The 135660-nt window shown below is 37.9% G+C and overlaps 4 protein-coding genes across 6 annotated transcripts; 2 read left to right on the forward strand and 2 right to left on the reverse strand.

Moving 5' to 3' along the window:
• Window positions 1-33747: 33747 nt before the first annotated feature.
• Window positions 33748-52594, forward strand: LOC140236757 (probable rRNA-processing protein EBP2). The gene is made up of 9 exons (XM_072316686.1): window positions 33748-33871; window positions 36630-36713; window positions 39274-39446; window positions 40711-40834; window positions 42611-42700; window positions 45173-45248; window positions 46019-46100; window positions 48620-48767; window positions 50802-52594. Exons 1-9 carry the CDS (start codon window positions 33812-33814, stop codon window positions 50898-50900), a joined length of 936 nt encoding a protein of 311 aa, XP_072172787.1. The 5' UTR covers window positions 33748-33811; the 3' UTR covers window positions 50901-52594.
• Window positions 52595-57203: 4609 nt separating this feature from the next.
• Window positions 57204-62815, reverse strand: LOC140236760 (cilia- and flagella-associated protein 144-like). Its single transcript, XM_072316689.1, has 4 exons — window positions 62452-62815; window positions 60626-60685; window positions 58375-58478; window positions 57204-57848 (listed from the first exon to the last, which is right to left on the reverse strand). Exons 1-4 carry the CDS (start codon window positions 62591-62593, stop codon window positions 57735-57737), a joined length of 420 nt encoding a protein of 139 aa, XP_072172790.1. The 5' UTR covers window positions 62594-62815; the 3' UTR covers window positions 57204-57734.
• Window positions 62816-63011: 196 nt separating this feature from the next.
• On the forward strand, window positions 63012-81687 carry LOC140236732 (fizzy-related protein homolog). Of its 3 annotated transcripts, none has more exons than XM_072316658.1 (12): window positions 63012-63041; window positions 68242-68827; window positions 69733-69904; window positions 70988-71198; window positions 72020-72203; window positions 73221-73286; window positions 73769-73871; window positions 75421-75599; window positions 76397-76630; window positions 77206-77310; window positions 77757-77849; window positions 78638-81687. In XM_072316658.1, the coding sequence occupies exons 2-12, from the start codon at window positions 68753-68755 to the stop codon at window positions 78677-78679; spliced, it is 1464 nt and encodes a 487-aa protein (XP_072172759.1). In that variant the 5' UTR covers window positions 63012-63041; window positions 68242-68752; the 3' UTR covers window positions 78680-81687. The 3 variants fall into 3 exon arrangements, with proteins under 3 accessions (XP_072172759.1, XP_072172761.1, XP_072172760.1); XM_072316660.1 differs by lacking the exon at window positions 63012-63041 and adding an exon at window positions 65129-65147; XM_072316659.1 differs by lacking the exon at window positions 63012-63041 and adding an exon at window positions 67911-67927.
• A 3494-nt stretch (window positions 81688-85181) lies between these two features.
• LOC140237116 (uncharacterized) lies at window positions 85182-114275 on the reverse strand. The gene is made up of 17 exons (XM_072317058.1): window positions 114131-114275; window positions 106577-106653; window positions 104198-104304; window positions 101367-101512; window positions 100650-100757; window positions 96806-96928; window positions 96130-96230; window positions 95601-95673; window positions 94899-95005; window positions 93977-94184; window positions 92954-93016; window positions 92074-92277; window positions 90701-90916; window positions 89070-89266; window positions 87421-87621; window positions 86745-86889; window positions 85182-85297 (listed from the first exon to the last, which is right to left on the reverse strand). Exons 1-17 carry the CDS (start codon window positions 114273-114275, stop codon window positions 85182-85184), a joined length of 2337 nt encoding a protein of 778 aa, XP_072173159.1.
• Window positions 114276-135660: the final 21385 nt, after the last annotated feature.

The raw sequence follows: 135660 nt of genomic DNA on the forward strand, positions 1-135660 counted from the left end.
CAAATCGTTTGCAGACTGGTGGAAGGTTGTTGGTAGAGCGTGGTAGAACGTCGTCAAATACAAAAACATTAAAGAGTGCATCTTATAGTCATTTGGAAAGCAAATTCGTCGAAGCCAGCGAGTTATCATCTCCATGCCAGGAAAAATTGATCTTTATATTTAAGCACAGCCTATAGTTGATATTATAGAATCAAATGATAAAGGATTACATGAAATATTATAAAATATAATTACGTTAAATATTTAGCGAGTGAAAGGGACATACAAAACAAAGGAAAGTTATGGCAAATTAGCGTTCAGATGCAATAACAAAAAGATGATATTTGTCGCTACCACGTTTTCTATGTAAGTGATTTAATCATTTTAAGAACAGCATATATATGCATGACAAAGTACAGAGAACTTCTGACAAACATTTTTAAAAATCCTTTATCATACTTTTTGTTGCAGAAAATGATGAGTAATGATTATACTTAGTATTATGATATTGATTTTTCATCTGGCAAGTACATGTGTATCCAAGTCTATCGGGAAATTAAACAATTAAGATGATGGAAATGTCAAATGATAATGGAAATGTCAATGAAGAAGAAGAATGAGATTTACACAACTGGATTCTCAATGCAAAAATTTTACTCATGACATCTCCAACGATAGGCATTGCCGTTCGTTATTCACTACGACATTCAGCATGTTAATTGACCGTACTCGCTCTATCCTCCTGGTTTGGAACACTGTTACAGAAGGATATGAGTCTGAGTTAATTTTGTTTCATTTAACCAGAGATCACTCACATTAGCCAGTGACTGTTCTGCGAATCCGTGTTGATTAAAAATTATACATTGACAGAATACATTTTATAGAAAACGATAGAAAATATGTATAAAAACAGACAAATAAACAAAAGCAAAACATTTAGAATCATAATAACCCTCAAAAAGAAAAGAAGAAGGAATTAAGATACTGAACAAAAATGTTCATGTTAATATAATTTCACGTGTATAGTACGACAAAAGGAGCTAACTCCTTTGTACAACCTACCCCTTCAGAGTGAAGATGTTGTTTTTAAGTCTTCTATAAGTCTTCTTAGTTTGTTGTATGTTTAATCTATACATTTGTCTCCAGGTTTAAGAATTTCAGCTGAATGTTAGCATATGATAGGATTACCATTGTCTCTGATATTGTTTAATCTAAGTTCATTAATTGTTTTTCTTTTACATCCATCTCTATGGTAAATACTTGAAGACCCTTCAAGAGAGTGGACATCGCGGTCTGTAAGACGCCGAATTTTCCATACTCACTTTTCCCACAAAATACTTAAAGACTACATAGTGTTGATATAAGACAATTAATGGGTCGTTAAATAGCAGAGACAGTTGAAATAAGATAAGTTTTCCTGTTAATCTAAACACACTAAACAGCTTAAGCGCATAGTTCCACATCGTTTGTTCTGTTTTGAATACAGTGCGTATCAAGAAAAAAAATGTAATCCAACTTTTGATGGCTACAATAATTGTCAGCTATAGAGAGAGCAATGTTCTTTGAAAGCAAAGGGGAACTCTTCCTCTTTCCATTGACACTAGATTAAATGTTGACATGTCATGCATGACTGAGCACATGAACTTTAAAGACAACAATGAGAAATTGCACTTTTTCTAAGTCTGTGTGTTATTCCGAAGGAAAAATGCATGTCTCACTGCATGGATGAGATCTGTCAATGAAAGTGGTCCAATCATCAGGCCAGCCTGCACGACTGCAGGTTCGTGTTAAGGGTTTCGTCTAGCCTTTTATGGTTCATAGGCCTAACATTTAAGATGGCCACGTTGTCGATAATTTTGGTCCTTCCCAAAACATCCGTCCTTCCGCTAAACCATTATCCATTTTTCTCTCTTCATTATTCAAGACATGGTTTGTCGCTGCGAGCTATGTGTTAAATATGAACAGAGAAAAATGGACTGTGTGGGTTGACCTCTGTGGGAGTGACCAAGTTATCCGACAGGTGGCCATGTTAATGGTTATGAACGATAAAATGTTAGGAGAAACCCTAAACACGAACCTGCATTCGTAAAGGCTGGACCTATTTGGCTCCATTGACAGATCTCATCCACGCAGTGATACATTTATTGTTTCTTCACAATAACCTTAAAGGGAAGGTAAACCCAAAGAGCAATGTGGATTGAGTGAAAGCAGCAACATTAGTAGAACACATCAGTGAAAGTTTGAGAAAAATCGGACAATCGATGCAAAAGTTATAAATTTTTAAAGTTTTGGTGTTGGAACCGCTGGATGAGGAGACTACTAGAGGATATGACGTATGAGTGGACAACAATACAAAGAAAATATAAAGGATATTCAACAAAAATTCACTTTTCTAGAATTATGAAAGAGCAGTGGACCAACCGCTTTCGGAAAGCAGGGGGAATAATTGCTATCCTTAACATATGTCAATATCAAGTTGATGGAATTTGTAATTTTCATGAAAAATTGATTTTTGTAGTATTTTCTTTATATTTTCTTGATATTGTAGTCCACTCATACGTCATAACCTCTAGTAGTCTCCTCATCCAGCGGTTCCAACACCAAAACTTTAAAAATTCATAACTTTTGCATCGATTGTCCGATTTTCTTCAAACTTTCACTGATGTGTTCTACTAATGTTGCTGCTTTCACTCAATCCACATTGTTCTTGGGGTTTATCTTCCCTTTAAGTACACGCGAACTTGTAAAAAGCGCAATTTGTCATTGTTGTCTTTAAAGTTCATGTACTCAGCCATGCATGACATTTGTCAACATTGTGCTCTCCATAGCTGACAACAATGAAAAAGTAGTCCTTCAAATTTGGATTACCTTTTTCTGATACGCACTGTATTGTCATTCAAATGTTCAGCAATATACTAAATAGACGCTTTTAACGTCTCAATAGAAATGGTGGCAATATTATAGAACGTATAACACTCACCTGTGTTTCGCATGAGTTTAGATCGGCCATAGTACGGCAATTTTCATAAGAGCTATTGTATTTCTACTGAAAGCAGTTATTTTTTTTTTTGAATAAAATAACTACAGATTTTCCCTGTCTATTTCATACTTTTGTCATTTAAGCTCCTATTCCGAACATTCAGTTTCACGCATTCCACGCTCGCAGCGCTGAATCAGAAATCAAATTCAAAATCCGGTCATTCGAATTCACTATCGTAGCATTCGAACTTAAGAGAGGAGCACGCATTTCAGCAACGAGCACTCAAATTCATCTCAAGCTGGCGACAGCTCGGAATGGAAACTTGAATTACAATTTTACAAGGTAGTCAATCAACCTTCCCTTGCATAATCTATAGGCCTAAACCGTGCCAAATGTGTCAGTGTATTCCTTCTCACGTAGAACGAGTTCAAATTTTACAATGGACAGGTGGACCTATGCTGCGAAATACACAATATCAATCATAAATCCACAAATATTAAAAGCTGAATAAAAAAGACACGCATACACGACCCCACACTAACTAAATTCGGGACTTTTTTTTTAAATTGAAAGCACTTATTTGGAACTTGGTTGCCTATTCGCGAATTTGAACGACCAACGAGATTCCGTCGGCAGCTTAAGATGAATTTGAATGCTCACTGCTGAAATGCGTGCTCCTCTCTTAGATTTGAATGCTCCGACAGTGAAATTGAATGCTCTGATTGTGAATTCAACTGGTCGGATTTTGAATTTGACTGCTGATTCAGTGCTGCGAGCGTGGGATGCGTGAATAGTGCTCATAATAGGAATTTAAATGACAAAAGTATGAACTTGATCCGAAAACCTACAGTATGTCCTAAAGAGAAAATTACAATCATATTTTGCATTGATAACCCCTAATATGATTAAACCATCTAAATGCTACTTCAGAGTCTTAAAGTACAACATCTTAGCTTTATTTTGCAGAAAACCCCATTCAATTTGGTTAAGCGGTCACAGAGAAATGTGGATTGTTGTAAAGCATGGCATGAGGCGGATTCTTCCCAGTTTAGCGCTGGGATGCTCTTGGAACTGCATATTAATGTGTAAACACAATAGACAGAACTTGGAGGCGAGGGATTCCTGAAATGCTCGAGAAAAATCCCCATTTCTCTTTGACCACTGAAGCAAATCAAATGGGGTTTTCTTCTTTTTTTTTCGGGGGGGGGGGACATATTTATGGTATATCAAAATTGGAAAAGCTCAGAATACAGAACAGATCAGACCACTAAATGATTTTTGTTTTTCGTGACTGCTCGATGTTCACTACAAACTCACTTTCAAGACAGTTTGGTCCTCGAAAATTATTTGGGCAGATGCATCGGCCAGATATGTCATCGCAGATTCCCCCGTTGTAGCATTTGTCACAAACACCCCGACAGTGAGGTGGGCCGTACTTTCCTGCTTGACAAGCTGTGCAAGAAAGTTTCTACATAGTCAGTCAATCACTTTATTGCGAAAAAGATACGAAACAACATTAGGAACCCTTTTAACCTTAAAACCTTAGGAGGGGAAATATAAGGAAAAAAAAATAATTGCTGTGTTTATAAAACGGCCGAATGGGACTTTATAATCATAAAACGCAGTTCCTGAAAATTAGAGACATAACTATCGACTCGTCACTCGTAACAGCTCACCACATCAATAAACATCTTTTACCGCTACTGTCAAAATTAGCTCTTTAGTCACGTTTTATTTCGAAGGCAGATTTCAGGTTTCCAGATATAATATTAATAATGATAATGAAATGTCCGCCATTTCTTTGTCTGTTGCCTTTACTTGTACTCTTTGTCATAAAAATGCATTTCAGCACACCTTCACAGCATTGTTGTTGCAATCTATCAAAATGACGAATTGCATCATGGTGTATACGACCATTTTACTTCACCGTTCTTTTCTTGCACGTATTTGACAGGGATATTTTTTTGATTAATTATTAGTTCTAATCTCGTGTTACATTATGCGTAAAACGACAATGACGACAACAGTCAGAAATGAAGAATATACTATATATAATTCATTTCTTTCTGGCCTGTGTCAGTTTTCCAGATTATATTCTTGAAGTGATTTCATTGATCATTTTACACCACAGTAGAACCCTTCTTAGTACTCAGCTACAGAGGGCATGTTCAACCCCTGGCATAAATCAGTCCAGTACAGACTTTGTTGCACGTTATTTACTGCCTCTTGGCTACGTCAACAGAGATAGCATCATGCAGTTTTCATGAAAGATCTCAGAGCAACGCACTTTATTTCATTCTTTATTTCAGTCCTGAAATTTTCAAGGGGAGTTTTCCTACTTCTCACAGGAAGACTGCAGTTTTACCATTATTCGCGTGTTTTCAAAATTTTCCAGAATTTCCAAACATAACGATCGTCCTTTTGAATTTTGAAGAAAACGTTTGCAGCCTCATTTATCATCTGGTATTGAGGTACAAAGCTTTGTAGTTCTCGTCAAGATGGTATCATTTTATTCATTTCTGAAGTTTGTTCTTACACACATACACACGCACACACTGGTATAGAATTTGCGAATCTATACGACATATTATACAAGCAATGCGTCCATGTAAATTCCTCGTATTTCACATAATATGAATTTTCGTATTAAGTATTTGTTTTATTCGACACTTTGCACATTCGATTCTTAATATGTTCATACACGTAATTTACTTTTACAATATGAAATATACAACAAAAATAATCAAACAAAGAAACAGGCAACATTTATATAAGAGTGCAATGGAACATGCGAGCATGTTCTCATCTATGTAAAGAATGCCAAATGCTACAGGATAGCCATAATTTCAATTTATAAATTCATTTCAAGGGATTTTTGTGGGAGAAACGTTTAATGTGCAGAGAGAAAAGAATTGTGTCATGTGAGACAATAGGGGAGGGTGGTATTTGTAATAGATAAAGACGAGAAGACACAAAGGAACAAACAATAGATAATATCTGTATATATTAAATTTGTTGTCATACTTGCAAATCACAAAAGAATTCTTGTTGAAATTTCTGTAAGCAAAATAAAGGTTTCCTCTTCCCCTTAAACAAACAACATCACTCAATACGAAACATTGTCACTACAGAAAGATAACAAAGTTAAAGAAAGTTTGCAGAAGTAAGATATGGTTTGTTTGCCTTTTTCGCTATCGTCATCCCTCTTAAAGGGTATCATCAGCAATATTTCCATCAGCATCACAATTGCTGCTACTGTCACCTTCTATCATCACTTTACCTCTTACGATCAGCCTGTAGAATCCTTTTCGATTTTCCTGACCAGGACGATGTATCTCGTATATACCTGCATACGACGCATTGATTGGCCCAGGCAAATACAAAGAAGAACCGGAGGGATCACCGATATCTAGAGGGCTCCCATCTTTTAGCCAAACTGTGTCCAAACTGCTCAACCAGTACTCGGAATTGCTCATGTCGATCGTCAACGATGTATTGTCTCCCACGCTCAACGTTTTAGTGAACTTATTATCCACAGAACGAAACTGCGCTGTTGGATAATCACAAATAAGTTTTCGGTTGACAAACAGGGTCACTCTAGCACTAAGAAGGCATAGTGCCATATCAGGCCAGATTCACTGAATTCCTAGAAAGTAAATGTCTTACAGCACAGTGTGATTACATTTTGTAGCTGCAACAAGCACATTGATGTGAAGGTGTAAACGCAATGCTCAAAACTGTGTCTGATGCACTTCCATGTACTGGAGATATAAGAAAGATGCATGTGACATAACAAGCAGGTCAATGGCATATCAAAAATATCCTTAGTTTATCAGGAACTTTCGAGATTGCGTACCAACAAAGTAATTAGAGTTACTTTTTTTTTTCCTGTAGCGGTGTTTCTACCAGAAAGTAGATACCGTGACTTATGTCAGTTAAATTGTATGGCTGAAATTGTGGGAAGACATAATGAAAAAAAAACAAAAACGAAACGACGCTTTTACTTAACCGACTGATCAGAAAATAATGAACAAATAGGGTTGTGATCAAGGTGTTAGTCATTTTAATAGTGGAAAATGGGTTATCGTACCACCACCCCTCCACCTCGCCCTCCCCTCCATTCTTTGCCAGCAATCTAAAGCAGTGGCGCATCCAGAGGGGCGCAACCGGCGCACGCCCCCCTTATTTTTCGTTAAAAACAAAAGAAAAAAAAAATGAAAACCGGAAGTGGCACCGGATATATTAGTTGCACCCCTCCCCCCTCCTTTACAGAATTCCTGGATCCGCCCCTGTAAAGTACGATACAGGGGCGAATCCAGGAATTCCGTAAAGGGGAGAATTAAGAGGGGGGGGGGGCGCACGCACCCCTTCCATTTGTCCTTTTTATTTCTATTGTTTTCACCCCAAAAAAAAAAAATAAAGAGGGGGCGGACGTCCGACGTGACCCCACTGCATGGATCCACCAATGCAGTGCGATGGGTCATCATTAAAGCCATAACGCCAGTAGATCATTTCGGTTTTTGGCGAACAAATTATCCAGATACTAAGATACACACACACACACACACACACACACATATATATATATATATATATATATATATATACATATATATATATATATCTCCGTTGGGTATATATCCGTCGGGAATATATGGTTTGTTGTGGATCGAAAAGTGCTCAATGCTGTAAAGCAGAGCATATAAGGCGTACCTGTGTTTTGGTGCCTTGCCTGCTACCGGCGGTTTCACGCTGTCTTCAGGCAGACTGACATAGTCTGCCTGAAGATCGCGACAGCGTGAAACCGCCGGTAGCAGACAAGGCACCAAAACACAGGTACGCCTATATATATGTGTATATATATATATATATATATTGTATATATATTGTATGTATATATATATATACGGAAGGATTTTTGTGGGCGTTCCCAAGTAATCTGAAGAAAAATAGAAGAAAAAATCGTAAAAATATATGGAATGTTTCTATATATTCTTTTTACAGCAAAAGTGATGTTGAAGGTACCATAAATCAACACAAATCAACATGCATCTTGAATTTCAGGGCTCCTTTAAAGGTGTATGAAACTAGAGTGTGAGTAATAATAACAACTGGGAGAGGGCTAAGGGCAGTAAGATACTTTAACAACTCCCCTTTTGTGTATCTCAATCTGTTCTACCAAAATATGATCTGTCAAGTTTTACAGGTTGTTCAGATGGACATATAATATATGGAGAACAACCGAAACTCCAAATCGAATTGTAGAGATGTAGACTTGAAATCACATCATACACCATCCCCTCCCAAATAGAAGCATACTTGAGCACGTTTGCATATGTAGGAGTTCACGGGACAGACGTTCTAAAGGTAGCTAGTAATTTATGTAGCTAGTAACCAATTTCAGCAGACAAGTGAGCTCAACTTCATTCAAAGGATGTGTTTGAATTCACCAGGAGAATGTTGTTGCAATTTATCAAATGCATATTATTTATGCACTGATTCTTGAATATTTATATTTGTGTAAGAAATCATAAATAGGAGACTATAAATCCTAGTGATGCCATGACTTGGTTGCTATGTACAAAGCACAGTCACTCACTAGGACATAAAACTAACTGTATTCTTCATGACTCGTGAAAACTAGGACTAAACAATCAGTGTTGATTGAGTTTTTGGCATCATAGAATGTAAATGTATTATTATGTACCCTAAGCTCTCTATTTCACTCCGTGTCATGTAAACTTTAGAGAGTCACGTCCGAAACAACATTATGGATTCAACTGATCCATAAAGCTTAGTGGTCTTTAATCATTATTCCTGACTTGTAAAACTGACCTTTTTCAAATGTGTGTGGGTGACATGAATCACTAAATCCTTCTGTATCATTACCTGTATCCGACTTGTGTAATGGCAGGCTTCTTGGTAACTAAATACAATGTACTATGCATGGATTGACTATCACACCTTTTTCTAACAAGTATAACTATACGACATTTGGTAATTGCATTTGCTTTTCCTCACCATTCTAATGTGGCAGGCAAGCTTGAGGGATGCAGTGTGTTTCTTTCCCGGTACAATAATTAAGGCTTTGTGAAAGACCTTGTATCAAACACAATTTGCGTAAACATTGTGTGTCACGTCCGAATCGAAAGTCCTCCATATATACTATTAATATCTTGGATGCAGTTTAACATGGTAATCATGCATAGACTATGGCTTTGCCATCATTGAGAATCAAATTCTAATGAAATTGATTTTTGTCATTCCACTTAAATTGTATGTTAACTATAACTGTGTCACGTCCGAAACAATGACCTTTTGTTAACAGTAACGTCCAAAACACTGAGTCAGAAAAATATCACCACAAGTTAAAATGACTGAAATCTGGTGAAACCTATATCATTGTGTTACTCCCTATTACAAGCATGTATTGTATACACCATTACTGCTTCATATTCTCTGATTTTTAGTGTGGAAATAAAAAAGAAACAGTCATTTTGTAAAAAAATGATATATTTTAAGTTTTTCTCCTCAAATACGAAAAAGTACATCTCATTATCAAAAAATGTTGAAAAGAAATTGGGGTAATATTGCAAGCATAAAACATTCATAAGGATGGAAAGAGAAGTTGAATATTTCTATGTTTCTATGTCAAGTAATGCAAAAATGAAATTTTCGTAAAAATAGCTCCATGCTTCAGTTTGCCTCCCTGTAATTTCCTTTTCACTGAAACGGCAGCTCTGAAACTTTTTTTCCTATGAAATACCAACCCTAAGTGAAATGTCCAACAATATTTAGAAGCATGAAAAACAATTCTAAATTTTAGCCATTTTGTCCATCAGTTACACCATTGATCTGAAACAAGACCATACATACACTCAGCAAAAAAAAAAAGTAAACATTTTTTCGAGTTCATATTTCTCATAGGAGACTTGGATGAAATTCAATGTATCATATACCATACTAAAGGTAATTTGATTGGCCATCAAACTAGTAGGTTAATGCAAAAGGAAACTTGACGCTTGAGTGAACACATTCATTTTTACCCTCTAAGGCACAAAAGTAAAAATGGCAAAATTTGACATGTCTTTCATTTGGCAATGCCCTTCAGGATAACAATGACAACTAAAAGCCAGTTTAACACAATGAATGACATGAATGAAACATCAAAAACAATTTTTTTGTTTTCTTTATCTCTACATAACTTCAAACGAAGACAAAGAGGGAAACTAAAGGGGGTAGATAAGACATTTCTGTCAGCTTAAATTTCAAAGGACATTGGGAGTAATAATATAAAAATAAGTAAATGAGCACAATTATTTCATTTCACTCTCTTTGTTAAGTGAATTAAGTATTCATGAGATAAATTGAAGAACCGAATACTATTTACAATTTTCCTGATTTGAAAACAAATTGAAATTTCTACCATTCCTCTTAATATTGCTTCTTCACCGATTTCATTTGAATTTGGGTTTGACCCAAGATTCTTCATTTTCTCCTTTATTTTTGGACTTCAATGATATTTTGGGCTTTAAAGATATAATAGAGATCAAAGGCTTATTTTTGCAACTTAATTCATGTTTGTAATTATGTTGAATTTGTCTTATATTCTTATTGTTTCATGAAAGAGCAGATATGCATGAATTACAACGTGTTCATTTGTGCAATTTTTACTTTTGTGCCTTGGAAGAGAAAAACAAACGTGTTCACTCATGCGTAAAGTCTCTTTTTTTTATTGACCTACCAGGCTTACAGTCAATTTAATTACATTGAATATGGTATAAAAACAATGACTTTTACTCAAATATTCTATGAGAAATATAAACTTGAAAAGTGTTTACTTTCTTTTTTGCTGAGTGTATACAAAAAGAATCAATAGATTTAAGAAGATGTTGTAATGCCAAAGTCGGCTTTACGTGCAGTTTTCTTCCTTGTATGATATCCGACTGATACATGGCAGGTGATGACTTAACACCAAGAACACATGCACGATAAAACTTAAAAATGATATGTTTTCATGGGGAAATACCAAGCCAACAAAATGTCACTTGACTTGAATGATTGAAGTACAACTTTCCAAGAACAAGATTTTTTATAGGCCTACTGATTTTTTTTGTTTTTTGTTTTTTTGCGGGGGGGGGGGGGGGGTGAGTGTGAACGTTACGTTATTGACGCAAATTATGTGTAATACGTTCTTCCTCAATAATGTTCGAAATTGTGGAAATGAGAGTATAGGTACAACAGCTGACTCCTTACTCTGCTTATCTGAAATACTAAAAAAAAAAAAAATCTAATAATATGCGCATATAGACCTAAAGAAATTGCAAATAATTAGTCCACCATAATCAACTTTTTCCTTCTTTTTGGCGTGCTAGAGTGCTTCATGGATTCGTTTGAGTGTTGCAAGGTATGGTATGAACTTTTCCGACAAAACTCAGCCAAGAAGAGCAAATAGTCAAAAAGGATAAAGACATTACCCCCTTATCATGTTATAGATTATGTTGCATGGTTTACTCATTAGGTTCAAATCGTCAATGCTGAATGTACGACTCTTCGTAGATGTCGAGACAACAAATGTTTGTGATATAATCTATACACAAACTATTTTGATGTTTTCGTATAAGGTTATGTGCATTTTGTGAATAAATAAAATTAAATCAGATCAACCAAGGTTGTGTCTATATAGCAATTCCAATAAAAAAAAACCCAGCAAACAAACAAACAAATCTATGTAACGGAAGTCCACTTACCATCAGATCTGGTGAAGAAGGTGTATACTGTAGTGACTCTGTCTATCTCGTTGGAGACACTTCCCCGGCAGTAGTACACCCCAGGTTTGTTCGTATTCGTCCTCATCTCTAATTTCTCATTCACTGAGGATCTTTCTCTCCATGTCTGTATGACTGTTTCATTGCCCGTCAGCTCCGCATTTGCATCTGGTGAACTCCTATAGCATTGATAAAGCGTATCAGCTTCCTCGGCGCTTGTCTGTTTCATGGTAAGTATTGTTATACGTACATCATCCACTGTAAAAAGAAATGCAATACATGAAGTAGAAGACATGTATGCTCAGAAACACACACAAACACACTTATAGACATGTATATATGAATATCTATTTATTTGTGTATTTACCTATTTATTCATTCATTCATATTTTTATTTTTTTATTCATTCATTCATTAACTCATTCATACTTCTATCAAGTTATATATTTTTTCATTTATTCATTCATATTGATTAACCGTCTCTCCGTGAGAATTTATGGGATGAGCGGTTTTTTTTTTTTTGACACAGTGGTCTAAAGATTTCTAAAAAAGGGGGCTTATAATGTGGACGCGAACCAGACCGTATAACCTCTTTTTCATAAGATTGAATCTGAAATCATGCGTTTCCATAGAAAACTTATTGAACTTTACCATATGTTAATATGCAAAGACAAAATGGGTGTCTTAATACGAGAAACTGGCAACTTCAGAGACACGATGTAATTTCTAGTGAGCCTGTGTAAAATCAAGTTGAATGAATCTTCCTTTACATAGGAAATGGATTTCAAAGTTGATGATTGAATTTGTCTGATGGTCTAGATGGTTCACAACACTCCTGAATATCACTTCAGTTCAGAATTATTTCTGCATTCCAGTTACAATAATGTAACAATTTTTTGCTCAATTTTTTATTAGTTTTCAAAATGTCCCTATAGGTATATGGCAATAACACATAAAGCCTGATTTCCAGCAAATTTTGTTCACAAAGAGATTAAAAAAAAATCACGTACCATATAATGAAATGATGCCACTTTTATTGAAAAAGAATGTATCACTCAGCTTTTCCTGTAGAAATATTAAAATGCTAACTCAACCAATATGTAGTATATTTGCGTCTCAAATTTATAGTTTAGTGTGATGTCAATCGAACGTTATGAAAACTGAAAGTTTATGCACCGTTTTACGATTGATGTATTTGTCATTGCGCTTTACGAATGTTCGACTAATGTATCCAAAATGACACTAAGAGATGAATTGATATCATTACTGTTGAAAGTACTTCTCCATCCAATCCTATCTATAGATTAAAATCGATACCTCTTGATGTTCATGTGTATCGTTTCAGTAAAATATTAGACAAAGTTGATTTATACAACATGCCCATACAAAATGGGAAAATGATTAGTAACATCTGACATATTCCGTGAAGAATTTTCAACCGGCAGAATGTTACAAAGACAAAAGTTGCACTCAAGCTGAGTGCAAATAAATTGATGAATTGTGACAAAGTCTCATTACATGAGTCAAGAGTTATTATTTGCATGTTTTAGTACGTAGATAACATTAATTCTCCCATACTACAGCGATGGCTTTTGACTAGCAGTGGTTTTCTTAACTAGTGTGAACTTGCTGTGAAAGATCATCAGGAAGATGTTTGTAATGGGAGTTGAAATTTAAGGTATACAAATAATTTATCGATTGAATATTAAGCTATTCTGAATGACAAAAAAAAAACAAAAAAAAATTAGATGCACAAAGCGCATTGTCTCTAACTGTCCTGTAAAATACACGTTACGTCAGTTATACACCTGTACATGCCATGTCGATAACAAATTCTCCCATATAGCGATTGCTGTTGACTAGCAGTGACTTTCTTAACTTCTATGATCTTGCGGTGAAAGATCATCGGGATTTTTTTATTTTTTTTTTTGGTTGTGATGGAAGTTGAAATTTAGGGTACATTATTAGACGAACATTCAACTATTTTGAATAACAAAAAAAAATCCAAAGTATTAGATTACAAAGTTCATCGCCTCTTACCATGCTAACTGTAAAATATACGCTTTGTCAGTTATACATGCCTATACTTCAGCTGGATGTTCGTTAATAGAGAGCAAGACCTATTATTCTTTATACCGATTACGAAATGAAATGTGTATTGTAGTAGTTTGAAATTATCTCTCCGTCATCAAATAAATAAACATATATATATATATACATCCTGATATTTATTTCATTATGTCCAGGCTTGGAAAAGTGCGTCCCCCAAAATGTATAGTATTCTCAATTGTTAATGGGTAATTTCATAAAATAGGGACCCACTTTGTGACATGCCTATTTTGCCAATAAAATCAGATTTTTGTTCAACATAACTGTAAAAAATATTTATATCGAGTAAGTCCCTTGAAAACTGACTGAAATTAACATTCTAACCTGAAATTGAAGGAAGTGAACCATCCATTTTGGCATCTTACCACATATTTCAAACTAGTTCTATGTTTGTTTCAATAGAAGTGATTATTTTGAGGTCAGAAATTAACTATACTATTGAAAAAATGACACAACCCCTATTTTTGGCCAGGAAAAAGATTCTTCAATGTTTCTCGTGTAAGGGGGCACCAAACATTATCTTTGCATTTTTTTTTTCAAATTAATAGTATAGTTAATATGAGGAGCAATTATTGTTGTGATAAGACACAAAAAAAAATACCTGTTACAAAGAAACCACAGCTACATTGTAAAATATGCCAATGAGGAGCAATTATTGTTGTGATAAGACACAAAAAAGTAGCTATCACTGTGCCCCGACGTAATATCTAGGGGGACACCAAAGCCACGTGTGTGAAAATTATAATTTGGTCTTTTTTTTTTCAAATTCATTTATTTTACCCCAATTTTCTCTTGAATTCTTTTTAAACTATGTGATTGCTACCAAAATGACAACAAATAGTTCAACACTGGTCCTTAATTTGGATTCCACACTCATAAATTAAGTTTCTCGTGTAAGCAATTATGGGCACACCAAAACTTACACGCGAAACGTCTTTCTTGGGATTTACATGCGCAAATGTGTATCAATTGATGCAAGAATTATATCTACAGTGTTCAAAATTTGCTCGCCTTTTATCATTTTGACCCCTTAAAGTAGAGTTTGATCCACAAACAAGCTGTAAATCTGTCTAACTTGTGTTACAGTAAAATGTCACAAAATTTTGCCTAAAAACGTTGTGAAACTTTGTAAAAACTTTTTTGTAAAAATTCATGTGGAACTTTGAAGAAGCAATTTCTATATTTTACTTTAAAAAGGAAGTTACTTACCTGAATAAAAGTATTCAGGAGTAAAATTGATTTAGGGTATGTAATTTTTAAGCAATGACAATATGAAGCAAAGAGAAGGGGCATTTAACTAGTGGGACCCTTTTTAATGGAATTACCCTTATACAGATATTTCGAGTTGATTACGATGAAAATCCAAATCTTAGTTCATGTCGTCTGAGAAGAGTTGATACAGATGTATTCTGAGTGACAAAAGTTTCGTTTGTAGACATATTTTCAGCTTTAGGTTCGTGTTTAAGTAAATGATAGCAAATACCCAAAGAATACCAATGCTCCGCGAGGTTTAGTGCAAGGTTTACCAACAGAGAGCTATAGTGATTGAATAATTATTGTGGCTGGTAACATCACGAAAGAACGACAATTTGATCCTTGGTTAAATGGAATGTATTTAAGGATCTCAGCAGAAATTAGAAAGGCTGAGGGCAAACAAACGATTTTAAGCATTTCCAGTTTTCTCCTGGTTTATTTCGATCTTCACATCAGGAATTTCTTTTTTTTTTTAATTGTCATCTATTTCTTTGGTTGTGTGTTTGAATACAAAGTAAAATGGAAAGATTTCTTAAGTTTACAGGAGTCTAAAGAGTCTGATATTATCATAAACAGGGCACACGGAAATGATTTGAGTGCTGTATCTATCAATGTCGATTTTTTAATGTAAATCTTACACTATAGATAATGTCTATCAAAAGGTTTACAATCATTTTGCAGATAAAAATTAAAGAATGAACAGCATATCTATTTGCAAAATGAAGCTTAAAAAAAAAGATCTTGTCTCCATTTCATTGCAACATTTCTCAATCTTCCATGAGAATATACGCAGACTACGTAAAGATTCATATATCTCATACATATCATAGAAGGAAGTTCACAAGATCTCGAAACGTGCTGGTATATTGTTTCTTTTGTATAGCTGAAAATTAATACCGTCCAATACGTTTGAAGGTATGACTTGAAGTTGAGAAGAGTTGGACACTGGTGGAACTGACCGGGTAAACTTTTCCATGAATGTTTCATTTGTAAAAGTACAGCGTTTGACGGTGGCCTATCACTTTGACTTTACACCATTCAAAATCTCGAACAGTTGTCATCATTGCATGTTTTGTTATTTGAATATTTGATCTACTGGATCGCTTTAAACTATTTTAATTGACCGATGGACAATTATTGTTTCCTAAATGTTTCATAAAAGAAACCGAGGAGAAGTATAGGTATCGATGGCAGATTTGCAATAGCAGCGCAAAGTTTCAAAATTTCGCATCACACTGATTAATGTTGATATTTTTGCTATTGATTCTGCGCGAAATTGGGAAGTGTGGTTAGATTCACGCCTAGCCTTTGACAGCCAATTCTCTGATATTATGAAAGAATTCATTGTGTCACCATTGGTTACTGGTTTAATCTTGCACGTATTCGAAGGCGTTTGACACTTGAAAGTACTGAAGAAATTATTCATGTGTTTGTTACTAATAGATTGGATTGTAACAGTTCATTTTTTTGCTTACCTTACAATCAATTAGGTAAACTACAAATGGGTGCAAAATGCATGTGCTAGATTAGTTTACATTTCTCCTCGTTCTTCTCATCGTAGTCTATTATTATACGCGTTACATTGGTTGTCTGTAAGACAGAGAATCATATCTAAAACTTTGTTGATTGTATTTAGAGCTATTTATATATAGTACAACACCAATGTACTTACAGGAACTTCACATTTTTACCATCTCCGAAATTGACAGGATCAAACACTATTGATATATCCATCAGGAAAATAAAAGTCTACCCTTGGTGACGGGGTGTTTTTGTATGCAGCACCGAAATAAAGTTTGAATTACGTATGTTATGATAATTTGTAATGTAGAGAAGAGTATACCTGATCAATATAAATGTCCTTCGTCATCATTAGTATTATTATCATTATCATTATTATCATCATTATTATTATGTTGCTTTTGCTGGAGCTTCTGGTTGTACGTGCGCTATCATTCTTGTCAAAAGCGCATTATCATGCATCACGCATTTTTCTATTCTGCACAAATAAAAAGATAATGAGACCATGACTGTCTTTGCTCTTGAATTACCACACGCGACTGTGACTTAAGTGAATTTTAGGAAATCATGTTCAACTTTATGATTCCATGTCATTGCTTTGTCATCACGTTGTAAGCATTGGACAGGTTTTGGCTTGATCTCATAATATATATTATATTATATCAATATCAACCTAGGCGGAATCGTCGTGTACCTCCATATGCCTCTTCTGCATAGGCTGCGTTCTTTCCTTGGGTCCTGTCCTCGTTGCTCAAGTACTGGGCACCCACGTGTACACCTGTTTAAAGAGAAAGAAAAGTACTTTAGAAGGTCCTTCAACATTTTGTCCAGGAATGCATGGGCTGGGGACAGGATTCGACCAAATTGGGGTAGAGGAAGTTGAAAGGGAAGATGTCTTTACACCATTCAAAAAGAAGAACTGATTGGTCAGCTTATAGCTTTTTAGTCACTTTTTGGTTTATTCATAGGGCGTATAAACATGATAAGATGATACTGATGAATAAAATGCAGATGACAGTAAATAGTCATACAAACGCGCTCTAACATTTGTGATGTTTTATGTTTTATGTTTTGTTACACCACGCCATAATACCCAAGCACATGTAAGAACTCATAATGGCTTGATCATTAATTTTTATTGATACCAATATCAAATAAGACCAGATAAACAAAGTACAAGACAGTTGACGAGGAGTTTGCGTAAAGCATTGTAAAGTGATGAACCTGTTACATTTTTTTTTCAATGATAGGAATGATATTGCAATGCAGTCCATGCAGTTGAATTTCGAAAAATGTGAATATAGAAGGCATTGCAGAGAATAAATTTGGAAACAGATCCTCGATCTTGTGTCATGTAATGATGTGGAAATATTGGAATAGTGATGTGTATTCTTGAATTTACATTATTTTAATGATGTCTGGTACTTTGAGCAAAGTATGGGCATTGTCATGTAAGATTTGAAGGCTAGTGCCACCGTAGATGAAAGTCTTGAGAAAAGGGGTGCATGACATAGCACTGTATGGAAAACGTTTGCCTTCGCAAAAACAGCATTTCGTTTCGCGTAGTCAACAAATGCTGTAGCACCCAGCCCAGCTCTCTCACCGAGCAGAACGTTCAACCTCTTGGGTACACGCTGTATCTATCACCGTCACCGTTAATATCAACCCTAAATTTAATATTTCCATTTAGGCCTTCAAGTAATATCGACCTTAAACGTAATGCATTTTTACCCTAAATGTAAACTCTAAAAAAGTCCGGGTCAGAACTGACCCGGAACTGGGTCCGTTGGGGTCACACCCTGTTCCAGGTCAAAAATGACTTGGAATTTGGTCATAGAGACCCGGAATGGGGTCACCCTGACCCAATTCATGACTCTGAATGGGGTCGTATCTGACCCCATGCCTTGTCGTTTCTGACCCGGAACGGGATGTGATCCCAACGGACCCTTTCCGGGTCAGTTCTGACCCGGATGTCATAAGAGTGTAATACTAACCCTAAATTGACATATTTGATATTAAAGCTGCCGAAAGAGAATAAATTTTAATCAAGACAAAATGACATTTTTAAGTAATATTTTTCAAAGGATCTCTTATGTGACGAGTGCAGTTATTATTGAAAATGTTTAATTTGTCTCGATTTGATGACAACCGTACTTGAAAAAAAAAAACGTAAAAGATAATACTTAAGGATGTACTGCATCAGGACCAAGATGATGTTAGGAATATTGACATAACCACATTTCAATGCCTACTGCCAGTGGTTATTTCTAAGTGTGAATAATTATAGAAAGCGCAAGGAGGTACTTAAATGGGCGAGCTCGCCTTCTATGTCATTGGTAAGTGTGTGCAGCTGATAAAAGTAATCAATGTAGAGTTATTATTACATAAAGGTTTTCACGCCAATTAAAGCTGCCCTTCTTTTTGAAATCTGTTTCTGTTCTCAGAGCTAACAGAAAAAGAAAGATTTCTTGTCACAAATGTCTTGAACGAACACAAACGAATAGTGCATTGCAAACAAAAAAATCTATCACTGCAGAAGAATTAAAGCGAACTTGAATATGCTTGTCTCTAAGATTATCTATATAATATAAAGTCAATATCGGGAGTTTAAATGCAGTAATCCATAGCATAATTATTTAAGATTAAAATGTATTGAATTTATGGTTGACGGGATTTTTTTAATGAAGGCTGATTTTTTATTATTTTAGGGTCGATATAACTTTAGGCTTAAAAGTGTATGGCATCTAGGATTGATGTTACATTTTAGGTAAAGGTGCATTGAATTTAAGGTTGATATTTCACTTAGGGTCGATATCATACTTTTAGGGCTAAAATCATTGCGATTAGGTTTGATATGCATTATAATCATAGTCGGTATTACATTTAAGGTTAGCACGTATTACATTTAGATTTAAAAATATTACTTCCAGAGTTGATATTAAGTATAGAGTCAAAATGTATTGCAGTGAAGGCTAATTTGATTATTACATGTATATAGGGGATATTACCTTTAGGGTGAAAATGTCTAACATTTAGCGTTTTTGTTTTGGGGAGATGCACAATGTACAATGTGCATAATGACAAGCAAAAACAAAGGGTCTTCAGCGCAAAAAAAAAAATAAAATGAATAAAGCCTTATCGCGCTTACACTTCAAGGTTTCTATTTATTTCTTTCTGGTGCAACTTACGCACTTTCGGGGTAAAACACCAACCACGCCAACTCAAGCAGCTCATGTGATGTTGTTTATGACTTCATTCTGACAACTGATAGGCAATCAGTTCCTAAACTTAGGTATCCTAAACAGCTAACCGATTTCTAGAATTTTGGTCAAGCTTGCTCAACTACTGTAAGAGCCACCCAGATAAAATGTAAACTGTCCTCTTGAGTACTATCACTTACGGTGACATCTGCAGTTATCAAACCTGTATTATCAAATATCCGAGCCTATACGTTTTTGGAATTACCACCCATCGAAATATATGTGAACAGTTTACATCATAACCTATTGCAAGAGAAGGATATTCAAGCGTGACGAATAGACACCAGGGAATGTAATATGGTAATCCCATAGTGATATACTGAACATAATAATATACTCATTATACGACCCAATAATCTTCTCATTATAACGAAATCTCGTTTAAACAGATAATGTTCGAAGGGGAAATAATGCTAGTTTTACCTGACAAATCATCTCTTTCTAGCAAAGTATCGCTGGGTCCAGGTTGGTTATATCAAGGCTCCGCTCTGATAGGGTTACCAACATGAAATGTAGCTTCGGATCAGACACACGTGTCAGGGCCGGCGCAGCGTTTTCAAAAGTGTGGGGGCCCACTTCCGGGTTTCATGAGCTAACAAGCAACAAAAAAAAAAAAAAAAAAAAAAAAAGTCGTCTCATCTCTTCTCCCCGTTCACTTCCGGGTTTCTTCAGCTGACAAGGAAAAAAAAAGTCCTCAGCTCATCTCCCCCGTCCACTTCCGGGATTCTTCAGCTGACAAGCAAAAAAAAAAAAAAAAAAAAAAAAAGTCTTCAGAGAAAAAACATAACCTTGCCGTCGCCATACTTCAAGATCTCTATCTATTTCTATTTTAGTGCCACTTACGTACTTCCGGGTTAAAAAAAAGTGTGGGGGCCCAAAGTGATGACACCTTATGTATTCCTTTGTATGGTGCACAAAAAGTGTTGGGGCCCGAGCCCCCACCGCCCCCACGGCTGCGCCGGCCATGCGTGTGAGAGAGATAAAAACTTTGCCACAGAGTGCCATATAGCCGTACCAGTCGAATGACAAGCGTAAAAAGAACAACAAAAGCCCAAGACAAACACCATTTACAGTCGTACGCAGTTTGGCTAAAGCACTTATACCTACTTATATAGAAAAAATCTGAGGTGTATAGGTTCTTCCGTTAAATATCACTTTTTTCGGGGGAAGGAGGCGAAACCTTCTGACTAAACAAACAAGTTCTTTTATGGCTTGTAAGTATTTGTGTAAGTCGATTAGGAAGGAAAGAAAGAAATTTGTAACGGGAATAAAGTGGGAAAAGTCGAACATAATTGGGCACATACATGCACATAATTATTTCAAAACGACAATCATACAAAGGCAAATATATATATATATATATATATATATATATATATATATATATATCATATCGACAATGACGACTGGAAAACAATGAAAATCGTCATTGTGATGTTAACTTCGCATATAATTAAAATGAAATTGCAATAAGCATATTGCTTGCACTCACATAATATACCGACACCTGGAAAAAACAAACACACAAACAACAAACAAACAATGAGTGTGATCTGGAGATATTTACCATCAAAAATGGTCAGAAGAATAATGAAGACTTGGACAGCTAGCATTTGAATCGTCATAATCCTGCCGGAGAACCGACCGTCGCTTGGCGGTGCCATAAATGGATGGAAACGAAGTTTCGCAGTTAGGTACCAGACAGTAATTGCCACCGGCGTATACCATCAAACATAAAAACTCAGTTTTTGCTCCTAATCGCCTCCAGCGCGTGGAAGAAGCAGAAATGTTACGCGAGGAATGTCCTTCTTCGCCACACTCTGTGGCTTCTACAAAACCATTGGAAGCTGTCATGTACCAATGTCTACTTTCTACTTGCTAGATAGAGAGTTATCACGTCTTTTTTACACTCTCGGGTAACACATCATGTCCGAATGTCGAGCGGAAATCCACGCAGCAAAACTGACTTCAGAGAAAACATGCAAGATTCTGCAGGTTTCTTTTCACGTTTGATTCAACTTGTGCAAATGTGTGTGCGTTAGGGAGGACACGAATGTCTAAATGAAACTACACTTATACAGCTACGGTACTTATGTTGAGTAGTCAACATGTCATTTCCTCGTCTCAATTTCTAATGTAACATGATACCACGTTAAACAAGAACGCCGGAACACTTCGGTGTTTGTTTGTTTGTTTTTTGTTGTTTGTTTTTTTTTTCCGGGGGGGGGGGCAAAATCCTTTTTCTAAGGAATTAAACACAGTGAAAAAAAAATCAGCGAGGACAATGATTATTACATACGGGGAACATAATGAGACGGTGTGAGATCAATTGGCGAGGGAGCAAAGCGACCAAACGTGGGGAGGGTGTCGGAGGGGGTATCCCCCCTCCCACGGTAGGGCCTTTTTGGAAAAACAGAGTACAAATTCGCGTTTATAGAGCATTTAAAGCAAATTTCTAGGGAATTAGCATATTGAAAAAGAAATAGTTGGAAGGACTATAGGTATAACATACGGGGGGGGGGGGAGCATATTATGTGACGGTGTGAGATCGTCGCCGAGAGAGCGAAGCGACCGAGCGCGGGAGGGGATACCCCTCTCCCAGGGTAGGAACTTTTTGTAAAAACAAAGTACAAAAGTCGCCTTTACAGATCATTTAAAAGCAATTTTCTAAGGAATTAAACACAGTGAGAAATAATCAGTGCCAAGGACAACGATAATGACATACGGGGGTACATTAATAAGACAGTGTGAGATCCTCGGCGAGGGAGCAAAGCGACCGAGCGTGGGGAGGGTGTGGGAGGGGGGTATTCCTCCCCCTCCCACGGTATAGGACTTTTTTGTAAAAGAGTACAAAAGTCGCGTTTATAGAGCATTTAAAAGCAAATTTCTAGGGAATTAACATATTGACAAAATATCAGTTGGAAGGACTATAGTCATAACATACGGGGTACATTAGGTGACGGTGTGAGATCGTCGGCGAGAGAGCGAAGCGACCGAGCGGGGGAGGGTGTGGGTAGAGTACAAAAGTCGCATTAATAGACCATTTAAAAGCAATTTTCTAAGGAATTTAACACAATGAAAAATAATCTCTCTAAAAAATAGAGTTAAAATATTCACTCTTAAAGAAGTGAATACAAAAATGAGTGAATTCAGAATGAAATTGGAGTGAAAAATGTTCGTTTTCACTCGTTTCAGAGTGACCTCTAGAGTGACCTCTAGAGTGACCTTAGCGTGATTCCTGAGGTCACTCCAAAATGAGTGAAAATAAACAATTTCCAATTTCACTCCAATTTCACTCTAAATTCACTCTTTTTTTGTACTCACTCCTTCAAGAGTGAATATTTTCACTCGATTTTTTTTTAAGAGAGTAGGCCATTTGAATAACCAAGTAGAGTATAAAAGTCGCGTTTATAGACCATTTGAAAGCAATTTTCTAGGGAATTAAGCATAAGGGAAAAAAATCAGTGGAAAGGAATATGATTACAGTTGTACTAACGTACATGTGACGGTGTGCATAAGTTATGATCATAATCTTTCTTCGCAGTGATTTCTTTTACTATGCTCAATTCCCTATAAATTCAATTTAAAATTAGAAATTAAATGTCTATGGAATTAAGCAGAGTAAAAGAAATCACTGCGAAGGACTATATGATCAAAACTTATGAAAACTATTTATTTTACTATAAACGAGAGAACGAACGAAGCCACTTTCACTTTGCCATTCGTCTGAAATGTATTCATCAAGAGCTCAAACGTCACGAACGTCATCGCATTGTTCGAACAATAAAAAAATTGTTCTTATACTGCTGGAAAGTAGAGAAGAAAAGGAAATATGTAAGGTTTACTGGTATGTTTCAGCGGGCACACTCGAGGACGCGAGGCTACCATGTATACATTAGATTTACTCATATGCTAACATTAGTGTATAGATATGATAATGTGTACCCTATAGGCCTATATCGTTACCGTATTATAATCCCCGTTAGGGACGAAAATTTCGCATTTTCAGTTTAATATGAAAATGACAACTTTTAGACCAGAAAAAGTTCCTTTATTGTTTATGTTGGTCTTGATTTGGTACCTTGGTAATTGATTAATTATTAGATTACAGGGGGCACTTCGAGCTTTTGCAGCCCCCCTCCCGCATTTTATTGGGGGTGGGGTGGGCAAGTTCCCCCCCCCCCCCCGCTTCCGGCGCCCTTGACGTTAAATCAAAATAATATGTGACCCTGCATCACATAACGAACACAAAGTCGCCAGACATGAAATTTTAGTTAAGAGCATATTCTCAAAGAGCAGACCTCAAGCTTTAAAATGATGTATAACTCAAATCAAATATCGGAAAGAAATCACACAATCGGGAAGAGTGTGAACTGAGAAAGAGGCTCTGAAGTACAATATCTGTTCAAGCGCTATTCGTGCTGGCTGTGCGATGAATGGGACAAAGAACAGGACTTAAACCACCAGAGTAACAACAATGAAGATATATCAGATTAAACTGAAATTGAGCATGCCTTATTAACACATTCTGTCCATAATTGCTGCCAACTTTCAAAGCAGTAGCATCATCCTTTCAAAAGTTGAAAATAAAGAGTGTTTACAGGGTTTTAAGAAATGAAAAGGGGACCCTAAAGACACACCTGATCACACCATTCTACTAAAAAACTGTTCTAGACAAACTGCTAAAAACTCACTTTCATGATTCCAAATTTTAGCATAATGTAAAAGAAGACTTGCTCTTCTTTTGAAAAAAAAAATATGAAAAAAAGTCAAGATCGGCTAGCTTGACCAATTTCACCTATTTTCAGTCCTCACACAAAATCAATGTGTGCGACTCTTTGTTCGTTTTGTGATGCACAGTCACATATAGTGTGGAAGCTCTAAATTTGGTTAAAAGCGGTTGTCAGGCAAATAATAATAGCATATAAATTCTTGAGAAAGGTACCGTACTTTGACCCTAAGTTCAAGTTGACTTACAGGGAATTATGTAAAATGTTTCCCACTGGATTTCGACAGAGAAATAAAGAAGTCTGTGGCACTATGATATATATTGATTTTCAAATATTTTCAGGAAAGTTTTATGGGTCGCACTTGCAGTCACGCAGGCAGACTAATAATGCCTTCTTGTGAATGTCTCCTATTGATTTGTATATTTTTCGAAATAAACCATCATTTACAGCAATTTAGCAGAATTTCTCCCATCAAAACATCAATACCTTGTATGCTGATAACATTGACTTGGATCGTTTTCTCACTCTCTTAATCTCATTGGCAACTTGCATGTTTTTATGAGTGAATAAGATTTTGGGCTGATACGGTCCTTAGAATGTATGTAACACCTCCCCTCGGTTTGTTTGAGTTTACCATTGTAGTGTAAGTGTATCAAACAGTGCCAGTAAAACTTTAAGTTTTGTAATACAGTGTGTAAATATAGGTCTATAGTCACCAAGGCTGAAAATTCAGACAAGAAGCGTACGCATAAGATGAGCAAACTGACTATAGGATATCCAAGCAGAAATATTTAAATGTGTCAGTGCTTTTGTTGAAAACAAGTGGTTGAAGGGGTATATGAAAGCTACCTAGGCCTGGAATTCAATTGATTTACTTGATGTGGAGTCATAAATATGAGTACAACAATTCTTTATGCTCTTTTTGTTTGTGGAAAGAACAAATAGGCCTAATTGTTAAAATGCATTTAAACAAATGGTATTTATGGACACTTACCAATTTGATACCAGAATTTGCATAGTACTCTACTACTTACAAGGTGTATGCCACCCTGTATAGTGTAGTTGTAACCCCGTAGGCCTACCCAAGCCCCAAGTCACAGTGACCTCCGGATTTGGGAGATGAGGAAACATAGTTGAGAGTGCTTGCAATAGGCAGGACACATGAGAGCCTAATGGATATGTGGTTTGCAATGTATATACAGCACTAAAAATATTGTACATGTCTGCATATGAATATGAGTGGGGGTGATGGAGGATCGATGGGCAGTCAGCAGTTAACCGTGCCTAAGTCGATTTAATTTGGACTAAAGAAATAGATTCTGCTTCAAGAAAATTTGGCTTATGAAGATAAAAATTAATAGAATATAAAGAGAAGAGGATGTGAAAAGACCGTAGACTTTGGTGATTATTTGACTTTAATATGCAAGGTGAATGACTGTATAGAGGAATAATTTGTTACAGAAGGGAGGATATAGAAGCAGTTCAAAGAGCGTTCCAACATTATTGTAATATCAAGAAAAAAGTGCCTGCTTCTAAACATCAATGTCCATTTTGTTCCTAAACTGTTTGGTTGTAATTTTGCAAATTCTCATTGCTCTTTTGTACTTCTGCACGATGAGACAATTTTATTATTTTTTTGTTTTACTTTTGTGCCTTGGAAGAGATTAACGAATGTGTTAACTCATGCGTACAGTTTACCTTTTTATTGACCTAGGATGATAGACAATTGAGTTACCTTTAACACGGTATATAAAACATTGATATTAGTCAAATACTCTATGAGAAAGATAAACTTGAAGAAGTGTTTACTTTTTTTTTGCTGAGTGTATATATATATATATATATATATATATATATATATATATAAAACGACATCACAAAATTTAGATTTCTTATCCTATCTGCGATGCGTGATGCCATTGCGCTGATTTAACTAAAATTATTTTAAGAAATTCATAACAAAAATTACTTTCAGACAGATTGTCTGAATGACTCTCCGAAACTTAGTTGCATATTAGTATCGATATGATTCGTATCTCATTTCTATTTAAACCTGTATAATGACAGTCAACTGGGGTTTAAGGAAGCTAAAGATTAATATCTGCCATGGAGTCTCAAGAGATGTCACAAACAATTCTTTGATAGAAACCTCCTAGACATGTTTCCTTCTCTAGTATATATGACAAGCTCCGCTTTATCATGCCATCCCAACGTCCCAACGAATCCAGTCTCAACCTGAGGTTGATCGGAACGTCTTATCACAACAACTTTGAGTAATTTGAGTGACACAGTTGTATTCATAGTATCGGGTGACATAGTAATCTGTTATCGTCACTTTTTAAAAACTTGTCTGGAAATTCCTCATTTTTCTTTATCGCACTGTGTACATTTTGTTTGTGCTTCAGCAGAAATGAGACAAAAAATAAACATCGTCTTTGCCATCCGTCATTGTACTATTCCTGTTGTGGCTGCAGCTCGAGCTTCTTAATCCACACACACACACACACACACACATATCGTTATCTATCTGTACATGCATAGCTATAACTACATAAATGTATATTATGTTACTATATAAAACATGCGTATGTATAGGCCTTCTTTTTTTTTTGGGGGGGGGGAATGGGTCGTGGGGAGGTCAATAGTTTGGGTCAAGAGTCGATAACCCCCCCCCCCAAGTTCCGAGGACCCTGTCTAAACCCATTAGTGATGTATCAAGGGCATACTCATTATTTTTTTCATCTATTCATTTCAACTTTGTTTCCATTTCCATTAAATAAACGGGGAAATCATATACAATGCATTAACAGAACATATTTGTAATTATTTTAAAAACGTACATTAACAAAATACCCCATGTGTGGATTGTGATTATGATTATCAAGATAATTGCATTTTTAAGGTATAGTATAAGGTATATTCATTATTTTAATTTGATTTGATTTATTTCTGCTTAATTCCGTTACATCAGATAGGATCATTACATGTCATTTATAACAAACAGTATATCGACACATAGTTTTTAGTACAATTATTCAAGACAAATGCAAACATACAAGCTTATGGAACTTAAACAGAAGGGTCTCCAAAATAAGCCGAGGCTTGACGGTATGGAGACTTTATGCTTACCTACTCTAAATAGAATAGGGAATAGCGAAAGAGAGAAATAGGGAAGGGTAGGGGGAATAGGGAAAGTTACAGAGTGTATGGGTATACCACTCCAACTACTTTACAATAATAGTAATGATAATAAATACAATATGATAATGATATTAAAGTTAACACGTTCAGTTGCCTTTGCCGGAGTAATGACCGAATATGCACTATGAAAATAATAATATGTGAATACAAAATATCTTATACGTATTGTTATCTGACATTGAATAAAATATATCGTGCTTGTTTTATGTACGCAGTAATGGTAAGGCACATCGTGCACATGTATGCTCATAATATATACATGATGTATCCTATACATACATATACATACTCATATTCATAATATGGATAGATAAATAAATCGATAATGTATGCACACATCCATGCATTATGTATCACGTTCATATTCATATACATTTGATTATAATACAATAAAGGAATCAGAATGTTATCCTGGGGAATACTGCTTAAGGAGGTGAAGTTTTACAGCCTTCTTAAATGAATACATAGTAGTCATGTTTTTAATTTCAATGGGAAGGGAATTCCAAGTGTCAGGGCCGGAGTGTCTGATAGAATGATGCGCGAGTGCGGTTTTGGGGTTAAATAAATGTAAATTTTTGGATTGTCTGTTTGGATAAGAGTGATCTCTGAATTTGACCGAAATATTATGTTAAATATTGGAGGCAAGAGGTTTGACTTGAGACAAAACATAAATACAGCTTTTTGGAGAAAATTTATATCATTTATCTTAAGGGATTTAAGCTGGAAAAACAATGGGTCGGTGTGATCTCGAGAGCGTGCTCGACTGCACACTCGTATTGCTTTTTTCTGTAGGAGAAGTATACGGTCTGTGTTACATTTGTGGGTTGCCCAGATAATGTTGTAATACGATATATATGGTAAGATTAAGGCATTATACAGGGTAAACAATACACGAGTTGGTAAAAAATACTGAAGTTTAGTTAACAGGCCAACGTTTCGGGATATAGGCAAAATGATGTGTTTTACATGATCATCCCATTTTAGGTTTTCATTTATATACACACCAAGAAATTTATTAAATATTTTCCTTTCAAGAGATATACCGTCAATATACAATTCATATTCTGGTAGATCAGCTTTTTTACATTTAAAATGAATGAAATTAGTTTTGCTTAAATTAAGTGCCAGTATATTACTTTTAAACCATGTAGATGATTTCGGTAATTCATTGTTCAAAGTAGCAACTAGGTGGTTTAGGTCAGCATGTGATTAAAACACATTTGTATCATCGGCAAATAATAATACTGTAACATAGATGATGCGTTTGAAATATTATGCCCACTTACAACAAATATATAAAAAAAAAATAATCATAACAGCTGATAAATGTAAAGCGTGTAGGTCTAAGCGTTGGATAGCCTCACATTAACGTGAACTGCAACGTGCATTACGTCTTGATAGCCAAGGTATCGTTAATGATATTTGTTCTTTCTCAGTTCTCATGCAATTAGTTAGTTTTAATAACTAACTAAAAAGTAATTATATATACCTTATTGTATCTTATATTTTTCTGGTTGTCAGGAAAAGTTTTTGTTATAGAGGTAAGTATGGAATTTGAATGTATAGGTAAATTAATCTATTAGCGGGGGGCTGTTCCAGGGGTGTAGGACGCTACAAGTTGGTAATTTTGGCATTTTTTATACAAACTGAGATCCTATGAAAGCGCTTCTGAATTTCATCTGTACTAATCTGCTAATTATTACCGAATGTTATTCTTTGTTTGCTTTTTCCACACAAGCACTGAAGAACCAGGGATATTCTGCTTAACCCTTTAGCAACTGAAGATTCCATACTTAATGGCCTGTTGTTCCGTGGAAGGTACTGCAATATTGCTCTTGTTTCAACAACTTTCTAAATTATGAAAAATAGATCTCTGCATTTTCATTTTGTCTATTATGAATTATGTGTATTTAAAAGCCTATAACAATTTATCAAGAGAATTGTGTGTCACAGATATAATTTTGACATAATTTTGCTGACCTTAGTTTGACCTCTTTCAAAATTACGAAAGTGTATATTCTATACGAAAACAGTAAAAACAGGAAAGATTGGTGTAAAACTATAAAAAAGCGGACGGCGGCTTCGGCGGATTCGGTTTCTTATGGGTTAACAGCTGAGAACAAAGGCAACTCATAAAATGAAAAGTCTCTGAATATTCAATTCTGATTGGTAAATATCTGACTTATGCTTAATTTAATGTAGGGGAGAGCAGGGAGAAGTGGGACATTATTTCAAGTTCGCCGATTTTCTTATATCTTTTTATAGAAGAGATGATTACATTTCCTTTCGGGCTTGCATGAAGGTTCATTATGGTAGGTTACATAAAGAGCTATAAGCTGGGGGTGGCACCGTTCTCAATTTTCTGTAGTTAATGAAAAGAAAATACCTTATTTTGGGGGAGAAGTTGACCTACCCGTGGGTAAAGTGGGACAACGGCAAGGGAGAAATGGGACTGTGGGGGTAAAGTGTGACATCCTAGATGGTCTATAAAAATGTCAAAGTTGGAAGGCGTAATGAAACATTGGTAATGAAAACAGTCAAACATGTTTTAAAATGATCTTTATTTCAACAAAACAAGTTTGAACAACATGTTTGAAAATCTGAACTGCTTTACATGTAATGCTATTATGAGGGACAAATGGGACACATTGTCCCAACTGTCCCTCACATGACATATACATAAATATGTACGACTGCTCAGTAACCATGCAGGCATTTTTCAAAAACAAGCATATGAAGGGTTTGTTTGCAAAAACCAATAAGTCCATTTTTGAAGATTTTGAAGTACGATATCTGTCATAAAGTACAAAATAATACCTTTTAAATGATATATTGGTCACTACATATGCATATAAAGGTATATTTTTGAAGTTATGGTCAAAACAAGCAAAAATTTTCTTATTATTCTCTTTATTTTTCTTGACCTTTAATCGCAATTATCTCCATTTGGCAAATATGGACTTATCGGTTTTTGCAAACAAACTCTTCATATATTAGTTGCATATTAATAAGGCTCACCACCAGCTTCAATTGTGCCCTTGAAATCATGAATACAAAGACAGCAGGTTAATTAGCTTGATTTCAGAAATAAATATTATATTTTGGGGAAATTTTTCAATAGCAATTTATATATACTAGTACTTAGAATATGCCGAACTGCATGGCTTTCTTTAATAGTGTGATGTACGGTTGCTAGGGGCTTATTGTAGATATAAGCCAATCGCTGATTTGTTGAACAGTTTTTGATTTAGAGAACGTGTCCTACTTGACCCGCGTCCCAACTCACCCCGCTCTCCCCTACTTGTGTTTGATTGCAGCTTTTTATTTAAGCCATATCCGCCTACTGAGTAATACTATGTAAACGCCATTCGTACCGAGCCACTACAGACTTATTTGCACTCAAAGCATTTTCAACTTCACATCTCTTTCAAAGGCACAAAAAATAAAGGAAAATTTACAAATTATGTAGGCCCTATCAAAATAAAGAACATAAGATTGTTTTTATTATGATATAAATTTCCATGCATTTTGACCAATCGGAAAAATAATGCCAGTTGACAGAAGTCAGACATGATTTATGAAAATATGAATAATAAATATCATATTTGATATTTATTCATAAATCAAAAATATTTTCTTCCTTTACATGTAGACTTGAATATCATTTTCAAAATATTCAAAGCAAGAGCTTCACAATATGATACATGCATATTGTGATCTTCTAAGTAGGAATAATTGGAGAAGTAAAAATGTAATGCAATCGCTCTGTTTATGACAAATGGGTATTTTCCATGTAAAAATATCATTGACTGATGTGAAGAGACTCTTCTTTACAACCTTCTCTGAAATGAGATACCACATCCATCCCAATCAATGCATAACACTTCAGGAGAAATAATAACAATTTGTGACCAAAATATCATACAAATACATATAAACATATGTCATAATTACAAATGTAAAAAATGACGTCAAAATGACGTCATTTCAGCGGCAAGCTCGACTACAGAATTTTCCGTACTCCAGTGATTGCAGCGTTCGCGGCTTCTACGGGAAATCCCGTAGATCGGCGTATGGGTTAACCAACCCATGACCACTTATTTGTGTGTTGTGTAACATAATATGGGTATTTCCTGAGAAATGGGTTGTTCTGGAAGATGTATAGGACGGTTATTCATTACGGTTACAGCTCGGTATTCCGAAGGTTCGTTATTCCTAAGGCTCTTTACTCCGAAGATTCGTTATTCCGAAGGTTCGTTATTCCGAATTTCATTTTCGGATTAACGAATCTCGGGAATAACAAACCTTCGGAACTCTCTAAAAAATCGAGTGAATAAAAAAAAAAGAAAAAAAAGAGTGAATTTAGTCGGAGTGAAATCAGTGGAGTGAATTGTTAGTGAAAATGTTCATTTTCACTCACTTTCAAGTGACCTCAAGGATTTTGGCGTGATCAGTGAGGTCACTCAAAATTCACTCCAATTTCACTCTAAATTCACTCTTTTTTGTATTCACCCCTCTAAGAGTGAATATTTTCACTCGTTTTTTTTTTTTTAGAGAGTAATAACGCCACAAATGTTCGTAAACGAACCCTTAAGGGTTCATTTTCGGATCAACGAACCTCTATAGGTATAGGGAATTTGTGTGTTTCGGATTAACGAACCTTCGGAAAAACGAACAGCACCCATTCACTCACTATACAGATCAAGACGGTGTTCAAATGATTTTGGTCCAGATCTTCGATTGGTCTGGCATGAGACGCATTTAACTTCATTTAATTCGTATAGGTTGCCCAACAATATACATGGCGCGATTAAAATGATCTGCTCCGAGTCCCCCTGGTCCAGAATTATTTTATAATAATTAAGAAATTCATGAAATAACTTTTTTACAACAATGTAGACCTACGTACAACGCCGCAAGAAATTTCTAAGAAAGTTGTGCAATAACAGTCTTGAATAACGCAGTCATGAAAAATACTTTAGTACGGGTATTTTCCTTACTTCTGTCGGTAGGCATGGATCGTCCACAGATCCAGAGAACGGCTAGGGCAGATGCTGAGAAGGCTATACCTTGCCGGGTGATGTTCGTTATTCTGCAGGTTCGTTAATCCGAAAAATGAGATAAGGTTCATCATTTCATTTAAGAACATGCAAATTCCGTATTCCTAGCGAGCCTATAGAGGTTACGTTAAACCAAACTGTTTGGTTTACATTATGATGGCGTCATTCCAAAGGCTTATTCGGAAGGTTCGGTTATTCGAAAATGAAAATACGTTTCGTTTATTTCATTTTTTACCTATTCCGTTTTATTTTCACAGGGTAGCCCTTTCAGTTAAAAAATGATTTACAAAGGGACCTTTCGTTATTCCAAAGGTTTCTCAATCCGAAAATGAAATAAGATTTGTTTAATGTATTCAAAACTAAGGTTCGTTAATCCGAAAACGTAATGAAGGTGAGTACCATAACGAACCTCCCGAATTATGAACTTTTTTTCCATTTTCTGGTAGGCGAATTTTCGGAATAACGAAACTTATTTCATTTTCGGATCAGTAAACCTTCGGGATACCGAACCTTATTGAATTCAATTTGTTTTTCTCTTTTTAATTAACGAACCTCGGAACAAACCTTAGGCCTACACTTTATACTTTCCGATTTGAATAACAAACCTTAATTGTTTCATTTTTGGACTACCAAATCCTCGGAATAACGAGCTGTAACCTCTAAATTTATTACATTATATTTGGGATTAAACGGTTTGCACAGAAAGGAGAAATACACAAGCTGCTGGGGTGGATTATTAGTTCCGTGATAGCGAGCACATGGAGGATTGAGAAAGTCGCATCACAGTCCATTGGTTTTCCTTTTATATTGAGGATTTAGAAGTACCATACAAGCATGCTTACGGCGGAGCAGAATTAGTTTTCACGTTAGACTGCTTTCGTTAGATCCTATGTTAAAATCCTCAATATTTTGTCACTAACTCGTAGACATTGAAATCACGGCCTCTAATATGACGCATCTTGAACACGATGAAGGAAGTGATTTTGAAGACATTGATTCAGACGAAGAGGTAAATACAAACATAGAGCTAGTGTCTATTTGGAATGCATTTGTGTACTGTGTAGTCCCACCCGTTAAAATTAATGTGTGTAAAAATAAAAATTCCTGATGATGCCCATGTCGACCATTATTGCATTGGCTTGCTTTGACCGACAAGTATGTCTAAGGCGAAAAACTTCTCATTTATAATAATGACATTTGCTGGGTCAGTTCGAACAACTGACCCAGCAAATGTCATTATGATAAATGAGAAGTTTTTCGCCTACTTGTTGGTCAATCTCAATGGCTTGCTTTGCCTTTGGCCTTGCTATCTCATCCTGCCTGTGCATGTCATTCAAATACGTGACCCTGCACCTCAAAACAAACAAAAAGTCGCCAGACATGAATTTTTAGTTAAGACCACATTCTGAAAGAGCAGACCCTAAGCTTTAAAATGATATATAACTCGATTCAAATGGACTCTCCTAACCTATCTAAATATCGGAAAGAAAGCACAAACTCAGGAAAAGTGTGAACTGAGACTTGAGAGTGAGAAAAGAGGCTCTGAAGTACAGTGTCTATCCAAGCGCAAACCATGCTGGCTGTGCGATGAATGGGACAAAAAACAGGAAGTAAACCACCGGAGTAACAACAATGAAGGGATTATTAGATTAAACTGAAATTAAGTATGCCTCATTAACACATTCTGTCCATAAATTAATGCCAACTTTCAAAGCAGTACTAGCACTATCCTTTTAAAAGTTATTAGAGTTGAAAGCGAAGAGTGTGGACAAGGTTTTTCAGAAATGAAAAAGGGATTCTAAAGACACACCTAATCACGCAATTCTACCAAAAATGTTCGAGATGAACTGCTAAAAAAAAAACTTTCCTGCCCATTTTATGATACCAAATTTTAGCATAAGGTAAAAAAAAGACTCGCTCTTTCAGAAAATATGAAAAAGTCAAGTTCAGCTAGGTTGACCCATTTCACTTATTTTCAGGCCTCGCGCAAAATCAGTGTGTGCGACTTTATGTTTGTTTTGAGGTGCACGGTCACGTATATTGTGTTGGAGCTCTGCGAATGCAATGCAAGGTAGTCATTTGACCCAAATATCAGTTTGTATCTTGTCGTCGAGGATACAATGTGACCCTGCATCACCATGAATTCGTGATCACAACAAAAGGAAAAAAATTCGCCAGACGGGGATCATTTTAATACTATAAATAGCTACAGTTGTAATGACAGATTCTGAAACAGTGAAAGAGCAGACAAGCTTTAAAGGGGATGGCTATATCTAGTAACTGATAAATGGGAATCAGTGGGAAAGCTGGGGGATGATTGTTCCAATCCTTGTGGGATTCATTTAAGAGTACATTATATATATTGTTGTGTGGAAATTATTTGCCAAATTCAGAATGGTCTCGTATTCAAGTTTGAAGTACGGACTGTAGGCTAATGTGCAGTTCAATGTTTCCTGGTTAGCATGCCTGTGTACAGTGACGGGGCGCGGCGATCATTAACGGGCTGTCAACAATTGCCCCTGTGAAGCAGGACTTATATCAATGGGGCCCATTAACAAAAAATCATGTCTTACACAAATCAAACTTTATATTCAAATATAATTATACAAACCTTTAAAAATTTTACCACAGGCCACTCACTTGCACACAAGCACTTTCCGGCAGTTACACTGAGCAATGATTATAAATAACAGGTTACTGTAAAAGTGGAAATTGTCGGGGTGTTGAAATTTTTGCGCATTTCTCACAACTAGAAAGTATCATGAAAATAAAAGCATGTGAATATTTTTGCTTGCCACATGTACCTGTGCGTGATGTATTGATTCTGCGGAATTATAAGCACGCGAAACCCTTCTTACAGGGATGCCAAGTTAAAAAAAAAATTTATGAGTGACATTTCAATGACTCGGCATCTCGGCATGCGAATGTGCGCGCGAGCGAGGGTGTGGGAGGGGTTTTCCCCCCCTGTGGCCTCCCACGGTAGGGAGCTTTTTCAATTTTTAGCTCTTAATGGTGCGATCAGGTGCATACTTAAGTAGCTATTTTTTACTTATTTTGACAGATAAAAGGGAAATATACCTTCAATTGCAACTATCACTTTAATCTTTTGAGCTATGCTCATTATTATAGGCCCAAGTTGCAGACGTCGCCCGATGCTTGAAAAAAATGGATGCCATGCGTGAGATAGTGAGATGGCCCCTAAATGCTTGAGTCGCGTGAGACTTGGTAGCTCTGTTCTTACCCGGCCAGGCGAGAAAAATTAGTCACGTGAAAATATCCACTTTTACAGTATACTTAAAATGTAGTAACAAGATTTTATAAACATTATTGACATGGTTACAGAAATAATTAAAATTTCACTTTCCAAATTCACATTTTTGTTGAATATTTCCCTTAAAGTATTTTGAAACTTGAGGAAGTGTAACAACTAATATACTTTTATATTCTCATTTGAATCATTCCATGACTGCATTTATAACGTAATGTTATCAATGCCCTTGTACCCTGTTTCACACCATTTTGAACCTGGGAATCTCACCTACAATTTGTGCCCCACAACACAAATTGTCAGTCTAAATGAATGCAGCCTCATTCTGTCAGCTTTTTTGTTTTGTTTTTGTTGTGTAAGGTCACAAAAGCTCTCCCGCCATTGTGAACATCACATCAAGAACTTGCCGTGTTCCTTTGCATACTGGTAGAAGCTTGTTAGTCCACATTGCATGACCTTTTTCCATCACACTTTATGTCTTCTATTTGGTTCCCTACAGCTACAGGCAGCATTCAGCAGAGGAGAGCTCAAACCGGGGCTGAATTATGAGACTGTTGCAAAGAAGGAGCACATAAACGATGAGGTAGACTGCTTGATGGGTTGGTCCCATTGAGATAGACTAATACAGCAAAGTTTCAGAAATGCTATTAGTGAATGGTTCAGGGGCGGATCGAGGAATACTGTGTAGGGGAAGCGCCTGTATAAAATTGAAGGGGGTGCATGCGCCCCCAATTTTTTTTCTTTTTTATTTCTTTTGTTTTAATAAAAAATAAAGGGGGGGGGCACGCGCCCAATGACCATTTCGTCAATGAAAGGAATATTACAAGGAAATGATCATTTTGTCAACAAAATGACTGATGTCGTAACAAAATAGGCTATGCGACACTTGACATCCTATATACAAAACTGTGTTCTTTGTCCATGGTTTAAACCATGGACAAGATTGTACCACCTTTGTGAGTTCGGGCCATTGTGCCGGGCCAGGTCTTTATGATCTACATTTACAGTTGTGTAGCAGAGTTTCCATGATCATGATGAAAAATACTGGCTTTAAAACAACTTTAAAAATTGTGTACAGCTTAAAGTCCAAAACTATATAATGCTTTTTTAAAGGGGAAATCCAGTACAAATATAAGTTAATCTGATAAGAAAAAATATTACTAGTTCAAAGGTAAAATTATGATTGAAATTGGGTGAAAAATAAGGAAGTTATGTCATTTTGAAGTTTCATAAATTTTTCAGGAAACAGTTCTTGAACCTTCAATGTGAATATAAATACATGTGCAAATAACAAAGTGAGCATGTCATTCCCTCATAACTTGCCATATACTTAGTACATAAGATTTTGAAATTTCCAGTTATTATTCAAACACAAATGGCTGAGGCTCAAATCCTGGTACAGTATTCATCGCATAATCGGGACAGGTTTGGAGTAGCAAACACGGCCCCTTTAAGCGGGGGTGCCCGATTTCGCGATGAGCACTCACCATACACTAACGGCATACGACATGTACATGTAGTGCACACACACACACACACATGCATACTGACATACTGTACATGTACATGAATACACAACCACGCTACCCCTCAGCGCGACCCTCTAGCTCATTCACAACTGAGGAAGATTGTGGCGTACACACAGATCACAGTGTATTGAAAGTTGAAACACTCAGAGACGAGGAATTTGGACTTTGCCCTCGAAGTGTATGACTGAGATTAAACAATGTACCGGGTACACACAGCCTGAGCTGTGTGAGTGAGGCATGTGTTTTATTGGATGTGAGTAGGAATTGCAAGCGATATACTGGATGGACGGAGGTCAAAACACACCAGTCCGAAGCTTGCTTTGTAAGTTCGATGTAAACGACAACTGATAGGGAATCTCTGAAATATTGTGGTATTTTGGTAGAGTTTTTCTGTAAAATATCAACAAAATCAAAGATCGCTTGAAGAAAAATTGTCCCGTTTATCAGAGGTCCCCGCCCGATTATCCAGTGAAAATAACATGCATTGGAAATGTTTCTGGGAAGCGTATGTCATTTAAGCAAGGTTCCCGATTATCAGATGCCCGATTATGCAATGAATACTGTATATCTAATGAATCACTATTCTTAAGTTATTTAGCCAGGAATAACATCATGATTCAGACTTCACTGTCAGAAACATTGAATTTTCATCATTTTTTTTTTTTCATGATCAATGGAAAATTGTGAGGTTATGACATGGTTAGCTCACTCATTTGCATATATATCCACTTTACAAGAAGGACTGCTTTGCAAAAATCTTAGTAGCAAGAAGCAAAAAGTCTCGAGTAGATTCCCTATGAAACGCTGTGTTAAGGCATTTGAGCCAATGTCGTCAAGAATGTTGCACTGAGTGCAGTTTGTCAAATTAAAAGCAAAAATTGCTTATTCACATATAATTTTGGCATTAAATTTCAGTTGGTTCATGGCGTAAGTACCGGTACTTTATGTTTTATAGTTACAGTTACTTGCATAAGTCTGCATCGGTGGCGACTGACCCCTGCATTGCGTTTCACTATGGATCAGTTATAGACAGTTACGTCTACTAACTACCCTGCTGATGCCTGCGTCCGTGCTGCATCAATTTGTATCTGTGGCCGACGTTAACTCGTAAGCTACTGTGTGACTGGGGCTTAAAAGGGTGAAATCAGATTTGAAGCTAAATGTGATTTACTCTATCAAGTCAGCTGGGGATGTTAAGGGTTTGCCTTATCCCCCCTTCCACAGAGATTTCTTCTCATCAGTCACTAGTCGGGAGCACGATTATTTGCTTCTGGCCACCAACTGAACTGAAATGTGTGGGCTCACAGTCTGTCAATGAATCCAACTTGTGCTGGTCGACTATGAGGTTTAATAGTGTCAGACGTGTCGGGCGATGATGCAATTGGGCATGATCGTCTGATGAGGATCAAGTGTGACATGTCTCACATTGACCTGATAGTCGACCAACACGAGTTGGACTCATCAGACTGTGATCCTGTGATCCCATACACTTCGGTGGGTGGTCGGAAATAGCAAACATTTGCTTCCGACGAGTGACTGCTGGGAAAAAGCTCTGTGGAATGGGGGTATTTGTTATAAATCTTGGTATATGTAATACATTCTTTACGATCCTAGGATGGACTTGCCAACAAGCTTGCCGACTTCAAGCGAGACCTCGTGTGGCTTGAGAGGCTGGACGTCACATGCGGTCCTGTCACGACGCCGGGTGAGAGGAGCGAAGGAGGAGACAAGGAGGAGAATGACGATACGGATGAAGCCCATGACGACTTCAAACGTGAACTCAGGATGTAAGTAACAGACAGTGTGTTTGGCTTATATTGAGAGAGCACATGTGGTTTCGCAAGCAAATGATTTGTGTTGGATGTGTGAGCACTCAGCATGTGTGTGAGGAACTTTCAGGTGAGCACAGTTGCTATAATGCTAACATTGGGATGAACTGTACTTGTCCTTTTTTGTAAGTTAAGGAGATTTATGTACAGTACTCAGTATAAATGTTAGGTATAGATATGTGAAGCTGTAAAATTCTAGACCCTTCTCGATTATAATATCATGTTTGATGTCAACTTTTGAGAATATTTGTATGATTGTACTCATCTGTGATGAAAGCCATCTTAGATATGATATGGAAGTCCACTCACAACTTGATGTGAAGAGGTACAGTACACTACACCTCTAGTTATGAAAAAAGGGGGGAAAAAAGAAGAAAGAAGGAAGACGTGTGACAAGCCTGATTTCTTGGAGCCAGATATCTCTGACAGCTGGAGTTTGTTGCATAAAACTTTTAGCCTGAGCAAAATTCTCATAAGTTTAAATAAAAACTAAGATAAGAATGATTCTGCCATCTACTGTAACACAGGAAAAAGCTCTGTTTAACCCGTTGAGGACGGTTTGATTTTGCTACAACATGCATTTCCCATAGACACCTGCCGGAGTATACTCGGGACTCGTCCTCAAGGGGTTAAATAATATAACCTGAGTTTTTTCAGGTCAGAAATTTTATGCAACATGCCCCTGATCTTGTTTCTGTTTTTTTTCTCCAACGACGGTGAGTACTTTAAAAGTGGATTAATGGAACAAATGATGTGCAAAGATGTTTGCTTGTTTTTTGATTTTGCAAAATGCAAAAATATTTCCACAACTCTAAAATATCCACTTTCACAGTAATAGGATTATAAAGAGCTTGAAAAGTGCATGTTGTAGTACAAAATGTCTTACATTACACCAATGCTCCATAGGCCAAAATATTATTTTACATCTAACGACACACCCTGTTTCCTTGTATTTACATAGTGGAAAATGCCTAATTTGCTTATATTGTAATCTATGCCAGTTTACAGGTCCTATTCCTTTAGTATTCTTTTTGTTTCATCCTTGATATCATTAGATATCCGATAAATAACAAGGAAACTCAGTACATATAGCAGCTTGTCAAATGACCATTTTCCCTTTTATTACTGCTATCCTTAAAACAATATTTTTCTGATGCAGTATGGCTATCATGTGACTTCCCACATTCTGAATTGCCTGAATCCCTCCCTTCCATGCCAACAGATACAGACAAGCACAGGCAGCAGTGCTTGAAGCCCTGCCCAGACTACAGGACCTCAACATCCCTACCAGGAGGCCTGATGACTACTTTGCCGAGATGGCAAAGTCCGATGAACACATGAGAAAGGTGCCTCGACTATTTTCTTTTTCTTTTTTCTACACATAACTCCTTTTGCACCTGGAACCATCTTTCACAATTCATTTTGAATCTTTCAAAATGCTACGAGTCAATAACCCAACTTGGTTTTATGAGGATCATTCTTCTTCTCCTTATTTGTTTTCTACCTTGCCCTAACCTTCTCCTTCTTTGCTTCCGTACCTGTTTAAAATGCATATCATTTCAAATCTGCAAAATGCTACGATTCAATACTGTAAAACGAGAAAATTTCGCGTGCACTTTAATTTCGCGAATTTCGCGAGCGCCAAGATTCGCGAAATTAAAATGCACGCGAAAGTCCTTGTTTACACTATATGCATTGAACACCAGTGGCACTTCGCGAAAATTTCATGCCACGAAAATGGCTGTCGGTTCCAATTCGCGAAAATTTCATGCCGCGAATATATCATGTTTTACAGTAACCCCAGCTAAATTTTTGAAGATAAAGGGAAAGGTACAATGTATAGTGTACTGTTGGGAAAAAAAACAACAACAACAAACCTCTAAGTACACTGCAATTTGCTGATGATCAGTGAAAAATTGCAGTTGCCTGTGAATGCAATGTACTTCCCAAGGGTCAAGCAAGTAATTATCCATGTAGTAGTTGAAAGAATGTTCATGTATTATTGCAAGTTTGTCTAATTGCAGAAGTTTTGGTCAGTTGATTAGAACAGAGTTACCAGGTCTCTTGTATTCTGTAGAAAGCTCACTGAGTGCTGGAAATTGTCTTTACATGTATGTTCTTACAATAGAATATCGGCAATATCAGCCTATCTTATGTAGTTCTGAATTATCTTTGCTAAGTAGGTTATATTAAACCATTGAAAACAAGTCCCAAGAATAATCAGCCAGGTGTCTATTGAAAATTTGTGTTCATAGCAAAATCAGCCCGTCGTCAGTGGGTTAAGATGCATGTATCAGAGCTGCCAGATCTCCGTGAAGCTAACTAGAAAAGCCCTCTGAGAGCAAAGACCTCAGCCAACAGGTCATTTCCACCCATACAAGCATGCTGAAAATTGCCCACTTTCCCAATAAAGATTAGAAGCTTTGTGTTTTACTCATTAGCTTCTTGCTGCGCAGCGCCTTGAGCAGAGCATGTGCTTTAGTGCGTGTCTGCAAAGCTCAAATATGCATACCCCGAATTCCCAAGTTCATTGACCCTATTGCCAAAGATTGTAGAAATCCTGTAAAGATTTATAAAATTCCCTGATCATTACCAAAATCTAATCATCTGTTCCATGTGTCACTATCAACTTTTCCTGTATTGTTTCATCCAAATCCATTCACAACTATAAGATTTTTTTTGCACACAGACAAACAAACAAACCAATGCTAACGAAAACATATAACCTCCTTGGCAGAGGTGATAAAAGATTCGGGTACACAAATCTCTGCTATATGGGAAGCACTATTGCCCAATGAGAATGTCTAAACACTCCAATATTCCCTTGAAAGCTCTTTGGAATCTCCTCGATTTTGAAGTGTGCAAGTTGGCAACCCTGGTCATACTGTATATACTCAAATATGTATAACCCTTTCATGTATGCTGAATATTCCTGTTTTTGCTCATACCATTAAGAAATAACAGGGATGTACTGTATGTTTATATGATATGTTTTTGCTCCTAGAAAGGGAAAGGAAATGCCTTAGAATGATACACAAAGTATGATCTCTCTTTGTTGATAGTATAAACACAATCTTTCTCCTTTTTTATCTTTATTTGCATTGATTTGTGTATTTTGTCAGGTTCGAGAAAAGCTGATCTCCAAGCAGTTATCCATGGAGAGATCAGAAAAGGCCAAGAAGCTTCGGGAGCTGAGGAAATTTGGCAAAAAAGTGAGTACAGGCCGACTTTGATTGTCCGGCCGTCTCTTATGCGGACTTCTCTATCATCCTAATGTGGTCACACAGTGAAGACGAAGTGCTGGTATGTACTCGAGCAGGATTCGAACCTATGACCTGATCTCCGGACAGGACAGGAGGTCGTAGGTTGGAATCCTGCCTGAGGCTGTACACCCATGATTTTTTAACATGGCTACTACTAAAACACTGATCAATTCAGTGCTTATTTACGTCCATGTAGGGCAATTTGTCAATCAGTTGCAATGAAAACATCTCGACTGAAGAATTTCATGAATTTGAACAATGCAAGCAATCTTCACATTTTGAACACCCTATCTTAATACCACATACCAGCAAATATGCCCAAGGTTCTTCTTTATGCTGTTATCCCATGGTAGCTGTGTTTGTATAGTGTAACTTGAAAAGCACTCTGAGAGCGCAGACCTCCGCCAAGCATGAAGCTCATTTCCACCACTACACTGATCTTGTTCTTCCATAGAGATATCATACGTACACACAACATCGGTGCTAAAGGTCATCAGATTTCCAATTGTATAGAAGCCTTTGTTACGTCATAAGCCTTCAGCTGCACAGCGCGCCTCGCCCCAGCAGAAACTACAGCACGCACTTTAGTGCGCGCAGGCAAACCTCAAATATGCGCAGCCTGAACTCCCAAGTTCATTGACCCAACCTGCCAAAACATCAAAAAGCCTTCATAAATTCGCCAAAAATTCTCGGATCATTACCAAAAGTTAATCATTTGTTACTTGTGTCATTCTCAACCTTTTCTGCAAGTTTCATCCCAATCAGTTAACTACTTTTTGAGTTATTTTGCAAACGGACAAACTAACGAACGAACGAACACACAAACCAGCGGTAACGAAAACATAACCTCCTCCCTTGGCGGAGGTCATAACTGTAATGGAATCATAATTTATGAACTTTCTTTGGATAAGCCATTGATTAGTCTGTGGCCTTTGTTTTTCCCCAACATTTGATATTTATATAATATTGACTGGCCTCGAGGGAGATACCAGAAAATATTGCCCAAACTGAAAGAATATTGCCCGAGTCGAAGACGAGGGCAATATTCTTTCAGTGCGGGCAATATTTATCTGGTATCTCCCTCAAGGCCAGTCAATATCATAATTATTACCTATCCCCTAGGTAAATCAAGAAAATATGTGAATACTGCTATACACTATGATATAGATCAAGCCACATTTGACTACCTGTAGATCATCACCAACATGTCGAATAATTGAAAAATTGTTCATCAATGTACATCATTCAACTCCAATTTCAAAGATACATATGTAGTTGTAACAGGCGAACTTCAAACATCTAAACGCTTTTACACTTTATTTTTGCTTCTGCTTCAATTTGGAGAGTTGTAATAACTGATGGTCACTGTGCAGTTAGTCATTGTTTGACGCGTCGAGCTGCTGGAACTAGTGGAAGTGGTAGACCTTGTATGAGTTGATTTATCGGCGTTCTTCTGCGGTGCGTGTAATCGACACGCAGCGACGTCCTTGAATGTTTTCTCTTCGTGGTCGATCGGAATGTTTACATGAGGTGGGAAGAGAAGGAGTGGAATCTCTCTTCCCACCTCCCTGATTTACAGTGCACTCCCCTTATAACGAACACGCGGTTATAACAAAATTCTGGTTATAACGAAGTAAAAATTTGGGCTGCAATGTCATCCACTCTATGTATTTCTATCGTTTATTTGTTCGGTTATAACAAAATTCCGATATGACGAAAGAATAACTGCCGGTCCCGAGGATTTCGTTATAACGGGAGCCCACTGTATATGTAAAACCCCGGATGCTCGTAATATGCTCTAATATCGCCCGCTGAACTCCCGACCCTGCAAAATAACAACTGTAATTGCCTCGCAAAACTACCTCGTATAGGTAATAATATTCTATGATGATATGATTTGATATGATATATGATATATGATGATATGATAAATGATGTAAATAATAGATGACCTCAAATATTTTGTCTTATTCTTTATTACTCCTATGGTGGTAATAATAATAATGATAATGATAATTTTCCCTTAGTGGTAATAATGATTTAACAGACATGAGTGAAATATATCATTCCTAGAACATCTGATACTTGACAAATTCTTCACGCTTTGGAAATAAGCCAACACATGCCAGATACAGTAGTGCAGCGGGCATGGCATGCGTTTGATGAGAGGTAGATAGCAGAATATTCATAAAGTACAAAGACAAACACACACACATACAAAAAACAAACAAACATTTGGCTACTAAATTGTACTTGTCGTTGATACCCTTGCAATAATCATATTCAGTGTAGAACACATACAGTGAGGGACACTGGGCATTAAATCATTGATTTTCCTCTTTAATGTGCGCCTTCGTGCTTCTTACAAAGATGATGTTCTGATTCTTAATTCTTTTGCCTGTTACCATGGAAACTGGACAGGTCCAACAAGAGGTGCTCATGAAGAGGCAGAAGGAGAAAAAGGAGCTGGCTGAGTCTGTGAAGAGATTTAAAAAGGGTGAGACTTTATATACTGGCAATGTTATTATTAGAAATGTAGGAAGTTATTTATCATGAATGATCACAGCCTCACTGGAGCTTCTTTATTTAGAGCAAACATTCTACCAACTTGTACTGTCAATACTGGGTAAGTCATTGGGGCATATGTTGAATAATTGATTAAGTCAATGAAAATAAAATGTCCCAATTTACATTCCTAGCCTTTACTTGCATATTCCTGTGAGCACACAGAAGTCAAATGTCAACGGAGTTGATGCATTTTTCCCAGTCCTGTCAAGATTGACTTACGCAGAGTTGTCCTGTCTGTTAACTGAGAACTCCACTTTCAGAATTTTACCCTGCACACCCCCCACATAAAAAAAAGGGGGGGGGGGAGATCTTTTGTGGGAATGTTCTGTTAGCTATACGATGTGGGCTAACAAAAACCAGCAACAATGGCAATACAGTGGACTCCTGTTACAATGAAGTCCTCAGGATGGACAGTTTTCTTTCGTGATATCGAGATGTCTTTATACTCAAGAAGTGAACAAAAAGAAAAAAAAAACAAAACATAGAGCGGATTATGTTGCAGCCTGAATTTTTACTTCTTTCTAAAAACTGGAATTTTGTTATAGCCGTGTTTGTTATAACGGGAGTACACTGTAATTGTTATCATTATCATCACCTTGAGTAATGCTTGTGATTTAGGGAGGAGGGTGCAGGGGAGTGTTGAGAGGACTGAGAGATGTGATATGTGTGAAATATTTTCTGTGCTCTTACCACATTCAGGCCAAACCAAGGATCTGGGATTCTTGGAGGGCAAAGCTAAGGGAGCGGCCAGCGGAAAATCCGACAAGAACGCAGCAAAGGGGTAAGTGAGCCATGCAGGTCACTCTGAGACAGAAAAGAGATTGATGTTGGTGGCCTGGGGACCTGGGGCCACTAGAAATTTGTGTTAGGCCACCAAATTTATCTATTTGTGGCCCAATTAGGCAACTAAGATTCAAAATGGATTGTTCCTTTTGCTTGTATTTCTGGCCACTACATATCTTTTTCAGCCACTAAAATTCAGATTTAAGATTTTGGTGGCCCATCCCACCAGACAAAGAAGTTATTGTTGAGTCCTGCTTAACCCTAAAAAGGCCGGGGGGGGGGGGGGGGGGGGGTTGAATTACCCCCCCCCCCCCAACATCATGACTATTCCGCCGTGCAAAATTTTTTGACCGCGCTGTTCTCTGACGTTTTACACAATTTTCGCGAAAATCGTGCATACCGTTACGACGCTGCATGACCTTTTATGCACGCCTGTCAGACCGAAAATGGCTCAAAAACATGATTTTGTGTATAAAGTCTATGCAAATGGAGTTTTCTCACCTTATTCATAAAGATATGATTATTTTCACTTTCATAGGCTGAATTCAACTAATTTTAGCATAATTATGCTTGAAAAAGGTTCTGTCATAAATTTTGTGGAAAGAAATGATAAAACAAAAGGTTGAAAAAACAAGGAAATACATAAGAAATTGATAAAACAATAAAATACATAAGAAATTAAGTTTGATACCAGATTTTTTTCATGTACATTGTTAAGAATGTTACAAAGAATATTATCACCAAAAATTAGGATTCTAGGAGCTTTACTGTCTGATTTAGAGCAAAATGTATGATTTTATGCATATATTGGCATAATTAATTAGTATCAACATTTCCATTTTTATGGCAATCGTGCAGTCGACGGCCGAGATCTGGGGGGGGGGGGGGGGGGTTTGAATCAACCCTCTGCCACAGAACACCCAAAAATGCCCGGCCTGGTTAGGGTTAATCCCTTTAAAGCTCTTTTGAATTAATGAGGGAAAGTATGTTGTACATGGCATGCTGGTTCTGAGATTTCCAGTGAAGTACATAATTGGGTAAAAGTCCATCATATGAACAGTATCGGTTGTTCTGTCTTTACCTAAATAAATGATGGAGAGGTGAAATACTGCATATAATGAGGAGTTAAAAATATGTGCTACTTATAAAGATTGATACATGTACTACCTCGAGATCCCAACACTACATCAAATACGGGTTGGATTCTTCTTTGGCCAATTGATTTGAAAGACCCATTTGTCTGTCTGACTAGTTAGCTCACCTGAGCCAAAGGCTCAAGTTAGCTATTGCGATCGCTCTTCGTCCGACGTCCGACGTGCGTCGTCCATTGTCCGTCGTGCGTAAACTTTTTACATTTTCATCTTCTTCTTGAGAACCCCATGACCAATTTTTACCAAACTTGGCAGGTAACATTCTTAGGGGGATAGGATCTCAATTTGTTCAAATGGGCACCATGCCCCACCTGGGGGGCCTGCAGAGGGGCCCAAACCCCCCAAAATTAAGGAATCTTAAATAAATCTTCTTCTCTAGAACCAGAAGTGATAGAGCTAAGTTGATTCTATGAGTTGGTACATTGATGATTGTAGTTTCAAGTTTGTTCATGGCGGAATCAGGGGTGCCCCCCCCCCCCCCCCTTGGGACCCAGGGGAGGGGAATGGGGAGGGGTCCTAATGGGGCCCGAATTGTACATTTTCATCTTTTTCTTGAAAATGCCAAGATGAATTTTCACCAAACTTGGCAGGTAGCATCCCTAGGGGGATAGAATCTCAATTCCATCAAATGGGCACCATACCCCATCTGGGGGTCCCCCAGGGGGCCCAACCCACCTCCCATTAAGGAATCTCAAAAGATTTTCTATAGAACCAGTGAGCTAAGTTAATACAATAATAAAGTCAGTATGTTGATGACTGTTGTTTCAAGTTTGTTCATAGCAGAATCAGGGGTGCCCCCCCCCCCCCCCCCCCCCTCCGGAACCCAAGGGAGTGGGATGGGATGGGTCCAAATGGGGACTTAAATTGTACATGTTCATATTCTTCTTGAAAACACCTTGATGAATATTCACCAAACTTGGCAGGTAGTGTGCCAGGGGATTAAGATCCCAATTTATTCAACAGGGCACCATGCTCCCCTTGGTGGCCCCTAGGGGGCCCAATACCCCCCCCCCCCCACATTAAGAAATATTTACAATTCTTCTCTAGAACCAGAAGTGATAGAGCTTTAAGTGTTTTTCTTTTCTTTTTTTCAAACTGCATAGTCCAACATTATATAAAGTACAGTGAACTTGGCAGATATTTTTTCAGTGTGATGGAATATGCAAGTGGACACCATGCCCCCAGCTCTCAAAGCTACCCCCATGACAAGTTTCCAATGTTCTCAGGTAAGAGTCTCCTAGAATGCATGGAAGGTGAACTTGCGACACTCAGGTGAGCGCGAGTCCCCTGGGTCTCTTGTTACAAAACATTTTGAGTGCCATTCCCAAACTCTGAGCGCATCTTTCGCAAAATTTTCTTGGAGCAGGCCGAATCCGAAGCGCCTGGCCAAGAACTCCAAGTTCGGCTACGGCGGAAAGAGGAAAGGCAGCAAGGTGAACTCGAGGGAAAGCTCCCGGGATGAGGATGACCACTTCAGCCAGAGGAGGAACAAATCTGACGTCAGAAAGCATCAGGTGAGAGGCAGCATTTTGGTGACAGGTGTCGCAGCGCTGTTGAGAAAACATCTTTGACAAGAACCCCAGAAATTTTTAGTTGCTGGAGATTTATAATGTTTCATGCAGTGTTGCCCTCACTGAGTGAATGTACAATGTAGCATAGTCTTGATCATATCCTTCATCATCCTCGCAAACATCCTTATCGTTGAAATAGCCTGCATCATTTCAAACTGTTATCAAGTTGAGTAAAAGCGAGATATTCTCAAAGCACAGGGGTGAAGATAGAGCTTTATCACATGCCTCCCTCTGTACAAATGATATTGTACGATGGCAACTGCTGATCTAACAAAGTTGCGATCGTACAATTTCATTTGTACAGAGGGAAAATCTTTCATAGCACATCTTGACCCCTCTGCTTTAATGATATGTTCCTTTCATTCAATTAGTCTTGTCCATCTTGGGCTACTTAACCCTAACTAGGCCGGGGGGGGGGGGGGGGGGGGCACCAAATTTGCGATGCCCGGGCGCGCGGTTCCGAAGTTTCGCATAAATATGTACATGCATGTCTGACCAAAAATTGCTCAAAAATGTGAATTCGTGTACAATTTCAATGGAAACTGTGCTTACAGTCAAATTTCATAAAAGCATGATTATTTGGGGGTTTTATTGATTAAAATCAATTAATAACACATTTTCTTGTTCGGAACAATGTCGCGGACAAGTTTCATCGAAAAAACAATGAAAAACATAAAGTCGAAAAAACAAAGAAATACATAAGAAATTCAAAAAAACAATAAAATACTTAAGAAATTTTTTCGGATAGCTCAATTTTTTGCTCTTATATTTGCTTAGGACACTAGAAAGAATATTTACACAAAAAAATTTGCCCATTTCGAGCTTTATTTAGTGATTTATACCAAATTGTCCGATTTCATGCATCATTATGCATAAATTAGCATAATTTAGCAAAAATGACAATTTTTTAAAAATCTAACTTTGTAGTACTTTAGATTACATCATAGGCAATGTGTGTGCCAATTTTCGTCGCGATCGCGCGGTCAACGGCCGAGATCTGGAGGGGGGGCCTGGGAGGCCCTCCCCCCCCCCCCGGCTCTATGATCTACCTAAATAGCCCGGCCTAGTTAGGGTTAAGCGAACAATGCCATTACTTTGGAGCTTGCCAGCAAGAGCCAAGGATAGCCTAGTTGTAGTGTCGCTCCCTGGAAAGCAGTACATGACCGGTACTATTCCCACTGTTTTGTTTTTTTTTTCTGACATGTTTGGTAAAATATTGATCAGCAGTTGCAATCTTACAATTTCATTTGTACACGTGGAGATAAGTAATAAAAATCTTTCATAGTACTATCAAATTATTTGGCCAAGTACTAAAAGAAAATACACATATAGTTTCTTGTCCATGCAGGCATCAGAGTTTTGATATGCAGATGCAAGTATTTTAGGTTGTGAAATGCTTGGGGTTAGTTTGTGCATGATTGGCAAGGCAGAATGCACTAGTCTGCAATGACACGTGTATGCAGCAGCTTCAGATTTAGTGGAATAGCAGGGACTTCCCACATTACCTCTTGCCAAAAAATCAGAACAAGAAACTACTTTATTTGTTTTTAACTCAGCCTTATTTCATCTTCAAACATCATTATCACTATAATCATCAGCATCACCACCATACCATCATCATCACCCATCTTCATCGTCATCATCATCATCATCATCTTCATCATCGTAATTGTCACTAGCATTGATACCATTGTGATCATCATTGTCATCATCAAGCGTATTTTAAAATTTATCATCGTGCATCATTATTCTTCATTAACACCATTCATGTTCAGTTGTGATCTTCTTCAGTCATCTTGCTGGATCTGACATTTCATCATTTTCCACTGTAAGACTTCATTCCACACAATTTTCTCCTTCTGGAAGGTATCGTCCTACACTTTCACAGGACCTTCAGAGGGCTTTTATGTTTTGTTGTTATTTTTTTATACCACCAAACCTGTTTATATATCTTTGTGATCGTGGACTTCCTTCCAGAAACAATTTGGAGGCAAGGCAAGGAAAGGAGGAAAAGGGGGAAAGCAGCGGAGACCAGGCAAGAAGAATCGACAGAAGCTCAAGTCCCGGCGGAAATGAGGTGATCAGAAAGCCATGGAAAGATGAACTGTTTACACATTAAAGGCAAAGAGTGAAGCATCCATACTTGTAGCAAGCGAGAAGCAGTAATAGACATCTACATGGGGCTTGCAGGAGGACCCCCCCCCCCCCCATCCTATCGCCATGACAACTTTCTGCGATCAGGGAATGTGGAGTGTTTGTCATGGAGGGACTGTCATCTTTTAATAGGATTTTATCACCCAAACACACCAGTTTGCCGCCAGTCATTGAATAGAATGTGGAGCACTGTTAAAGAGTAAAATATTCCACATCTACCACTTATGTATTTCTCCTCTTTTTCTCTTCCAGCTGTGGAAGAAAAAAAAATGCTCAGGAACATATTTGATAAGTTTTAATATTAAAGGAGAATTTGATGTAAAGGGAAGTAATATCTTTTCTTGGTTTATTTCAAAGCAATACAGGCAACTCTGTAATTAACACAGTAAATTTAGTTATAACTGAAAGGGAATTTTGCTACAGAAATCATCATATTGTCATTAAATTGACAATGCAGAACTTTAATGCATATATTTTATGGACTAAATGTTGAGTGGTACTGGTTGAAATTTGCATTATTAAACACAGATTTTTTTTTTTTCTAATTGCCTTCACATCTTGTAAAAGACAAAGAGCATTTCATAGCATGTCTTAAACAGGGTCATCCCAGGAGACCGACAACCATGAGTCATACAGGCCACGGATTTGCCATTGTAAAAAAATCCATGAGTCATACAGCCCACGAGTTTGACACTAGGTAAAAACAGCCCATTAGTTCGACATTACAAGTCGGTCTCGTGGGCCTTGTTTGCTTAGTGTCAAAACTCATGGGCTGTATAACTCTTGGGCTGTATAACTCTTTGCCTGTATGACTTATGGGCTGTATGATTCGTGGGTGTTGAACTTGGTAAGTGCACCCATCCTAAACACCTTTCCTGTGTGCCTCACGATAGGCAATTCACTGACATTTAGCCAAAGATATCTGTTAGTCAAGTCATCTATTGTGTATGATCATTGCTTTTGTCTAATGCAATGTTTACTGAAACTGACATGTATCAGCAGGGTGAGATCAGCTCCTTTCTGTGCAAGTGTACAACATATTACCAGTCTACTAGGAATGTATAGATTTTTCCAGTTGATAATGATAAAAAAGATGATTACCAAGTGAACCACAAGAATTAAGTACTGTAAAAACCACTGCAAAGTACTACGTTCTTGGTATACTCCATCAACCCCACACGAATCCAGCAAATGTTCGATTAAAACAAGTGTGACATTTGAAAGCTAAATTTGCTTGAAGTTACAGTGTAATGCTGTGTGACGGTACTTGGTTGCTGTATGTTGTAGCCAGTGTACTGTGTGTATTTGTATGTGTGTGTGTATGTATGATATTGTACATTATTGTATGTACCGTAAATGTTGAGTTTAAATGCAAAAACGGATATATCCATATTTATCACTCGTGAGACATTTGAAATTAAATCTGCTGAAAAAAAAAAAGACTATTTAAAGGTAGGGAATCCCATTTGCGTGCCTTAAATGAAGAGTTGTGTAAACACAGTGGTATGTTGAAGAGAGTATCATTTTAGAAACTCCCATTTAGTACATTTTTATTGACCGTTAGATTTTGAATTTAATTTTTTTCGGGGCTCACCATAAATTCCAGTACATTACTAGACTACCTTTGCAGAACCATGCACTGCATGTGTGTCCATCATTTTGCGAATAAAGTTCATCAAAACTTACAAACATTTCTATATACATTCTTGCCACACACTCTATATGTTATTACATCAACTATTATACTTTTAGATTTGTGTTTATAGATAAAAAATACAGAAGACTGCAACAAAAAGGCTTAAGTGTGGCTGACACACAAAACTACTGAGTAGTTGAGTTTTGTGCATTATTCAAATTGCAGATAACTGTTGACTTCCAAATTTCTCAGCAGTGGCCTAAACAAGTCCCCTGAGGTTCATATTTAATGTTTTGCTGCATTTTGGGAGTTCTGTAAAAGGTATCCCCTACCTTTAACCCTAAAAAGACTGGGGGGGGGGGCCTAAAAGGCCCCCCCTCGACATTTCGCGCGATTTCTCTGCAACACGCAATGCTCTCGCCGCGATGCTCTATGACTTTTTTCTTTCGAGTTTCCTGCACATTTTGACACCAAATTTGTGACGCCCGGGGGTACGGTTCTGAAGTTACATAACTTTTTGTACATGCACGTGAGGCCGAAAATGGCTCAAAAATGTGATTTTGTGTACAAAGTCAATGCAAATTGAGTTTTTTCATATGGCTCATATGAATATGCTTATTTTTACTCTCAATGGCTAAAATTAATTTGTTTTAGGAGTATTATGCTTCAAAAAGTGTCTGCCACAAATTTTGTTAAAAAACACAACAAAAACAAAAGGTAGAAAAAACAAAGAAATACATAAGAAATTCATAAAACAATAAAAAAGATAAGAAATTAATTTTGATACCGAATTTTTTTTCAAGTACATTTGCTAAGAATGCCACTAAGAATAATTAGACCAAAAATGAAGACTTTTGGAGCTTTCTTTACTGATTTAGATCAAAGAGTCTGATTTCTCGCATAAATTAGCATAATTAATCAAAATAAAATAAAAGAAGACTATTTTTGTAAAATTTGAATATATGATCTTGTAGATTACATCGCACACTACCATTGTGCAAATTTTCACGGCGATCGCGCAATCCACGGCCGAGATCTTAAGGGGGGGCCCTTTAGCCCCCCCCCCCCCCCCCCAGTCTTTCGAGCTACCAAAATAGCCCAGTCTTTTTAGGGTTAAGGTTTGTGTAATCATCTCATTGATATCTTCCAAAATGTTTCATAGAATGTAACAAGTAGGTGCCTACAAGATTATTGAGCAGATTTTGTATTTTTTTTTTTTTCATGATGACCCTCAAAAAACTTGTGAATGGTATTTTACATTAGAACGTTTTTGCATTCAAACTCTTTGTATACATTAAACAATGTTTTATATATATATATATATATATATATATATATATATATTTATATATAAAATATATGTGTGTGTGTGTGTGTGTGTGTGTGTGTTCGTGCTTGGAGCTTTTTTAAAGTAAGAAGAGACTCAACACGATACTCCATTAGAGATTGCTTCATGCCCATAGACTGCTGCATAAATGTGCATATTTGTAGAACTAGTGGCACTGCAACACATGCACCCCCACTGAGAGATGGGAGAGTTGTGTTGTTTACAAATTTACTTTTCAAATACTCTGTATTTGACACAAACATGTGTGATGCGTCATCACGCAAGCCATATAATTTCAAGAGCATACTTTTCTTTTCTTTTTTTGGCTGATAGGAATTCATCAGATGCTTAAACTTTAGATTGATGTGTAATTTACCCTACTTAATTCCAAGGAAAATATATATATTTTTTTTAGAAAGACAGAACAGTTAAAAAATTGTAAATGGTTATATTGCCAAAGTTGGCTTTACCCACATTTTTCTTCCTTGTATGATCATTGACTTTATACAAGTAACATGATGATGCACCACACATATGTGTCAAATACAGAATATTTGACAAATAAATTTCAAAATGTGAACCAAAAATAACATATGAAGGAGATAGTGCATCTTTATTTTGATTCTAGTTTGTGGTGTACAAATCAAGAATTTGATCCCAACATGGGTTAAGCGCAACTTTAGAAGTCCTTCATCAGACAGAGTAAAATAAAACCTTTCCAATAATGCCTCACTTGTTGCATAACAAGGAATATTCTTAAAGTTTATAAAATTATCTCGTTTTATTTTCATTGTTCGCTTTTTTCTAATTGCAAATGTCTCAAAATGACAAGAATGAAATTAACTTGTTTTGCAGTCAAATTCTTTATATAGCTTATGAGAACTACTCTGCATGTCCTGTTTAATGGATGTGTCATCATATTTAAGTGGTTGAAATGAAAAGTTTCGTGGATGTGTCATCATATTCAAGTGGTTTTAAAAAAAAGTTTCGTGGAAAATTACAAAGTAATTTAGGATGTGTACAGGAAGAATATTATGTTTACCAAGACATGTTTTCCCTTGGCGCTGCACACTTCTAGGAATGTAATCCTTTGAAATTATACCTCCTTCATTATGGTAAAAAAAAACAACAACAAAAAAAAAACAACAAAAAAAAAACGGTAGGCTTATATTTCATTGGTAGGAGTCAATATCTGTTAAACAGATTTTTATCCTTGTCAAAAAGTTCATTTATAACAGTGACGAGTGAGTCATTGTCTTTAATATCAAAATGAAAGCAATTTATTGACATTGGCAAAGCTTATAATATATGATGTATTTACAACATTTTACACTACATGTATTATCAACAGGAGCAAGAAGTACTGCAGCAGGGATTATAGTTTTCCAGGCACAAGAGAGACGAAGGAGGAAAAGAAATTATTGAATTCCTCTGCAGTATTGATGCATAGTAATTATACTGTATTGCAATCACCAATATGTCATTTGTTCAATTTTACATGAAGCATGTGTCGCGGTACCGATTCTTGGAATTTTTTCATGGCATCAATATTCAAATACATCGTATGTGGAAAAGGCCTGAAATCTTACAAACATGAGTAACAAAGTAAGTTTCAACCATTTAATCCATCATCAACATCAAGATCTATATCTGAGAGAGAATTGAACATTTGACATCTCAGGTGTAAGTTTCTTCAGTTTGTCTCCCTCTACAAATTAGATTGTTAAGATCGCAACTGCTGATCTGTAAATTAACAAACTTGTCGGGAAAAGGGAACCAGTGGGACTCAAACCTGTCATCTACTGCTTTCCGGGCAGCGACACTACCACCAGGCTGTCCCTGGTTGCCGGCAGTGACACGATGAACATGGAACAAATACCCAAGCTCCGAGATTCCGACATTGTCCGCCTTGGACTACTTAACATAGCTGCAATATCAAAATCTCGGAGCTTGGGTATTTGTTCCATATGTTCATTGTGTCACTGCCGGCAACCAGGGACAGCCTGGTGGTAGTGTCGCTGCCCGGAAAGCAGTAGATGACAGGTTCAGGTCCCACTGGTTCCTTTTTTTCTGACATGTTTGTTAATTCACAGATCAGCAGTTGCGATCTTAACAAACTGAAGAAACTTACACCTGAACCTTCACCCCTCTGAATAATATCCTTCTTTCATTTGACATCTCGATATAAGGGCTGATTTTTTTTTTTTTTTTAATATAAGCAATACAAGTACCCAGTGTGTGAAGCATGTATTAAACATTTACAATTGTATTGTGTTGTGATGTATTGTAAGCCTTCAAATGGTAAGTGCTTCAGAATAAAGACTAATGCTTAACAGGTAGTTTCATTAACCACACACTGGTGATATGACGGACTTAAGTAACAAATTTCTGCTTCATATATTGCTGAATGTGTAGTCACGCGATTGAATGTGACGCTACTGAAAACAGCAGTATCTGCTCAGATACAGTGCACTCCAGTTGCAATGAAATCCTCAGGACCAGAGGTTTTCTGTAAAATCAAAATTTCGTTAGAGCCAAACAGTAAGGTACATAAATGTATAGATGATAATCTTTTGACCCGAATTTTTACTTTGTTGTAATGAGCATTTTGTTTTATCTGTGTTCATTGTAATGGGATCGCAGTGTACATGTATTCAAAATGCTGATCTGGACTAGTTGCATTTGATGTAGCACACTCATGGAGCACTTTCTCTTGCATATCTCTTATTGCAGATTTTCAACATGCTCTTTACTTTATCTAGTACTGCACGGCCCACACATGTGTACGTGCCAAACTGTTCTCACTGAAATGGTTATGAAAACATTGCAGTGCCATCATAACTCCTATGGAAGAATTCACCAAGTCTCACACCTATAGAAACTGAGTTCACTGTGCCCACAAAATGACATGAGCGGGCATTTTTTTTTCTTACAAGTTCCTACACTTTTACTAGGTAATGTGGAAAAAAAAACCAACAACCTACAAACATGAATAGGACAGTGCAAATATACACATTCGGTACGAACAGAAACCTAGCTTCATGATGAAGGTTCAAAGGGATTGAATACATTTACAACTGTATGACCAAACTGATAATGATGACAATAATTACATCGTAGAAGAAAGATCTATTCGGAAAACAGGCCTGTGAACATTCAGGCAAAACTAGATCAATAAAAATGACACTTTGACTCCAGAGAATCAAACCCAGTGTAGCTATTTAACAACTGCAGAGGTACTTACATTGCATAGAGTCAATCATTGCCAAGATGCTCCAAAACTTTAAATGCCTGTAGAACAGGTAGCACAAAACAACATCAAAGAGCCTTGAATGAGGCAAGTACACTACTGTAAAATAAATGTACATTGTAGCTTGTCAGAACTGGGCAGTTCTTCAGACCTCTACAACTTTGTACACTTGTCATGAAGATGCCCTATCACTGTCATTGTTGCTGTGTTTTGTTTTGTTTCTTCTTCTTCTTCTTCTTCTTTGGTTTTGTTTCCCATTTTTGATGTTCTCAACATATGTGAACAACATATATGTGCATGCTACTTTGAGCATTATAGATATTTCACAGAACACAAGTGTAGACCAAATGTAGCTACACCATTCGTATCCAAGAGATTGTTTTTCCTACATGCACAGACATGCACTTGGAATGAATGATGCGAGTACCCAGGTACCAGGCTACATTAAAAGAGTCCAATTTTGCTGGTAAAAGGCCAAACTTGTGTAAATAACCTAAGATAAGTGAGTTTAAACTAGTCTCAATATTGCAAACATTCCTGGCACTATTGCAGATTCTCTTGCTGCTCCTTCTGCTTCCACGCTTCATCCATGTACTTTGTGATTTCAGAGTTTTGCCTTGGAAAGTTGATGCGTCTGTCGCCACGGTCCTGAGCCAACTGCGGACAAAGAGAATACTTGAATAGTGAATGTCATTGATCCCGGCGAGATTGAATGCCACAAATATTAAGGAAATGAAATGATCCTCGCATGGAAATATAGGGGATCGACACAGACAGGAAATGAAAGTGAACACTGATGATGTAATTGCAAACACATAAATACATGTATGTGCATTGGAATATGATACAATACACATTGTACGGTGTTTGCTGATCTTCATGATATAAATTTATATCTACTTGTAGGACAATGATGTGTGTACTCGAGACATGGACTTTCACAGTACTGTATAGCATAAATTTGACCTCCATGTTGTTTAACTAGCCTTCAGAGGAATCTACACAACTTACAAAATGATGTCCACATAACACACATGATTTATGATCTGCAACCTTTCCATATTGGATGTTTGTCTACAAGTATATGATGTGTGATGTGCATTTATGTAGTCAAACTTTGCATTTTATCCAAATACCTTCACAGAATTAGTTGGGAGTTTTGCGTTATTGTTCTTGAACTTACCAGAGGTTTATAGTACCAGCCAACTTCTTGGGCTTCTGTTTGGGGGAATTCAAACTTCTTGACTGGTTCTTGGTACGACCTTTTGATTATCCTGAGGAAGTTGTCTGAAGGAGGTAAACATACACAGGCATAATGGATGAGAACTTGGAGGTACAAGAAAAGGAAGCGTTATTCAAATTATTGTGAAAGATTAAACTTATATGTATTAACCACACATTTTACGTACCTGAGCAAAATGTGTCTCTAATGGGGAAACAGAAAAAAAGACACACACTAGACTAAAATATGGCATCATAGTTTAGTGTTTCAAAAACAGATAAACAGATGAACCAACTAACCAACCAAAAGGACATTTGGAAATGGAAAGCTTCTGGTGGGACATGCAGGAAAATGAAGCAGCATGTTTACACTTCACAGATACCAACAAGACATGTCATGAACACATTATAATTTTGTGTAGGATATGGCAAAATGATTGAGACACTTACATTCAAGATTGACAGCACTTACAATTGTACAGTAACACAGGGCAGGGCAAGGAGCAAACAATATTTGCATATACATGTGACAGTGCATCACAAAGCCAACATACATGTAGAGTCGCATGCCCTGATTTTATGCAAGGACTCAAAATAGGTGAAACCATTCAACCTAGTCAATCTTGAGTTTTTCACATTTTCTGAACGAAAAATTCTTTGATATTATTCTACAGTTAGGGATCATAAAACGAATAGGACATTGTGTTTGAGTAGCTTTTCGAGAACATGTTTTTCACGTAGAATAGTGTGATTGTAGGTATCCTTAGAGGAACTTTTTTTCATAATTAAATAAAACCCTTTACACACTCTTACGTGTAGTCTTCACTTCCACTCTATAACTTTTGAAAGGGTGATGCTACTGTACTGCTTCAAAAGTTGGTATCCACCATGGATAGAATGTGCTGACAAAGTATGCAATTTAATCTGATAATTCTTTCATTGTTGTTGCTCTGGAGTTGTGCATCCCATTTTTTGTCCCATTCATTGCACAGAGTGTGGTTTGGTAAGATTAAGTGCTTGAATCGCCCCTTTACTTCACAGCCTTTTCCCTCAGTACACACTTTTCCATAGTGTGTATGCTTTCTTTCTAATGCTTTGGTATAGATACATACAGTATACTTGTACAAAAGTCAATGTAGGTTTAATAGGAAAGTCCATTTGAATTGAGCTATTTAATACCATCATTTTAAAGCTTAAAATCTGCTCTTTCAAAATGATCTGCCCTTATACTTGAAAAATCCATGTTTGGCGACTTTCTGTTGGTTTTATGGTGCTGGTCAAATTGTACTTACAACTGAGAAAGGGCTAAAAGATCAAAAAGAGTCAAGCATCTCATGAGATACTTTGTATCCTTCATCTCAAAGGAAAAAGACCAAGGACCCATTGGGTCAGATTTTATTTCTGTTGTAATTTATGAAAGCTTCTTGTCATATTTCCCCTGGCAAATTCATCCTCACTAGCTTTAATACATGTTGCACATGAACAAGTTACAAACACTTCTCTTCGTAGTTTGATGCATATTTTTGTTACAATTTTTACTACCAGCAATTCACTGCTTTGATGTCATGATGTGTTGAATAAAATATTTTCTATGATTTGAGTCCCACCTATACTCAGGCAGGTGTCTATGGGAAATGCGTGTTGTACCAAGATCAGTCCTTCTTAAATGGGTTAAAGAACATTATTATTCTTGATAAAGCACTTGATTCTCTTTCAAAGTGGCAAATTTGGATTGATTTTGGTATTCTTTTGTGCAGTTTCTTTTTTGCAATTCAAGATATGTGACAGAGTTCAAAATTACCAATTTTAATCAAGGATGAATTAATAATTTCTACAGCAACATCACCCATGATTTTGACGGGTTAACGACAACTGGAGAATATTTACAGAACCCTCCATAGATATGGAGAAAGAAGAAGGATTAAGGCAAATGTATCATACTACTACTACTACAGTGTAGCTTCATTACCCCTTTATAGAGGTTCTACATTTATTTCGTTTTTTTTTTTTTTTTTTTTTTTTTTTTTTTCTATATCGTAGTTAATATACAAATAGACTGTATAGTGATCTAGGTAACCTCAGCTTGCCGCGTAAACTCGTCCCTAGCAACCTCATGAACAATATAAGGCCAGGGGCCAAGTTTACCTAAGTGTTATACTGTTAAGCCGAGTTTACCCATTTAAACTGCGGTAAAATTTTGTTGTTGTTCTTACCATCTTCTTCACCATCAGCAGAATCGTGCAATGAGTTGGGTTTCCCAGTCAATGTGTACACTGAAAATAAAAAGGATATCAGAGTATAGTCAGACTACTAACACAGTTGGTTAGGAGGAAAAATCAACATGCCTGTCTACTTGTACTGTATTAAATTAATTCAATGTTTGCTTGTTCGTTTGTTTGTTTGTTTTCTGTTAGACTTCTAACGATAAACTGTTTTAAATTCGAATTCCCGTCCGCTATCCCTAGCTAGTAGTAGTACAGTAGGTCCTACACATCAGAAACAAAGCCAGAGCAAAGCAAAAGGGGTAAAGTCAAAGACTAGATACATGTAGGTGAGAAACTAACGACACGTTAGACAATTTTTTATAGACACCCTGAGAATTCAAGTCACATGGTTTTGAAGAAATAATTACTGTAACGTTACTAGACTCTTGGTGTCACGTTATCTAATGACTTCAAGTGGTCATCACATATCTCAGCAATCTCCATGAAAGCTAATCAACAGCTTGGTTTCATCCGGCGTAACACAAGGTTCTTCCCTCAGTCATTCAGGGAGGCAGCTTATAAGTCCCTTGTACGACCCCATCTAGAATATTGCTGTAGTGTCTGGGATCCATATGGCCTCGGACATTCAAAAACTGGAAAGGATTCACCGCCAGGCAGCTCGCTTTGTAACAGCTGATTATAGAAGAACGAGCAGTGTGACCAGTATGATTAATAAGTTGAAATGGCCCAGCCAGCCTACAGTCTGTATCTTCACGACGTACCGTGAGCAGATTAACTATGGTGTACAGAATCATGAACGACTCTGTTGCAATTCATCCAGATACATTCTTCACAATCAACTCGTCCAAAACCAGGAAAAATCACGACATATGCTTCCAAACATACCGCCCCAGGGGCAACATCGACAAATTTGCATTTGCCCAGAGATCCATACCTGAGTGGAACAAACTTCCAAGCTCTGTAGTTTGTGCAGTCTCACCTGAGCAGTTCAAGGAGCTCTTAATGAGCTTACCGGTCAAAACGTCCCCACGTCAAAACGTCCCCGAGCCAAAACGTCCTCGGGTACGACCAAAACGTCCTCGGGTACGACCAAAACGTCCCCGGGCCCAGCTGGCACCAAAACGTCGTCGGGTCAAAATGTACTATGTCATAATTTTTTTATAAAATCTAAGTATCACTTATCAATTCATAACGGTAAATGTGAAGACATTTTGTTATTTAGAGCAGCATTTAGGTAGGTTAGCAGGTTAGGTCGCTGCTAGCTAGCTGTGCTGCCGTGCGCGGTGTCTGCTCCTATGCAACGCGAATTCGATGCAACGCAGCCAAACTGATCACCGAGCGAGTAGTTGCGATCAAGATTATTCCCATAAGTAGATAAGTGACAAGAAAAAAAAAATGGTGAAAATTCCATTTCTACTGGACTCGAATCTCACTCAGATGCAAGTATTTAGGTTACTGGATAACTAGGGTGAGTTTGTGCATGTTTGGAGGTCATTCGACAAACAGGTGCGAAAGTACACTAGCGTCGCGCGCGGACAAAAGCGGGGACGTTCTGGTACTTGACCCGGGGACGTTTTGGTTGGAACACGGCGGGGACGTTTTGACGTGGGGACGTTTTGACCGGATTCGCTTAATGACCTACCTCAAAATCACATCCTGTGATTAAGCCCACACCCCTCCTCTCATCGTGCACACAAGTTGTATTCATCTTCGTGATAGGCTGCACTTTATAGCCCTTTGAAGATTATAGAAGAAGAAGAAGAAGAAGACTCTATAACTTGTTAGCTGTAACGTTAGATGTACGATCTACTCACTTTTCTTGAAGGGGTTGATGCTGTAATTTGTGTACAACCTCTGGCATTCATTCTCCTTCTTTATCGTCTCGCACAGAATCGCATTTTGATGAACGATATTCACTGGGTCTTTTTCCGGTTTCTTTCCTGCTGGTGCTGCCATAGTGAATGATGCAAAAATGTGGCGGATAAACGTGAGCTAGAGTCTATTAGCTTGTAAGTTGTATGTGTCAAAACGTCCGATAAATAGTTAGGATTCTTAGACAGTTCATGAAATCACAATGAAGATCTCGACTTATAGGATCTAGAATATGTTCTAGGCCTACTCTCTGTATGCGCGCGGAATACTAGTACAGTACAGATCCCACGTTGTTATGTTGTACACAACATCAGCCCGTAGCCAGCAAGCCAGGCAAAGTGGATAACATGCCTTGTAAATAATGGTTGCTAGGCAAAACAGCTGTCGCTGGAAGTGCGATGAACCGTTTAACAACCCTGATGCAAATGCGCGTGCGCATAAAAGCGGAGTTACTTATTCAAAACATGCCGCGTGGGGGCAGTGTTGACAAAAAAATATACAGTAGTGATCCGGCGATTTGCGCTTTCAAATGGTGAGTTAAATGTCGAGAATCATTGATTTGTAGGCGTGTCCAGTACCTTCTAGGAGATTAAATTGATCATTACGATATGAATGACTTTAGAGATTGGGGAGAATAAGTGATATTGTTTATGGTGGTCATTTTATACTGTAACACGAGCTTTGCTTTGTTGGTGGCTCCTATCAAAATCTAAGGAGTGTCATGTCGTGTGCCCTGCACTGCGATGTGTAACTGTATACACAGCCCAGTCGCTGTATTTGTACGTCGCACAGCGTACAACAGGCATTGTTTTGTAGCGTCTGGTCGGTCAGCAGGCTATGCGATGTGTAACGGTTAGAACGTTAGGCCTAACGTTACACAGTAGGCTAACTGTAACTTGGTGTAACTTGTATTAAGCCAGGCCAGAAAGACAAAGTTGATTTCTTAAACATTGTTAAAGGGGACCTCCGGATGATTTTCAGACTTTTACATTTGAACAACTGTAAATTAGTTAAACTGAGTAGAGTCTAGGCCTACGTCTACACAGTTTCAGAATTTATAGTGATTGGGATGAGGAATGAGAATGTCTTTAAAATTTATAACAAATTGCATGCCAATGAACAAGGATGATGACATGGTAACTATACACAGCCCAGTCGCTGTACATGGTACGTCGCGACAGGGCTGTACGCGCGTGACCACCAACCACCGAGAGCGACGTAATCGTATCACGATAGCTTTGACTTTTGATACTTACGTTCATTTTTGTCACCTCTAACCCATCGAGTATACTCTTCAATATTTACTCTACATCTGATGCTGTCAGTATTCAAATGTACAAAATGAAACTTACCGAAATTGATCATCATATCCAGCATAGCAAAATGTCCACACCGTACACAATCTTTCACGCCAGGCCAAGTTTAGATATCGGGTGGTCACGTGATGTGAATGCCCTTTCAAAAGGTCGCGCTGTCGACCGTGCTGTTACACTCAAGCAGCGTACGCACGGTTACTAGTATACAGCTATAAACTGTACTGGGCTTGGCGGCGGCTGGCGTCTGGTCGGGCGACGAGCATTGAGCTCCATACCACGGTTATTGTGTAGCAGACGCCAGGGTTTGTTCGACACTTTCAACGCACACGCGCTCGCTCTGGAGCACATCCGGTCACGCATGCGCATAAGTCAAGGCGCCATTTTGAATCCTGCAACGACGAAGCCCGACGGTCAGGAATTGCGCCAGAAAGTGTAATTTTATTTGTTCCACGGACTTATCGCAAGTGGTCTCCATGGACCCAGTGTGGCGGACTATTCTTCTGTAATAGAAACATGCATTTAACGTGAGTAAAGTATTCTGTTTAAAGGAGAAAAGTATACATTTTCCTAAGTTTTGTAGTTGTGTTGAGGTTCCTCACTTCGAGGCTGCATGCCGCGCACGTCAGACGCTGTTTTCGCATAGCGTAACAGCGTCTGGTCGGGCTAATGACATGGCAGCCTCACCATAATAACTTATGAGTTGGGGCTCAACTTTAAAGAAGCAGAACAAAAGAAGGCAGCATGGCAATTGTGCACTTTACGGCCCTGGATTCTTCACAGGTGAACTTGTTGTGCAAGCAGTATTGTAATGGAATTTTTACACCGCTACATTTAATAGTGGCTACTTGTATAGCGCACAGTTCCATTTATGAGGCTCTCGATGTCATCAACACAGTTCAGTGTAATTTGTTTAAGATTTTCAGTTTATTGGTTTCTCTGCTCAAGGACCACAATAAATTCCACGAATCTAACACATGGTTATACATGGAGCTGTTGATTTATTGACTAGTAGTAGTAGGGTTTCGTTTCTACACTACTACTGTACATCGTACATGATGTGAAAATTTTATGAAAATCGTCTGGAATGCCCTATGGAGAATTGGCTGAGGTACAGTGTACATGTACATGTACGTACCTCACCTTTCTCACATCTAATTTGCAGTCGTAGATCGGCAAATTTGAACTTGGATCTAAATAGTAAAATCAACATTTCATGAATACAAATTCTACAATGTCCTCAACAGCTGTAGCTGTGTGAAATATTGAAGACGAGTGGAATTTTCATGGAGGAGGACACAGCTAGTCTACCAGCTCGTCGACACGTTAGTAATACATCCATACGCTATTAAACAGTGGTGATCACGAAAGGTACTGTCTGTAGGTGCACGCACAGCGCTAGATTCCATACACTTTGCTTTGGTGATAACTGAGCATGGGCAAATCGGTTTCCATTGTAGAGCCCTAGAGCATCCCTCCCGCAAATTTGAAGCATGCTTATGTACACGATGATAACCAAAGGATATAAGCGCACGCACTGTAGGCCTATGTGCTTTTTTTTTATGCATTATGGTGATAATTGATCACTGGCGAATCTGTGTCTGTGCTAAAGTATCCCCCTACAGTTACCTGTAGGACAGCACTCAGTCTGTATAGGAGGGGATTCTGTGAAGCCAGACATACAGTAGTCTCCGCGGAACTAACCATACACAGCCCTGTCGCTGGACACAAGTGTAAGTCACGACAGGGCTGTACGGTGTGGACACTACGTAATACAGTGTATCAGGATTCCGGGGCGCCGACTCGATTTTGAATTTACTGCACCATATTTGTTACTAAAACTACATAAGGTGACAACTTTATCTATTCAGCTAGCGTTTTCAGCTATTAATATTGATATACTCATTTTACAACTTACCAAAAATTGCACCTTTTTTAATCCTGTACGCCGCAGAAATCGTAGAAATCACACTTCACAGAAATGATTCGAAATGTCGGCGCAGCACTGGGCAAAGAGGGCTCTGTCGACTTCGTGGGCGTACAAACTCTAGCAGCGCAATTTGCATCGTTCAAAGCTGGGAAAGGTTTATTTTGAATGGCCCAGCGATGATCACAGCATTCCGGGTTAAGATTGGACTTTTTGCTCAGTGTATATTGCGTTAGGGCTCACTATGGACTGAAATACCATGCTCATAGTCCAAGCATCTCAATTCACGTGAGTGATTCGTAAAATTTGTGATAAGAATGTAGAAATTTTCAACATCTTTGTTGTTGTGTGGCCGTATTCGAGGGGTTTAGTAGACATGTGTATGGGGTTTCGTAGATATGTGTATCACACACCGTCAGACGCTGTGCTAGCGCTAGCGCATGGCGTCTGGTTGGGCTATGCGGAACATATCCCCGACAACAAGATACAGACCGATCTTCTGGTCAAATGTGACCTTGACCAAAAGATCGGTCTGTATTTGTCGTCGTGGATATGTTCCGTGGAGACTACGTCTGGCTTCACAGAGAGCCGTAAATTAAAAATCTCCTCCAGACAAACAGGTTTTTCTGTCTGATGTACAATTGTAGACCCAACATACATGTATGTACCTGTAGCGCAGGTTGCTTTTACCCTAATAATGATTGTAACTTTTATCAAATGCGTATCGTTTAGTTATAAAAAAAAAAAAAAATATTAAAAAAAGTGGAGGGAGGTGGGTGTCAACCCAATTTGGGGGATCCACCAAATTTTATACTCGATGTAGGCTACCTGTCAGGCAGCCGTGAGAGAAATGAAATTTTGTATGTGACTTTTTGTGTGAAAACGGAGTGGGAAGCTGCTCAACTCCTACTTCACACAAAGTTGCCAATTTGAATTTGTCTCTAAACTTCATCATACAAGTTGTAATAGTCATGAGTACCGTACCCCACGCCACAATTAGTTTTTGTGTGCCTGATTTTCTCCCAAAATTTTCATTGATCTACTTGTACTTTAATGTAAAACTGATTTTTCTGTTTTCAAACAAAGCAACATGATACACTGTAATATCAGGATGGACCTTCACTTTAAAGAATGCTTTCTAGTATATCCCTCATCATGGCTCATTAACAATATCCTGTTCAGTGATTGGTCGACATTTCATCATGTGACCCAAATGGGACACTGCTATGATGTTGATTACTAGACCCCAGTGGAAATGAAGTTCTGATGGAGAAAAATGTGGTAACAGTGTACCATGACAACATTCATGTTTTGTGCACTGCTACCTCGTACCTCTGCTTTAATACGGAATCCATAATATCAACTAGAATCTGGAGCACTATACAATGTAGTCTCGCAGTGCATAGTACACCCACAATACATAATATATACCAAAAATAACATACGGCAACAGACATTCTGCATATATGTGTACACATCTGGTTGTTTCTTGGCTGTTGCTACAGCAAATATATATTACAGCTTATTGTGATAGCAAACTTCGTCATGAAACTGGCCCCAAGTCTTATAAAAGAATTACTAAATTGGTCCTGTGCTTCCTTCCAGATGTCCAATTGGTGATTTTGTTCTTGCTAATATACACTATAAATGTACCGCGTATGTACATATACAAAACATTGAATAGATTAAGAGGTGCAAGTACAGTGTATAGCCATCCTACCCTGTCCAAAAGGCAAAAGTGAATACCGACATCAGTGCCCTGTTATTACGGCTTGATTTATGGGAGCAAACATCAGAGCAACACAACAGGAAAGAGGAGATTTGAAAACAAGCAAACAAACAAAGAAAGTGCACTTTTCCTGGTCAGAGTTCAAATATCCTCGAATACAGAGATACTTGGGGAACTACAGCCTGTATTATGAAATTACTCAAGCATGTACAGTCATGACAGTAGGCTTCCTTGTGTGTGAGTACAATGTATTGTACATACCGGTACATGTTTACACACTGATCAAAGGTCATCTTGTACCAGTACAGGCAGGAACAAGTGCAGACCTGCCACTTCTGGCGGGATATTAAATGTACTACAAATTTATGAAGTGTATGCTATGAAGTCTTTTGACAAGTTGAGTACATAGCACAGACCCACCAGGCTAGGAATATGAATGTGGCTTTGGTGTATGTGTTGCCTGCTTTCATCTGACTCCATCAACAATTACTAAAAACCTCTTGGTTTGTACTGAGTTTATGTCATCAGTTTACATACTGTGCATAGTATAGTTACATCATCACAGATCATAATCTGTGTTTGTAGCCCCAGTGTTTCATATAGATCCATTACTCAAAATACTGCATGATCTGTCCAAGAGGTTGGTGTGTTCTCTTGAGGAAGCACTGGGTATAGATAATCATTTTTGAAAGGTTGAGTGTACATTGTAAACCAGATTTTTATTTTTATTTTATTTCATTTTTTGTTGTTGTTGCATTTTCAGGTGCTGGAGGTCTGTTCAGACAGCAGAGCAACCATCGCCCTTGCGCTGCTGTGTGTTGGTCCCACCTAGACAGCCAACGAATAACACGCTGCCTTCCTACGAAGTGTGCCTACAGGTAGCATCAATAGATCTTCCCTTTGCTTGCTAATTTGGCTTCAGATATCACAGAGCCAACCACCTGCCACAGTGTCACAGATACTGTAGGACCAGGGAATTAAGTGGTATACATAATCAGGATATCCAGAGAATTCAGTGAAGGATTAATCCTCAAGTGGAACATCCTGCTGGGCATCAGCCATTGTCTGTGTTGTTCATTGAGGGGACTTTCCATTGTTTGGATAGCCTTAAGTCCCAGTCTTTTTGTAGTACTAGATTGACAAGCCTGGCACTTCTATTTTAATACCCCACTGGACAGTAGGGTGGGATAGAGGAAACTGGTGTGAGCACTGATCTGTGCTGACCCAACCGTCATTGTCAAGAGCCAAGTCTATTGTCAGCAAGAGGAAAAGACATGGAACCAGAGTTTGAGAGGCGTCTACTTAGGCAGAAAAATGGCCAATCTCCCCTGGGCTCACCAACAACCTTGGTAAGACAGTCTCTGAATCAAAGTGTTCCTTACTAATTAGAAAGTAGACCATTTGAATTCTTCTTTCCCTTAAAGATGCTCACTACATGCTACTGTAGACGTGCCTTTTCTACTTTGTGGAGAAGGTGTGAATACCATCTTGTCCACAGTGATAAAAGATAAAGCAGACAAGCTGTGCACAGTCAGAAAAAAGAAGAAATGTGTACAAAGTTCTTTATAAAAAGGATTATTAAATTTTGCCAATATTTTCAGACATTATTTTTATTTCTTTGAATATTCTGCACTAGATAAATCCACATAATTTTTCAAGTACATGTTGTGTACTGTGCCCTTGTACAAATTATGTTGATATGATGAGCTTCTGCTTTTTAAAACCAAATACAGTGTAGCACAAAAAGAGGGAAGGAAATTACAGCAGTTTGTGTTTTGCCAATAATGGAGCCTGATAAGGCAGACTGCAAGTTTGAAGTGTACATGTGCAGTATATCTACACCTTACGTAATTGTATCATATGTACATGTTCAAAGTTGATGATGTGTAACAATACATTGTACATGTGCATGTACATAGTATGTGCAGTCTTTGGTATCATTTTGTTTTCACTTGCATTAGTTGTAATAAAAGCATTGCATATCTGTAGAGTACCAATTATAGCAATAACAACAACATTAACAACAACAACAGCAACAAAGGGAAAAATGGAACTGAAAATTCATTTTGCCAATAGAGAAAGAGTACGTGTACAAGGTATACGTATGGTATGTATACACTCGTTCACCGACAGTATATGTATTTTCCATATAAAATGTCCTTTTGAGTCAAATTTGTATGATGAATCAGTGATCATGGCTTAAGACCGTATGTCATCTGACTTTTTTTTTTTCCAATCAACTTGTGTAATCCAGCCCATCTCCCCGGGCAAGGCAGCTTCTCCGTCCAAGGACCGGTTCAGTGATCGCTTCATCCCCAGCCGGGCGGGCACAAACTGGCAGGTGGGCTTCGGCTCCATCCAGCCAGAGTCTGAGGAGACCCAGCCGGCTGGTAGGAGGGGTAAAGACACAGGAGAGTCTGGCAAAGGTGAGAGGAAAACTATTTAAAAAAAAAAAAAAAAAAAAAATATATATATATATATATATATATATATATTTGGGGGGGGGGGAGAGGTCATATTTTATTTTTTTTTTCTTTGTACTTGTATTTCTATGGTTTTGTTTTGTTTTTATTAATGATACTACCCAGCAAGGTAATTGCCTAGATACTGTTAATTCTTTAGGGAAGGGGGGAGGTTGAGTGATGTTTGCTAAAACAAACAATCAAAAACAAAACAATGAGAAATACAGACAATGTATATACTTTATCAGTGCTTGTGTCTCAGGGAATATAAAGGAATTAATACTGCGCTTGTTTGCCCTAGTGATACGAGGTGTGTAGAACCCATCACATACAATGCACATGTATACACTGTACGATTTGTAGTTGTACAACCTGATTAGTAGTTCTCCTCCTCCACCTCATGCACACATACACTCTCTGCTCGTATGTTTGTAGAGAATTTGTCATCTGGGTGGTTTCAAGTTTGATTGGCCTCTTGATTATTGTCATAACTGCTGCCCCCATTAAATACATGTATGTGACAAATAAGGTTATGGCCACATATATCTGTCTTTTAAAATCATAAACTACATGCTTGCAGACATTTCTTTTGGCTGCTGCATACATTTGATACATTGTATGTAGTCTGTACAAAGATACAGAGAATACAGCACAGAGAGAAAACAAATATGAAGGGATTGAAACACAGATTGGATGTTTTAATACAAATTAGCTGAAACAAATGCTGACATAATGCTGCCAACAAAGTTGCAAAGTTTGTATATATAGTGAATCATGTGCAGTGTGAGAAAAAAAAAATCTGCACCAAGAGGGACAGAAAGAACAAGCACAACAGAGATGACTGGGAGCCATGTTTTGACACTGAGCAATGATTCTTTGATTTTGTTGTATGCAGAGTGCACATGTACTGTAATGGACATTCCAGGGTCACATACATAAAGACAGTTTTCATCCAGTGCCCAGTTTTTATTTTGTTTAGACAGATTTATTCATTTACCATTATTTACTTATCTGTTTACTTATTTGCTTGTTTGTTTTTGTCATCAGACATGCTGGCCTACCACTGTCTCCTCAAGAACGAGCTGCTGGGAGCCAACATCGACAAGATCAAGGACCCACAGTGTGAGGACCGACGAATGGTCAGCCCCCAGAAGGTCAAGCGGAATCTCTTCCAGTACAACGTCCAGGCCAAGAGACCTAGCCTGGCACAGGGGGAGGACTCACCCCCGTACTCTCTCTCGCCCATCGGAAACAAGAGGTAAAGCCCAGATGCTAGTCAGCTCCACCTTGATGAGTCTAGTCTCTTTACTCAATTTACATTATTCCAGTATGCCTGGCAGTACTCATTTGTTTGAATTATGTTTTGTTATTTTCTTCAGTTGCCTGTTTCTGCTGTTAACTGTTTTTAAATCACAAGCTTTGTTTCCCTGTTTACCTACATACAGTATGTACATTGTACCTTGAATATTTTCAAAATCTTTGACTTCAGAGATACTATATAAATCCATACACTCTTGTTACAGCTTCATTTATATCCATTGTAAATCTGTGTAATGTTTGACAGGGTTTGTTGCATCTGTTTAGTGTATGATGCGTGCATTTGTTCTGATATGCAGTTGAACCTCTATTATCCGGCCTCCCTTTATCCAGATCTCTCTATTATACTGACGCAATCTCGCCGTGATTTTGCCCAACTCCTTGAGAACTCCTACACAAACACACATGTATTACATATTACTTCCAATATGATTAACATACATTACATCAAATTTCCTTCCAAATTGCTTACCCTCAGACATTTTAAAATCCCCAAACATCCCCAAATGTAACAATGAAAAGGTTTCGGTATACACATTACTACATGTGGTACTACAATGGGCTACATCAGTACATACATGTATAAAGCATTGAGTCTCCCGTATCCGGCCAAATCCCTTATCCGGATGAGCCCCGGTCCCGACTTGTCCGGATACAAGAGGTTCAACTGTAATCTTGCGTATAATGTAGTATAGCTCCCTGGGAATAGTGCAAATTACCCTGCAAGCATTGATTCCATGCTCCATGTTTGCTCCCCTGCAGCCAGAAATTGCTGCGGTCGCCACGGAAACCGATGCGAAAGATCTCCAAGATTCCATTCAAAGTCCTGGATGCGCCCGAGCTGCAAGACGACTTCTATCTCAACCTGGTGGACTGGTCGTCGGGAAATATACTGAGTGTGGGTCTGGGGACCTGTGTCTACCTTTGGAGTGCATGCAATAGCCAGGTCAGTGTTTTGCATCCTAAGAATGAAAACATTGTACAGAACTGTTGATTATTGCTTTAGAATGTAAATACATGCATGAGAAATGTAGGAAACAGCAATGACTCCATAATTAAAGTGTCATTTGTGATTACTGATTAGTGACAAATCAGGCCACAACAATATCCACCGATATGCTGCGTGAGAGTGAATCGCATGCAGCTTGAAAAGAAAAAGTGCAATTTGCTAAGGCAAGATCGATCGTAACACAGCGTTCTATCTAACCACAGTGCTGGATGGGAAGTGCTCTTCTGGAAAAAAAAAAAATTGTGTTCTACTATCTAAATATTTTTGTACTTTGATCTCAAAATACTCCAAAACACCTCCTCATTCTGACAAATTGCGTCAGCCAAGTAAGTTTCTTGGTAGACCCTTTCAATGTTTTGCATATATGCAAGCAAATTCCAAATGGTGGAAGATGAATTTTTGGCCCTTCTGAGAAATATGTTTTAGCTTTAAACCCTTTATGTGTCCAAGCGTGTACCTTAGTTTGCTGAGCCTTTTCATCAGCATTTAGTCACCCGTCCAATCTTGACCTAGTTACAGAATAGCAGGCCCACTCAGATATCTTTTACAACCACATCCTAATCACGAATAACACTTGGATTTTGTGACTCTAGGACAGTCCTGGGAGTGATTATTGTTTGTGTAGGATGTCATTTGCTCCTTGCCGTAGGAAATGACTATCATTGCAGTCATTGCGTAATCACAAGCATCAGATTTTGTATACAGCTTTAGACTCCAGTTGGAAATGCCAGTGACTTTATTAACACTTTATATTCCTATAATGCAAAAGTATATTCCTATAATGCAAAAGGAATGAAGAGATGAATAAATCTAATGACTAATGGGAGAAAAACAAAATTATTGATCTTTCTGTTTCATGATTTACTTCTTTCTGTTCTTGTTATGTTTGTTTTCTCATTTTCATTTGTTGTTGATGTTTTTTGTTTTTGTGTGTTCCAATTTGAATTTGTCTAGGTCACAAGGTTATGTGATTTGTCGGGAGATGGAGACACGGTAACTTCAGTCTCATGGAATGAGAGGGTAAGTCCTGGATGGAATAATCAACATCAGGCTTGCTTTTGTCAAGGCCATGCATAAAGTCGTAAATACACTGTTGTACAGTAGCAAACTGCAATTGTTGCTCTCAAATCCAGCCAGAATTCAAGGACTGCAGTTGCCAGTGTAGAAGAGCGGCATTGCTATTTGTTTTGTAAGCGTACATTGTGGTATTTATGCGGTATTGATTGTGATGTGTAGAACATTTGTAACTATTTCATGATATAATGATAAAAGTATCTCAATGTGAGATGTGCTGGCGGGCAATGAAGAAATGGTTCATTATGGCTGTGAAAGTTTGATGACATCGCTAGCCATTGACATGCACTTGATTCAGATTGATAGATAGATGGATTGAAAGATAGATAAATGGATATCCAAGGGGAGGAGTAGATACTTTGTAGATGAGAAGCAGACAGAAGTAATAAGTTTCATTGTGCCTTCCTGAACAATTTGTGTTTGTACAGGGCAACCTGGTGGCAGTGGGCACCCACAAAGGGCTGGTCCAAGTGTGGGACTATGCAGCCCAGAAGAAACTCCATGCCCTGGAGGGTCACTCTGCCCGTGTAGGTGAGTACACTGTGCCGACGACAATACACATTTGTGTTGGTCATATGATTCTGATGATTGCCACCAATTATTATCGTAATCAAAGTGTGGTAAATTAATGCAACCTACTTTAGTTCCCAATGGAGATCATTCAGGGCCAGAATTGATACCTGTGAGTCGCCATTGATGCTACCACAAGCAGTTTACTGTTAGGTTTTTATTTATGTGTTGTATTGTAGCAGTTATTTTCTAAGTATTTATAATGTGACTACATGTATGTCAACATGCAAGAACCAACGCTCAAATACTGCAGTAGGTGTAGTTGTACACAGGATGATGATCTCAGATGCATGCATTAATTATGAAGACAGATAGTTTCAACTCATCACATGTTTTTTGTGATTTCAAAAGTCATTAGTGTGCAAGTTGTCTGATTGGTGTGGTGGGTATTGGAAGCTCCCCCTCCCACTTCAGAAGTGTACTGAGCAATAGTTTGTTCAGTTCAGTAATGATCAAGTTATGCCTGGTAATGAAAGCGAAATTGACAGTCATCTCTCTTTTCTTCTAGAAGATGGCCGTCAATGCTCTCATGTTAAATTTTACACATGTAGATTTTCTTTGATTTAACATACTATATAAGCTATTATTTTCGTGTACAGTTATTTCCGTGAATGAGATCATGGACATTTTCGCAAGATGTTGTTTTTGTGACTTGACACAAAGCTGTCGTATGTGCAGTATTACACCACCACATGGGTGACATTTTCGCATGTTGTTAAATTCGCAGTCCAACAGTGAATCGTGAAATTTACGAATATTAAACCCTTGCGAAAATAGCAGCTTATACAATACAGTTTACATGTTTGTGATACTTATTAACCCATCCCATACTGAGTTCTAAAATGCCCATAAACTTAATACTCAGTCCACCAGGTTCCCATACAGAATGGGTTAAAGGTACTATCTTCTTATAATTATGGAGACTATTGGAGAGTGCTTGTCAGTATTTTTGAAATCCTTCGCAGATCACAAATGTATATGAGTAAGAAAAACAGTTTTCCCAAAACTTTGTCAGTCTGCCTGTTTGTTTTCCCGCGTTCACATTAGTCCCCACGACACTTGGAAAGTCCCTTGCTGTGGAACTTTCTCCTTGAAAATCATAAAGTGAACGCTTGCTTGGGCTTGTTCCCTTGAAGCAAGTAGGGTCCGGGGACAAGATTTGGAGGGAAGAGTGACCTTGGGGCAAAATTGATAGCGTCCGGCTGTATTTATGAAATATGTGCATGCACTATGTCTGGTTTCAAGTGGCAGAGCTCGCCCCAAGCCCCAATTGCCCCAACAGCTCAGAGACAGATGAGATAGCAGTGTGGACGGTCACTCGTAAAAAAGATAAGATCTCTGGTGACTGTCCCCGCAATGCAAGGTCTAATGTGAAGGCGGGGTATGTATGTCTATCTGTCTGTCTATCTGTCTCCCTTTCATCTCTGAATCATTCATTTTCTCTCTCCCGCTCTGTCTATCTCATACTATCTTTCTCTCTCTCTCCTTATTGCACTGTCTCACACTCCAGGTGCCCTGGCATGGAATGCCGACAGCCTCTCGTCTGGAAGCCGCGACCGCATGATTCTCCAGCGGGACATCCGAATGTCCGGGGTGACCAGGCAGCTCGGGGGTCATCGGCAAGAGGTGTGCGGGCTCAAGTGGTCCCCTGACCACCAGCACCTAGCGTCGGGCGGAAACGACAACAAGGTTTGTGTGTGTTTGGGTCAAAAAAAAAAAAAAAAAAAAAACCAGCAAGCAACAACAATGACATTGACTATGGCAGCACATGTCATCTGTGAAGTAATTGTGGTTGTAATAAGCTCCTTGGATAGAACACTGGCTTGGCCAGTGTTGAGCCAAATTTTGAGCCAAATTTTCAGGAGGTTGTGCAGTACTGTGCCTGTGATGCTGACCAAAGTGTAGCCTGTGATCATCTTAATATCCCTCTTGTAGTATCTTACAGTGGAGCACAAAATGCAGTGTTCAGTTTGGCTTGCAGCGCAGCCTGATATTGATTGCTACAAAATACACACAATTAAAAAATATGTGTCAGATAAGGACATTTGATGTACTAAAATTCATCTAACAAGGAGGAAATATTATATGAGGTAAATGAGATACACATGTTTTGTAACTATTAGGATGTGTCAGAATATACAAGATACACATTTGCATAACTGAAGGACTACACCTTGTGTGATATCATTTAAATGTGTGACAAAAATACCAATGAGGCTATGAAACAAAATTGGTTTCTCTTTGCTCACTATCTATCAACCTCCTGTTGATTATGAGCCACATACTAGTATCATTGAATAGAAAAGCCAGCTTTATTTAAAAACCACAAAATACTGACTACTGTAATATAATGAATGGCACAATGAGAATGGAAACCTCCACAACACAGGCAATCTGGAAAAGAACAGAGATGAAAAATAGAAAAGGGAAAAACGTGCAATATTTTGTATTTTTGAGAAATTGTTTGCGGCTGTTCCTCCTTACAGCTGTTCGTGTGGAACCACTCAAGTACGTCGCCCGTCCAGCAGTACACAGAACACAGCGCAGCGGTCAAGGCAATCGCCTGGTCCCCTCACCAGCATGGCCTGCTAGCGTCGGGCGGGGGCACGGCTGACCGCTGCATCCGCTTCTGGAACACGCTGACCGGTCAGCCGCTCAACTACGTGGACACAGTCTCACAAGTTTGCAACCTGGCCTGGTCTAAGCACGACAATGAATTGGTGAGTAGGGGGTTTGCATTCGTACTGCAGTTTTATCAGTGAAGATATTGTATGTTTTGCCTACATATCAAATTTTCTCTAAAAGGTTTGTAATGATCATAAATGTTGGAAGTAAATATCGATTGGAAATGCATTTGCTTATTGAAGTATGAATTAGAATAATACCCTCAAAAACTTTAAAGAAAAATGGACATACAACCACTTTTATCATGTATCAATATCGTGTCTAATCAAGGGAGAGTTATTGCTTGAAGAGAGGATTCTTTGTTTCTTCTAAAGAGGATTTTGTTTTCATTACACAGGCAAGTCCTGTTATAACAATGTTCTCAGGATTGGCAGTTTTCTTTCATTTTGTAAAAAATTTGTTACAGCCAAACTAAAAGTTTATCAAAATATATAGATAATTTAGGATCAGATTGTTACTTTGTTGCAGTAAAATTTGTCATAACTGTGTTCACTATAATTCAAATGCAGTGTAGTTTACAAGTATGCCCTGTTTGGGTTTAGGGTTTGGACCATTTTGTAAGCTGATACAAGTTTTTTGCATGGTATGTATCTCTCCTGGTATCATACAGGTCAGTACACATGGCTACTCTCAGAATCAAATTCTCGTGTGGAAGTACCCCTCCCTGGTTCAAGTTGCCAAACTAACTGGACACACCTACAGAGTCTTGTACTTGGTGAGTAAATCTGTTTTTGTCTCTGTATTGAATGGCCATAGCCTACTACTATTTGCAAGTCTTAATTGTCATGACAATATGTTATTTTCTAAATTTCTTTGTGAGTGGTGTTTATTTTTCTTTGCCATGCATATTTTTCATAAACTGTGTTTTAAAAAAATAGATGGTGAAAATGGAATTTAGGAATCAAATTAGCCATATGGGCATATTCTCAGGGCCTGCCCTTGAGAATGTAGCTTCTGTATCACTTTTTAAATGCTGGTGAAGATCATGTTGATGATCTTGAAGAGAGCAACAAAAATATTTCTGTAGGCTTCAATTACAAGGCAATAGGACTGTTATCTATGTTTGACATGTGTGTTAGGTCCACATCTCCTGATAGTAATCCCACGTATGTAGAATGAAATGATATTACCCTGATGTTTTAACCCTTCTTTGTGCTGCAGGCTGTCTCACCAGATGGAGAAGCGATAGTAACAGGAGCAGGCGATGAAACACTGCGCTTCTGGAACGTCTTCAGCAAATCAAGGTCAACCAAGGTAGGTTGTCCTGGGAACTTGCTCGAAGGAAGAAGAAAAAAAAAAACTTAACCATGGGTGCGGCTTGCAATTATTAATATATTTGTCATCATTAGTGGTTTCCCACTGGAAGAATATGAGGGCAGATTAAATCATGGATGATTGAATGATTGAGTGGATGCAGTAAGAGAACTAGCAATTTCTATTTGAAAAACATGATTATATGTACAGTACATCGTGATATATTCACACTCAAGAAAAACTCAGATTAGCATTTACACATTTTGTTTGGTGACTTATCTCCTTTTGTGTACCAAGAACTTTTGTGTACCAAGAACAAAAAAAAAAGACAAAGCTAAACAAAAAACTGACATTCGCTGAATTTTTTAATGCTCTATTTTGATGGTAGAACTAATTACTGTACGAGCTGAAATTTTCGCATACAGATATTTTCGCGAATTGCTATGAGGAGAACATTTTCACGTGTTGTTAATTTCGCGGTTGCGAGGTCTAACTGTGCTTATCTGTTTGCACGTTGTTATTTTCGCGGTTCAAAGGAAATTCGCGAAAATAAAACCACCGCGAAAATTTCAGCTCGTACAGTAAGTACAATATATACAAACCATTTACTTGTTTGTGCAAGAGTATTTTTGTGTATGTATATTTTGGCCAAAGAAATTCCTACTTACAATAACAGGAGAAACAGATCATCAAAATCATACTGGATGAATATCACAGTGATGAATGCTGTGTAACAAATATTGATGCTTTTCCCTTTGTATTGTCTGATGTCTCATCTTCCCCTTTAGGAGTCCAAGTCGGTGCTCAATCTCTTCAATCACATAAGATGAACAATACCAGAGTGGTAGGATGGATCCCAGACTGCTCCCGTGTCATCACTTGGTTACAACTGCTTGAACACTCGACCGCTTCACACAACTCTTCACTGCAGCAACGAATGTCATCGCTGCGCCAGACCGAGTTGCAAAAGAGAGTTTCTGTTGTGTGAACAACTTTACAGACAGCTACACTTCGCTGCATTTTGAAGTCAAATTTTCGTTGACACTGTACCATTTTTTTTTTTCACGTGGATAATCGCCCTCTTGTGGGAAGCACTGCTGAAGAATGCAGCCGATGTAGCCAGAGAATGCGCACACATTGATGACTTTGTAGGAGGAATCAAATAGTGATGTACACCTATGTAACCGAAGGAAGCCGCACGCCAATGCATGCCTCTGCAAAGCTGTAAGCAGACCACAGACCTCACATATGTCCAGATGCAACTGATTCACCTGAGTGTAGTTACGCTGCTTTTAGGTGGAGATGTTTTGCCAAGATGTTAGCTGCATGGGCAAGCTTTCCACAACTAATTCTTTCCAACAGTGTAAGGTGCTCCGGGTTTCATTTGAAAGCAGGGGGTTTGGGAGGTAAATTAAATTGTTTACCAAGAGTTGATACACAAGCCATCTATTTTGGACCATTTACCTGGATGAGCAGTTATTGATTGGTGATCATGTATCTGAATTTTTGTTGCTTGTTTCTGGGTTTGGGCTGCAAAAAGAGGAAAATCACAGTAAAATTATATCATTTGACAATTTGAAGAATATTTAGTTTTGGGAAGTTACACTCTTCTGCCAGGGCAGTCACTGTGTCTGAAACAAAAGCACAAAAAACAAAAAAGAATTGTGCAATTATAGGATTGCTTTTGTTTGACTGTTACTTTTGTCTTTTAAATATTTTTTTCTCTCTCTTTCCTTTGAAATCGTGCCTCAGGAATTGATGCAAACTGGGATCATAAAACCAATTTAATTTGTTTTGTTCTTATGAAGTTTACTAACTAGCAATTTCTTTTCACATTCTTTTTTGACAGCCATATCATGTTTTAATTTGTACGTAGCTAAATTCATGGGTCCTTTCAAGTATATTGTTTTTCCTTCTTTTTTTTTTTTAATCATGTGGATAATTTTAGACAATCCAAGGATTTTAGATTTTGCCAAATGCAGGAATTCTGACAAATAATGATTTTGAGTTGGCTGATATTGATTTTTCTAATCATGATGAAGTTGAGTTTTAACCTTAAAATATTGATTTGAGGAAAAGCTATAAGAAACTTTTCAAGGCAAGATGAAACACAAGTGATAATAAATTTAGAGAAAAAAAAAGAGTGGCAGAGTATCGCTGCAAACAGAACAGGCCTAATGCCATCCAACTTGGCAATGCACTGTTGAAGAAAAAGTGAAGATTAGATTGTAAAGGGTAAATCATGATATGTGCAGCGACTTCATTGGGTTTGAAGTGGGATGATTTCGCCTGATCACAATGGGCAGGGGATGGAAATAAGATGGCGATCTGTAGTAATAGGTCACTTGATTTGAAACCACACAGTGAAGACTAACAACTAGTATATGAAAATTTCATGAAGTACTGGACAAATGTCCGGAATATGGTGACCATTGTGAAGTCAGTTAAAAGCAAATGGACCCAGGACCCAAGAGTGTACTGTTGCATGGTATGTCACATGGCTTACATTCAAATGTGCATGTCATGAAATGCCAGTGAGATCACTTGCAAAAAAAAAAAAACTTCACCTGTGAAATACAACCATACATGAAAATACCATTTTTCCTTGGATATTGCATTCCTCCATGGTTCTTCTCAGTGTAAAACATTTTTGTGTTTCCACATTTCTTTGCAGTTCTAATAACCTTCAAGCCATATCCTTAGGAAAGTTAATTCTCAAAAGAAAAACACAATGTAATATTGCGCCTTTGCCTAGTGCATGCATATAAAAAGCAAGTGATATATTATATACAGTACATGAAACCATGCAGATAATTTAGTCGAGAGTTGTCAAAGGTCGTAGTTACACAATCTCTATTTATTGCAGGCAAGAGTTTTATTTGATGCAGTTTAATATCCGTGTCGCTGTTTCTAGGTTACAGAATATTCTGGCATCAGGAAGCCACACTACGACTTTTATTTCATGTTTTATCTACGCTGCTCTCAAGAGATTACTTTCCTCATGAAGCTGTGCTGAAGATTAGAGCATCAAATTGTGTTTCTTCAAGAGAAAGCCATTTGAAAACATGTCTAAAAGTAAAGCTGGAAGTCTCAAACTCACAAATTTTGCAGAAGACCATGTTTTATTAAAACCACTGACGTACATCAATTCTGTACGGGTAGATGGGACGTCACTTTTTATGAGTTTGTCTCAGGAAAAATTACTTGGTTTTAATATAATTTTACACATTTTCATTAGGTTCTTTTCTTAGTTTGATTTTTATACGAAATTCTGAAGTCATTTTAATCAACTGTGTGTATTCATTTCTTTTTGTTAAAGCCTTGCCACCGACATACAAATGTTACATGCTCAATTCTTCTTGTTACAATAGCTTGATCAGGATGATATTGTGGAATGGTTTTCCAGTGACTATACTGGCATAGAATGCACTCAGGACTATTTCTTTCTCTGAGCATTGCGAAGAGTTTTTGAGCAGTGCTCAGATCACATTTAATATTCACTCCAACAAACAATGCCCTCGTGTTGATCAGTAACTTTCAAGATTAACATATTATTAAATTGTTGGGTGGATTCCACGGGGGGATAATCGAGCTTAGGTTACATGTGTGAATCATTTCTTCCCTAGAGCATTCGTTGGTGTGTGTGAACCATGGCCAGTTCACATTCAACAAGCACACGTCCTTTGATGGGTCGACAACTCTTCAGGATAGATGCGTAGGTCGTCTATCAATCTTTTCATGATGCAGCCATTTAAAAAAAAATATTATGTATCTTGTGCACCTGTGATATTCATGCCATGTAACACTGATGTGTAAATATCAAACTGATTACTCGATATATCTTTCTTTGTTATCATTTGGCTTTCTGTTGAAACTGTGTAGCATGTCTGTGTGTTACCATGTTTTTGGTTGGTGTTTTTTTTTTTTTTTTTGCTATTGTTGGAATCTGTCTGTCTGTCTGTCTGTGTCTTGTGTGAATGTAAGTAGAAGTGAAATTTGAGCATGGTGTCTGCTGATAGGTGTTTGAGTGTGTGTGTGTGCATCTGTGTACACTGTATATCATAACAAATACCATTACTTCACCCAAGCGCGCCGGAACACTTCTGGTTTTGGGGGGGAAAATCTCAACTTGAAACTTGTACACAGAATTTCTGTTGTGACCTTTGACCTTGACCTTTGACCTATATTGTACATTTTGCTACAAAATGCTACTCCTTCGCCATTTCTAACCCGATTTCGATTCCGTTTCCTTTATGTGATAGCACTAGGTGAGGGCTTCAAAACTGCTTCACAGAATTTTGACCTTTGACTTCTTTGACCTTTGACCTTGATTTTTGTCCCATATTGTACATTGGCTACAAAATGCTACTTCTTCGCCATTTCTAACCCGATTTCGATTCCGTTTGTTTTATGTGATGGCACTAGGTGAGGGCTTCAACAGAGTTTTGACCTTTGACTTCTTTGACCTTTGACCTTGATTTTTTACCTATATTGTACATTTTGCTACAAAATGGCTACTCCTTCGCCATTTCTAACCCGATTTCGATTCCGCTTGCTTTTTGTGATGGCACTAGGTGAGGGCTTCAAAACTGCTACACAGAATTTTGACCTTTGACTTCTTTGACCTTTGATTTTTGACCCATATTGTACATTGGCTACAAAATGCTACTCCTCCATTTCTAACCCAATTTCGATTCCGTTTGCTTTATGTGATGGCACTAGGTGAGGGCTTCAAAATTTCTACACAGAATTTTGACCTTTGACTTCTTTGACCTTTGACCTTGATTTTTGACTTGTATTGTACATTTTGCTACAAAATGCTACTCCTTCGCCATCTCTAAGCCGATTTCGATTCCGTTTGCTTTATGTGATGGCACTAGGTGAGGGCTTCAAAACTTCTACACAGAATTTTGACCTTTGACTTCTTTGACCTTTGACCTTGATTTTTGACCTACATTTTATTGTACATTGGCTACAAAATGCTACTCCTTCGCCATTTCTAACCCGATTTCGATTCCGTTTGTTTTATGTGATGGCAATAGGTGAGGGCTTCAACAGAATGTTGATCTTTGACTTCTTTGACCTTTGACCTTGATTTGTTACCTATATTGTACATTTTGCTACAAATTGCTACTTCCGGCGGGGACATGTTACGCACCACGTAATTTCTGCTTTTCCTTGTTTCATTTGGGTCCATGCTGCAGCTCCCTTGAGATGCTACAGAGTAAATCAAACCACACACACACACACAAATGAAAAAAAAAAAAACACCAACAACTATACGCATGCTAGAGTGTTTGTTCAAATGGAGCCGGTGAAGATTTAAAACGCTCAAATTTAACTCATTTAATTCATTTTAACTCGTTAACTGCATGCTTCATTTCGTAGCTGGCACTTATGACACACAAACACACTCACACACTCACATACACACAGACACACAACCGCACACAAAAATAGTGGGGTTAGATGACTCGCTTGAAATGATCACTAGAGGAGAGAGATTAACACTTTCAAGTGTGATGGACCATCTTGTATTTAATTGTAAGTCTCATATTTACACGTCCATAAATATAAGCTTTTCTGGAGTACTGTTCTTCGTTCTGTTAGGCCTGAATTGTTTTGTGTACGACTAACGTTTGTGCAAATAATACATGTAAACAAAAATCAATAAAAGGCAAAAAGTGTACGAAAAGATAGTGACAGCATTTACATATACACGTATAAATGGTATAAATCTCGATTTTCATACTCTATACATTGTACACAGAATATTTTTTCTGATATTTAAGTGAAGAAAATGAATTTTAAACGCCATATTATTCTGCTCTTCCTCAACACACCTTATTACCAGAAGGTTCAGTTCATCCGATCTCTTCCTATATTTGCTTTACCCACATCCCAGGGCCCCATTTCCTAAAAGATGTTAGGATAGTAACTCTTTCTGGAATGGTAATTTTCCCATCACAACATCCAATCAAGAACCTGAATTCTCGTTACCATGACAACTGCCACTACAAGAAGAGTTGCCACAATATCAACTTTTTTTTTATGAAATGGAACTCAGATTCGCACTTCTCAATTGCCATAAATGATTATCAAGTTGGAAATATATTAGAATTCATTTCAGAGACTCCAAAGGAATCGTGAGCAGTCATATTTTGTCGAGTTAAAGTTGTTATAAATAATTATGTCTTCATACTCTATTATTTCCGATTTCTCAGGTTTTTGTTTTTGCTGCTAAACAGTCATGACAGCAATACGACTAGGCATTCGACCTTGCCGAGTGTCCCTAAAATAATTACAAAGGACATGTGACACATAACATTTATAATGCAATCTACAGTCTCGTTCTCTTTAGTATCCAAATGTACTACCGTGCATCTTTCAATAATATAGATGTACATCGTATAAAGTTTATAAGCAAAACATCACTATCAGGACCAAGTGCGAACATGTTTGTTTTGTTTTCTTTTGATTTTTCTCTTTTTTTATATTTTTGTGATTCCCTCTACTTCCATTTCAGTGTGTCAGGAACTTTGATGTTGTTTCGTATCTCGCTGAAAGTATTTATTTACTGGGTGAAATATGAACTGTGTTAGAATAAATCACTCTTTTTACTTTTTTTTTCTCGTTTGTTTAAATCGTGCGCAATGCATGGTGAGAGTCAAAACATGACGAACATTTTTTTTTCTGTGTATGTGCATACGAAATGGACTGATCATACTAACATGACATTGTCAACTACAGTAGGTTTCACTGGATATATATATATACATTTTGTAACATTTTCTTTTGATGAGTGCAAAACTAGAATAATCTTTACTCATTTTCACTGGACAAAGTCGTTTGAGATATCAGTTTGTGCATTGAAAAAAGAACCGAGACACAAAATTTCATTATCTCCAGAAGCGTTTGGTCAAAGAGGAATCTCTACTGCAGCTGTATCATACTGCCTGTTATATGCTTTTCAGCTAATATTTCAACAACATCATCATCAACAACAACACCACCACCACCACCACCAACAACAACAACAACAACAACAACATCACATGAACGCTCTTTATGTTTCCTTGTCGCAGTTGTTATTAATAATTGTTCAGAAATAATCCTATGTCCAAACACCAATAACCGATTTGACACGTGAAGTCGTGTCAAGTAAGGTTAGGCGTCATATTATTATATTCTTGTCATTCTCAACTGCTTGAATTGATCTGTCTTCTTGCTAAGGTATACTTAGAAAAAACAGAAACATACACGGACACACACACACACACACTCACTCACGTACAAAGGAAACCGGAAGTTGCGGCTATAGGGTCTAACGGTCTATGGATGGCGGCACAATATGCCGAATAGAAAAATTGTGACGAAACTCAGAACAAAAGTCATCCATCGCACGGGCCTGACATTGGGAGCGCTGCCTTCCCCGTCTCCAACGACATCTGGAAGAAAAGTGTGGAAAAGCAGAGATTAGATCTAAACCAGTCATTGCTGCCGAGAGAATGTCATGTAACATACCCATAGGGTTAAAACGTAACGAACCACAACAAAACAAATATTCCCGCCACAAACACATGCAGAGAAACCGTGTTACAATGTATAATGATCTCGCTTACAACGAGGTACCGCTTTTAACGAGGTGAATACGTCGGTCCCGATTTTCTCGTGACTGTATTTAGCTGCCCTTTTCTGTACCATTACAACGAGGTACCGGGCATAGCGCGGTAAAATCTTTTAGTGTAAGAGTGGGAGTTAAAGATTTCTGAACATTACAAATAAAGAAGTTGTTAGTCTTTTTTATGTATCTATATTTAGTACGGATGTAATGCATTTGTAACATATCTTTAGGACGTCGATCTTTGTGTAATATATCAAAAGTTAATTACACATAAACACAAACACACACACCAAGGTGTTGCACTATCCGAAGTTTATATGACACTCGACAGCGGTAGTCTGATATTCAATAAAAAAGGGGGAAGGTTGGCAGTAACTTTAGATGAAAATCAGGGATGAGGTGCAAAGTCAGGTTGTTTACATAATGACGTGATGATATGTCTATCATGCAATAGACTGTTAATGGGTTAGCAACACACACTTATCGTAATTATCATACTCACAACAAAATGTATGAATAACGACAACAGATGGCCGATGGCCTTGGGGTTAGAAGAGTTTGGAGAAAAGTGTGAAGAACAGGGCGGCAAGACCAACAAATATGGAGATGTTAGAGGCGGCCAGTCGATTTCCGGAACCTGAAAAGTATTACGATTATACACACAGTTATTGAATACACTGCACAACGTGCTCAAAATACTCTATAGTGCGTGTCACTTCCTCTTCAAAAAGCGATCTACCCAGTACATGCTATGTGAATTCAGCCAATGCAGAACAATGTAAGTCTTTTTATCTTTTAATTAAAAAAAAGAATATGAAGGCCTATAATGCTCGACTTGATACTGATTTATCGTAAGGGCATGATTGTTTCCGTTGTGGATTGGATCTTTTAATTCATTTAAACCCCTTCGTGTAATAATTGTTGTTGTTTTGTTTTTCGATCACAGAGTTTTCAAAAGCCTCTTGATCGCTAACTGTAAAACTGACCCTGAAATCTGTTTCTTTCTAAAACTGAAAAATGTTTTGAGGGAGGTGTGTGCAATGGAAAGAGTAGGTTATGAAAAATGCTTGCGCATTACATCATCACGGATCATACTACCTTCAATTAGGACAAAGAGAACATGTTATTCAGGTAAATTGCACAATGGGGTAGGCACACTGTTACAACATGAATGTGAAACCTGGTTAAATACCTGAGGTACAAGGTAGAAGAGGGACAGTAATAGATAACAACATAAATGACAGGGCTAGACCCTATGAGGGCGCACTTACTGCATTCCATGACACACATCTTGGAGCTGATGAAGGGTGTGAGGGTGTGTTGGGAAAGCTGTCCGTTCGTCACCGCGCCCCCGTCACCTCTCGGCAGAAGGAGGAAGGCGCATCCATTGTCCTCGTTATCGGTGAAGACAAAGTCCTGGTGTACAGAGGGAGGAGAAGGAAGAGGGCGGAGGAGGAGGAGGAGCAGGAGGAGGAGGAGGAGGAAGAGGAGGAGGAAGAAGAAGATGAGGCAGAAGAGGAGAAGAAGCAAGAAGAGAAACAGGAGGAGGAAGAAGGAAAAGAGAATGGGGTGGGTATGATTGGGGAAGGAGGAAGATATAAAGTAACAGTTCAATCATCACCTATCAAGTCTTGCTCAGCAAGTTATGACATCGGCAACTGCAATTAAGTATAAGACCCTGAGGCGTCAATACGTTTCGAATTTACAGAGTGTGCCTTATAAAAATGCAAATTTAACAGCGAGGCAATGGGTGCATGGTAAAGACATATGATATGGGAGAGGAAAGTTTCGCCTGGCATAAACGCAACCATGGGGGAAGGGTGCTTATCGTCTGGGTCTATCATAAACTTTGTATAACAATTTTAGAGTATCTGTAGTTCGCTGGCTCTCAATCTATAAGCAGTAAAGACCAAGTACTTAGTAATCGGTTAGCTACTAGACTCTCACCCCAGTATTGCCCGTGTTCCTCGCACGGGTGAACGAGAGGCGGAGGAGACCGTTGGAGTACGACCGGCTGTTGATTGTGAGATCGTCCTGGGTAGCGTCCTCGATCACCTGGGCGGAGGACTTCCCGTTCAGCTGGTAGTCCTTCACGTGCACCATCCCGGTGCTTCCTTCCAACCAGAAGAGAATGGCATCAGCACCAATCTGGGGACGAGGTGGACATAATACATCAATAAATAAAAAGATAAGGAGATGGAAAGATATGGAAATAGGTAGGTAGGTAAGTAGGTAGGTAGGTAGATAGATAGATAGATAGATAGATAGATAGATAGATAGGTATATAAATGGGTAGATAGGCAGATAGATAAATAGGTAGGTATAGGTAGGTAGATAGATAGATAGATAGATAGATAGATAGATAGATAGATAGATAGATAGATAGATAGATAGATAGATAGACAGGTACAATAATACAGATAGATAGGTATATAGATAGCTGGATAAATTGATTGATAGATAGATAGGTATAGAGATAGATAGGTAGATAGATAGATAGGTATACAGATAGGTAGATAGATACATACATACATAAATACATGCATACATACATCACAGACAGGCAGATGGTCAGATAGATAGACAGATGGAATGAAAGAGAGTTTAGATGAATATAAAATAAAAAATATATAGACAAGTATATAGATAGAAAGGAAGGCAACGAGTGTGTAGTAGACGGAGAGGGAGAGACAGAAAATATGTGGAGAAACAAACACGTAGATATGCAAGAGACAGATGTACAGATATTAAAGTAATGGGAAAGCAACAGAGGGGATGGAGAGAAAGAGTATGACAGATTATCTCAAAACAGTTGATGAGTACTGCCCCCCCCCCCCCAAGGAAAAACGCAGTATCTAACATTTTTGTCGATTTTCACTTTTTTGCATAAATATAGTCAGTGGGCAATCCTTGTTCATATGACATATTCAGATTTTTGAAAAAATGTTTGGAAAGCTACTTTTCCGTATGAACTGCCAAACGCACTTTCCCCAAGGAAAAACGCAGTATCTACATGATGAATATTTCCCCAAGGAAAAACGCAGTATCTACAAAGCTAGTCTTAATTACCAGACAATATTATTTATATATGTGAATACTTTGCCGGTTGTTCTGTAATTTGAACGTAAATTACTTTCTTTAGATTTACTTGCTCAATAATAAAACATAATGTTCAAAATATCTAAACGAAACAATAATGATTAGTAAATATCTTGATGAGATCGTGATCCTTATATAAAACACAGTGTGTGATTAAGACTAACCGAGTGCACATTAAAACAATACAGCACAACACTGACAGCTTGCAGCTAGCTGCACTCTGCATGCACTGAGCATGCAGTCAGCACACTGGGCCCGGCTAGTCAGCATACAGGGGTATGCGATCGGTTCAATTCAATTCAAATTCAATTCAAAATGATTTTATTTCCATGTAAAGTAATACAAAGTAAAGTAAAGGTTCCGTTAATCTGACTCCTACAAATTTCGTATTGAAATGTGAGAAACAAATCAGATGATTAAAACAGCTCGATTACTAATCAAAATGATTTCATGAGAACCACCGCAACGGTTGTCGACTTTAGTGGGACGCGACTAACCATAACACCAGTCTCGGAGAGGCCCACTCCGGTCCAGCGGTCAGCTGCAATGCGGACTGTCATGTCGACTGTGAATGTGTCTTCTTCCTCGTTGTAGCGGATCTCCATGCGGTACTGGCAGGCCGTGCCCACGCAGCCGTCTGGGAGGGTGACCTCGTTGTAGCATGGCCCGTCTTGCGTTACAGCATTAGGATCAACTATCGTTTGAAATGTTGGAAGAAAAAAATATAATAATTGATAAGTAAACTAACAAATGACTAAGTAAATAAGTAAGTAAATAGATGAATAAATGAATGAATAGATAAATGAATAATTGAATGAATGAATAATAAATAAATATATAAACAAATTGATTAATAAATAAAGCAAATCTACGATTCAAAGACATTACATTTTTCCTATGGTTATTTCAAGGTATTTTTTTTTGTCTCAGTTAAGGCTTTTTAGAATTTCCCAACGCTATTGATTTCATGGCACTTTTTATGGTGCGCCATTGGTATAACTTCCTTATAATTATCAGCACTGAGTAGGCTCTAGTTATCTCGATTTTTTAGTGTGATATTAAAAAGTATTCGTTATTCAGACGCTAAAGAATTCAGAGCCCGACTCTGAAATAATGAAACAAAATCAAATAACAACCTACTGCGTGTGCAAGTCACTGTGGTACATTATGACTTACTTTTCCTATATCCAAGTATTGTTGAATAATAATTTAGAACAAACTGTATTCCATGGCATTCAATAATGACTCCATTCAATATCCTTGCGTTTTTCACTGATCCCAACGTGCTTATTCCGATACCATTGCATTAATTGGAGCATTCATTCCAGACAACAGGTGAACTTGCTTATATGTGCGTTTTATAGATTTCACGTCACCTTTCACTCGGGAATAATTTCTTGTTTCGACACTCACGCTGTAAACCAGATTTCATTCTCGGACATTTAAAGAATGTGTTTCTTATTTCAATCATTGATATTATTCTAGCTGTGTAGCAGAATTCACTCATTAACAACAACCAAATTAATGTTCACGTTATCACAACACTATCACGCTTAGGGTTTACAGTAGTTATTGATTTTTTACCCGTTTAGGACGGTTTGATTTTGCTACAACACGCATTTCCCATAGACACCTGCCCGAGTATACTCGGGACTCGTCCTCAACGGGTTAAGACAATTGTATCCATTCAATGAAATAGACCGTGTTTATTTCTAGAAAGCCGAGAGGTGCTGATGCTGTCTATGCTGTAGAGGAATTTCTAACTAGGCCATCAAGGTCGTAGATGTCCCATCTGTCCATGTGTGATTTGTTCTATTTTATGTTTGCATTTGCAAGAAGATCGACGCAAATTTTCATTTTGGCAAGTCGATAAGAAACAAACAGATGGTACGATTGTCGCATATAATTTAAATTGTCTTTTGACGATGTCGCATATTATGTAAGGTGTTTTTAGACGATATCGCATGTTAAGATATATTCTCTTTTCCATTTAATTCAGAGAAGAAGTAGGAGTACGTATACTGAAAGGCTACACGAGAAGGTTTAGAGAATGATTTTCAAGCTAAACCGAAAAAAAAAAAAAAAAAAAACAATATACTATGATGACTCCACGGAGGAATTTTCTCACCGTAGAAGTCCAGATTTGGAATGGTTCCTCGCTGTTCTGGATCCGTCCCATGGTACTTGAGCTCGTCTCGCTGGTAGAACATGTAGTCGGTTGCCTGGCAACGCTCCAGACCGCTGGGAGGCACGTGGATGTAGCGACCAAACTCCTGTCCCCGAGCCCAGATGGCAAAGACGGGGCCGTCGTTAGGGATGGCGTGGTCCGTCATCTCATTGTCAGCTGTTTTTTTTTTTTTTTTAAGTCGACAATATGAAATTAAAGGGATTGTAATCAATCAAGATAAAAAGACGACAACCAACATTCAGAGTTACTACAAAGATGACAAACATAACTCGCTACAACAGCAATTAACGTGAATAAACTCTCAGCAGGGAGGAAGATGTTATTATACCACCAATTACTCACTACACATTTCATCTGTTATAGTTTAAGAGAATGTTTTTTTTTTTTTTTGTCAATACATTTCTACCTTTGATAGTCTAAGTGCCATTTATGTCTATACTTAGGTTCAGAGGTGTGGACTCAGATCATGCAAGCATCAAACATCATCCCTGCTGAAGTAACATAAACCACTCTTGGTCTATCATCTGGACAGAGTGATCTTTAAACGCCGATTCTGAGGGTTTTTTTATCTCAAATGTCAGATTCGAAAGAAACATCATACTGGCAACATGATTTTGGAAGAAATAGGGCCCAATATTTAGTTGTTGTTGCTCTGGTTGCTGTTGCTATTTTCTAAAATATTTTTAATCATACAATGAGGTGAAGCCTCGTTGAAGAGAGCGCCTCATCCTCCACCTCATGAACAACCTTGTACTATCGCACCTATGACCACAAACTAATTCTACACTGAAATAGTCGCAGCTGATTGGCTATTAAAATGTGTTACTATGGAAACTACAACTATTGCACGTTGCAAATTGTGTACTGAGTGGCCCGAATTCACGAAGGTGGTACAAATGAAACCATGGTTGCATGGACAAAAACCATGGAGCGCCAAGTGTCGCATGGAATATTTCGTTACAAAATCAGTAATTTCGTCGATGAAAAGTTTATTTTGTAACGAAATGACAACATTTTGTAACTAAATGAACATTTCGTCCACGAAATGATAATTTCGTTAACGAAACGGTCATTTTGTCGACGAAATGACCAATTTCGTAACGAAATATTCCATGCGACACTTGGCGCTCCATGGTTTTTGTCCATGGTTTGAATTATGGTTTCATTTGTACCACCTTCGAGAATTCGGGCCAAAATGTCCAAAAGAAATCTCTTAACCCTCTGCGTGAAACATTTATTTCCTGTTCATCGGTTTGAGTGTTGAATTTGTGCATATTTGACTCATTGGCACAGATTGTGGTTAAAGTCCACACCTGCCAACTTCTTCCTGAAGATGATCTTGGTCACCCCGTCGCCCTGCCAGCCCATGGCGGCCGTGAGGCTGTCCATGCCGCCGTAGAACGTGTCCAGCCGGGGCGTGGAGCGGTCCCTCGTGTAGTAGTCGTGTATCCTGCTGTAACCGCCGATGGCCATACCGATGGTAATGTCGGTGCAGTCCATGGGATGTAGAGGGCGCCCTATAAATGATGATGGTGGTGATGATGATTATGACAACAAGAAAAATAATACTAATAATGAAGTAATGATAGAGATAACTACAACAATTATGACACTGATAATGATGATGATAATAATATAAGTAATAATCATAATAATGCTAATAATAATGCTAATAATAATAATGATAATAACAATGATAACGATAACCATCATCATCATCATCATCATCAAGGTATTTGATCTCGATACATGATGCCTATTCCTGGTAGGAGAATGTATATTCTGTCTTGTTTCTCAAAGTGTCCAATACTATTTCTGCTACTACATGTACTTCTGTTCAATGATGAAATTTACATTAGATTGAAAGCAGAATCGGTAATTTACAGATCAAAAGCTGAATGACACTGTGACAGGCGCAATAGAAAATTGGGAATAGTCTACGATCTTTGATTAAGCCTTTATACAAGACAGGAATCTGTTGTTCCGAAAGGTAGCTCCCGACAGTTTCCGGGGTAAAGAGTCAGTGGTGGATGAGATCCCAATGAGGACGGATAAATGTAAGTAGACTGAACATTTAAAACACTCAACTTAATACCTATTGCCACATCATATTCTTCAGAAGATCTTAATTAATTTGTCCATTTGTGCAAGAATACCTGCATCGTTGATATAAGTCGAGTCCATGAAACTTACCTCCCTCTGGTTCTCCTTCCGGTTCACCTTCAGGTTCCCCTTCCGGTTCACCCTCTGGTTCAGCTGGAATGCAAAGTACAACAACAGCAACAACAAAAATTAAATTTTGACTTAACAGAAATATCATCGACTTACGGACAAAATCGCGGAATAAGTTTTACCCACATTGTTTTTTCTTTACGGAGAGAAAAGTTATACACTGTATCAAGGACGGTCAGCTGACAGAAGCCTATCGGCCTAAAGATCACTACCATGACAGCAAACATAATTACTAAACATGGGAATAATAAAACAGAGGACAAAACGTAAACTATTTCCCTCGACGAAATCGTGATATTTCCGTAGACCCCGTACCAGACCGACAGACTCCCATATGGGGAATGCGTTAACGTCAATTTTTGTACCAAAACGACAATTTGAGAGAACTGCTAAGATAAAGGACAACTCAATTCCAGAACCCTACTGAAATTTTACGATTTCATCAACTTTGGTATGATTATGATAACGCTGGTCAGTCGTAATATTTCCATTAAAGGGGAAGGCTAGTAACTGATCAGTGGGAATCAGTGGAAATGCTTGGAGATGATTGTTCCAATCCTTATGGGATTCATTCAGGAGTTCATTGTATATCTATTGTTATGTGAAAATGATTTGCTTCAGAATGGTCTCATATTCAAGTAATGTGCAGTTTAATGCTTCCAGGTTAGCGTCCCTGGTCAGTGACGGAGCATTAATCTGCACATTACTTGAATATGAGACCGTTCTGAAGCAAATCATTTTCACACAACAATAGATATACAATGAACTCTTGAATGAATCCCATGAGGATTGGAACAATCATCTCCCAGCATTTCCACTGATTCCCACTGATCAGTTACTAGCCTTCCCCTTTAAATTTGACATTTGATTTGCGTCGACTTTTGAAGGAACGCAGATGCCGAACAAGACTCTCGGAATCAAGCTCTTCTTTCAGTTCAACTACAATTTGAAATATTGTCTAAGTTGCGCAATGTTCGAGCTTACGAGAAGTTTCCGGCGAACCTTCGGCGTTCGTCTCCGGTTCGGCACCTCCCTCGGGTTGTCCTTCGGGCTCCCCTTCGGGTTCCCCCTCGGGCTGTGGCCCTTGTCCCGGAATGCATTGCCACGCTTGATCATCGTCCTCATGATCATCGTCATCATCATCCCGGGTATTGCGGACGACACGAGCAGCGGTCGATCTGCGACGTCGTACCTGTTGGGGGAAGGGGAATGGAGCTTATTTCTACATATTTCATAAGTTACGTGGTCTTCTGAAATTATGAAAATGGAGTTTTAACAAGTCGCCTGCTCGCCTCCCATTAACTATCCTAAATGGAGTCATCCCGCAAGCCCGACACCCACGTGTCATAAGTCGACATTGGAAAAAAAAAGTCCATGAGTTATACAGCCAATGAGCTCGACACTACGCAAAAAGGGCTCACCAGCTCGAAACTAGGCAAATAAGGCCCATGAGTCCGACACTAGGTGAACAAGAATCACGAGAAAGACACTGCGCACTTTAAGCCCTGTGATGTAATGTCGGTCTCGTGGGCCTTTTTTTTTTTTACAATAGTGTTGGACTCTTGGACCTTGCTTGCCTAGTGTCGGACTCATGGGCCATATTTGCCTAGCGTTGAGATGGTCGACCTTATGGCTCGTGGGCCTATTTCATTTGATGTCGAGCTCGTGGTCCTTGTTCATTTAGTGAATTTAATAAGATGCCCTGGCTATGCTGACCTTCTCGTTCAGAATATTTGATAAGTAATTGGATGTTTGTTTGTTTGTTTTTATTTATTTGTTTTTTTATTTATTTGTTTGTTTATCTATTTGTTTGTTTGATGAGGGGCTGTTGATGATAAGATTTACTTGAGGGCCGAGGGACTTTGAAAGTACGTTATCACATACATCTTGTCGGATCCAGCCTTACCACTGAAGGGGCTGTCGTGGCTGTCGCCTCCGCTTCCGCCTCTGGCTCGCTGATAGCGCCACCATCGGCGTAAATTACAGGCCAATTTTGGCAAGTGCTGTTGATATCTGGGGAAAAAAAAAGAAGACAATTTGAAAGACGTGAAGTCAGGTAAAAATAAGGTGGAGTTATTCAACTAATTTATCCGTAAATAAGTAGATAAATGATAAGGTGTGACAAAGATCCAATGACATTAATTTGTATCTAAGTAAACTTTGCAAACGTTCTAAAACTGTGGAGGGGGAAAGAATGATCATCTTTACCTTTGCTCAGAGGTCCTTCACGGGAGAATAAGGTTTCTACCGCACAAACACAAATGGCATGTTTTCTTGAATCTACGCCGAAACAAAATAAACAGTCCACCCTCCCCCCAAATTCAAAAGAATTTTCAAAGCTTGTACGTCCAGCCAGTAAATAAGGTGTAATTTGTAGAGAGATTCATCGAAATAAACCACCACATCTAAGACTCATATCCAGTCTGGCATTGCCCATTTTTAATGAATTTTCCCTTATCTACACGAGTATTATATTTGGTACGACAAGGTAAAGGACTTCTTGGTCCATCCAGGGAGGTGAGAAAAGACCTCCCTGGTCCATCTCGTTTACAACTGAGACCAGTACACTGTAAAATATAATGGTATTATACATTGGTTCATTTCTCACCTAGAGGGCGCCATCCGAATCCAACCCACGTGGTCCCCTGGACTTCCAGAGCTATTTCGATCTCCTCTTCTTCCTGCATTAGTGAAAGAAAGTTAGGAAAAAAGGAGGAAAGAGATGAATAAAAAAGAAAGAAAGAAAGAAAAGTAGGAAGAAAGAAAGCAACCAAAATTAAGCAGAACAAGATGGTCGATGAAGAAAAACATTTAATTGCGATTTTGCTTTTGGAGAAGATGGACAAACATGAGAAAGGAATGTGCCTTTGGTCGAATCTCATGTTATCTTTACTTTCGTTATCATCATTACTATCATTTGATTCACTTTGATCACTTCAATATTCATTACAATGTATCACTCCATGTACTATAAGGATTTGCTACTGGGGCAGTCTTGTACAATATACTCTGTTCATTTCGCATTGTTTTGTTTACCTATCATCTATTACAAAAGAGAGTGCAATATATATTTTTATCAAAAACAAACAAACAGATCTGAATCTAATTTAATTTAATCACCATCCTTATCATTGTACCTCGAGAACCATGTAGTAGAGCTTGAACCTGTCGTTGATGGTGCGATGAAAATGCTTGGAGAGGTCGTAGTTCTCCGGGTCCGAGAATCCAGTCGGGTTTTCTGTTTATCAGAACGCACAGCGTGGGAAGCAAGCGAAACCACATTTGATGGCTGATGACATCAAGATGTCGGAGGTGTTAATGAATATTCTATCATTGTTTGCTTGTTTGTTTATGCGATGTTTAAACATAAAGAAAGCACTGCAATGCTTGTATAAAAGTGTCCCCTCCGAAAGATTAGCCTATATCGGGACAAAATGTATACCAAGGACATCGAGGCCGTGAGTTTAACCACAAAGCTACAACGGAAGAGATGGGGGGGGGGGGGTGTTTTGTAGTGCTAACAACCAAATACCAACGTGATTAAGTATGTAATTATGGCGCTTATCGTTATTTTCCTCTCTAAATATACAATTCTTACCATTACTTTCGGCGTCAGTGTTGAGGTACTGGAGGGAAAGCTTAGAAAAAACACTCATTCCTTCCGTTCGAATGATTGATGATTTTTAATTTTACTTTTATTGGGCGTTTCACTGATCCGTCTGCATGCGCCGAGCTATGTGGGCGAGAAACTCTTTCTCTTTTAAGGTCAAAAGACTGCAGGGCATGAAGAAATAGCTTGGAACCACCCTTTACCTTGCATGCAGTCTTTTCCGAAGTAGCCGTCTTCACAGAAGCACTGTCTACGTGGGTACGTCTTGGTGTCCAGATCGACGCACATGCCATGGTTACCACAATCGCTCTCATCCATACATTCATCTGAAAGCAGAATAGAACAAAGGTATAGAATTATATCCCAATAATAATAAGTCATTCATTACACTCACTGTTTTCGAAAACGTACTCGCTAATTTTTATTTCATTTTAATGTATTTTATCTTATCTTATTTTATTATAATTATTATTATCATTATTATTATTAGTAGTAGTAGTATTAGTATTACTATTATTATTGTTATTATTATTATTATCATTATTATTATTATTATTATTATTATTATTATTATAATTATTATTATTATCATCATTATTATCATTATCTGCCTTTAAGTGTAAACTTTTTGATCGTTCCTCGGGGAAAAAAGAAACCATTGAAGATTGGGGGAAAATTGTTAAAATCGAATATACCAGTCAAGAGTTTCAGCGATGCCGAAGAATTATTATTCATACTTTTTGGTCTGAGTGCATGATACATAAAAGATAATCCGATAATGCAAGAAAACAAAAACAATGATAATAAACTTGAAAGGAATAGCAGGGTTTTTTTTTTTTAGTGATGTCAGCGACCGAACGAGAAACTGTATTTCAAAAAAGCAAACGAACTGAATATATCAAATGACGACATTTTATTTTCTGAGGTAATTAAAAGGATATTTGAATATTGAGAGTTAGAAATCAGGACCAAATTCGAACACTATGTGAACACACTGGTTCACTTGTGTCGTATTAATCATCGTGTTCAACTCTCAATTTGTTCTAGTCACTCATATCCGTAAGTGGGGTCTACGCGTAACATTCAAATGGTTCAGAACAATGCTTGGGGAAAAATCTCGACATCACAATAACGACACAAACAAGGTGAAATCGATACAGAGTAATGTGGAGAATGATGGGAGTGGTCTGCACAGGACAGACGATCCCTCGACGGTGGAGTTTCTTTTCCTACCGTAATTCATGACAAGTGTAAAGAATGCAGAAATTTAGTGAAATATAGAATTTCTGGGTGAGTTAGATGATATTCGATTTACGTTTCCGATTTAAATACATTTACAATTTCCAAAACTATTTCAACATTTATCTATTCATAGGTAAGAAAGATGCATGTTCGTATATTTCGTAGGCGCCATTATGGTTAATCACATATAATAGGGGGACGCCGCAACATAACATGCAGAGTGAACAATATTTGCATTGCTTTGTTTCGTTTTGGTCTGTTAAGGTCGGGGACATGATGGACAAAAGATGCTTATGCAAGGTCAAAACCGTTGTCACTTCACTCTATATTGAATGCATCGATTGTTGACATTGTGCCATCCACATAATGAAACCGCAGTGAACTAGTCCCGACGTACCGTGACCTAGATACACATTCATATTCAAAAACAACAAAATACAAGTGAGCGGGAGTCGTGCTATTCAACCAACCACGCATTGATTAAATTTGAGAGCGTGGTCACTCTCCGTCCTTACTCTGATTCCTATTTTACTAATCAACATCTCTATACCTATCTGACTTCTCTTCCTCTCTCTCTCTTTCCTTTTTTTCCCCAACTGGCTCAAGTAAATGCTGAGCTATTTTAAACGTAAACAAGGGCATACACATGGACACAATTTGATGGAATTGTGTATAGCGTAATGTGCATGTCCATGAAATACATCGAAGTGATGACATTAGATATTTGTGAACGTCATCCGCCGCAACTTTGCACATTGTTTAATGTTCATCAAGTGATGTTTTGTGTCTGCGAGACTGCTAGTATGATCACATTCTCTCGGGATCTCATTTTCAATTCTCGCGAGATGCTCTCTTAACGCAGACTATAACGTCACCCATCACATTGTAGCTTGTCATAATATTATTATAGTCGCATCATCTGCAAACTAAAAAAAGCTCATAATCCTTATCTATGCTACCAAAATTCAAGTGAACTTCCATTTCATTCTTCTTCCACTTCGTAACAAACACTCTCATCCATATCCAATTTGCCAAACGCATGTACATTGTATCTATATCTATATCTATATCTATATCTATCAGTCTGTCTATATCTATATCTATATCTATATCTATATCTATATCTATATCTATATCTATATCTATATCTATATCTATATATCTATATGTGGGTATATACATATATCTTCTTTTTTTTTTTGGGGGGGGGGGGGTCGTCATACGCCTCCCACAAGCGCACACACGCAACTTTTGTTTATGAAGCAATGGACTCCTCGCCATGAACAGAATAACTGATGAAGCTCATCAATATTGCTTGACTCAAGGGTTTCTATGCCATGTAACATTCTTGTATGGATTCTATACAGTACAGGATAGAGGAGGAGAAAGATTAGGAGAGAGAGAGAGATGGTGGGGGAGAGAGAAGAGAAGAAAGAGAGAGGGAGGGAGAGGATGATAGGGAGAGAGATTTGATAAAAACCTTGAAACCATACTATTGATCCCTCATCAGCGTGAGGATGGCGGACTAGGAAACGGAAGAGTCGAGCGCTAATGACTTTTTGCCAATAATTCCATGCAGTTGTCATGACAACATTACATAACATACTCCGCAATTAACATCACTGACGCTGCAGGATACTCTGTACATGTAATTGTATATTTCCCCTTATCCCTGTTTGCATTGTAAAGTACGAACTTATCGTCGGAGGATACAAGTTACTTTTTTTTATATTCTTGTTATACTGCGGGTAATAGCCATTTTAAAAGCACTTGTTCCTCGTCTTAGCGTCATCACTGTCAAGATGTGATTTTATTGTCAAGTCAGACACGTCACTCTTTAGTCCCTGCTAATAATATTTTTGCTATACCGATCATAAAATGGCTTGATTTACTTCGCTCTTCCTTCTACTTCACCTGTGTTCGTTCACCTACCCATTTTCTCCCTTCACCGCCGTGTATTAAACCTCCCTGCATGCACACGACCTTTTCATCGTTGGTTTCTATATAATAATCATTCCAAATAATATTCAGTTTCTGTACATCTGATGGAAACATAAAAAGCTGTCTTTATGCCTGCTACCTCTTTATGAAGCCAGCTCACTTTCATCTTTAGAATGATAATCTTGCAAATTAATATAAAAGCCCTCTATCACTTCATTGTTGCGTCATTGTGCTAAAAATTAAAGATTACGTTATTTATTATTGATACAAACAATGAATTACCCACTTCACTATACTAGATAGATTGATCATGTACATACGAGTGTGTTTATTTGTTTGTGTTTGTGTGTTTGTAATTATTGACATACATTACATGAGAAAAAAAGCCCGAAGGATCTTGCATCCTTCGCATTGAATCGTCATTGCTGTTTTTTTTTTATTCTAATAACCAAAACATTGACGACTTTAAAGGGGGAAGGGGTTGTAGCTATGATACGTAAGTTCACAATTCCCCCAAAACACACACACACACACACACACACACACACAACAACAACAACAACAACAACAAGAACAAGAACAACAAGAAGCAAACAAACAAACGAACAAAACAAAACTGGTGATTTTTCGTTTACAAACACATGATAGAAGAGTCATATGAGGTAATAATCTTCTCATCTAATTTGCATATATTTGGTTGAGACGATTTTCACTCCGTTATGAAAATACGTGAATCTTGAAACTTCCATAGGTCGGGTATATAATAACGAAATCTCTGTCATCCTGACTGTTTGATTTTCCACTCCTTATGCTAAAAATCTAACTTGAACGTGGGCTATATAAAGACTTCGCCTACAAACTTACCCAGGTACTGGCAGAATTCACCGTCCGCCAGTTCGTCGCAGTCACACATCCCGTCCTGGTTGCACGCTCCGCGGTTCGAGCAGGTACCACCATTGCAGGTGGCTCCAGCTACAGATGAGTACATAAGCATAAAAGAGTCTCGTCAGCCAAATGCGCTCTGACAGTGGTAAATGAACCACAAGGAGCATACACAACTGACGCATTAATTTCCTCATGATATATTTAGGCCTATTTTGCTGTATGAAAGCTTGAAACTTAATTATATCATACTTTAAGATCTTAATTCCAAGGAAGAATTAATAGCATGTGGTGATAGTAGAAGTAGAAGCAGTAGTACAGGGCTGGTGGTAATAGTAGTATAGTAGTAGTAGTAGAAGTAGAAGTAGAAGTAGTAGTAGTAGTAGTAGTAGTAGTAGTAGTAGTAGTAGTACATGTAGTAGAAATAGCAGTATATAGTAATTGTTGTAGCAAACAGCAAGAACAGAAGTATAATTTATTTTGCTAGAAACATAACAAAGGATGCGTGTTGTAGTAATAATAGTAAGTTACTAGCATAGTGGTATAGTAGTAGCAGTAGTAGAAAAGTAACAGAAAGGTAAGAGTAGGAGTTAAAATTGAACCTGTAACGACTGCAACAGCAACATCACCACAAGTAACACCAAGCGTATCAGGGAATTAACCCCTCGGTAAAATTTGTGTTGTACTCAAGACGCGTACCTGTGACGTTGATATCGGCGCAGCTCCAGAATAGATACGGGATGGACGCATTGAAAGTAACCCACTCAGCCGCCTGCCGGATGAGACGCAGGGTGTAAGGCCCCTCCGCCAGCCCGCTGGGGATCATAACCTCCTGGTGTTGGGCGCTAGGGGGTTAACATTAAGAAGAATCGTCAACAAATGACGTGCATTTAAATCTCATTTGGATATGCAAAAGTCACATTGTACTTTACTTTGTTTATATATGCAAATGACATATTGCATACTTTCGTCGGAAATGAAATAAAATGAAATGAAAAAAATAAAAATAAAATGAGAGACAGAATGAAAGGAGAGGGGGGGGGGGCGACGAAGAGAATGAAAGAAAAAAAACATGTGAACTATCTGCATCGTTTTCTCAACATTCAAACAGTTTCCCTGTATTGTTTTTTTTTCTCTGTCCTGTTTCATGTCAAGAAGACTAAACGTCTTAGTGTATCAGCATGCAATCAAACCTGTCTTAGCGACCACCTGTCTATAGCGACCTGGCCACCAGCCGTATACGACCACTAGATACCATTCCATCAGAGGGAAAATCATGTAACAAGATCCTGTCTATAACGGCCACCGGTCTATAACAGTCACTTTTTCGTCTCCCTGCCTTTGGTGACCGCTGTAGAGAGGTTTGACCGTACTATGCTGCCAAACTTCAAATCATTCGTTACTCAGATATTTTCACATCAAGTGGGCGTTCTCATAAAAGGTTTAACAATAAAACAACTGGAATCAAACTCTACTATATACCTACCAATACACCATCTACTAAGTAGACGGGGCCTGGTGCAAGGTAGGCTACATTATAAATATAATAATTATGATATGTCAAAACGGTCATTAGGTTCCTATAATCCAAAGTGATTTACTCATCTTTGTGTACATTGTTGCTTTGTAGCTTATTCTTTCCAAACAACATGGCAACTGATTATATTCATTTATACATGGCAACTTATATATTATGTTCAATCTTAACTTGTAACCACATCGTGTTCTGTTAGAGCAGCTGTCTTAGTTAACGTGATCAGTGTATGCACGTAAACGATTACTGTACGAGCTGGCGAAGGAAAAATGCTGAGTATGAGAGGTGGAGGCATGATGTTGTGGGAGCAAAAAGGTCGTAAGAACTGTGCAGAAGACACGACCTGTTTCCTCAGATATGAAAAACATGTATACAGTTCAACATGAGTTTGTAACCAGCTTGTGTCAATCGCATTATATTCTTACAGTATACACGCCATTAATTCTTATAATGTGCATTTGCATAAGTGCATGCAAAAAAATGTCTATATTTTCCCCCGGTACGTCACTCTCCCGCTCTATATACTTCTTCCTAAGCAATCAGGATTGCACCTTGATGGTCCGAATGGTGAACTTATCGTTTCCCTTTCTTATTCCTATACCGTTTGTACATGAAGATATACAATCTTCACTGGCACAGTGTACCTTCTTGTATTTTTAGGATTGTCTCGCAGCATTGTAAGGCTGCGTTCGGATATTCAGAATCCAACTGAATAAATCCAACTGTGATAAATAGGTGAGTAGTTCAAACTCTGATGAGAGATTAACGGGTCATTGCGTCCTTCGCGTACTACTTGTTGCTATTATGGTGTATGGCCGTGACCACTACACGAACTATAACCGCGTCCCTAAAAACAAAAATAAATAAATAAAATAAAAATACGTTTTTCCCATAATATGACATCGCAGAATCTAGCCTTCTATAATAACCACAACAATGAAATAATATTATGCTAGATTGTCACATGGCGGTATTGATGCTTTGGGCGCCTTTGTGCAGGGAACTGTCAGGCCAGCTAAATCTGAATGACACCGCTCGAAAAGCAAACAAACAAAAAGAAAGGGGCAGAGTTCGGAAGCTCGAGTATACAATAATGTGATTTATGACACAGGATCATCTTTGTTCTTGTCAAAGAGCGTGAAATTTGACCAAATTTGAAAAGTTCACGACAGTAACGTATCGCAAGTCATAGTTCCTGTGTAGGCAATATTTCGAAGTATTTTATTGTGTCGTGCGAGCACAAGGAGAGAGAGAGAGAGAGAGAGAGAGAGAAGGGGGGGAGGGGAGAAAGACAGTCACACAGACAACAAGAAATAAAGCTAAATAGATATGAATTAAGGTAACAGAGAGAGAGAGAGAGAGAGACTCCGTGTGTGTATGTCCCTATAAGAGCACAGTGTCCCACAGTGTGTTCACAGTATTTTCACATAGTAGACTATGTGAAAATTTCACACTGCAGTGTAGTTTTCACGGAGTGTTCACATAGTAATACTTTGTTTCACACTGTGAATTGATGACTCACATTGTGTTCACACTGATAAAACGTTCGACTTTAACAGTGTGAAGAGATTTCACACTGTGTTTCTCACACTGTGGGACACTGTGTTCTTTCCAGCAGGAGTATGTGATATGATTTCATGAAAGGCGGTATTTACGTTGTAATCCACATGGCTATAACGTCAACTTAGAGGTAAGCATGTTAAGCTGGGATGACTTCCCATCCTTCTCAGCTTTTCCTTGTCAATCTAATTTCAGTTTATCTACACAATTTTTTGCCTTTTCACTCAAATTCATGTCAACAAATGGCAAGAATATGTTTAGTTATTCTGATACAAATAGGAAAGCTGAGGAAGACAAATGATAGGTTGAAAGGAGGTGGAGGAGTATATTATAAAAGGTCTATTAAAGAACAAAGTATCCTCTCATCAAATAAGCTGCAAACGTCGACTGCTTAATGCACCCCTCCCACTCTTTTTATGACTGCTTCTGTACTCACGTGGTGTCGTTTTCGTTGACGTATTCGTTCGGCATATTCTCCGGAACAAGCGTGTTGACAACTTGTCCGTTGTCGTTCCGGTCAAGAATCTCGATACGGTATCCTCCCTACCAATAGAAAACAATAATGGTATTTGTTATGGTAATCATTAAGCCATATCATGGTTTAAAATCCCAAGGGCGGTGAGTTGTCTCTTATGTCTGCTTTCACATCCAAAGGACCCGGGTTCGAATCCCGAGTCTCACTATAAAGCAATGTTGTGTTTAATCATACCTTCCTCTCTAGTAAGAGGCAAAACACTCTGTCCCGCGGATATAGGGCATCGAATGGAGGTTTCGTGTGTGAGACAGTCACAACTCACGCACGCAAAATATCCCGCTTCATTCATTCATCATCGCAAAGAGCGTGGTGTTTAACCCATGAAGTAGTCCCGCCTTACACCCAACTGGACCCCATCAGGCCATGGAAGACCAGCTATAGCAGCTGAATATGGGCTATCCTATTACCATCTTCTCAAATGGAAAATTACACAACAAATGACACAAACAAACAAATAAAAAAAAAAAACAAGCCTCGTCTTTCTTGTGGGATATGTTTTATGATTATAATGAAGTTACTTTGAGAATACTGACGCTAATTTCGACTGTGTTCTGACAATTCGCCCAGGAAATACTGTACTTATACATACATCACAAAGAATAACATTATTGTTATACACTGCTCAAAATCCCAACGAACTGCAGCTAATGATCAAATCAATATGTTATGTATTCTGAAACACTCTGAAATTTGCTAAATGCTCGGCTTATACAATAATTGTATAATTGCCGTGCTTTCATGTTTACTTAGACAGTTATCCTAGGTTTGTTCGAGATATTCAAGGGATGTTTACTCAAATTTGAGCTATAACTAATGTCACTGCTTGGAGCTTATTTAAATAAGGAATTAAACTCATTCGAGGCTGTTAGTGCGTCGCAAGGAGAAGATATAGAAATTGAGGACAAGCATATTCTCATCTTTATTCAACTTGGAGTGCCAAAATATGTCTATGCGTGTGCATAAATTAAAGATAAACAAAAACCGGACTATATTACCGTGGAGCTACATTATTTCAGTGAGGTTTCTTTCCACCTCTCTGATATTATTACGCGGAGTTTCTAAATAAAACTAATCATATAATAATGACACTTATACAAGCTCTATTGTCAGGGTTTCGCGGGGGTTAGGCGTACAAAGTTTGTTAGCTATTAGACACGTAGAGTGTTCCGTGGAATCGAACACTTATCGCGTTGCATTACATTTCCTTTTATAGACACTTTCGTCTTGACAAATAATCAGTCAACACTTCGCTTCAAAATTAGCAGTACCCGAGCGCTGCCCTGGTGGTATATTGATGTTCACGAATGCATAACGTTATGATTATTTTTCTCCCTTTTTCTGTCAGTTAGATTAATCTTCACCTTATAGAACGCGACATATATGCTGTAACTACATGCACTGCTCTGTCTTTTGATGATAAAATGTCAAATTGCCAAATGAATCATATCAGACATAATTATTAGTGAAAATCTCAAATCACCTGTTAATGTGTACAATCTCAGTATGCCATGTACGCCATTAAACATAGATAATGTCGATCAGGCGTCCCCGTTAGGCAATATTGGTTAACTCAAATGAGGAATTCAGAAGCATGACTGACGTTTATAATGTCCTAATCGCCATCATGGTTTTTCATGTCTGCGTATGCGTGCCCGTCACTTCCATATTAAGATTTTGCTTCCGTCCTTATCAGGGGTAAGTCGAGACCCCTCATTCAATCACTATTCATTCGACTCACTGGATGAGATTGCTCTTTCTCGTTACTATAGATGGCAATCATTCGTCTTTTGTTTGTTTGTTTGTTCATTTAATATCCATCGAACATACAGTCTTACCTCAGATAATACTAGTCTAGTATATTGCAATAACACAAAAGGCTTCCACAACATTGTTATGCTGCTAGATATTTTTTTTTCCATTCGCTATTGGTTTCCAGTCTGTTTAGATACATTTTCCTAATCATAATCCGATATGAATATACTGAATGAATGCTTTGATATAAGTACACAAAACAATATGACCCTGGGATAGCATGCCCCAAACGAAATTGCATTTGATTACATATAGGATTGAAGAAAATGTCCACATTGTGCTAATTAAGTTGAATTTGATATAAGCGGAATAAAGTTCAATGCAAAGTGAACAGGATAGTAAATGTTCCTTGGTCATGTTGTTGGTAGACACCCCAACGAATGTTTCGATTTAGATTTCTTTCCTGTTTTTTTTTCTTCAATGTGAAAAGAATGTTTATTAAAGTTACAACTACATCAATGTGCTTACCACATGAGAATAGGCCAGATGCCACGTAACGTTGAATACATCCCCTGGAGCGAAAGTTGTCACTGGTCCACTGGGACCTGTAGGAATAGGAGATAGCAAGGTACCGTTAAGTCATATGATATCATTACATTTGTATACCTCAAATAGCAGCTACATTTAATTCATGAAGATATGGAGATATACTATAGTCTCCATAGATATCACATACAGAATATATATCATTATACCGGGCACTATACATAAAACAGATGGGCGGCGCTGTGGCATAGTGGATACGACTCCCAACTCCAACCCAATCGGAAGACATGAGTTCGATTTTCCCCAGTGCTCACGCCCTTGGACAAGATTTTTTTTTTTTTTTTACTCACCATGTCCCTCTCGACCCAGATTTATAAATGGATCCCTAGCAACGCTAGGGTTATAATAACTACAGGACCCTCTGATAGAGCAGTGGAAACACTGAAGAGGCTTCCCTGGATAAATAACACCTTATCATTTTCATTATTTTAGGTCTACACTTTTTTTTGGGGGGGGGGGATTGACGCGTTCAAACTCGCAAGTGCAAAACAAAACCTCAACAAAACAATTAAGTCATCTAAATAAAACAGATGAGTCTGATCATGCTGTATTCTTAGTTGCTATATCATCTTATTGAAAATTAAATGAAAAAGATTCAACAAAATATAACGAATCGGACTATTATGGCACCATATTTTCCTCCATAGGCTTCAATTCAATTCAATTCAATTCAATTCAATTCAATTCAATTCAATTCAAGTCAATTATTTCCATTCTTCTTTTTCCAACAAAGCATAACACATAATAAATCTGGAATAACATCATAAACATAAACATTCGACTTTGCAAAAGATAAATGATACAGATAAACAAAAGAATGCATACTGGCAGAAAATACAAAGTTATGCTTCAGTTGAGAAAAAAAAAAGAATTGAGAGGTCCACTAAAAAGCAAGCTTGTATGTTGTGACCCGCTGAAAAAAAAAACAAACCTTATGAATTACTTATTTACAAACACTTATCTCAGATATAATTTACGACAGAACGGAACACAAAAACATGACACGACTTGACAGAATAGATGGAAAGAATGGAAGGAGAAAAAGGGGAATGGTCTCACTGTCTTGTCTCACTTAGGAGCTAGTCTCACTTTGGAGCTTGTCTCATTTAGGAGCTAGTCTCACTTTGGAGCTTGTCTCACTTAGGAGCTAGTCTAACTTAGGAGCTAGTCTCACTTAGGAGCTAGTCTCACTTTGGAGCTAGTCTCACTTACGAGCTAGTCTCACTTTGGAGTCTCATTTTGGAACTTGTCTCACTTAGGAGCTAGTCTCACTTTGGAGCTTGCCTCACTTTGGAGCTTGTCTCACTTTGGAGCTAGTCTCACTTTGGAGCTAGTCTCACTTACGAGCTAGTCTCACTTTGGAGCTTGTCTCACTTTGGAGCTAGTCTCACTTACGAGCTAGTCTCACTTTGGAGCTAGTCTCACTTTGGAGCTTGTCTCACTTTGGAGCTAGTCTCACTTTGGAGCTTGTCTCACTTTGGAGCTTGTCTCACATTGGAGCTAGTCTCACTTACGAGCTAGTCTCACTTTGGAGCTAGTCTCACTTTGGAGCTTGTCTCACTTTGGGGCTAGTCTCACTTTGGAGCTAGTCTCACTTTGGAGCTTGTCTCACTTAGGAGCTAGTCTCACTTTGGAGCTAGTCTCACTTTGGAGCTTGTCTCACTTTGGAGCTTGTCTCACTTAGGAGCTAGTCTCACTCTGGAGCTTGTCTCACTTTGGAGCTAGTCTCACTTTGGAGCTTGTCTCACTTACGAGCTAGTCTCACTTTGGAGCTTGTCTCACTTTGGAGCTAGTCTCACTTTGGAGCTTGTCTCACTTTGGAGCTAGTCTCACTTTGGAGCTAGTCTCACTTTGGAGCTTGTCTCACTTTGGAGCTTGTCTCACTTTGGAGCTTGTCTCACTTTGGAGCTTGTCTCACTTAGAAGCTAGTCTCACTTAGGAGCTTGTCTCACTTTGAAGCTTGTCTCACTTTGGATCTAGTCTCACTTTGGAGCTTGTCTCACTTTGGAGCTAGTCTCACTTAGGAGCTAGTCTCACTTTGGAGCTAGTCTCACTTTGGAGCTTGTCTCACTTTGGAGCTTGTCTCACTTAGGAGCTAGTCTCACTCTGGAGCTTGTCTCACTTTGGAGCTAGTCTCACTTTGGAGCTTGTCTCACTTTGGAGCTAGTCTCACTTTGGAGCTTGTCTCACTTTGGAGCTAGTCTCACTTTGGAGCTAGTCTCACTTTGGAGCTTGTCTCACTTTGGAGCTTGTCTCACTTTGGAGCTTGTCTCACTTTGGAGCTTGTCTCACTTAGAAGCTAGTCTCACTTAGGAGCTTGTCTCACTTTGAAGCTTGTCTCACTTTGGATCTAGTCTCACTTTGGAGCTTGTCTCACTTTGGAGCTAGTCTCACTTAGGAGCTAGTCTCACTTTGAAGCTTGTCTCACTTAGGAGCTAGTCTCACTTTGGAGCTTGTCTCACTTTGGAGCTTGTCTCACTTAGGAGCTAGTCTCACTCTGGAGCTTGTCTCACTTTGGAGCTAGTCTCACTTTGGAGCTTGTCTCACTTACGAGCTAGTCTCTCTTTGGAGCTTGTCTCACTTTGGAGCTAGTCTCACTTTGGAGCTTGTCTCACTTTGGAGCTAGTCTCACTTTGGAGCTAGTCTCACTTTGGAGCTTGTCTCACTTTGGAGCTTGTCTCACTTTGGAGCTAGTCTCACTTTGGAGCTTGTCTCACTTAGAAGCTAGTCTCACTTAGGAGCTTGTCTCACTTTGAAGCTTGTCTCACTTTGGATCTAGTCTCACTTTGGAGCTTGTCTCACTTTGGAGCTAGTCTCACTTAGGAGCTAGTCTCACTTAGGAGTCTCACTTTGAAGCTTGTCTCACTTTGGAGCTAGTCTCACTTTGGAGCTTGTCTCACTTTGGAGCTAGTCTCACTTTGGAGCTAGTCTCACTTTGGAGCTTGTCTCACTTTGGAGCTTGTCTCACTTTGGAGCTTGTCTCACTTTGGAGCTTGTCTCACTTAGAAGCTAGTCTCACTTAGGAGCTAGTCTCACTTTGGAGCTTGTCTCACTTTGGAGCTAGTCTCACTTTGGAGCTTGTCTCACTTTGGAGCTAGTCTCACTTTGGAGCTAGTCTCACTTTGGAGCTTGTCTCACTTTGGAGCTTGTCTCACTTTGGAGCTTGTCTCACTTTGGAGCTTGTCTCACTTAGAAGCTAGTCTCACTTAGGAGCTTGTCTCACTTTGAAGCTTGTCTCACTTTGGATCTAGTCTCACTTTGGAGCTTGTCTCACTTTGGAGCTAGTCTCACTTAGGAGCTAGTCTCACTTAGGAGTCTCACTTTGAAGCTTGTCTCACTTAGGAGCTAGTCTCACTTTGGAGCTTGTCTCACTTTGGAGCCAAGTGGTGTGGTAAATAAGGCTTTCAACGTAGAAACGAGAGTTCTTGGGTTCGAATCCTGTACTCACAATTGTACGTCCTTCGACTCCAAAATGTACCCACAATATTCTCTTTGACCCAGGTGTTAAATTGGTATCTGGAATCTATTGACAGGAAAATTCGGAAAAGCTGTGCCTCCTGGGTTAAAGAGGCTTAATAAATTATTATCATTGTTATTATTATTAATATCATTATCATTATTATTATTATTATTATCATTATCATTATTATCAGTAGTAGTAGTAGTACTAGTAGCAGTAGTAGTAGTAGTCGTAGTAGAAGTATCATCATCATCATCGTCATTTTCATTATCACTATAGCTACAGTATAATGATTACCATTACGTATATCCAAGCAGTCATACAGTTGTATCCAGCATAATTCGATCAGGCTTGTTATGCAGTATACACTTCTACGAGAAAAAACAAACTACGAATGAGTATGTTATACTGAGTGTTCAACGTAGTATCAGAGTTAAATGCTGTTTTCTCATTTCGTGTCGATGAACACTGCTCCGAACAACCGCCATAAATTTCTAGATGGGTTGTCATGGCAACTAAAAGCCTGCATTGTTATATCGGTGTGACGCAGAGCTACGTGAAGGATTCTACTAATTCTTTCGCCACAAATCAGACAGGTCGTTGTTGTTCATCACTGGTACAGCTGTACTAACTCTGAGAGAGAGGACAATAGCTGGTGTGTTCTTTAATTCGGCAATACATACGTTAAAACGCGTCAGCCTTCCACGAAAAGGCGGAGTCCTTAATAGACAATTGTAATAGAGAAAATTCAAGCATCTATACCATGTATACAGTCAAAAGCGAATTCATCGGGTCCGAGGTACCTTCTTTTGTAGTGTTTGTGGAGATGCAAATCATATCTTGCTTTGATTTCTTTCAGCTGGCTTCTATACAACCATAAATCAACTGCCGAATATAAATTTGGGATCAAGAATCATTAATTATCATTCTTTGCTATTCAAAATGCAGATACATAATATTAGACGTGTATATAGATAAGGATTAGTGCTTGTGTGTCTTGTTAGCATTACACTAAATGCAAGCACTTCTTTTGCTTTCAGAGCACATTAGTCATCATGATAATCTGCACTGATCTATATTTAGTCAAAATATTTTGTTCTCATTATCTTCACACTTAACGATTTTGAATTTAGCAAAATAAATGCAGTTCATATTTCATAACAACGAAAGAACTAGACTAATTAATTATCTCATAATCATCTCCTGTTTTTTAAATCTTCTCCATTTCTGTCTTCATTGCTTTCTGTTAGTTTCTTTCCTTTCTTTTTTACTGTTATATGATCTTCCGGCAGATCTTTTCGCTGTTTCTCTGTAATTCTTCCACCTATCTCATTCACGGTTACTGTAGGTGCAACGAATTTTCTATGGCACCATGGGGCTCCATGATTACACGTTGCTCATTCTACGTTTTGCAGTATAGGAAAAATACACAGGTTACACTATCAGTGCAGTTGCAGAAAGTAATGGCCAATAATCAATAGACACAATGGGTAGATGTAATTGGCTCGTGGCATAAGTATTGATCTTCGAGGGTCTGTGTATCTACTGGCGTAGGATGGTGCCGAGGGCGTGGGTCCATTTAATATTCCGTACACCTCCTGCGCTCTGGGAGCCAACTGGTAACACAACTGTGGCATTGTGGAGCGTGAAATGTGAGTCATTGGGTGATGTTCTGCTTTTTTCGCCCGTTCTACCTTAAAAAAACAATTTGACGCTAGAACAAAGCAGGAGGATTTTGTGTTGTTTGGATGAACAATGTGAGGGAGGAGAGATTTTCAAGCAGGTTTAGAAATTAATCAATAGTATATACAGGCATTGCACTTAAAAACATAACACTGTGTCATGATAAGATGTATGATTATGTTTATAATGTACTCGTATATAAAGAGATTTATAATACAGATTCTGGATTATACCAGCAAGAATAAAGTCTCTTTGTCATGTAACAGGCATACATCATCGAGATATCATTGTTTATCCTACTTTTTTTTTAGGGGAAACGAACGCATCCATCATCCTAAATGCCGGTTGGTTGCGTATGCAAGAACGAAGCAAAACAAATCAACCAACAAAAGAGATACACTGCAGTTATATACGAATGCATCCTCAGAAAACCTTTGTGATTTTGCCATGTGACACTGTGAGAATCACAAATAGTATAGTATAGTAATGTGCTCTATGATATCTAATGTAGGACCTAATACGAATATAACATTGCCCATGGTGTACGGTAAGACACGAGACGACGAACATGTTACAATCACTTCCCGCCCTGAAAAAGACTAAAAATAATAATCAAGAGAACCCTACGTACTGCTCTTGGTAATTATCTTTTGCATAACATGATTATTGAACCCTGCGCTGAAACACAATAAACAGTTGTCATCAGAGGATCTCTGGGAAATTGTCCAACCTTGAATGCTTCGGTTCATTTCCATTTATTTATATATATTCTGGGGCAAAACGGTGTAAAAAATCAATAGACAGCTAGTGCTCACTATTGTCTCGTTGACGTTTTTGTTAAGTTTGCCTCTCCACGATTGAATGAACTGTACAAACCGAAGGCATGAGAATGCTACAAATTGCATCTCTCAACTTAGTTATAATTCTGAAGACAGGTCATGTACAGGGAGTCTCGCCTTGCAACATGCTTTGGAATATGTATCAGGGCAATTATCCCCCGAGGGCAATTACCCCCCCCCCCCCCCCCCGGCTGGATACTGGTTAGTGATATGGTTAGAGTAAAGATTATGGTTATAGGGTTAGGATTAGGGTACATAGGTAGGGTTGGGATTAGGTTCAGGATTAGGATTGGGGTTAGGGTCAGGTGAAGGGGAAGGGGTAATTGCCCATGCAGGCGGTAATTGCCCGAGACCTTTGAAATAAACATTATCATAACCTAGCAGAATGATTGCTTTCTTGGTGATTTTTTTCTTCTTTTCTGAGCCGTCACCATGATCAACGGCAAGGCGGTGACAGTGTTGTCTGCTCTGTTTGTTTTGTTGTTTTGTTTTTTTTTCGCGCACACTGCATTTCGGACTCTTAGCGTAAAATATTATGTGGACTAACACGTATTCCAATAATGACCAGAGCTGCACTCTCTTCTGCTGTGTAATTTTAAGCGTTCGATTTTGTGTATACACTAACACATTACTATTTCAATGATTATCGGAGCGGCACTTTTTCTAGCACTGCTGTTTTACAAACGTTTCAAGCAAACGTCAACAATCAAAGTATATCTAGACTTCTAGCCTAACAATCAAACTATCGAGCAAGTTCAAAACGTGGGTCTTGGTCTCTTAATCTTGGCTATATACGTGTGGTCCACTAACCCCGCCCCAGAAATACACGCACTTTAATGTAGCAGCTGCTGAGGTGATTACAATGTTAACCTTCCCCGCCCTGATGTGCCACATTTAACATAAAGATCCGATCTAAAGACCAATCTTTTCCGTCAACTTTGTAAATAATGTATGATACTATACAACTGTTGTGAAAACCGCGGGCACCTTTGAACGTCCTCTGCAGACAAATGGCACTATACAATGTTCAGCATCATCATCATCTTCATCATCAAATCAGGACCAATACATTGTTGTGTATCGTCCAGTTTTTCTTTGGCATTATCATGGTTTTCAGAATGGTAAATGGGGTGAGATTAGCCGGACATTTGTATATAGTTGCCCGAGACATCATTCCCATGCACGAACTATATACAGCAGCTTTAGTACCCTCTGTTGGTTATCTACATTACATACCCTTTTCCAGACTACTTAAGATCTCTTTCTGTGGGGTTTAGGCCTTTTAGTGTTTCAGTTTACTCTCTGTAGTTTCGGTAAACCTAGTATGATCCGACATGAGTTGTTATTCGGTTTTGCTGCTTAGCCATGCAGACGACGCTACTTGTGTACTGCTATTTTTGTTACATGTTGATAATAGACGATGCTTGCTGCTGTTTGAATTGAAATACACCACCGCTGTGCTAAACAAGAGGTGTTTGCGTCTTTTGTACTTACTTGACTCCATTCCGCAGGGTCCTTGTGTACGCACATTATCCAAAAAATCAAAAGCAAAGGTCCGGGCAGGTGGAAAGGTTAGCCGAACATGAGCTGTGGCCATGCCGAAAAGGCAAGCGGTGAAGAGAACGCCAAGTCCATACATTTTCTTGTTGCTTCTCAACTCAGTATAGAGCCTACTGAACACAGTGTCAATTGAATTGATGAAAGTAAAGATCGTTTCCCTTTGATTCTTCCTCCTGTATCTCAATCAAGATTTTGAGCCAGGAAAATCTACAAATTAGACTCCTTGTGAAGACTCAGGGATACTTGGGATAAGAGGTGTTATAAATGACGTGTCCGCCAATTATTCCTTTGCGATTGGGGTACAACATAAACGCATTAAAAAAAAAGGAATACGACTCAGCTGACAATAAAAGGTAGCGAGAGTGAGCGTGCGACTCGTGCACTGACGGCGCGCCACAAAATGATCGTCTGAGCTAATCTACTCTTTGCCTTGCGGCCCGGGAGCTGCCGATTCTCTGGTACTCAGCTGTACAGTTCGTAGCACACGAAGTAAGTGTTAGTGACGTCATTTCTTGTCTGACCACTCACGTTCACGGAACAGCCGCCATTGTTTGAGGAACAATGAATACGGCATTGACTGCGTTTTGGGGGTGTTTCAGTGGGCAAAAGACACCAGCTTGTACCAAGAATAGTTTATGTTTATGCATTTACGTAGAAACTTTCCGGCCTTTATACGGAGTAACCCCTCAAAAGCATTGAAAGGTTGTCCTCCCATTTTGAATTCTGATTTTATGTGTGTGTGTGTTTGTGTGTGCTTTTCTTAACTTCGTTTTGAATCGTTGATTTTAGCTAGTCACTATGACTGTGCGACATATTTCTAGGGCAGGAGCTGCATGTACGATGACAGGGCGTCCTTTTTCTGGGTCATCAAATGTAATCAAAGTGTAAATGAATGGCAGAAAAGAACGATTAAACATGTTAGACATAATCGAAATTAATTCGACTCAACCGATGAACTGCAATTTGCAATTGCCTGCATAATTTATGCAAATGGTATATTCCACACTTAACCTTCAGCACCCTTCCTTATCAATATACACGTAGATATAATAAGTTTCATCGAACGTATTTAACAACATAATGGTTAGGGATATCATTTGAAAGTCATCTTTAATTCCGAATGGAATAATTTATATCTGAATCTTCTTGTTTTTCTCTTTTTCTTCTCTGGTATATTTCATTATTTGCATATAGATATTAATAGTAAGTTTTGATAATGGGTATGGAATGGGGTAGGAGGTGGAGGGGGGGGGGTGGGGAGGCATGTAACCGGTATCTGAATTGGTCACAAAAAAATGTAAAGGACATAAATTAAAAGGGAATATTTTGGTTCACATTAAAACCGATTTGTAGCTTTGGTTTGGTCATCATAACAATATTATTTTTTGTTATATCTTATACATGAGCGTCTAAATGCGTTCCGAAGCAAGGTATAGTTTTCTACACATTTTTTACCTTTCAGATTACACGTCCACATAGCACCTCCGAACAAAGATTCTGCCAATCACATAATCTGTTAATCATTGCCAAAGAACAAGGAACATAATGATTTACCGTTTAGTTTAGTTTCAGTTTATTTTATTTAATCACGGCAATTTGCTTCAGCAAAGCTGATCTTCTGCAAATCCGTGAACAACATAAAAATAGCAGAAATACATACAAACTGCATGTACACTAATAAAGAAAGGAACAAGTGTCAGGTAACAACAAAAACAACGAAACATTAAAAAAGTACAGAAAAAAAAAACCCGGAGCAAATGCCCTACAGTAACGGTTATTTCAACAACATCTAGTAGAGACAGAGAAATGTCTATAATAGACATTGGGATGCACCTTTCCCTAGACTGAGTATAACTGCCATGTTTCTGTGTTACTGAATGAATGATTAATGAAAGGTGAATATGCTGGGACACATGCAAGTTATGCTCACTCTCTTAATTCCTTAGATTGGAAATCAATCTATGAGATTGTGGTTAGGGACAACTCCAAAATTAGACTTAAAAGTTAGACTGATTCCTAAATCTATCAGATTGAGATTTTCAATCTAATCTTGGATTTGTCCCTTATCTAAATCTAAGGAATTTAGAGAGAATTGCATTAGATTGAGATTTTCGATCTGATTTTGGATTTGTCCCTCATCTCAATCTAAGGAATTTAGAGAGAATTGCATTCTAAGGAAGTTGCATTCCACGCAATGTCTTCCATTAATGATATAAGTACTTTTTATGCTTACGTTTACCAGTGACACACAAACTGACAAACATGATGTCACTATGAACAGAATCTTGGTTTGGAAGGTTTGCTTTTTGATAGTGGGGATATCCGCGTAATCTGAAGAATAACAATAATAAGATTATTATGAAATGTATGGAACATATCTACATATTCCTTTGGCTACTTAAGTGATGATCAGTTTATCATGATTGATAAGAATCAACATGCATTTACATTTCCTTGTTCCTTTTGTTTAAGGTTCTCATGATACATGTAATAGGTAAAGGGTATACACTGCAACGAGTGATAAACTTCATCATCTGCATTTGCATCGACGAAAAGTGAAATTCAATTCAATTCAATTCATTTTTTATTTTCATACTTCTCATTTATGAACATTACAACAGAAACCAGACAAGTTCTTTTACCTTGTGAACAATGTGCAGAAAACAAACAATATACATGGTGATAACACAGTAATTACATGTAATGATAACTGGTCAAAATTGAAATCGAAATGGGGTTGATCAAAGAGAAGTATGACGGGACCTACATGAAAGCTAGCTTGTTTGGCTGTAAGCCCCGAGTAATCAGTGTTTGTGAAAACGAAACGGAGAACGGATAGAAGATAAGACCAGAATAATGATGTAAGGTTGCCAATTTATGTGATAAAAAAGAAGAAGAAAAAGAAGAAGAAGAAAAAGAAAAACAAACAAACTATACTTTAATATGAACTTACTGTGACCGAGCCATCATTATCATAAAGCCTACTTTGGTATATATACTATAAACTATTGTTGCATTAAAACTATCACCAGGATATGATCAGTAAGACACAAAAAGTAACATGTACAGCTATTAAGCCATTTGGTGCCTGCCGTCAAACTCTGTATAGAAAGTTAGAGAGGGGTAGAGGGAAAGAGGAAGAGAGGGAAACGAAGTAGAATGTGGAATTGCTAATGATGAATTCAGAGAGCCTGATGGCAAGACCCTAAATGGAATCTGCAACGTGTTGACAAAATGTTTGATTGGACAATAACATACCACAGTATTACATAAGACATTACGACTATTCAGTGTCTGCAAAATATGCACTCAATAAAGACTCTTTTAATTTACGTTTAAAAGAATATAAAGACGAGCAGCTTGTTATTTCGGGGGAGAGGTCATTCCAGTATCTAGGGCCCGTATACATTATCGTTTTTTTAGCGAAAATTGTTCGAGTACGTGGAAGGTGAAATGCGTCACTTTGGCGGGTAGGATAATTATGAATCAAATAGTTTTTCCTGAACATGCGAGTAAAAACACCCGGTAACTCCTTGGCAGAAAATCTGCCGACGTTGTAACTGAACAGATTCGATACTTTCAGTATTTTATTTTTCAAAAATAAATCATTCGTGTGGGACAAATATCCGACATGGTTGATATTTCTGATGGCGCGTTTTTGAATACGGAACAGTATATCAAGAAGATTTGTAGTTGCATTCCCCCACACAAGAATACCATAATTAAGGTACGGAGTAATCAAAGTAGAATAAAGATTAAGCAGAATTTGACTTGGAAAAACACTCTTAAGTTTATTAAGAACACCCGTATTTTTAGAAAGAATATTACTTAAATAACTAACGTGGGATTTCCAAGATAAATCACTATCAATAAAAAGCCCTAAAAATTTTATACTACTAACTTGATTTAATTCAGTTTCATTAAACTTAATATGAAAAGGAAGGGTTTTAAGACTATTGCTAAAAAGCATACAATGAGTTTTATCAATATTAAGTGACAATTTGTTGGCGTATATCCAAGATTGCACAGATTTAAGTTCTTTATTCACTGTGTTAACAAGAGTATAAGGATCTCTGTGTGTAAAAAACAGATTGGAGTCGTCAGCAAAACATATAAAGGAAAGAATTGGCGAGGAACTAGGAAGATTGTTAATGTACAAAATGAACAAATTCGTAAAGACAGCTACTGAGTTCAAACCAAACAAAAGTCCTGGTTATGACGATAATGATTCTCAAGTTTTAAAGAAATTTATCCATTATCTTGCCACTCCTCTGTGTAGTGTTTTTAATCTTTCATTTGAATAAAAGGTGTTTTCCCATGTTCGTTATTCTAAAGATCACCAAAGTTGTTCCTGTTTATAAAAGAAGTGACATTTCTATCCCATCAAATTACAGTCATATTTTTTATCTATCTGTATTTTCTAAGTTATTTGAAAAACTTGTTCACAAGCGACTGATGTCATACCTACTTTGTAAAAATATTATGCAAAACAATTTGGATTCAGACCACGGTATTCGACATATTATCATATGGCATTATTTGACATTTTGTGACAAAGCTGCGAATACATTTGAGAGAAAGGAATTTATAACTGGTATATTTTTAGACCTGCCAAAGGCTTTTGATTGTATCAGTCACAACGTTCTTTTCGCCAAATTAGAGTATACACTATGGCATCAGAGGGAAAACCTTAGACTGGTTCAAGAGCTATCTTCAGAATCGTTTGCAGTATGTTTGTGTTAATGGACATTCCTCTCCTATACAGTCTATAAGTGTTTGTGTAGCCTACCTAAGGGATCTGTTTTCGGCCCTTTTGCTTTTTACATTTTGTATTAATGATTTGCAATATTGAGTAATATTTTAGAAGGCATTTTATATGCTGATGATAGTAATTAAGTTATTGCTGGTAAAGGTTTTAGGAACACTGAATTGAATAAAGTAAGCCGATGGTTTTTTAGCTAATGAGCTGAAATTGAATGTAGATTAGACTGCTTGTATGATTTTCAGAACCAAAAATAAAATAAGTGATGCGGAATATGTAAATATATGCATTGCAAGCACAGTCATTCCCATCGTACACTCAGCTAGATTCTTTGGAATAATACTGGATGATCATTTGACTTGGAAGAACCATGTAGATGAAGTCTGCTGTAAGATATCTAGAGCTATTGGTGCAATCAATGGAATTAAGTGCAATGGTACCTCAAAATATCATTTTAGATTTGTATCATACTATGATTTTACCTCATATCTTGTATTGTATCATTATTTGGAGAAATTGTGCCAATTATACTTCAACGTATTCTTGTCCTTCAAAAACGTGCAATCAGAATTGTCACAAAATCTCAACCCTTAAGCTCACACACACACATACATATACAAATGCATCTATTAAGTCAGTAATTTTTTTCTGCTTTTCATCATGATTGTTTTTAAATCAAATTATCATCATGTATATAGGGATTATAAACACATTATACTAACTTGCCTTCTTGTTTAGCCTTTTGCTAGTTTTGTACTTTGTAGTGTCTTCTGTTTAAGTTTTTGTGATGTGTGTTTTGTCTTGTCCATGACGTGTAACTGAATATATTTCTTGGGGATTATCCTTGAAAGGCAGGTCTAAGCCACCATCCTCCACTTCTCTCGATATAAAGCGTATGTTTTGTATATTTTTCAATTGCCTTTATGATGCATGCTATGATGTACAATGTAACTGTCTTTTTTCATTAGATTCGTGAAAATAAATTGAATAAAAAAAAAGTGTTTGTGAAAAGTGATTGTGCACACTGCACTCTCATTTGAAGGAACGAGGTTCCTGGTTTGGATTTGTTATCTGTACTCAATCCAGCAATAAGTTCAGGGCGTCTTAGTGAACGTAGTACATTTTGTGGGATTAATAAGTCAAAACAAAATTTACAATAACAACAATACATAACACAGCGGAGACGCATGATCCATAATAACGCGTTTATTATGCGTTTTTGTTTGTCTGTTGTTGTTGTTGGTGGTGGTGGTGGTGGTGTGTGTGTGTGTTTTTTTTTTTTTTTTTTTTTTTGTTTGTTTGTTTTTTTTCAGCGGCTGAATTTGGTTTGTGGCGCTCACCGGGAAGCTTGCGATTGAGCAAAAAAGGAGGAAAAAATGTAGAAAGTAGCATTTCACTCAGCATAATTTTTCAATGGAATTCACTACTTTCACTCCGATGATCGTGTGTGTGTTCAAAATATTCAATTAAAGTGTTGTCCTATAGCAAGGGACAATAGTAGGGTGTATGCACGATGATCTGGATCCAAGAATCGTACAGCTCTACACGCATACGCCTTTATATAGAATCTCCAACATACTGTGTTTGACAAACTGAAAAAAGAAAGAAAGAAGCAACTGGAAGACAAAATATATATTAAAAAAAAACGGAAAGAAAAGGGCAAGAGAAAATGGGAGTAAGGGACAGGAAAAGAGAGAAAAGGCACAGACCAACGGGATCTAGGTAGCCTTTGCAACTACACTGTATTTTTGCAGACAGTATGGCGTTTAAGGCTGCCCAGCGTGGCGCCAAGGTAAACGAAAACAACCTCATTGTCAGAGATTCACTAGGCAAGGTGAGACTCTGCATGCATCTGATACATGCATAGTCATTCTTCGTTCTTATCCCCGAGTCTTCACAAAGAAAAAAAAAATCGTACTAACAAAATGTATATGAAGCTAATCCTGCTCGAGTGCCTTATTTAATCTCAAAAGAAAGACAACTATGCTTTCTTTCTATCTTAAAGTGTCCCATTGTTAATGGGATGTGTGATTTGAAGGCCGAGTCGGAGAGTGAATAAACCTCTCTGCAGTAACATGCGTAGCTATGAAATACATGTCGGCACAGCATGCATAATAGTTACGATATTTGACAAGTAGAAGGCGGGGACATTAATCGCATAACTATAATTTATGGGCGGGTAAATCATTCTTCCTCTTAAATACATAGTACATAGTATCATTATCATCATCTAGACAGCAAAGTGGCGAGGAAGTTTAATTAGCTACATCACTGTACAGTGTTGTTCATGCGTAGGCGGCTCTTTGCTGCTGCTCGAGTGTGCGTAGGCATGGTAGGTGTTTTCGTGCATGTGTAAATGTTATACACAAAAAGTTACACTAAAATGAATAGAAGAATCCTGAATTTGTCATTTGTGTGTTGTGTAAATTGAACAGCAGATCCTTGAATTCGATGGAGATCTAATTGATATCGTATAGGCCTAATCATCACTCTAAGAACAAGTTTTATTTCATCACAAGCTCGATTTTGAAAAAAAAAACAGTAATATCGCCATGGCTAAACTTCTATCTTTAGAATAATCATAAGAGTGTGATGAAGAGAAAGACAAGTCGGCATAACAAAACAGTTATATCTTAACGATTTTCTAGTATGTATCAAGATTTATTTGAACGAAAGAATAAGTTAACAAGAAGTTTGTCAGAACGATGTGTTTGATTTCGTCTGCGAAAAACAAATTCCCAAACATCGAACTATCGAAACAGCAATATCATGTAAAAGTATGGCTTTGATGAGATGCATCGTGTGCGGGGTACTTTGTTTTGTTCAAAATGTTTCGTTTTCTCCAGGATTATTAACTCTCACAACATACAGGCCTGTCGGAGTCATGTTCAATCGTTCTACCGTGGGTAATGCGTCAAGGCTCCTTTTTGTGGACTGAAAAAGAAGTACAGGCTATGACGGTGAGCGAACGTGTTTCTTTTCCTTTTATTGTCCGCTTGAACCATTTCAAGGTGCTTTTCATTTGACCTGCCATTTTCGATCATAAACACAGCATGCCATGATGTATTAAATATTTTTCATTTGTATGTAAGAAAAGAATCGCGAGGTATCCAGCCAAGTTTAAGTATATGTGTTGCTATGTCATTTAGCCTGTACATGCAAAAGGAGTGCGGGAAGGGAGGTTGCCTGATCACCCCGATAGAAAAAGGAATAAACCCCCACCCCCACAATCCTGTAAAGCGTGGGAAAAAGTTTGTCCATACGGATATGCTATCATGATTTTCCCCCCATTAGATGTAATCGCTCTATTGATCTAGATCTACGTATCAGAAAACGGGCAACTTTTGGCAATCTATAAACACTGCACGTTTGCCAATGGCATGAAGATTTTCGAAGTTGTGCGAGGTTAAAGTAGCAATGTTATAAAAAGGAAAGGCAAAGCAACAAATGACAATGTTCCACTTGCTTACCTATTCCATGCAGACTAGTTCGAGAAGGAGGCCTACTTATAAACATCGCTGTCATTGATATAACGGGTGATGTTCGTTATTCCGAAGGTAGTTTAATCCGAAACACACAAATACTTTGATATTCGTTGATCAAACAATGACATAATATAGGGTTCGTTAATCCAAATGTTTGTTTGCTTGTTTTTGTTTTGTTTTGTTTTGGGGCACTTTTCCGAAAAAGAAAGAAAAGATGAACCATCGGTATTACGGGCCTTGTTTCAGGGTTTACGAACCTTTGGAATAATCTTTTTCCTTTTTCCCCAATATTCTGATAAATGGTAGGTTCCATAATACATTATGGGACAGGTGTATTGATATGCGTATTATTGAGGGGAAAATGGATACAACAAAAATTCTCCCACGCTCAGACAAAACTCGAACGCTAACACCAATATTTTACTACTTGTTTTGAAATTTTCTTTGTAAAGTGCCGTAATTTGATTCAAATCAGTTTGTAATTGCAATCGGTTTATTTGAAAGTGGACGAGGATGAATGTAATTTAGTAAGTGAGGGCGTATATTAAATTGATAATAGAAATACAAATCAATATGATAATATTTGCTATTTATCTTTTTGGAAAATCGTGATCAGTAGTGGTCGTTTAAACTAGATGTAGATCCACCACTGTTCATTGTTTCTTCCACAACTTGCTTACTTGATCGACTTGATCGACACAATATTGCATACTTCACCTCTACTTTCATGTTTTTCTCCATCAAATGTAGAGCAGAGAAAAGGTTTGATACGATTTTAAGTACCCATTTCCTTGTTATCTGTTATATTGATTGAGGCAAAGGTTTTCATGCTTAATTGGGAACCATTGGAAGTCTGGGGCTCAGCTTGACGTGCGTCAGTAATATAAGCGAGGGGAAAATCCCTTTTGTCATGTTATTCCTTTCATCTCCGTTCTCCAAAAGATTCAATTGTCTCACACAGAACGTTCTTTCCCACGAAGATTCTTCATCTACTCCTGTGAGGATATCGGGGGGGGGGGGGATTATGATAGGGAAAAGCAATCAAACGAGGGACTCTTGAAACAAAGAAGCAATAACACCATCACAAAGTCAATAAAACGCAGATAATAAGTACAGAGCATATACAATAATGTTTATAATAGCGTTGTACTAATGTCATCATGAAAGCATTCCCCTTCTCACATGACTGTGTCCCATTTATCATATTCCTCCCACCTGAAGTTATTATAATGATACCCAAACACGACTGAATGATTTCTGAGAAGTCACCAATTCCTCTAATTCCGGTTCATTTGCTGAACAGTTTGCAGATGTGTTCTCTTTGCAGAACCTGAACTGTACAATGTACAGTACACGTATATCATCAACTGTGACGATGAAGTGAACATTTTCTTATGGCACAATGATTTGATCAAATAACAATTTTCAAAGTCACATAACTTTGAACCGATTTTCCAATTTCCTCAAGCTTAAGTGACCACTTTTTTTCATATCTACAGTTACCGACTTCACTTGCGATGCTTGTAGTATTTTCCCCAAGCACTTTAGCTTATTGCTTCAATGTCAACAATAACAAGTTACAATCTTCAACCATAATTCCATTCTTTACATTAACTCTCTTTATTGTTTACACAGATATCATGTTGGAGTAACTGCCACTTTAGATTAAACTTGCTATAAGAGAACTCAGTGCTGAATAAATGTATCTCTCATCTGCATAGTATTCATATTTTTTTTTCTTCATAAACATAAACCTGCTGGGAACTTTGTACAAACAGTTGTGGTTTAATCAAAATCACAACACATCTTTTTGGGTCACTCCTCTTCTCTTTAAAAACAATCCATTTCAATTCAATTCAATTCATTTATTTTCATACTTCTCGTATATGAATATTACATCAGAAATAATAATACAAATTCCTTTATCTTGTAAACAATGTGCAAAAAAAAAAACAACATACATGGTAATAAAACATCAATTATAATGATATCTGGTCGAAATCGAAATGGGGTTGAACAAAAGGTTCGGTGTAATAATGTCAGAGGTAAAAATTTCAGAGGTAATAATGTCAGAGGTACAAACGTCAGAGGTAATAATGTCAGAGGTAAAAATGTCAGAAGTAAAAATGTCAGAGGTAAAGATATCAAAAGTAAAAATGTCAGAGGTAAAACTGTCAGAGGTAAAGATATCAAAAGTAAAAATGTCAGAGGTAAAAATGTCAGAAGTAAAAATATCAGAGGTAAATAAGTCAGAAGTAAAAATGTCAGAGGTAAAAATGTCAGAGGTAAAAATGTCAGAAGTAAAAATGTCAGGGATAAGTATATCAGAGGTAAAAAATGTCAGAGGTAAAAATGTCAGAAGTGAAAATGTCAGAGGTAAAAATGTCAGAATTCTGCTTTTAATAGTCGATGTTAGTCCAGGCTAGTATACAGTCAGTATTGTTCATCTTTTTTTAACTGTTTAGTTTGAAGAAGTGAATGAGGTATAGTCTTAGCAAACAGCTATATTTTCCACCTGTTCTATATGTTATTTTCTCAAATTCATGCAGGTTTCGTATTTATCTCGCAAGGCCCAATCACGACATAAATGTGCGAGGAAAAAAATACAAAAAGAAAGCAAACAAACTACAGTAGATGTACCGGCAGATATAAGTAAGCTCTTACAAAATATTTTATTACAAGGTTCAAGTATCACATGGCGCATTCAATGAGCACTTTGTGGTCAGTTTGGAAAAAAAAAGTAATCGGGTCCATTATACATTATTTGTGGTATTTTGAAATGCTAGGCAAGATAGGAATTGGTAGATTGTTGCTAATTTCATGAGGATCACCTTTTTGAGAACAGGGGTGACTTCTGCAATTTTGCCACCCTTTACATGACACGTGCAATAAAATCTTTCCGCGTGTTTTCTCGCGCATGTATGTACTTTTATCGTTTTAATGCCGATAATAAGCACTCTTATCTCATAATAACCCGATGAATATGTTTCCGATATACCAGAAAGAGGCCAGGTGAGGCGATATGCATTCTACATGTAAGTGAGGAAAACAAGGGAAATATTTTGAACATGTACATCCTGATCGTGAGGGAATGCAGTTTTCATTCTGGACAATTTATACATGCTCCATCAATAGACATGTCCATCTGCAATAGTTAACAGATGTTTGGGGGATGCATTTTGCATCATCAGGAAAGATTCCTTGTGACTTTTAAATTGTTTTGTCAAGCTAGAACATGATCATGATTATGTACTACAGATTCTGAAGTTTATAGTGTTCGGTGATACCCCTATATATATTATACATTTTCGCGTAATTAATGATTTCTTAAACCCTTAATTTAGCGGGAAATAGGACATCCTAGGGAGAAATGGGACATCAAGAGGGGAGAAATGGAACAACCTGGCGAGAAATGGAAGAACCATGCACAAATAGAACCCCTAAAATTATCACAAAGTATAGACTGGCGATAAAACAAACTGGTTTTAATCAAGATATAAGACAAAAAGGGGATAATTTGTGAACAGAATTCTTTTTATAAGAGACGTATTTCGGATAGAATAATAAGTTGTTGAAGATGCCTGTATATTATTTTTGACCCCCCCCCCCCCAAAAAAAAAAAAAAAAAAAAAGAGAAAATGGTATGGAAATGGCAGGTTACATTTTGTTTATAAATTCGTTATAAAAACTTTTTTCCCCAACATACCTGCAGAACTGTATAGTGGTTAATATGTCTATTTTGGGATGTACCGAGGCTTATCTTTTTACTGATATAATTGGATTTTTGATTGACCGAGCATTTTTCAAGTTACAAGAGTGTCCCATATTTCTCCCCGGTCTCCCCTATGCTTTTTTTTTTTCAGGAGAAGGCACAAAAAGCGCGTGTTGCGAGAAAGGTGTCAGAAACATGAAGTAAAAAATCTCTGGCACTTTTACCACGTCCTCTTAAATTTCTACGTTTAAATTTTTACCAATAACATTTTTATCTCTGGCATTTTAACCGCTGACATTTCGACCATTGACAGCTTTACCTCAGACATTTTTACCTCTGACATTTTTTACTTCTGACATTTTTACTTCTGACATTTTTACCTCTGACAATTTTATCTCTGATACTTTTACCTCTGGCATTTTTACCTCTGACCTTTTAACTTCTGACATTTTTACCTCTGACATTTCTGCCTCTGACATTTTTACCTCTGACATTTTTACCTGGCACCTTACTAACTGCGAATTCTGGGTAAACATCCCCCAAATTTCCACAAATAATAGAAACAAGTCTAGGGCGAAGTGGGTCGCCTTGCCTGCATCCCCTTGAATGTGTTTTTTTTTTTTTTTTTTTGGTGGTAAATTTCCCTCTGAATCGAAGGGCGTGGTTTCAGTCTAAATAGGCCTACAATGTAAAAGTGTTGAATTCTCTCTCTTTCAACAGTATAATCACTTGTTCAATAGTTTGGGCTAGGCATACAGGTGTATTTGCTCTGCTTTACAGTGATACTGTTTGCGGTCCTGGGATAGCTTTGGAGCTGTATGAAAGTACACGTATATAAGCTCTATGGGTTTTCTTTTTTTTTCAGTCATAGTTACAGCCACATACCTCGGGATTAACTCTTTTATACCGTGTGAGGATGTTAAAGCACCTCCTTATGGCGCCATGAAAGGCGCGGTGAGACTAGCAAAAGATCCAGAAGTCTGCATGGCGGGCTTGGGGAAATATCCCAAGTTGGAGTGGAAAGTTTCGCGGTAAGTTTGGAGTCACACTGGCAAAACTTCGAGATCTTAAAGATTGCGAACTTAATCTTCTCGATCTTTTGCCAGGCTGACCGCGCCTACTGTGTACAGAGGTAGCCAAGGGGAATGATGGGGTTTGAGGATAATTTCAACTCCTCCACCACTTCATTTATGTTGATGAATTAAAGGTATAATGTAGTGAACAGTGTGGTAGGCTTAAAGGGACTGTACAGTACTGGTTGAGGTGGGGATTCATGATTTGAACATTCCTAAGTGAGATAATGAGAAACCTCATATGTAATATGAAAGAGCATGTAATTTTAAGAAGGATTCGTTTATTTGATGATAATTGGTTTTCAAATGGCTGAGATATCCAAAAAAAGGTGATAATAATAAAAGGTGACAGGCCACGCTTTTATTAGGATCTCTTTGTTTCACGTTGTTTTTGGATATCTCAGCCATTTCAAAACCGATTTTCATCAAATAAACTTTTGATACCCCTTAGAATTGCATGCTCTTTGACATCTCATAGAGTGGTTTCTGCATATCTCGCAAAATGTTAGAGGTTAAATTTTCACCTCGACCAGAACTGTACACACCCTTTAAGTCCCATCAATATGAAACAAACATCTAAACATTTCAGGAGACATAATCGCAATCGTATAACCTGCTATATACATTCACACAAGCCGATGATTGTGATCATGACATCACCTAACCATCGGGTTGAGGTAATTATAAAGCATCATCTTCCTTTCTCGGGGGGGGGGGGGGGGACTAATCCTTATAGCATGCAGCGGGTACTGCTTTGTTATTCAAATTCATGAATTTCTTCCGTCGAGATGTTTTCATTGCAACTGATTGACAAATTGCCCTAAGGATTAGAACCAACACTTGCTGTCGGGCGAAAGCTCGGTGGTCTAGTGGAGATGACGCCTGTCCGGTGATCAGGAGGTCGTAGGTTCGAATCCTGCTCGAGTATGTACGCCCATGATTTTTTTTTATCATGACTACTACTAAAAAACACTGATCAATTCAGTGCTTATTTACGTCGATGTAGGGCAATTTGTCAATCAGTTGCAATGAAAACATCTCGACGGAAGAAATTCATGAATTTGAATAACAAAGCAGTACCCGCTGCATGCTATAAGGATTAGAACCAACACTTGCTGTCGGGCGAAAGCTCGGTGGTCTAGTGGAGATGACGCCTGTCCGGTGATCAGGAGGTCGTAGGTTCGAATCCTGCTCGAGTATGTACGCCCATGATTTTTTATCATGACTACTACTAAAAAACACTGATAAGTTCAGTGCTTATTTACGTCGATGTAGGGCAATTTGTCAATCAGTTGCAATGAAAACATCTCGACGGAAGAAATTCATGAATTTGAATAACAAAGCAGTACCCGCTGCATGCTATAAGGATTAGAACCAACACTTGCTGTCGGGCGAAAGCTCGGTGGTCTAGTGGAGATGACGCCTGTCCGGTGATCAGGAGGTCGTAGGTTCGAATCCTGCTCGAGTATGTACGCCCATGATTTTTTATCATGACTACTACTAAAAAACACTGATCAATTCAGTGCTTATTTACGTCGATGTAGGGCAATTTGTCAATCAGTTGCAATGAAAACATCTCGACGGAAGAAATTCATGAATTTGAATAACTCTTTTTAACCTCTTAACTCCGAGTTCTGATGACCATGTTCATATACTTCGATAGGTTTTAGATTATACAAAGTAAATTTAGCTGCATGTATAGATGACCATTTGTTTTGTTCTTAGCTCATTATATGTTTTTTTTCTCTCTCTCTTGAACTTCTTTCAGGAGGACGCTGATCTTTCTACCTGTCCTTCTGCACTTTCTGTTTGATGACTCTTGAATTGCTATTTAGCATTTTATAACGGATATCTTTCCATTTCACTCAAGCCTTGAGGAGAGTAAATTCGATGTCGTCTGCGCAAGTGAGCTTTGCGCATGCTCTGATCCATCCCTGCATGACCGATGGCTATTCATGAACTTGTCCGTGCGAACATAACTGCAGACGAGGCAATTGCACGGGACATTACCTTCTTGCGATGAATGTTATTTGACTGGTAATGTCCAAATGTTAATCGCGATACGGTGCAGTGATGGAAGCAAACAATCCGCCCCAAAATTTGTATAGCTCCACGACCTTCCTATAACATGCACAAAAGAAAATGTCGATTCATTGTCGATCCTGATTTGCGAGTATGTTCCCATGCTTTTCGTTCTCTTTCTTGTCTATTTCAAGGGTAATCGAATAGACCTATTGATTTTGATCTCAATCGATATTAACTACAATTATTCAAAAGAGAGGTAAATAATATACAACAGGATATTTGACCAACATCACCAAACTCTCTAACAGCGGTATATGCTAATGTCAATTGAAGAATATGAAAAAAAAATGATATCGTGTGCATAACTAGTGCGTGACAGGATTTCTAAATACCACGTTAGTATTCCAATGTTCGTGGGAAAGTCATTGAGCTGTGTAACCATCATTTTGCAAAGCTAATTCTTAGAAGTCACCTCACACAACCTCCGATATTTGGAATTTATTTGTCTTCAGTCATTGTTAGCTCTCATGATGTTCATCATCAAGCAGGTTCGTTCATCTGAATGTTAGATAGGGTTCGTTCAATCCGAAGATTCGTTTTTCCGAAACACACACGTTCTTTACACCTAGAGGTTAGTTAATCAAAAAATGAAATGGCCGGGGTCCGTTAATCCTAACATCAATGTGGCGTTATTCCAAAAGTTCGTTATCCCGAAGGTTTCTTATTCCAAAAAGGAAAAGAATAGAGTTCGTTATTGCGAAGGTTCATTAATCCGAGAATTAAGATATAGTGTACTAACAAACCTTATTTTGTTTTCGGATTAACGAAACTTAAGAATAAAGATCCTCCGGAAGGTCCGTTAGTACGCACTTTTTCACCCATTTTCAGATTCATGAACTTTATTTGGTTTTCGGATTAACGAACCCTAGGAATAATTTTTCTTTAAAATCTTTGGATTAACAAACCTTCAGACTAACAAACCTTCGTTTATCGTCACAAATGCTCGGATTAACGAGCCCTATTTCATTTTAGAACTAGTGCCATCACATAAAGCAAACGGAATCGAAATCGGGTTAGAAATGGCGAAGGAGTAGCATTTTGTAGCAAAATGTACAATACAGGTCAAAGGTCAAGGTCAAAGGTCACAACTGAAATTCTGTGTAGAAGTTTCAAAGCTCCCATGTAGTGCTATCATATAAAGCAAACAGAATCAAAATTGGCTCATAAATGACAGAGAAGAAGCAAATTGAAGATTTTGATCACACACGGACGCACAGACAGACAGACGGACACACGGACACACACACGTACGGAGCCCGTTTCATAGTCCCCTGCTCGAACTCGTTCGGCGGGGACAATTAACGAATATCAAGACTATCGAATTTCGGAAAGACGCAACTTTCTCATCGAACCTTAGGATTAACGACAATTACCCTGAAAACCCTTGGACTGCTCTATACAGCCGAATACTGTATTGCAAAATATTCTCACTAGCGTGTACATAATGGTCCCATTTTTCCCCCACACTGATTAACAACAAACTACCGGATTTTAGATAAACTCCTCAGAATATTGAAGTTTTGCAATTAAAGTTTAGTACATCATATTTCTCCTATATCGACATTGTCTTCATCAAGTATGACATCATAAGAGAGATTGATTAATCATCTTTTAAATGATACCTCATTTCCTATGATTGGATGCTCCTGGCATGTGCAAAACAGCTTAGTATGGAAACAGATCAAAAGTAAAGAGTCACAACAAATCTGCTGTTGATAATGTACTAATTTTATTTAAATAAAAAAGAAGGCCACTTGAATAAGCGTTGCTGAAAAGTGAGCACTTTGCTGAAACTCCAATTTTCTAATCATCAGGTGATTTTTTTTTTTTGTCAACCTCTATGTTTAATTTCAATCTGCAGACTACAGATAATGCTGCAGATTTTACTGATTGATGGATGAAGCCTGGACTGTATTATAAATGATAATCTCATAACGCATTCTTTTCTTTAAGCATATGCATTCCTTCCGTGAAAAAGACTAAACAAATTGGGATCATAATTGTTTGACATAGCACGTTTGCTTCAGTTTGCAACATTTCACATTTGACTTCTCTTCCTACTATTAGTCGCACTGTACATTCCAGGAAAGCAAAATCTGAACAGAGGAAAAAAAAAGTAAAAGCAGCAATCCCCAGTCTGCGTTCTTTTTCGAACGCATATCAGCGCCGATGAATTTACATTGTACTCTTTTTTTTTTTCTCTCGTATCACGGCGTGAAATGCAATGGATGAGTCTAACGTTTACGTCTATCACTCTTATTTCTGTCTGGCATCTCGCTTTCAACTTATAACCCTAACCCTACTCGAAAGAGCACAATGCCCACAGTGTTTTCACAGTGTGTTCACATATATAGTCAAGTATGTGAAAACGCTCGAATTTAACAGTGTGAAAATGATTTCACACTGTGGTGGGTTTTTCACAGAGTGTTCACAGTCATAGTAATGCTTTGTTTCAAACTGTGATGACTCACATTGTGTTCACACTGTTAAAACGCTCGAATTTAAAAGTGTGACGAGATTTCACACTATATTTACACTGTGTTTCACACTGTGTTTCTCACACTGTGGGACACTGTGTTCTTTCCAGCAGCTCAAGGCAGGCACCACAGGAATCCCCGGTGAGCCCTGCACAAAGTCCATCGGGGATTTCAAAGACTAAATTGTTGGACAGTAACAGGAGTTTTAGCAAGCTCACCGTTGCTATGCGCCCTGTACACCTCTGACCATGTACGGGCATACATCGCACATCAATACACAAGATACAAGAAAGTGTGGACTGTCTACGACCGTGTAGGCAAGGCATGGATATACGCAAGAAGAACCTCGGAGAGTGTGAAATTATAGATGTTCCATGCCTGCTCTGTCAATGTATTTCTTCTTTCTTTCTTTCTTTCTTTCTTATTTCATTAATATTGGGCAGGGCTTTGCTTCACACTACCAAACAATAAGCGCAGCCAGTACATAAACACCGCTGTATACACAATTGTTTGCAGTCTACCTTAAAGGGATGGTTCAGTATTGGTGGAGATGAGGATTGGGCTTTTAACTTCGTTTTTTTTTTTTTTTTTGGTGAGACACCAAGAAACCATGCATTTATGAACTGATACTGAACATACTGTTATTAGAGGAATTCAAAATTTATTAGATGAAAATCGGCTTTGGAATGGCTGAGACATCCAAAAACAGAAAACAAAGAGATCCTAACAAAATGTGCATGGGTCCCACCTTTTATTATAGGATCGCTCTGTTTCGGATATCTCAGTCATTTCAAAACCAATTTTCATCAAATAAATGTTGAATCCCTCTTGGAATTAGGCCTACATGCTCCTCATATTTCATAAGAGGTTTCTCATCTCACCAAAAATGTTAGAAACCCGAAGTTAGGTCTCAATCAAAACTACATGATCCCTTTAACATTATGCGCCGTTTCCCCCGCCCGTTTTACCTTGCGAGGAGGTTGCGCAAATAATGACCGCCAATTTGTGACATTGACATAGTTTCGTTATGATGATAACTAGGAAATATTGCAACTGTTTATCTTCGTCATTGTCGCCGCAAATCTACAGTTCAAAGTAAAAAGACCAACCCATGGCCTAAATAATGAGTGAAAATCACTTGTGGGAATATGATTTCGTTTTTGTTTGGGTTTTTTCATTTCGTTTTAATTCAATTACCGGTCTACTCTATTATTTATATAGACTGTGTTCAATCATTTACTAAACCTTACTTTACTTTTACTTTTCCAGAACGATGGTGTAGGACAGAGTATGTTCATCGAACAGAGTTGGATCATCCTCTGCTGCTGTTGATCTTTCAAATAGATAGCCTGATTAATCTCATTCTTGAAAATCAAGTTATTTCTAATATAAAAGTGATATCATTTTTAAGGTTACGGAACATACACATTGCAGGGAGGGTGAAAGGCTGCTTGAGACTAAAGGACCTGTCATTACTCATAGTCAAAATATTATCAGTTATACTGATCACGATGTGCGCGCATCCTGATCTAGTTACTCCCCCTTTGTAAACCCACCGATATCATTCACATACGATTTAGACCTAATAACACGCATGCTATACACTATGATTCCGTGAAGAGGAGGGGCGCGCCAAAGACGGTTTCTTGAATGTATTTCTTTTGTTTTAACTAAAAACTAAAGGGGCGCATGCCCCCCCCCCCCCCGCCACTGTGGTCTACACTTTGCTTGGCTAATCATAAGCCGTATACGGTATGTACCGCCAACAATCGTCTTGCATGCATGAAATGTCGATGGATAGTACGAAGCAATGATATGATTTAAAATCTTTATAAGATCTATTTCATGTAGGTTCTTCATTTTCGGAAAAGGGTTCTCAAGCGGTGTTCACCATTGGAATGCGTTGGTGTGTCAGGTTCACACCTGCGATCCAGTTTTTGCATCGTACCACTTCGTACCACAGATCCATTACTCAATCAATGAAGTATGACGGTTAAACACCGTACCGTGTGGGAACAACTTTAATAGGGCGCATTTTTTTATTTCTTTATTAGGCGAACAAAGCGAAAACGCACAACGTTCAAAAAGACCAGTCACGGCCTCGCTATTTCGTGAACGTGAAAAAAAAGTTCTGATTTTGACAGAGGGACCTCAAAAGGAACCAAATTGGTGCTCCAGCTTCACTTAATATACAATGTAGATTCTTGTGTTCATGTCACACAAACGCACTGTTAAAAAAAAACAGAAAAGATTCATGTTATTTTATGTTCACAAGTCAGAAAATGTCTCGAAACAACTCAATTTGACGTGCTATTCTTTTTTTAAAGATTTTAACAAAAAGTACAAGTTCAAAACGAAACCCAATTCAGCTTGGTAAAAAAACAATCATATGTTCCTTTTCTCTTAACTTTTTTTTTTTTGCTTGCTTTTTCTGCCTACAGGGACTTTCACGGATTTTTCAGAACATTCTTTTTTTTTTAATATTCAAAAATATCAGAAGAAATTTAAATCTAGATTTTAAGAATATCCAATTTGCAATGTATTTTTCTTTAAGTTGATGTATTACGATCACATTGAAACATACAAACACAATTTAACCTATGCAGTATCACATTAGACACTGTTTTAAAATTCACAGATGTGGTAAAAAAAAAAAGTATGCGTTCATCCTATACACGCCTCTTGATCAAATTCATACATGTAGTATCAACCTGTTTTTATTTACTCGCATGTAGTCCTAAGCTCTTAGTGTTGGTATAGGTTGTTTGCAGACACAAGCCATGTCCCCACTCGCTGCTTCTAGGTCGACGGGCATAGCGTATATTTCCCGAGCAAGTTTGTGGGCAGTCGCGAATGCTAGTAATAGATCTGGTACACACAGCTGTATCACGCGCAAGAACTTGGAATGTACAGTGCATTTGTTCTTGTACACCGGGCTAGCGTTCCACAAGAGCAAGACGCAGTCGTGATAATTAACAGGAAGATTCAAGTTGATTCTTTTCTATAGGTTCATACTAAGGTCTGTTGCGTAAAAAAAAATTAATACGATTGCTTGCAACTCCAATAGTCAAAATTGAGGTCCTCGGAATCGATGAGACGGAACTCTTCGTTGGATTGCAACTCTTCTGTAACTGTATTAGCAAGTTGCGATTGACATCACACGTATCTTTACAGATGATCTACGAGCTTCCGCAAAGTTGTGTTTGGTCAACGCTGCAAGCAATGGCAATTAATAATGTGAACAGCTGCACCCTTTCGTGCATTGTCTCATTCACCTGTCTATATCATACGTCTTACAAATTCAGTTATCATCAGCTGAATAAAAAGAAACATAAATCCGCACAATACACATGTATGTATGTTTCCGATATACTCTGTAACTTTATTTGCACATAAAAGACTTGGCCTAAGTAGCGAAAAAAAAAAAAAAAGAGGAACAAATTACATGAAAGCGCCGAGGACTCGCACTGGGAGTCTACTTTCGAACAACATAATACATAACAATACACCTGGGGGTGTTTCACAAAGAATTTAGGTCGATGTTTAAAGTAAAGATGAAATCAAAATTGGAGTATAATGTGTGTACCTTCAATGATATTTGAACTTCTACACGAAAAGGAAAATTTTGAAGATTTATTCACGCAGCATTAATATACAAAATGAAATAAGCGACAATCTTTTTTTTTTCTGTAAAGTGCGATAACAATTTGGAAAGAAAGGCCGATAAAAATGATCAGCGAAACCAGAGGCATACCAAAATTTGAAATTAATCTAGACTTCTTAGATCGACTTAAAATCCTTTGTGAAGTGCCTTCTTAGATTCTTATAGTAGCTGCCGTCTCAAATATCGTAATTAACTAAAAAACATGT

The sequence above is a fragment of the Diadema setosum genome, chromosome 13 (genome assembly GCF_964275005.1).
Source record: "Diadema setosum chromosome 13, eeDiaSeto1, whole genome shotgun sequence".
In the NCBI taxonomy this organism is placed as follows: domain Eukaryota; kingdom Metazoa; phylum Echinodermata; class Echinoidea; order Diadematoida; family Diadematidae; genus Diadema; species Diadema setosum.

Bases quoted from the DNA above. Each gene is read 5' to 3' on its own strand.
- LOC140236760 (XM_072316689.1), bottom strand. From the start codon at position 62,593: ATGGCAGCACCAGCAGGAAAGAAACCGGAAAAAGACCCAGTGAATATC. The intron at 60,686-62,451 runs GTGAGTAGATCG...TTTTATTTTCAG, and splicing joins CATCAACCCCTTCAAGAAAA to TGTACACATTGACTGGGAAA. The intron at 58,479-60,625 runs GTAAGAACAACA...TACCTCCTTCAG, and splicing joins TGCTGATGGTGAAGAAGATG to ACAACTTCCTCAGGATAATC.
- LOC140236732 (XM_072316658.1), top strand. From the start codon at position 68,753: ATGGAACCAGAGTTTGAGAGGCGTCTACTTAGGCAGAAAAATGGCCAA. The intron at 71,199-72,019 runs GTAAAGCCCAGA...GCTCCCCTGCAG, and splicing joins TCGCCCATCGGAAACAAGAG to CCAGAAATTGCTGCGGTCGC. The intron at 77,850-78,637 runs GTAGGTTGTCCT...CTTCCCCTTTAG, and splicing joins GCAAATCAAGGTCAACCAAG to GAGTCCAAGTCGGTGCTCAA.
- LOC140237116 (XM_072317058.1), bottom strand. From the start codon at position 114,275: ATGTATGGACTTGGCGTTCTCTTCACCGCTTGCCTTTTCGGCATGGCC. The intron at 96,231-96,805 runs GTAAAGGGTGGT...TCTGATAAACAG, and splicing joins CGGAAAAGACTGCATGCAAG to AAAACCCGACTGGATTCTCG. The intron at 86,890-87,420 runs GTGAGAGTCTAG...TCTGTACACCAG, and splicing joins GGAACACGGGCAATACTGGG to GACTTTGTCTTCACCGATAA.
- LOC140236757 (XM_072316686.1), top strand. From the start codon at position 33,812: ATGACGCATCTTGAACACGATGAAGGAAGTGATTTTGAAGACATTGAT. The intron at 36,714-39,273 runs GTAGACTGCTTG...TTACGATCCTAG, and splicing joins AGGAGCACATAAACGATGAG to GATGGACTTGCCAACAAGCT. The intron at 48,768-50,801 runs GTGAGAGGCAGC...ACTTCCTTCCAG, and splicing joins CTGACGTCAGAAAGCATCAG to AAACAATTTGGAGGCAAGGC.